Source organism: Struthio camelus, chromosome 1, assembly GCF_040807025.1.
Source record: "Struthio camelus isolate bStrCam1 chromosome 1, bStrCam1.hap1, whole genome shotgun sequence".
Classification (NCBI taxonomy): Eukaryota; Metazoa; Chordata; class Aves; order Struthioniformes; family Struthionidae; genus Struthio; species Struthio camelus.
The window spans coordinates 90,683,719-90,822,559 of record NC_090942.1 but is presented as its reverse complement, the minus strand read 5'-3'; the positions used below and the strand labels follow the sequence as shown (position 1 = coordinate 90,822,559).

General features: G+C 47.7%; 8 protein-coding genes and 1 long non-coding RNA gene across 66 annotated transcripts in view; 5 read left to right on the top strand and 4 right to left on the bottom strand.

Annotated features, from left to right (window-relative positions):
* The window catches only part of ING4 (inhibitor of growth family member 4), a 15,768-nt gene extending 11,712 nt beyond the window's left edge, over positions 1-4,056 (bottom strand). For 3 of the 11 annotated variants that reach the window (XR_011138811.1, XM_068931081.1, XM_068931086.1), the window contains exons 1-2: positions 3,962-4,043; positions 313-508 (exon numbers count right to left, since the gene is read on the bottom strand). Coding sequence is in view for 1 of the 11 variants with exons in the window: in XM_068931078.1 (XP_068787179.1) it covers positions 3,962-3,998 (37 nt within the window). In the remaining 10 variants the exon portion in view is untranslated. Of the gene's footprint in view, positions 1-312; positions 509-2,409; positions 2,499-3,542; positions 3,695-3,961 lie in introns of those variants that run through there. The other 8 variants (XM_068931083.1, XM_068931076.1, XM_068931085.1 and 5 more) reach the window with 7 other exon arrangements.
* An 8,002-nt stretch (positions 4,057-12,058) lies between these two features.
* Positions 12,059-35,111, bottom strand: ZNF384 (zinc finger protein 384). 33 transcript variants are annotated; one of them, XM_068931033.1, is made up of 13 exons: positions 35,029-35,111; positions 34,766-34,861; positions 34,147-34,216; positions 33,386-33,485; positions 30,289-30,359; positions 29,895-30,135; positions 29,207-29,537; positions 24,298-24,378; positions 16,720-16,944; positions 15,893-16,075; positions 14,974-15,052; positions 13,919-14,077; positions 12,059-13,761 (listed from the first exon to the last, which is right to left on the bottom strand). In XM_068931033.1, the coding sequence occupies exons 5-13, from the start codon at positions 30,352-30,354 to the stop codon at positions 13,486-13,488; spliced, it is 1,641 nt and encodes a 546-aa protein (XP_068787134.1). In that variant the 5' UTR covers positions 30,355-30,359; positions 33,386-33,485; positions 34,147-34,216; positions 34,766-34,861; positions 35,029-35,111; the 3' UTR covers positions 12,059-13,485. The 33 variants fall into 33 exon arrangements, with proteins under 33 accessions (XP_068787134.1, XP_068787135.1, XP_068787142.1 ...); XM_068931034.1 differs by having other exon boundaries at positions 30,289-30,355; XM_068931041.1 differs by having other exon boundaries at positions 24,298-24,375; positions 33,332-33,485; positions 34,168-34,216.
* A 6,282-nt stretch (positions 35,112-41,393) lies between these two features.
* LOC138065708 (uncharacterized) lies at positions 41,394-43,451 on the top strand. The gene is made up of 3 exons (XR_011138815.1): positions 41,394-41,510; positions 42,596-42,658; positions 43,382-43,451. It is a non-coding gene; the product is annotated as an uncharacterized lncRNA (long non-coding RNA).
* Positions 43,452-55,417: 11,966 nt separating this feature from the next.
* On the bottom strand, positions 55,418-67,349 carry PIANP (PILR alpha associated neural protein). The gene is made up of 7 exons (XM_068931075.1): positions 67,188-67,349; positions 66,660-66,812; positions 60,131-60,199; positions 59,430-59,995; positions 59,195-59,276; positions 58,689-58,916; positions 55,418-58,473 (listed from the first exon to the last, which is right to left on the bottom strand). The coding sequence occupies exons 3-7, from the start codon at positions 60,145-60,147 to the stop codon at positions 58,452-58,454; spliced, it is 915 nt and encodes a 304-aa protein (XP_068787176.1). The 5' UTR covers positions 60,148-60,199; positions 66,660-66,812; positions 67,188-67,349; the 3' UTR covers positions 55,418-58,451.
* Positions 67,350-74,438: 7,089 nt separating this feature from the next.
* Positions 74,439-77,480, top strand: COPS7A (COP9 signalosome subunit 7A). The gene is made up of 8 exons (XM_068957301.1): positions 74,439-74,653; positions 74,738-74,813; positions 75,193-75,281; positions 75,358-75,560; positions 76,035-76,140; positions 76,386-76,537; positions 76,864-76,929; positions 77,201-77,480. Exons 1-7 carry the CDS (start codon positions 74,492-74,494, stop codon positions 76,901-76,903), a joined length of 828 nt encoding a protein of 275 aa, XP_068813402.1. The 5' UTR covers positions 74,439-74,491; the 3' UTR covers positions 76,904-76,929; positions 77,201-77,480.
* A 5,077-nt stretch (positions 77,481-82,557) lies between these two features.
* On the top strand, positions 82,558-89,556 carry LOC104150748 (enhancer of split m7 protein-like). Its single transcript, XM_068957194.1, has 5 exons — positions 82,558-82,703; positions 87,324-87,419; positions 87,674-87,755; positions 88,092-88,237; positions 88,321-89,556. Exons 1-5 carry the CDS (start codon positions 82,626-82,628, stop codon positions 88,660-88,662), a joined length of 744 nt encoding a protein of 247 aa, XP_068813295.1. The 5' UTR covers positions 82,558-82,625; the 3' UTR covers positions 88,663-89,556.
* MLF2 (myeloid leukemia factor 2) lies at positions 89,415-107,474 on the bottom strand. 14 transcript variants are annotated; one of them, XR_011143501.1, is made up of 10 exons: positions 107,115-107,427; positions 99,770-99,857; positions 96,286-96,358; positions 94,057-94,183; positions 93,563-93,598; positions 91,947-92,000; positions 91,391-91,516; positions 90,879-91,038; positions 90,549-90,789; positions 89,415-90,004 (listed from the first exon to the last, which is right to left on the bottom strand). XR_011143501.1 is itself a non-coding variant. In XM_068957278.1 (9 exons), exons 3-9 carry the CDS (start codon positions 96,333-96,335, stop codon positions 90,611-90,613), a joined length of 732 nt encoding a protein of 243 aa, XP_068813379.1. In that variant the 5' UTR covers positions 96,336-96,358; positions 99,770-99,857; positions 107,115-107,474; the 3' UTR covers positions 89,415-90,610. The 14 variants fall into 14 exon arrangements, 7 of the variants coding, with proteins under 7 accessions (XP_068813379.1, XP_068813370.1, XP_068813376.1 ...); XR_011143503.1 differs by lacking the exon at positions 107,115-107,427 and adding an exon at positions 105,997-106,091; XR_011143504.1 differs by lacking the exon at positions 107,115-107,427 and adding an exon at positions 104,009-104,074.
* On the top strand, positions 105,163-110,671 carry PTMS (parathymosin). Its single transcript, XM_068957288.1, has 5 exons — positions 105,163-105,778; positions 107,942-108,013; positions 108,801-108,882; positions 109,038-109,102; positions 109,708-110,671. The coding sequence occupies exons 1-5, from the start codon at positions 105,731-105,733 to the stop codon at positions 109,756-109,758; spliced, it is 318 nt and encodes a 105-aa protein (XP_068813389.1). The 5' UTR covers positions 105,163-105,730; the 3' UTR covers positions 109,759-110,671.
* A 15,849-nt stretch (positions 110,672-126,520) lies between these two features.
* LAG3 (lymphocyte activating 3) lies at positions 126,521-135,720 on the top strand. Of its 3 annotated transcripts, XM_009685122.2 has the most exons (9): positions 126,521-127,754; positions 128,166-128,287; positions 128,466-128,637; positions 128,816-129,045; positions 129,320-129,577; positions 129,772-130,065; positions 130,410-130,700; positions 130,969-131,084; positions 134,933-135,717. In XM_009685122.2, exons 2-9 carry the CDS (start codon positions 128,233-128,235, stop codon positions 135,041-135,043), a joined length of 1,527 nt encoding a protein of 508 aa, XP_009683417.1. In that variant the 5' UTR covers positions 126,521-127,754; positions 128,166-128,232; the 3' UTR covers positions 135,044-135,717. The 3 variants fall into 3 exon arrangements, with proteins under 3 accessions (XP_009683417.1, XP_068813279.1, XP_068813289.1); XM_068957188.1 differs by lacking the exon at positions 126,521-127,754 and having other exon boundaries at positions 128,200-128,287; positions 134,933-135,720; XM_068957178.1 differs by lacking the exons at positions 126,521-127,754; positions 129,320-129,577 and having other exon boundaries at positions 127,984-128,287; positions 134,933-135,720.
* Positions 135,721-138,841: the final 3,121 nt, after the last annotated feature.

Genomic DNA, 138,841 nt, shown 5'->3' with positions numbered 1-138,841 from the left:
ATTAGAATGCTCTTTCACAGCATGCCCGTACAGTTGCCCACTTCCCTTACCAATAAAATGAATAAGTGAGGTAAATAGGTTAAGGCCAAGAAGGCCAGCTAATCACATGCATCCCACTGGAAATGTTTAAATTCTGAAAAGCTGGGCTACGTAGCATTTTATCTGTTCAAAGCAGAGACTTCAATTGCAGCTACTCCACACATCTGCTCCTCTGACTACAAATTTTCACTGAGAATTTGAGAGATGCACAAGCTGTGCGAGGAGAACCTGTAAAAAACATGACCTCAAAATAAATGCAAACATCAAACTCACTTTGTCAGTGGTATTCAACTGCCCCAATCATGAGATCACCTTTCTCTTCCTACAAAATCTTCACTTAATTCATTTTACACCTTCCTTTCTTCAAGGAATGGAAGAGGTGGTCTACAAACAACTGCCCTCTTTTATCACACACGCCTCATTCATTCCCTGAGCAGATCCAGCCAGTAAACCACATGAAAGAGAAATTCTGTGGGAGAAAAAAAAAAAATCAACTGAAATCTTTGTCTACATTAGCACTAAAATGTTAAAAGAATTCCATTCCAACAAGTAAATGCAAATATTAGACATTTTTAAAAGAACTGACCAAAGATCCCAGAATATTTATTTGTACCAATTTTCAGCAAATTTTGGAGCATTAGTGAATTTCTTAAGGACTTGTTTTTTTAAACATTACTTTAGAATTTAAAAAAAAAAGAAGGAAGGAAGGAAGGAGCGAGGGGGAAACTGAACTTTGTCAGGCAGGCATGAATCCAGGGAAGAAAAATGGAAGAGCTGATCGGGGATCAACTCAAAGAATTAAACGACAGTGACAATACAGATTAAGTGCAAAAAAAAAAAAAAAAAAGAATCTTGCCTAACTTAGCTTTTTTTAGTAAGGATATAAATTTAATCATTGAAAATGAAAGTTTTAAATTGTTAAACTACAACTCATATCATATACTTGAGCTGGTATCAGAAAGCATTTTGCATAACAAACTAGAAAGATAAAAAAATGAACATAAGATACATTAAAATGAATTTAAATGGTTCTATAACAAGGCTTTAGAAGGCATTATAGAGAATTATCACTGGTGGCTGCATCACTTGTGCAAATTTCACATGAAGCAGTTCTTGATCCAACAGAAGAAAAGTTCCTGATCACTTGTAAATGAGATAACAGACTGGAAAAACGAGAATGAAAGGAACAGACCAATAGGACAGCAAGATACAGCCTGAATGGAAACACATACTTTCCATGAAGTCTCACACAGGGTAATACATTTAGCAGTGAACAATAAGAGTGATGGATACAGGATGCTGGACCATATTTCTGAGAAGCAGTGAGACTTGAATATCATGGTAGATAATTACCTGAATATGAGCTCCCAGCTGAAACACAATGGTGAACAGGGATAAGGGTATACCCAACAGAATGATAACCCGACTTCTTTAGTTAGCACTATGAAGACTGGTAATAAAGGGCTGCACACATTTTCAGAGAGTCAGAAGTTCAAGTAGAATGCCAAAAGGTTAGAGAAGGCTTAGAGAAGAACAACAAGGCTAATTAGAGAATTGAAAACTATGTTATCACAGGAGATTTTTTTTTTTTTTGCTAAATTAAGATTTAATTAATTACAATCTACACAGGGAAGAAACTGTTTACGAGGGGACACTTCAGCTTGATAGGTAAGAGGCAAAATGGGTGCAATGGTTGAATACTGGAACTACGAAAATTAACTTGAGACAAAAGTCAAAAACCATGATAGAGAAGCCTAATCAGCAAACTACCTTACCAAGGACTGAGAAGGATTCTCTTTGACTGAAAGTATTAAAATCTGTACCATGAGCTTTTCTAAAAGATAAACTCTAGCTTAAGAGCAACAACTGTCTTACAAGTATCTAATAAAGGGAAGTAACATTGTATGTAGGACACCAGACAAAATAATCAACAATGGCCTTAAGAGCTCTAGCAGTATGCAGAAAAGGCTACGCCAATGCTGTGGAAGTTTTCCTAATGTCATTGTAGCCAGTTTTTTTTTTTTAAATATACTTAGATTGCGCGCATTTTTTTTAGAGCAAAACACACTTAAAAGCATGACATTGCACAATACCACATTGATATCCATATTCAACAGGATGATAAACTACTTCAGTTGCAGGGCAACACGCATCTTAGTTGAGAGAAAACAATAACAGCTTGTAATTTTCTCTCCATGGTTGCCCTAGAGGGGAACAGAGTAGTTCCAGCAGTTTCACGGATTTTAGCTGCCAGTGACAATGAGATCCAAGTGTTTGGCTTTGATGGGCGCACTCTCTAGCCACCAAGCTCATGTACAGTTTCCTTTCTTCCCAGCTTGGCATTTATTATACCACAGATATCTATCATACCTCTCAACATTCAATACTGCATCTTCCTCATCCTTGCCTTCTGGTTCTGCATCCCAGTTTTTCATTCCTTTATCTTCACGCTCCAGGCTCTTACCCAGAAAATATTTTTTTTCCTATTAGGAAAAAGCTACATCCCCCTTATGCGCTTACTCCTTGTCCCATCTGCTTCTTTTCTCTCTCATGCAGCCCACAGCTGTTCCCATCCTCCCCTCTCCAAGGCATCTTTGCTCAGAAGCCTCAGCCAAGCGCAGTCATCCGTAACGCAATGAGAAGAGCAGAAGAACGTACATCTTTGCTCAGCTAGTCCTTGCTCCTCTCTAGTAATCTGCCTCCTCATCCAATGTTTCTTCCTGCCTTTTGCATCCCTCTTCCTCACAGTCCTAGATCAATGTTCTTGCCTGTTCATTTCTAGCTTCTTCTCTTCAGTTGTCATGATAGAGTATCATTTCTTCTCATTCTCGAACTTTCTGAAATTAATACATATAGCTTCCCTCCCCCCAGCCCCCCAATGACAAAGGGAGCACTGAAGGAACATGGGAATGAACCCTTGGTTTCCATTTCAACACCATATTAGCCTGTTTCCTCATGGCAACTCTGTGCTGGGGGAAGCCTAGTGTAGCTTGGATTTCTGAAGAATCAAGCTGAAAGCTCTGAAGTTTCCAATCATATGCAGACAGATGACAAGACATTCAACTTGGCCATAGAACATGAAGTAAAAGACACACTGCAAGTACTTCTATGCTTTTAAAATGCTGCCGGTCACTACCCTTGCTGGTGCCTAAGGACCAGGTCAGAAAGAAAAAGTGAAAATAAGGTTCATCAAAGAACAGGTCACCAAATTTCTTCAGGAACAACCAACCCAGTTCACCTATTTGACCATTTTTAAGAATAAGTAGAAAAAAAGCATTCAGAGCATTATCCCCCAAAAGGCAGAGTCTGACAAAGTTATAAGCAACTTAAAGCAAGACGATACCACGGGACAGCTCGGGGAATGCTACCAACGCCATGAGCACGCATACAGCTCTTCTTCGACCCGCGTAAACGAGACCGCGCCTTTAAAACCACCATAAACAAAGGAAGCCGATGAAACGATGTCCCCACAGACACAGCGGTCACCCTCCGCTCCATCTCACCGCTGCTACGGCACCGTGTGTCCAAGGGGACGCTCAAGCGGCCGCTCCTGAAGAGCGGCGCAAAACAGCCCCTCAGTCCTTTCCCCACTGACAAACCAGGCGCTGCCGGCGGCGCACCGGCGGGCGCGGCAGCCCCGGCCACGCCCCGCCCCACGGCGGAGGGGCAGCCCGCGCCCTGCCCGGGCGGGCCGCCGCCGCCGCCGCCGTGTCCGCGCGGGCGGGCCGGGGTCTCCCCGCAGCAAGGCCCGCGGGTGAAACCGGGACAAGGCCGCCGCCCGGCCGCGGGCGCTCCGGGGCCCGGTCCGCCCCGGCGCAGAGCTCGGGGCCCCGCCCCCGGGCACGGCCCGTCCGTGCCCCCGCGGCCTCCAGCCGGGGCGGCCCCAGCCGCCGCCCGCGGCCCCGCCCCCCGGGGCTCTTACTATCCAGGTAGTGCTCCAGGTACATCCCGGCCGCCATCTTGGGCCCCGCGCACGCAGGCACTTCCGGGCAGGCCGCTGCCCGCCCCGGAAACGCCCCCCTTCCCCCTCCCCGTGGCGGAGTCCGCTTCCGCCCTTCTTTATAGGCGCGCTTCCGCTCGGCTTCGGCCGCCATTTTGGGCGCTGCGGGGAGCGGAGCCGGGAGGGACCCGGACGCTGTGGCCGCCTCTTGGCCGCGGGGCAGCTGCGCGGCGGCTGTAACGGCGGGGGCGGGGACAGGGACGGGGACAGGGACAGGGACAGGGCCCGCGGGGCGAGCGGTTTCAATGCAGCCTTTTCCTGACTGCCCTCTGCTCTGAGAGGGCAAATACCTGCTTCTTCCAGCCCGCCGTTAAAGGAAACGGGCCCCCGTCTTCTGGAGGCGATGGAGGTCTCCTGCCTTCGAATAACTTTCGAGAGCCTGCCTGGGCACTCCTGCTGGATCATCTGGGTGAGGAAGTGCCGTTCGTCTGTTACGGCGCTGTATTGTCCCATTTACCTTATAATAGGCCAGCTAGCATCAACTGCTGCTGTGTTATAACCAGAGGCTGTCTTTGTTGTAAAATGATCATGGTACAAATTTAACGTACCTAATCAACAAAACCAATGAAATTGAAAGTTAAACATGTGAGCATGTCATCTTTTCTGCATTTTGCTGTTGCCACTTTCATAACTGTATACAAGTTGCTCGTAGATTAATGATCCCCTCGCTACAGACTTCAGAAACCCTTTGCCAAGTCGTCTTTTGCTAGTGGTTGCACATGCAAGGAATAGTATTGTGCTAGATAAAGAGGGTGAGGTCATAACTGTGGTTACAGAGGAGCCAAAATGAAAATTATCTTAATTCTTTTGGACTTAGGATCTATAATGTTCAGGATTTTCACTTGATGAGATTAAGGTTAGTTTAGCATGCTATAACATGTATGGGGCATTGAGCTTACCTTTGGCAAACATTTCATCTGCTGTTCTCCTGTCCACTTGCCTACCTTGTTCTGTTTTTTCTGAGTCTCCTGATAAGACTGTATAGTAACAGTCGTTGTACAGGGTACCTTGCTGCTAGACTCTGGCCATGAGGAAAAACTGACCAGGCTTGTTTCTGCTCTTTTCTCCCAAAGATCTCCCAGTGTGCCAGACCTTTACTTACATAGACATACTGGGATTAAGTGTTTTTTAGCAGCCTGCAGTGCAAGACTTCAAGAAACTTATAATTCAAACATTTCATTTTATCTACCATTTTGCTTGTTGGGTTAATTCAGAGGTCCACTGTGTTTTAAAGATGCAGTATTCTTCTCTACTTCTCTGTATCGCGCTCTCTCTCTCTATCTCTGTATCTTCTCTACATCTCTCATATCCTCATTTAGGTTATTTATGATTTAATTACTTAAAACACTTATTTCTGATTCTTTCCAGTTCCCTTGTGGTGCAGTTGGTTTCAATTAAGCTGAACGTTATTGTTAAGCCTCACTACACCTTTTTTCTTAAAAGTATTTCCACATTCTTGTATAAATTGCCTTAAACTCGTAATTAAGGGGAAGGATGTGGCTACTGCATGACATCTGCTTCCTATACCCCTCCACAGTCCTAATCCAGAAACCCCAAAATGCATCCTGCTTGGAACTACCAGGCTGGATGGAGCTGATGTTAAGAACTAGGCATTCTTGGACGTCACCTCTTTTTGTTAAGAGATCACTCGGCACTCCCATCTTAACCCTCTGAGCCACAGCTAGCAAGATGGCAAAACACACTAGACTACTGAAATGGAGTAAATGACTCCATCTGGTCTATAGGAAACTGTAGAAAAATTTACAAATAGATCTTTAACCTCATTAACTGCCACTGTGAAAGTGGAAAGGAAAGAGGAGAGGCAGTTTAGCATACGTGTATGGTCTGACAGCCAGTAGAAATGCTTCCGATCCAGTAAAAATTAGTTTCTGGACTCTGAATCTAGAAAAGTTTGCTGTCTCTCTGTTTGCCTCCTTGAAAAAGCTGAAGCACTGAGGTTCATGGAGAGGTATACCTGTCAAGATTCAAAAAGCATCCTGATCTGCAGCTGAAATGTTACTGCGCTAGCTATTTGGGTGAGGGGTGTGTTTTGTTTTTTTCCCTCCTCTCCAGTGGAAATAGTTTTACGAACTAGTTTTACTAGCATGGACATGTGATTTCACAGGAGGATATTACCCTAAACCGGAATATGCTGCAGAGGCATATGAGGCCAGCCTTATAGTATTAATACCTGGGTAACTATTTTAGTAACAAAGCCACATACGCTAACCCCAACAGTTACTACTCTTTTTTCACCCCAGAAGCATATTGGGATTTGCTACTTCAATTACATCCTATGGTTAGAGCAGCAAAGGCCTCCTAGTTTGCATGAAGGCTTGACTGATGAGTGGTGGGTGTGCTTCCCAGCAGGCCTATGCATCTCAGGCAGGGAAACTAAACAGCCTATCCTACTGACATAGTCTAGAAAAGTGGTTCTCAACTTTTATTCGTCTACAGGTGCCTGCACATTTTTCCTGGAAATGTAAACATCTGCATAACAAACTTAAGCCTGTAGCTTTTCAGTTACCTTTCACAGACCTCTTAAAAGTAGTCCAAGGACCACAAGTGAAGGCCACTACTTCAGAGGGATCTTTATGCACACCCCAAAAGGAGGCCTACAGCTCCAGAGCCTGTTTGCTTCCCTTTTTGCTGCAGAGGTACATATTCGACCCTTCTCACTCTCTCACGTTCTCAGTTCAGAGGTCCCTGCTCTATATTTCTCTCTCTGCAGGGAAGACTAGACGTACACACCCGCCTTTCTCACAAACACCAAACAATTCATCTGGAGCATTTGCCCCCCAAGTTGGTTGGTTAATTTTAAATATGAAAAAGGACACAAATGGCTCCATATTATGGCTGTGTCCAGACATTCCAAAAACATACCCTAGTTCAGTAGCAAAACTAGGTGCAGCCTCTAGTTCTTTGGAATCATCATTTCTTTTCTTGCAGTTTTTTTTTTTTTCATTCATTACATAGACACTCCATGAAATGAAAATGTTTGTTGGACCATGTCACTACCTCTCTCTAATACTTTGTAAGGCAGGGGATGCCCTACTCTACAGAAACAAGAAACCATGCGCACAGATTTAGTCTGTGCTACCTGAAAAGATTAAACAGGTACCTATCTTGTTGAATAGGAAACACAGAACTAAGCAATTTCCTGCTGTGCTCTGAAATGTACTAGTAAACTTGGGCTGCTCTCAGGTATATTACCTGCAAAATATTGGCTAGAAGAAAATCCTAGATGTGATATATATATCCTTTACTAGATATAAAGATGATAAAATACCAGTAACAATGCAGAAGAGAGGCAGTAGCTCAATTATATTCTATATTAAGAAGGAAGTTGGATGACAGACAAATCTGAGAGAGACATAATGAAATATTATCTGTTGCTAATGAGACTGAGGAGAATGTTTAGTTCTACCTATTAAATAAAACATCCTAAAACTTGCATAGCTAGAATCTTACAACCAAGAATTTTAAAATTGTCTGGCAAGCAGATGGAAGCAATGGGCTTTCTTTTCAAAACACCTTTGGAGTTCTCAGAGTATTCCAGAAGATCAGCAAATACTTTTATTTCAAAAGTATTTTAAAAGGAAATGGGATCATCCAGGTGGCTCTAAGCCAGTTAACTTAATACTGATTTGGCAAAATCACAATGTAACTGATACAGGATGTACTCTGCTTAAAAAAAAAAAAAAAAAAAAAAAAAGCTATTTGATTTAAAGAAGAAGATCTTATTAAAAGAACTACATATCCTTTTATAGCAATGTAAGTTTGGTGGTTAAAGATAACTGTTGGCCTAATATAGTATGACTTCTGTCTGAATACTATACAGCCTGGTCATTCATAAAGAAAAAAAGAAAGGCAACAGATAAGTACTACATGACAGAGCCAAACCTAATTGCGAGGTACCTAAAACAGCTCAATTTAATTTCGCTGTTTGGGAAGATGAATAGAGTGACTTGATCATGCTCTGTAAGTCATTATAAAAGAAAAAGATTTCTGATAGCAAAAGACTTTAATATACTGAACAAAGGCATAACGCGACCCTATGGATTAAAAAATGAAATAAAATAGAATGGCATTTTCAGTGGCAATGATAACCAACAGAAAACCTTTAATAAGGGACATGGTTGATTAACCATAAGGCTTTAAATTATTTAAGTCTTACATCTTTCTTAAAGATTTAACTGAATTACAGATCAGCAGTACTATCATCAGTCTCGGCTGAGATTCAGTTACTGTTTTGTGGGTGACTTTTCTAAATGATCTCAAACCTACATGATGACCGTTTCCTTTAAAAGAAATGATCATTTCAAAATTGAGCTAGGAACACACAACAGATTCAATGAAGGACAAGAAGAAGTAGCGCTCCTGCCTTTCAGCAAAGATAAAAGATGCAATCTAAGACGGGACTCAAGTCATTGTCAAGTGTTTGGGGGCACAGGTTTACAGGAACAAAGGGACTGGCATCATGAAGAAAATACACGGTTAAAGAATTAAGGGAGCTGAAGAGGAAAGACCATGCCATCATCTTAGAGAGTATCCCACTGTTGTGAGTGAAAGTTAAATAATTGAACTGTTGTCTGCTGGACTGTACAAAGCGAAAAATACTGCAGACTGTGGAACTTTAGGCTTCATCCCAATAGGGGAGAATTTTGTATGGATGTTACATCTTGCATCCTGCAGGTAGAATCTATTCTTTTTAAACCACCTGAAGTGTTCTGAAGGTGTTAAATTGAACATCCACAGGAATGCAAAGAGGAAAACCTAATACAAACTCAAAAGAAGTAAGTGACAGAGGTAATGAAGGTAAGATACTATTGTTATACTAATAACAGGATTCTGGGTAAAGAGAGAAGTAAGAAATTATCATTGATGAGGGAAAAAAACATGTCCTGGAATAAAGTGGCATTTCTGAAACTTGGTGGGAAAGTTCCATTGTAAAAAATCCTTAGTTTCTTCTTGGACAGACAGTAAAAGCTATAGGAGCAGCAGCAAACTGCACAAACACAGGCAGTAGTATCTGAAATTACTGCTAACACAGGGATTGTACAGCCTTAAAATACATATGGATTCCTATGCTGGGTAACAGAGTCCAAGAAGGGAAAGGACAGAAGACATTAGAAACCAACACATCAAACCAGGGGCCAGGAAGGATGATTTCAAGCACCTGTAACACATAAAATGGAAAACCACTGCAAGGAGTTTTAACTTGTGAGACATTCCCCAGGGTATTTAACCAGTCAGCAAAATATGTTTCCAACTTTTAAAATGGCAGTTTTCTTAATACAAGATACTGCACCCAAAACAAGTCAACTTTTTGGACTTCAATGCAATGCATAAAAGGGAAGATAATCACTTAAGTGGAATCTGGCAATTATGTCCAGCTCGTATTGAATACAGACATGCAGAGGACAGCCACAAGCAGTAATAACACTGCACAGAGTCTGTGCTTCACAAAGCTAATTTCCAAAGGTGAGCAAAACTGTAAACTAAGTTGTCTGTGAGAGGAAAAAAAAAAGTGAATGAAAACTTAATTTAAGAAAAATTTATTGTATGGCCAAAAAAGCCCCCAATTCCACAATCAAAAAAGCAGAACTTTGGATGAAAGCTCATTCTGGGTTCAGTGAGGAAAGTCTGTGAGCAACTAGAAATGTCTTTAAAAAAAAAAAAAAAAAGGCCAAAATATAACACATGGAAAAGGGGAAGGCCAAACAGCAAGCAACATAAATTAGGCATTATAAAGTAGAGAAAACTGACATGGAAAGCTCTGTGGCTAGCAAAACTATCGAAAATAGGAAAGGGATTTGGGATCATTCATTCCTTTTTTCTTAAGTAGAAAGGAAGCAAAATAAATCTTAAAAAACGGTGAAATTGCCAGTGACACAGAACAAGGAAAATCAGTCAACAAATACCTCTATTCCATATTCAGAAAAAAACAGGATGTGGCAGTAGTTTGAAAATAGCAATTTATCTCCAGTACCTTAGTGTCAAAGTAGGAGATTAGACAATATCTACTAGGGATATATATTTTTAAGCCAGCAAACAACAAGGAGTCCTAAAAGAGTTAACTAACAAGCTTTCTAGCCCATTGATTCCAATTTTAATTAATCTTGGGATATTAGAGAAATACCATTAAGACATTCACGACAGTATTCCCAAAAGGCAAATGAAATGACTCAATGTCATAAACTTGACATTAGTCTGAGGCAAAATAATGGAAAAGCTGTTGAGATGAGGAATTAGTGAACAAAAAATATAACCTATAATCCAAACAATCAACTTGGTTTTATGAAATATAGATTTTGTTTAAAAAAAAAAAAAGGCCAAACCCTAATTTCATTATTTGATGACATTATTATACATTTGGTATGACAAAGGGGACTGCATAGGTGCAACATACGTAAATTTTTGTAAGGCATTGACCTAGCACCATAAGTCAAAAAAATTTACTGTACATAATCAACAGAGCATGTATTAAAAGGATTAAGAAATGCCTAGCCTGCACATCTCAAAAAGAAGCTAATAAAAGGTTGCACTGAATGATGCTTTTCAAGTTTGTCTAGGTCAGATGCAACACAGCGTTTTCAACCTGGATCTGAACGTAAAAAATAACATCTGATACAGTTTGTGGGTGATAAAACTGGCAAAGTGGTGAGTAATCTGGACCATCAGCAAGCTGGATCGATTCAAACAAAATAAACTTTACATTTGACTGTACTGAAGATCAAGTATCTACGAAATAAGAACTCAGGTCACCCCTGTAGAAAGGGGAAAACACTGTCATGGATAGCTGAAACTTCAGATGATCTAGGAGTCATAGCAGACAAGCAGCTAACATGAGCTCCCAGGTAATGCTGTGAGTAAAGGGCAAATGCAATCCTCTGCAGACTTAAGGCAAAGGGCAGGGGGACTTTGTCCATGGCACTGGGGCTTGAACACTGGGTTCCAAAATCCACACTTTCACAAGATCCTGAAAAATGTGACAAGATGTAAAGAGAAAACACAAAAATAATTCATGGGCTGGAGGAAATCCCTTACAGTGAAAGATTTAAGGATTTCCATCTAGTTAGCTTGTCAAAAAGCAGACTGAGAGGTGGTATTACAGTGTTTAAATACCCAGCCAGGGGATAAACACCCACTGTGCTCTAAGGCTCTCTGAATCAATGGGATGGACGTGTCCAGAACTAGTAGCCAAAAGCCAAAGCCAGACAAATTCAAGGGAGGAGAAATTAGGTTCAGCATTTAAACAGTGAGAACACTAAGCCCTTGAAGCAGGCTGCTAATGGAAGGGATAGATTCTCTGTATCCCAGTGCCTCAAAATCAAGCCAATGCATTTCACTAACACATACCTCAAATATACATTAGTTATTGGGGCTCAATACAGGATAAATGGGTTGAAAGGTCACCTGTGAAATGCAGGAAGTCAAATCAGACAGCTTCTTCTAGCCTAAACTATGAATCTATGAAACACTTCAACCATTTGCAGCCAAGTCTGGTGACTAAGCGCACAGAAACAGTTCTCTGCCACAGGCTACACACGTGCAGAGTGCGAAGGGCAGAGCTCCTAGCTTGCCTTGTCAGAGCCACTAGGCTGCCCATAGGCAGGGATGCGCTATTGTCGCATTCACACAGCCGCTCAGGACTCACAGCAACAAGATGCTCATGCAGTGTTCTGGTGCACGGGGAAGGAAAACACGTCACAGGGGCCGGGTGCTCACAGCAGCACCTCCATGAAGCCTTTTACACCAATTTATTTCTATACAAGGTGGTAAAAAAAGCCCCTATTGGTTGTTCATACAGAAGTCTGGGATTCTGTAGGCTTTGGGTGGGTGATTGTTTTTAAATCCCAACAACACATGCTGTTTCCCTTGCCTTCTCATTCTCTTCTGAGTCAGCCTCCATGATCCAAATAAACTAACAAGTGACACAAGACCAGTAGTCATGTGGACCAAAAAAAAGGGAAGGAGAATTGAAGACGAAGAGAGAGGGAAAAACAAACAAAGATTGAAAATAAAAATTCTCCAGGATTATGCGTTTTATAAACACAGAGATAGAAACAGTTACAGCAAGGACAGAGCGGGCCGGGGTGGGGAATAGATATTTATATATATATATATATATAAATTCAAGGGGCCTTCAGTTTATTCTTGTTGGCTCCCCCTTCTCATTAGATTGGTCTCTCTGTGGGGATCTTCATCCCCTTCTCTCCACTGTCCACCTTTTGGGGATTCTCTCCCATGATCAGGGTCCAGAAGAGGCCACCACTGCCATGTGAGTCCAGCCCGTCTTGGCAAGAGGGAACCTGGGAGAGCATTCTGATGGGAGGTGAGCAGGAGAAGCTAGCCTTTCCCTGCCTCCTGCTGACTCCTTGAAAAGACTGGTCAATTCCTCCTCCTCCTTCCCTTTGGGAAACTGGGGGCAGAACAGGTGTGCCACAGTCAGAACTGCTGTTCCGCCTTTCAGGGAAAGGAGTAGAAAGAAGGGTGATGATTATTTTGGCAGTCTCTTACCCACCCTCCAGTTGCTTTTTGGTTTGTTGTTGATGCCTGCAGGCTCTTTTGAGGAGGTGGGGGGAAGAAGGAGGGAGAGGAGGAGGAGTACAAGCTGCTAGTACATCATCCACAATGGGCAGGAAGAGCAATGAGCAGGAACCCACACTCCTACAGGGCCTTGGCCATCATGCTGCTCAGACAGCTGGGAGAGAAGGAGCAGCCGGTTCAGACTCCTCTCTATTGCTCTCCACAAGGGAGGAGAAACAGTGCAATACTCCACAGCCCTCAGGCAGTTTAGGCACCTGTCAGGTCCAGAGAATACACCTTACGTCTCCCCCCAGTCTCACCTTCCACTGGGGAGAAGGGGGTTTCTCCCATCCAGTCCTCGGGGCAGGACGAGCGACCCCTCCTCCCTTTCACAAGCAGGAGGGACAGGAATGGATATTTCTCTCTTAGACACTCAAGGAAATCCTCAAAAAAACCCATCTAGCTGTGAACCTTGCCACATTCTTCTGTGGCCTGCGGAAAACGTGTCCGAGCCCCTGTACATACAAGGACCCTCTCTCCATCCCATCCACCATGCATGTCTCACAGGCACCCCCCCTTCATACACATCCTACAGTGAGAGAGAAGGCAAAACATGGGCCTTTTCTTTGGGTTTGAAAGGAGGGGCTCTTGCATGAGGAAGTGATCCCAGCACAGGAAAGGGGCTCTTGCACAAGGAAGCATCCTCCTACCAGGCAGTCTGTTGCACAGAAGGAGCACCCCCTTGAGACAGGCTGTTCTTCAAGGGGCTGCCATGAACAGGGTTACACGGCCAGAAGAGGCTGTTGCAGGAGGAGAGGCCGGAGACTGTTGCACGAGGAGGGCTGCTGCACAAGCAGTGCCCCTGGGCACAGGCTATGCACAAGAGGCTTTCTGCTCCCTGGGTCGAGGTCTCTCTAGGAGCTGGAGAGGTGCTCCACTTGGATGGCGCTGGTGCTGACAGTGAGGCAGATGTCCTTGTGATGCTCTGAAGTCTTGTAAGGAGTCAGGTCAAAGGAGCACTGGGGGGGAGGGTTGGGTTGGTTAGTGTCTCCAGAAGGGCCCCCTGCCGCCCCACCCCCCTGGGGCTGGAAGTGCTGCTGCTGCTGCGAGGCCTGGGCTTGGGCCTGAACCACTTGCTGCTGCGGGTCGGGGATGTTGTGTTTCCGCATGTGCTTCATCAGGTACGTCTCCTGCAATGGGAAGAACAGCATTAGAGGAGGGGATGACTTTTACAAAAGGCAAAGCCAACAGGAAGGCTTGCAACAGCTCATGGGGCTGCTCACACTGGACCTGGAGGATCTACTCCTTCCAGTTGTGCTCCCCACCCTACGTGGTGCAAACACTCACCGAGGTGTAGGCCCGGCTGCAGATGGAGCAGGTATAGACCTTGGCGTGTTTCACCGTGTGCGTAGCCAGGTGTACCTCCAACGAGGCAGCATCCGTGTACGCGCGGTGGCAGTTGTGGCACTTGAAAGGTTTGTCTTTGTTGTGCTGCCGTCTGTGGGACTGCGGTGACGGCAGCAGGGTGGAAGAAAGAGAAAGCAAGTGCAGGAAAGGAACTGAATATTAATATTGGAGGTAGCTTTACCTCTCCCTCTTAGTCCCTTCCAGAAAGCTCCAAGTTCCCTAGGTCCCAGTATGCCTAATGATACGCACCTGGCTCCTGGTTTAGGACACAGAGCTCTTGTCTCCAGCCCACGTCTTGCCCATAGATACCATTTATTCTTTGGGCATACTAGATGTTTGAAGAGGGGAGTTTCCTGACTCTCCACAACCCCCATCTCAGTCTTCACCCAACTCTCAGTCTTTTCCTTTTCTTCCTCCTCTTCTGCCTCACTCCACGTTTACTCCCCACATCTGTCACTGCCCTTGAGGGCAGAATCTCTTTTAAGTGTTCATGGGCATTTACGGCTATTTGCCTCTTGGCATCTCCTACAGTTGTCCTCCGACAGGGTACTGGAATACAGCACAGCACCTCTGCTTCCCTAAATCCCTATTCTTACATACCCTCATTTCATTGTAAAAACAAAATACTATCAGATACTGATGTTTTATTCCACGTTTCACATTTAGCAAAAGCCTTGCCCCCGGCTGAGTCAGAAAACTCCACAGAACAGATCAGAAGGAGAAGAATCCAGCTTTACCAAGGTCTCAGCACTTTCAAGTCAAGCTTACAATTCTGCAGAAGGGAACTCGTTTTGTGACTTCTTGGGGTCACCAGTGCCACAAGAGCCGTGAATAATTCCCCCCAGTGCATCAACAGCTTTTTGGTACTCTCTTGCTTTCCTCCCAGCTGCCCCAATTCCTCCATCTCTTCCAGAACATGGCAAGAAGTTTCTCCTCCTGCTTGAGAGTCACGTTTGCCTCCCCCACTGGTGAGCACGGCAAGCCCAGCCCCTTACCTGCAGGTTGGAAAGCTGGGTGAAAGCCTTTTCACACCCAGGGTGAGCGCATTTGTAGGGTCGGTCCCCGGTGTGGATACTGTCGAGGAGGAAGAGCACAAATGGGAGGGCGTGAGCAACTAGGCAGGGCAGACTGCCAGGGCCTGATGCTATGATCAAATCTCACAGCCACTCAGGAGAGCAGGGTAGGGGATGATGTTGCCTCCAGATGCTGTTCTAGCTGGACAAAGAGAGCTATCCCTAGCCCCTGTGTCCAGCTACGTGTTAAAGAAGATATGTATGCATTCAAGCAGAGTTCAGAGAATGACTAGGAATGAGAAGCAAGAGCTCATGAATGTGCAGCCAGCTTGGCATGTGGGCCACCTGAAAATGTGGTGGGAAGGGGTCTGGAGGCCCAGGCTCCTTGCTCCCAGCTCAGGTGTCCCATATGAGCAACGGGACTCTCCTCTTCCGCTTCCCACAATACCTTGAAAACAGCTCTGTTCCTTTTCAGGATACACGCTCAAATTACTTTTCCCCTCACATTATCAGGCTTAAATCACCTACAGCATGTGTCTGTCCCTGTCCCCCTGCAATGCCAGAAGCTTCCACACACTCAGTCACAGAGCCCAACCCCCACGGTGCCGGGCTGGGATCCCCTACGGCCAATGCCTCTCTCTCTTATCGTTCTCTCTCTGTGCCCCCCGCGGTGCAAGACCAAGGGTCCCCAGGGCCAACATGTGCCCACCTCTGCCCTGATGTGGTCAGTGTCTCCTGCGCAGCCTCCACTCCGTCCACTCTGGTGGGCCACCTCCTTCTGGGGGTGCAGCCGGCCGCATTCCCCGCCCGCCCCCCGCATGCTTGGCGCGCGTGCTCCACAGGTGCATGCCGGCAGCGCGGGGGGGCCAGGGCCAGGCCCCCAGCCTCCTCTGGCCCTTACCGTGTGTGCTGCTGCAGGTGGGAGAGCTGGCGGAAGGCCTTCTGGCAGTAGCGGCAGGTGTAGGGCTTGGCCCCCGAGTGGATGCGGAGGTGCTGGGCCAGGTAGGATGTGTTGGCGAAGCTCTTGGAGCAGTGAGGACACTTGTGCGGCTTGACAATCGCCGTGTGGAGCTTGGAGTGGATCCTGCCGAAGAGGAGGAGGAGCAGCAGCAGTTGGACACGACCGCCATCTGGCTAGTGCTGATGGAATGAGGGCACAAAGGGGGTGGGACAGCACCATGCTATCTGGCTACACAGAGGAACTCCATACAGGGAACGAGCATGTTCGGTCTCAAACTGTGCTCCCCTTGGATTCAAGAGACCATGGTCTGTCTGCACCGGGGGAGGATCCAGAGAGAAGAACAATAGAGTTTGGACTGAGGGGCATTGGCAGATCTGTGTGTGGGAAGCCTGTGGCTGGAACCGCAGGGGGCTGCAAGTCTGTTCTCAGATGTTTGGCAGAACTACACTAGGGCAACAGGGAATAGTCCTTCTATGCCTGCTCTACCCTGACAAAACAAGTCCTACCTTCTGTCAGAAATACCACTCTATTACAGACACCCCCTAGAGTAAAGCAGCACTAACCTCTGTGCACACCCAGCCCCTCACAGCAAGCAAAAAGTCATGTGTAAGATACCACTACTGCCAATTTGTTGTGTATGAGAAGTGACCAGCCTGTGCAAAACAGTGAGGTCTTCCCCAGGTAGTCACCCACTGAGGGTGCTCACAGCATGCTGGGATAACAGCAACATGCAGTGCGGAGGGCCCCCAGCCTCCTCTGGCCCTTACCGTGTGTGCTGCTGCAGGTGGGAGAGCTGGCGGAAGGCCTTCTGGCAGTAGCTGCACGTGTAGGGCTTGGCCCCTGAGTGGATGCGAATGTGCTGGGCCAGGTAGGAGCTGTTGGCGAAGCTCTTGGAGCAGTGAGGACACTTGTGTGGCTTTGTCTCCGTATGGGACTTGGAGTGGATCTGCATCTCCGACTTGGAGTAGAAGGTCAGCGAACACATCCGGCACCTGGGACCGGGGTGAGGGGAAGAGACAGTGTCATACGGGGGCAAGCCCCACTAGGTATCAATTCTAACTGGACAGGGTCTTTCACATTGAGTGAAGAAGGGATAGTTTCTTGCTATGTGGTTCAGGGGAGGTTTCACCTGGGACACTGTGCTTAGCTGTGAGTCCTCCAGTCCCAGAAGGGCAAACTTAAGCTAGGAACTGGCAGAAGAGTCCAGATTACACCTTGCAGCAAGACAAGTCAAGGTCTTAGAAGAATCAAAGAGGTTAATTTATTATGCTTAGAAGGGAGACAGGGCAGCACTTCAGAAATTTTCCAAGAGGAATCTGAAGGGGGCTGGAATGATAATTCCCAGACAAAAAAAAAAAAATTTTTTTCATCTATGATTTATTTCAGTCAAAAAAGTCAGAAAGCCTGGAAATCCCAGGTTAAGGTTCAACTTCATAATAAAAGTTAATTCCATGTACTGCAAAGTCTGCAAAAGCAGTTATGACCAAAACCACTTAACTCTGCTCCCATTTTTGGAGAAGACACTTGAGTAGTTGGAAGACAATGCTGAAAATGAGAACAGTGCTGTTTTCCTAGTGGGTCTCACAAAGGTACTCTGGTAATCAAATGTGGTATTTCATTGGTCTCACAGGCTTTCATCATGTCTACCTTACTGATGTGATGCATAACATACATGGACCCAACTGTTCCCATAGTGATGACAAACATATTTGGTGACACATGGACTCTTTGAACAGGAAGAAGCAGTTGGCATTTATTTGCTATGGATGCTGCTGTTAAAAACTGTTCCCCCATCACGACACAAGGCTGTTAAGAGAAGCTTGCATTGTTACACAATTAAAGATGATAAAAGATTTTGTGTTTGATAATGTGATAGAGAGATAGAAACTGCATCCAAGTTAGTGGACTTCTTCTGTTGCCCCCACCCCCTCTCTTTTTAAATGCGTGCCAGCTGAGGGGCAGAGTTAAGGTTTCTCTGAACTTAGCTTTTTATTTGCAGACTTGTTGATTAAAAAAAAAAAAAGACAAAATGGAACCTGCACTTGGAACTTCCAGGTCACATCAGAGAGAAAAAAACGCCACCCAGAAGAGGTCTGGCAAAGATGACTTCAACCTTCACAGCAGGTTGATTATGTTTTTGTCTGGGAATTTCCTCAAGTTTTACAAGTGTTTAAAAATGCCTCAGTGACAAGAGTCCCTGCAGGTGCTACAAGCCACAGAGTTGATCCTGCTCTTCCCCATGTTCATCTATTTGTTCTCCTCCTTCACTACATCTACTATTGTGACTATTCAGGCTGGAGTCAGAAGCCTTTATGAAATGTGCAGTCTGACCAGTGTATGTAATGTAGGCAGTATTGATCCAGCACCTACCTTAACTTCCATAGGCCCTTCCCAAGCCACAACTTGATTTCAAGCCATTTACTGGAAGTCATGCCTCCCTAGTGAGCACACTACTGCACACCTGCCATAACATTTTTTCCTCTCCATCACTGTTTCTTTACATTCACTATCATCTCTTAATGGTTGTTTCCACATTTCCTACCTTCATCTTTCTCTTATTCCACTTTAATTGCAAGCCCTAATACAATGCACATATTAAAATGCATTTATATATTACACACATTGGCTATTTCAAGAACATATCCTTACATATCCTCTTTCACATAAACACAAACCAATCCTTCCTGGAATCAAACAGAAATAATTTGGCCTGTTTATCCCTAGGTCTGTTAAAGATATGAGGAGTTAAAATGAGCATCAGAGTCTTCCTTAAAAAAAAAAAAAAAAAAAAAAAAAAAAAAAAGAGTAGCTTTTGGTTTATAAATGACAGCATCTCCAAACATTTGTCCAGTTTGTGCCAAACTTTCTGAAACTTCTGAAGCTAGACTTGACAGCATATGCACATTGGAGTTACCAAGTTATGCTTACAGGATGAGGATTGTATCCTTGAAAGCAGTGAAGCTAGAAAGAACTTCCAGTTGAACACTAAATTGAAAAGTACCTCTGAGTTACCAAGTCCAGTTCCCCACTATTACAAGCAATTATGTCATAATCCCATGCACGAATTTATCAAGTTTTATCTCAGAGGATATTTATTTCCAGTACTCTCAATTGAAGTCTGATTCAGAATCTCACTTCCCTGATGAGAAACTGTTCAATTGAAAATAAGCTCCCAGTGCGATGTTGTGCTAATATGGCTAACAGAAACATAAAGGAAAAGAGCAGGTATCACCTTTATAAACAGGAATGGTAAGACTGTTTTTGCAACAGCATGTCTAATTCTGAGGTCTATGTGGTCAACAATTACTGAAAAACTCAGACTAGATCAGACAACTTAAAGAATGATGTCATGCATGGAAAATGTGCCTCATAGCAGAGAATCACTGAGCCCAGTCTACATAGGTTTGGAGGAAAGATTTAAAGATATCTTGGTCAATATCCATAAAAATCTATGTAGGGAGAAAAATATCAGTTGTTAGGGGAATGTTTTATGCAGCAAAGAAAGCCCAAATGATACAATGGCTAGCAGTAGAAGTTAGAAAAACCCAAGAGGAAATAACATCTTTCAAAGATGCCTTGTTCTCATGGTTTGGAACAAAACTCTGAGGCCAGGGTAAAGTCTTAATCATTTGGAACCAACAGCTACCTTTCTCAGAGTAATACCTTTCTAAAAGTTTTGCTCTAGTTCAAATGCAATGCTGGGCAATAATCTCTTCTGTGCGGTACATACAACCATATATTTTAAAGTCGATACTATTTTGAAAAATTCATGAACCTTACTATGTCATCCAGTCTAAGTAGTCCCACCCATTAACTCTATAATGCCATAAAGCCATCTACTCTATTGTCCACTACTTCTATGCACCTTTCCCTCTACTTACAGTTTTGTTAGGTGTCTACCTTCAGGTCAGAAATTCTCTAGAATAAATGTTAATTTAAAAAAAAAAAAAAACACTACATGTGCATTCAGAATTTCCAGATAAACTTATAAAGAAGGTATTTCATAACCTCTCTGGCACCTGCTTTAGAACGGAAGATAACCTGACTGTTAGAGAGGGAAAAAAAACAATTGTCTGAATTTAGCAGCGGTAAACATTGTATTGTATTGTTTTTCAAACACAACATTAAAAAAAAGTTTTGCAACAACTCATCTTCCAATAATCTAATTACCAGCAGCCCTGAAAGGGCAAGAATATTATGCAGCTTGATGAAATTTATGAGCTTTATGAGTTAAAAAAAGTCCTGGAATACAGCAGAAAGCTGTACTTTAGAAAGTTTCATATTATGTGGTACCAGGTGTTTTCAAAGGAACAAATGATCCTTTAAACTAAGCACTTTACGTTTTGCCTCAGACGGTATAAAATATTAAAGGAGAAAATGCAATTAGCCCTCTAGTGGGCAAATATGGATTCAAAATAATGTTAGGTCCACATGGATAGTGAGATTACCCATATCTGACATGTCAGTGCTGTTTTTCAGTATTTGATTTCAGCGAAATTCTCCTTTCTGGGGTAAGGAAAAGCCACAAGTGCTGCTTCCTAAGCAAGAACATAATGATATATGAAATAATTAGTCTTTTTTTTTTTAATTCTCCTTTATGATCATTTTTAATCTTTTCTCCTCAAGTTCAAAGCATTTCAAATTGTGCCTTTAAACTGACATTACTTCCACTGTATTCTTTCTGACAGCAAGGAACAGATATGACTGCACCGTTCCCATCACTGAGTGACATTAACTTCCTTATGACTGCTTTGCCGTACCATCCTGTACACATTCAGTGGTCTCGTTATGGTACTGGAAACTTAAGACAGCCTAGGAGAACATATTCTTAATAATGTAAAGGTATATTTCTCCATATAAATATTTAATTTAGTACCCAGCAATATGCTAAAGATCAAAAGTAATGCCTTTCAACATTTATCATTCTTTCTTTTTATAATCTACAGAGGTTAGACATTGAGATAATGTTCGGGTTGCACAGAAACACCCTCAAAATCATGAAGTGCCAGTAAAAGCTGGATGTACAATTCCAATTCTGCTTCCATATGAAAGTCATCATGATGAATCATAAGTGAAATTATGCTTATAGCAAGCAGACTACAATTCTGTGGCATGTAGTACCGGATTTGTTCCACTGTTCATGGAATGTTCTGCCTCATTCATTGGATGCTGTTATGAGCTAAAATACCTGCTGAAAGAGCTTCCAGTAGTAAAATTTGCCTAACTGATGAACAGCATTTTTCAATCCAGTGCTCAATTAATTGGTATGACAGTTGTGAAGACTCTGTAAGCTTTCACATTGCTTTGAGAATTCAAATTCCTAGCATCTGTTGAGTTTGGTCTTAGAAGTTAAGCTCCTTCTGTTGGACTACAAACACATGTTAAACCAAAGCTTAAAAAAAAAAATACAAAACAAAAAAACCCCACTACACACAGATCAGGAAGATCTGAAGTCAAACTAGGGAATAAGAGTAAGTTTAGGCTGTGAAAGTCAACAGTTCAATTAGCAAGGAAAATTTACTCCTTTTTTAATGCACAATTAATGAAGTAACTAATGCAAACATGGTACAGTGCATGACGAATGCTAATTTAACGTCTCCCCAATCTTTTAAAGCTGAAGTGAAATATTTCCTTGGTACTATTTGTTAAGAGGTAGAAGAAAGGAGATAGTGTTACCATTTAATATACAGAACTAAAAAACTCAAATAAGACCTCAATAAAGCCAGAGAATATAAAATTGCCAAACGAAGGCATTCGATCACTGTACCTCTGGCTTCCCCACTTCCACACCCAGCATCATCAACGCATATTCAAAGTTAACATTATGCTTGCATTTACCAGTTCATACTATTGACATGCCTACTCTCAAAATTTTATCAGCTACACTCAGAGACCTTTGTTGACTTATTCCAGTCCTTCAGTCACTTGGTAGCTTCATAAGGCCACCGACAATAACATGCACCGCTTTCCTGGCAAGGCAGAGAGTTTTTTAAATGCTCTCACCATATATCACTTATCTAGTCCTTAGATTTCTCAGGACATTCCAGATTTTACCAAACCATCTTTCTAAAATATCAAGCCCAGAACTTTATGTGGTATTTCAGCATGCTTCACCAGTTGCACCTCTTTTAATCACTCCAACATTTATGTACCCACCAATTGCATTTACCTCCTTCTGCCACAACCTCGCACTGGGAGGTTACATGGTGTCATTTAATTTCTGAAAATTTTTTCATAGTCATTGCTTTCCAGGATACTGCTTCCCCACTTATATTCCTTATTTTTAGTTGAAAGATGTTCAGTGGTAGCCAATAGGGCACTTCCATCCAGGCCAGAACAGTTTTGTTTGTTTTAAAATATGTTCAAGCATCTAAGCCTCAAACACTGACTCTGCTGGATAAGTCAGAGAGTATTATCCAGGACACTAAGCCTTCCATTTGGCTATATTAAAACATATCGTGCTTGAATAGTCCCAGTTTTAACAACCACATACAACTTCCCTATCATTTTTAGCTATCCATCAGTATTGGTTCCATCTGTAAATTGTCAGCCAGGATTTTATGTTGACCTCCAGATCATTGAATACTATCAGACCTAGGACCTTGTCTACTAATTTCTGAAACTGGTCACCATTAAGATCAGCAAAACAATGAAATACAGTAAGGCGATTCCCAGTACAGTGATAACATGCAAAAGCTAAGATTAAAAGGATACAAAAACCCCATGAGGAACCACTAACAAATTTGGAAATGCCAGAATTAAGGTCATCTACGTCATCATAATTTGGCTCCACAATGCAGGCACATTCTGATACACCCTCATTAACCGTTTCAACAGGGCTGCATCCTTATTTTGTTGCATAGATAGAGGCTTAACAAAGAAGCGTTCAGTTCTTTCAACATCATTCTGTGTACAGCCTTGAGCCTTGTTGACCACATGCGATTCTGACCTCATAAAGTAGAATCACTCATCTGTGGTACCCATCACTGAAGTATCAGTGCTCCATAAGCACTCATTTATCCCCACGATATCCCTGTTTCATCACTGCCCCCCCTCCCCTTAGCAAAAATAAAAATCAGACAGAGGAGTGAAACAGTAATTAAGACATACCCACTAATTCTGATTGGCCAACCTCATGACCGCTTCCCCTCCCCTCCCCCAAAGGGAAATTTATACTATATACATTCGAAACACAGCTCCTATAGATTTCTGTTCTGCAGCTGTGAGAGTCAATGATTCTGCAAAGCAAAAGTGGTCTGACATGTAAGTCAGAGAGGAATATTCAGCAATACTTGAGAAGAGATTAAGGTTTTGGGAACACCGGAGCGACCAAACATTAATTCTTTCACAATAATTATCTGTGGCCACTTTAGCCTACAACAAACGCAAATCCATTGAAGGCTAGAGCTAACTCATATTTGCACGTGCTCCGTGGTAAGCTTACCTGCAGGTCTGAACCACATGTGGCTGTAGGATACCATAGCAAATCTACGGCAGAAGCAAAGGTAGCCTCCAATTCTTCAGGCTAGCAGTAAATTGCCTTTGCCAAATTATCCTTCTAGTTTATGCAACCCTCATGCATAATTTGTATCTTTTGGTGTTTTTTTTTTTTTTTTTGTTAAAAGAAAACACTCCTTGCAGATTCTTCAAGTAAACCTGTGGGAGTCTGACAGGCAAGAGTGTCTGGTCATCATGTACACAATAACTGTAATCACATAATAAAGGATGGTATCAAAATGCATTGACTCAATAGGGCCCAATTAAAGGTGTGGTCAGGTAAGTAGTTCTGTGACAGAACAGTTTCAAAGTTCTCTCTCTTCAGTTGAAACGCAGTAATAGCCCCCTGCACACACTCATTCCATTGACATGCAAAGTAAAATGTGCTAAAATTAAAGCTCATGACCATAGAGCTTACTGTTAAATCCTTTTGCTTTGCTCTATGAACTAAGAGCGTGCATGCGCACACATACGTGCACACACACACACACACACACACACACACACAGAGTTACCATATCTCAGCAGAAGAGAGAGAACTTGCCAAAACACAAGTTTTCACCTTACTACGTCCTGAAGTATACGGTCAGTCTTAATTCTGACATTTTTCTAACTTCCAAGCACAGCATTTATATACAAAGCAAAGCTTGCGTGTACAAACTCTATGTGTACACATGTATGTACATGTGCATCTGTCCTCCTTAAAGTTTTGAAATAACCAGCCAATTTCAAACGAATCCAATTAAAGGGTAAAGATCTTGAAGATAAAGTCTCATAAAATATGCAGCTGGGGAAAGAAGAGAGACCCTATTAGAGCCCCCTGCTGAGGGAAAGGCTAATAAGCTCACCCTTGATTAGACATCAGAGAATCCACACAGGAGAGAGCCGCTGGAAACCAGGCTTCATTAGTTCCGCTGCTCACGGAACTACTTGTTAAAAAAAGCAAACAGAAATTCCAACATGTGGCATCATACTGACACCCATATTGGTCATCAGCAATCACTGCACAAACCTCTGTCACTGCAGCTAAGAGGATAAGTGACGGCAATGGTAATTTGTCATCTTTTTTAGCACAGCATCAGAGGGGGATGAGACTCTTTGCCAGAGGATGTCACATACTTGTGCTGATTGCAAACATCACACAACTTAAGAATAAAGGATTTAATTCTTCTAGGCTTTGGAGGGAATGTGGTCAAACTTTCTGCCTGATACTTCCAAAACTTAATCCTCTCTTTGCTTCTACCCAATGTGCTGCAATCCCCTGCCTCGAGCACCAGCTTCCTGGCCCAGTCCCAACCTCTTTACCCACATGGCCTATCCTCTACTTCAGTGGCTTTTCCCCATTTCCTTCTCCCAATTCCTCAACATTTCCTTCCTCTATCCCCACTTTTATCTGTCCACGTCCCATGATCTTGTCCGCATCTGTTAGCTAATTGTACGCATCTCCTCACTTTCCAGGCCCTTAGCAGATCTGTCTCACTCTTCTTCCTCTCAGCCTTGGCCCTTCATAGCTTACTTCTGTGCCATCTTTCCCCTTACAAATGGGCTCCCCATTGCATCCTCTGCTGCATTTCCTAGTTCCTAGGCTTCTTGCACAAACATCCCTAGTCCTTTCCCACTCCCATCTCCTCTCTACTCAAATTTCCAGACTTCCTAGACATCATCAGCTCCAGTTCCTACCCGTATCTCATGCTTGTCCCCACTGAACCAAGCAGTGTCTTCATTACCCTGCCTCTGTAGCCACTAGAAGGAGATAATGGTCAACAGTGGGCACAGAGAATTCCTTCTGAAGCAGAAGGTCTTCACAGTAGCTGTGACTGAAGGAAAAGCATGCTTGGCCCTTCAGCTCTAATCTGGAAGACACTCATCACTGCAAAGAGAGTACATGCAGTCCAGTCTTGTATAGACACTAAGAGAGGGCATAGTGTATTCAGTTGGTTCTGGGGAGAAGGACAGTCTGATCAGTGCCTGGAGTGATGCAAGCCTCAAGTAACATCAAATAGGATACAATCTTCACATATTTCAACTACTGAACTATAAAGCATCTCTGAGCATGCTTAACATCTTTGAAAAGCCAGACTCACCAGATTTCAGATCTATTCTAAACCACGGGAAGTTCAACAAACAGCAATGCTAAATCCCACACAAGGCAGAAAAAAAGGCTCAGAATGAGACATGTCTGAGAACATGCCCACCTGTTCTACCACTGGCTCCTCTTGCCTCCCTGATTTCCTGATTAAAGGGGGCCTCCACCCAGCTTCTTCCCTATCTAAAGTTCAACTCTGCTTATTGCCAAGCCAACTGGCTTCTGTGCCTTTTTTCTCTCTAGATTCACCTCAGAAGCTTCCTACGTCCCTTAGCTGTTCACGTCTCCCAAACCAGAATCCCCTTTTATTTCCATAACCTACTGGAAAATAAGGAAACCCAGAACTGGGCATGGAAAACAGAGCACTCATTGGTTACAGTACATTTTTCTGTTTGTTCAAAAGCACAACTTGCAAAACCATTCTAGACAATGACCTGGTATTCGTCACAGCCTTTGCAAGCTTAATCCTGGAACCAAGCGATACTTGTAAAGAGCTCTCAACTTCTTGTAAAAGATCAAACTATTTGGAGAACTGTTTGTCAGAGAACTGGTCTCGCCTCGTTCTGAACCTGAAGCACCTCATCAGCCCTGTCAGCTGATCATATCACATCACAAACTTCAAAAAGTGCACAGATACAGGCACCAAGCCATAGTATGCAACAATACTACTGCATCAAGGACCTAAGCTATTTCTCTCCTCCCAGCACTGTTTAAAGCTCTGATGAGAAGCCATGTACTTCACACTGCCAGCATCTTACTAGAAAGATCTCTGATACTTATCCCATTTTTCACAGAAAAAGTGAATTCTACAGAGATGTCGGGGAGATTAATAAACACCTGACACTAAGTCCAGACAAGGCTAAAATGACACTACTTTTGAGAAAAACGCTTCACAGAACTGGTCTAGATGCTGTCCCCTGCAGGTGTAAGCGTTCCTCTAATAGCACAAAGTATAAGGACTCTGCCAGATTAACCCTAAAGCCAGGTGGCCAAGACCTGCAAGCTACACCATCACTAGCAAAAGCTTCACACCTTTTCTTACAAAGAAAAATCTAGTCACAAAGATTCTTATATTACTTACAGAGGAGGCGACAAGTTCACTTCTAGAGCTGATATGAGAGCAAGAGAGCTACAATTTTCTGGAGCTGAAATCTCTACACCCAGTGGGCTCATCTGCAATATGCCCATCACCTTGGCGCTCCAGTTCCTCCCGACCTCTCTGCCTGCGGTGCTGCCCATTCAAGGCCTTGCTCTATTTACACCAGTACACCAGGAGTCAGGTATTAGGGAAATACTTGCTCAGGTACTTGGGACAAAGCTCACAGAACAAAAAGAGAAACATAAAACCAAACAATAAATCAATTTGACAAAAGACATTAGAAATTATTAAAAAAAGAAAACAAACAAACCCACAATCAGGATGATCAACACAGTCCATCTCTTTCCAGGCATCTGACTAGATTGTCCTCAGTGTATCATCACCAGAATCAGTGAAACTATACAAACACATACACACGTATACCACAAGCATCTCCTTTCCCAGACTGAGAAGGGAACAAAAGCAGAAGAATCTCATTCCACAGTCCTAATTTAGCCAAGATATGCTTGCCTATTGTAGTGACTGGAACTACCCAAACCATCATTTCCTTTTAGAAAACAGAAAGAGGCCTAGGAGTCCTAAAAGTTTTAACTTGTGAGTCTATTCATACACATATTATGGGGGAAAAAAAAAATTTACTGTATTTTACAAAGGCCTTGTCTCCCACAGCTCCAAGAGGAGACAGCATTTTCTGTTCATTTTCAACAATTATTTTTAGTTCTGAACTTGCACATGGAAAGCATCAGCCAAAAAGGAAGGCATCTGCCAAAGGAGGCAGAAATATTACTTTGTGATCTTCAATAAATCTCAGTTTAGTTATCTTCCACCATAACATTGCTCAGAGGAAAGTATGCTTGGGACAGGGGCTGGAAGAAGAGGCAGAGGTACCACACTCAGACTAAACATGAAGACAGGAAGTCTTCCTGATTACATGTTCCTACATATAAAGTCATTTTGTCTTTTTTTGCAAAGTCTTTTTCATGAGCTGTTACATAGACTATTGGTGTTCATGAAGCTTCTGCTGAGTCACTCCACCTGGTCATGGGTATTTTTTTCCAAATTTGCAAGTAAACAAGGAGCTATAATTAAAGCCTTGGTTCAGCTTTAATTCTAGTGTTCACTGCCAATTGTGTCCCCTGTAAATACATATTTAACAACCTAATTAGCAACCCAGACTGTAAGCAGCTTGAGTAGTGTGGAATTGTGGCTAGGGCCCAAAATAAACGGCGGGATTACACATAGCAAGCTACCTAACACTCCCGCCCCTCTTCAGCATACGCTGATTATATTTTCAAAGTGGAAAACTGGGACACTGGTAAAGGAATAAAAAGGCTGATCCAAGGTCTGGTTTTGTACCCATTTAAATGTACTGATTTAAAAATGTAAACTTTTTTGAAATCTATAGTTAATAATAACACAGCCCCTGCAATGGATGCACTGATTCTGTGCAAGTACCTCCACGCTGTTAGAGCTTAATCCCAGAAACATAATTAAATCTGGTATGTGTAGGGGGCGGGGGGGGGGAGGCTAGGATGGCAAAAGGGAAACTTTGAGAAGAGATAATGGGCACACAGTAGAGAAGTGAGAAGAACTGGGGACGATCTCCTATTTCTGTTTCAATCTGCCTATGTGCAAAGGGCAGAACAGAAAAAACTGTTTACTGCTGTGTCACTCCTTTGTCTCTTCTTCCTCTTAAATATTCCTCAGAAACACCCATCACTAAATCACCCATACACGCTCCCACTTCCCAATCAACACAGTCCATCACATTTCCTTCCTAGCACTCCTCTGCTCTGCCCAGTTCCTACCCTCTCAAAAACACCCATGCTCATCATCTCTAGTTTAAATACTTCTCATTAATTAACCTTACCCTTTGCTACCACTCACTTATGAACTCAGGCCACATCCCTCCAAGGTCAGAAAGCCAGCCTCAGGGCTCAGAACTCTTCCCCCTCTTATCTGATTCCCTGAAGGCTCAGAAACACCCTTATACCTAATTCAGAAATGCATTTCTTTTCCCTATTTTGTTGGGAATGCTGAAATAGGAGGAGAGCACAGGGGGCAATGCATATGGGAGCAGACAGTATCACCACAGTTCACTCCCTGCTCTGTGCCTCCGGTTTGTAGTCTTTGTATTGCATAGTCTGGAGCCCCAACTCGGGGCAGCCAAGCACACTAGGGCTCCCAACTACACGGGAAGTGCTCCAGTTACACCAGACTACTGCATTCTGCAGTACACCAGCCACAGTACCTGGCTGTGACATCAAGGATATGGCTCAGCCCCATAAGATCCTGGTCATTAACTGACCTAGTAACATTAATATCTATACTATTTAGGAAATTGAGGTTTTCCACTAAAAAGGAGATCCCTAGTCTTGGGACAACCCTCAGGCTTACAAACATTCTCAATTAGAGAGAAAACTAAACTTTTTGTACAGCTGAAAGTTTCTATACTCAGGGACTCTACAGGGATGAGGCACAGATCTCTTCTTCCCCATGTAACCCTCTGAAGGGTGGAATATACCCCCATCCCCATGCAATGTTATAGCCATGGTTGAACCCTGCTCCCCACCTGTATGTCTTGCCATCCTTGTGCTGGTCCTCATCATCCTCGTTTGACAGCACAAAGGGGTCACTCATCTCTGGCAGCCCCGACTCCTGCAATCGTTTCTTCTTCCGGCCCCGGGGTGGTTTGGGGGCAACTCCCCCACCCCCACCACCCCCACCACCTTCGGAGAGGGTGGTTGTCCCTTTCTTGGACAGATCAGGCACCACCTGGAGGGCTGCCTGGGACCCAGGGGGCAGTGCAGAGACAATCATGGGGGCTGAGATGGGAAAGGTTTGGGCAGAGGAGGCTGTGGTCACCAAGGAACCTGACGGGGAAGTTATCACCAGACCAGGACCTGCAAACAGAGAAAGATGGAAGAAGTCAGGTATTACATATCTCTAATTATTTTCAACCTCCTCAACCCAAAGAAGTAAGCTTTATATGTCTTTGACCACAACCCAAATGAACAGAGTAGCTTGCCCTCCACCAAAACATCCCCAGGCTCCACTGCTGGAAGTCAAACACCCACATGTCAAGAATGTCTAAAGATTCATAGTGAATGCATGCCTAGGGCCAAGGCAGTCAACACCATTAATATGCCTAGGATTAATCTAATGCCCCCAAAGGATTATCCAGGACTCCCCGTCCCCTCATCCTCTTCCCATCCTCGAGTCTCCTTCATGTTGTTCCAGAAGTCTCTGGAGCCCCCTACCTGCTGTCATGAGCCCAGCAGATTGCACTGGTACCACAGTGATGTTCTGAGTCACAGGAGCTTGGCTGTGCGGTGTCAGCTGCTCTGGCTTGGTGTCCGAGTCCATGGAGATACCAGTGGGTAGGGCCACAGAGGTGGGTACTGTCAGCAAGGCAGGGTAGTGGGGGGGAGCCAGGCTGCAGCCCTTCTCTGTGGGCAATAGCTGCTCCTTCATCTTGTTAATAAACATGGTGTTTTCAATCTAAATGGGTGGGAAGAATGGCTTTTAGAATATTGCAGCGCAGCTTCTTCCCAGCAGTTGGCTGAGCAAGAAATGCAACAAAAACACTTATTACACATGCACTTCTAACAGGAAGCAAGACCAGCATAATAGGTTGGAAGACAAAGATCTTACCTGTCCCGAGACGGTGGGCACCGCTGGCCAGAAGTACGGGGAGGAGTTGAAATGAGATTCTTCCATCCTAGCTGGGCGCAGGGGGGAAGAGGAAGGGGGAAGGGAAGAGGAATGGAGGAGAACGAAGACAGACAGACAGACACACACACACACACGATAGGAACATTAAACCCAAAGAGACTCCAATAGGGAACTGGCTCAGTCTAATGCTGGGACAGTTCCTTAATCTCCCCTTTCTTATTTGAGCAACTTCTCCCCACTTTCGAGCTATCTGCCCAAATCCTGTTATTTTCAAGGGGAAAAGGTAATGTCTACCATCCCCACAGGCACAGGTCCCTCTCAAATGCCTCTTGCCCATAGCCCTCCATGCAAAAAAAATGATTGATTACATCTGCCCCAACTCTGATTACACCTCCGAAATTTCGATTATCAGCAGCCTAAGTGTGAATACAGTAATGATGAAGTCTGTGCATCTGCAGCCAGGCAAATAAGAGCTGAAAATCATTTTTCACTGTCATAGACAGTCTGATCCCACAGGAGGTGAGAATTCCGGACCTTGCCTGTCCCGTCACCCCAGCTCAACGCTAAGGACCCAGACACAGCAAGAGAACATTAGCGTTATGTTACACAGGAAGAAAGACAGGCAGAAACAGGGAAACAGACTTGCCCAAGATAACAGACAGCCATAGGAGATCAAGAAGTCAAACATAAGGCTCCTAACTTCCTGTTGCCCACTGCTCTAACAACTTCAGCCCCCATCTCAGGGCCGGCCGGGTGGGGGGGGGGGAAGGGAGGGAGGGAGAGGAAATGCCACTCAAGATTCCCAACAGACAAGACGCTCTCTACTCTCATCCAACAAAACTATGTTGTGGGAAAGCAACCTGACTACCCTGTGCCCAAGATACCCCTTTTCCAAGTGAGATCAAATCATGGCTTTGTACTGCCCATTTCATCCATGCCTTTGGCACGAGATTCTGTCCCCAGTCAGGTGCCACTGCTCCATCTCAATTCTCCGTGCAGTCAGAGCACTGGTTAGACACCAAAAGATAGCCCTCTGAAGACAGAAGCTTAATCTCTTCAAGAACATCCAACTGAAGGAGAAACTAATTTTCCATTCCAATCCTTCCATTCCTTTGCATAGTATCATCACCTAGAAAAGTCTGCAACACTTCTGCAAATGCCAGTCATAAACTAAAGAAATTCACAAAAGAATATTTTCTAGAGCAGATGAGCCTATCCCTGAACAAATATGCCAAAACTGGCAGATAAAATAGGCAGAGAACATTATGCCTGGCAGAATAAGCTACGTAAAGAAATCAGGCACTGTAGGTTTCTCATGCAGCTATCTGTAAATTAGACTACCATATGATAACAGAAGTGGTACAATTAATGAACAAATATTGTTTCTGAAGGACCTCAGTCATCAGATAAGCTGTGGAGCATGCCCTGAGTAGCATGAAATACTTACTTTCCAGAAGTATATTAGACCAGAATAAATGCACACGGAACTATTGCATGCATGCCAAAACAGAAAGATAATTTTCCTCTAGGCAGAGGAGCAGTATTTAAATGCACCAAATTACCTGTTAATTTTATTTTTATGAATTGCTCACAGAACAGCAAAGCTAAGTATTCCTGCTTCACTTAAACCAAGCAATAAACACGCTTAAGAATGAATTACTCTCCTTACAGCGCTGGCATATAGTCAGACTGCCAGCTGACTGACTGAATTACTCTGGATTTACACTTCTGTGATTCAATCAGAATCAGATGGGGCAAGAATCTTACCTTCCTCCTTTGCTTTCTTCACTGAGCCAAATTAATTCTATACATTGCCTACAGCAAGCTCCTGTATATGTAACATTTAATTGCAGGGCTTGTTCTTCCACAGGACGGACATAAATGAAGAGATAAGACATTCCTTGACAGCTGAGCTCCTCCTAAACCAAGAGCTTCCCGTTTGGAACGTCAATGTATTTGTTTTTGTTGTTTTTATTGTCATTTGTTTGTTTGTTTTTTTAATATGTAGTGCCCTATCTGCTCAGCTTCCACATTAAAAAAAAAAAGTGAAACTGATTCTGTAAAAACATGTCTCATAATAATCATATGCACATTCCAAACAAACTGTAATTGTCCCAGACTCCCTTGGATTGAACAGCAAATTTTAGGAATTAAATAGAAAGATGCCAAATTTAAATAAAAATTTGGCAACAACTCTCTCATTTAAAGAGTACAAGATATGAAAGGCAAATCCATTTTCAGATTCTAAAATCCAAACCAACAAAGACTAGGACACCATTTGCTTCCTGTCTCCATCTAGTTCCCTACCAGAACTTCACCAAGCACCTAACTTTTATCTACTTAGTTTACAAAACAGGTACGTTAAGAAAGCCTCGTACTGATTCTTGGAAAATGACCGCACCATTCTCATTAAACTCTCCTAGAATCCATTTCCGCATCCAAAGATCTTCAATACTGAGCAGATATCAGGCCTCAAAAATCAGTTTGAAAGACTGAAGTGTAATGAAGTTAAAAGAATGGGGAGGGAAAGGAGAAATGGTGTAAGAATTGAAGCTTTCATGCAATCTCACTATTATGTCAATCTTCCAAAGGGAGAAAACAAGGGTAAGATTCCTCCACCAAGCTACTACCTTAACACCCACAGCCCCCACCCGCCCCACCTCCCCCTTCCAAGTTTTAGTCTAAAGGATATTTTATAAACATGCACCCCTATTCACAGCCCCGACTTTAACACAACTCACACTTACTTCACCAGAACTCTGCACGTAACCCTTCCAATTGCTCTATAACTATCACATATGGGCTGGAGCTTCAACCCTGTACCACAGCATGCTCCCACTGCAGTGCCTTCCTCATCCCAGCTTCCATAAACAGGCCAGAGATGGGACCTTCTTCCCATTCACCAGTCTAGTATCAGATAGATGTCAACGTACCCTCCTGATATAAACCAGAAACACCTTCTATGTACACACCACAAATTTACATACACCAAATAAGCAACCAAGCGAACCAGAGAACTCACAAGGGACAAGGAATCTGAAGTTTAGCTCTCAGAGTACTTCACAGAATCACATACTTAACGTGCTGGACTTATACTTCGTTGCAGGTCATCACTTTTACCATAAGCACACAGATAAAAGCGTATGCAAGTATACGGTGAGGTAGAGGCTGTGTTTCTGGAAGGCATAATTAAGGTTGGATATGTAGGTATTTAAAGGTTGACTTTTAACATGCTTTTCCTTATTCTCCACATACCCTATTTTCCATTCAGTACAGGTTTTAGTTAACAAAAAGCCCTGAATACGACACTCAGGAATGATTTACAACGTTGTTTTATTATCTGCCTAGATCTTTGTTCAGTAACAAGGAGCTTTTAGGTTAAATTGCTGCTAAACATGGTTGATGCTGAAGGCCGCACAGGATATTAGGTCAAATGCAAAAGTGCCTCCACTAAGCTCATAAGCACAAAAAGTTTAAGGACTGCTACACCTTTAGGAAAAAAAAAAAAAACCCAAACAATCATATGAGGCATACCTCAAAGGCAAAGTTCCATACCCCAAGCCCGCGCACCAGGGCTGGAACAACCTTGGTGCCTCCCTGACACATCCTTAGCTACCACCCCAGCCACTTGAGCCTCTGTGGAAACAGATGCCTGGCAGGGAAGTACTCCACACACCCTACGCCTGAATTCCTTCCAGGCAGTCAGTCCCTTCTCCCACGCCCAGGTGACTTCAAGTCCCAAACGCTGCGGACTGCGGCCCACTCCCCCCACCCAGCGCGGAGTGCTGGGGCGGCCTGAGCACCGGGGGCGAGGGCAGAGGGGCGGGGGTCACTCACACTGCTCCGGGAGCTCCTTACCCCTCTCACTCTCCCTCCTCTTGCATTTCTCCTCCTTCCGGGGCTGTCTCTGCAAACAAACCGCCAGGGTTACGGGGGCACTCAGGGGCCTGCAGGACAGCGGGCGGCGCAGGGCAGGGACCCCGCACCCGCCGGCCACGTCCAAGCCCCGGGGGAGCGGCCATAGCGGGGGGAGGGCGCTCTCCCAGGGGCCCGGCCGAGACCGGGGGGGGGGCCCGGACCCACCTCCCCCCGCGGGGCCCCGCGCGCACACGGCGGCGGCCGACGACGGGAGCCCGCCGCCCCGCTAGCCCCCTCCGCTCCCCCCTCCCCGGGGCCGCGATGCAGAGGCCGCGGCGAGGCGAGGCGCGGGGCTGGCCCGGAGCGCGCCTCCCCCGCGGCGCAGCCGCCGGCCGCGCTCTGCACCAGGCACCGGGGCGGGCGGGCGGGCGAACAGACAGCCAAGCACCCTCCTCCGTTTCCGCTTCCGGATCGCTTCAGCCCCGGAAGTGCCCCTTCCCCGGCCCCCCCCCCCCACCCGCCACCCGGCAGATTACCGCGCACCACCCCCCGGCGGCGACCCCGACCCCGACTTCAGCGGCGGCAGCGGCCTCCTCACCGGAAAGAGGAGCGGCGAGTCGCTTCCGGATCAAGAGGCGGGGCGCGCCTCAGCTCTTCCGGGGCGCGGAGCGGAGCGGAACGGCGTCATCGGCGGCTTCGCTCGAAAAAGAGGCGGAGCGGCGGCGGCCGCCGGCCCGCGGCGCAGGTTTCCCGTCAGCGGGAGCGCGGCCGAGCGGGCGGGCGCGCCGCGAGCGGCCGGCGCCGGGGCCGGAAGTGCGAGGGCCGGTGGGGGGGGCAGAGGCGACGTGGGCGCGCGCTTACCGGAAGTGCGGGGCGCCGGCGCGCGGGGAGCGCGGGCGGGAGGGAGGAAGGGCGGAAGTAGCTGTGCCGACGGGGGAGGGAGCGCGGGGTTCCCAAGGCCGGCCGCGAGGCCACTTCCGGCCGAGGGTGGCTCCCCAGTGTGACGTGCGGCGGTGTGGGAGAGCCGCGGGTGTGAATATTCATGAGCCTTCTGAATATTCATGAGCGCTCATGAATGACTGGGGCCGCGGCCCTGGGCTGGGCGGACTGCGCTGCGCCGCACGGGGTCGCGGGTTCGGTTCCCCGGCCTCGCGGGCGGCCCTGTGGCAGCGCCCAGGCCCCCCCGGGCAGGGCAGTGAATACGGGCGAGAGCCGCTGGCCGCAGGTGTAGCGCTGCGCCAGGCCCCAATTGAAGGCAATTTGTAGTTCCTGGGCAGGCACGAAGCTTCCCAGCCGGTAATTGCAGCCTGGCTTGCCTCGCCTGCCCCGCGGGCAGGGCCGGCTGCCAGCTGTGGCCTGCGCAGCCGCCATTGCTGCCGGCGCTGCCTGCCGCCTCGGGGGCGTTTCAGCCTGCCGCCGAGCTGGCAAAGAGCGCTCCCTTCGCCTCGGGTGGGTTTTTTCCGCCAGCTGGGTGTGTTGTGAGGGCTCAGCAAAGGGTCCAGCGCACAGGGAGGGGCAGGAAGGCAGAAGCAGGTGGCTGGATGGCCTCGGGCCGCCCAGCGGGGTGGCGCGGCTCGGCCTGCTGCCGCTGCGTGAGGTGGTTCCTCCAGCCCCTTCTCTTGGGCTGGCTCTGCCGCTGCCCTGCCTAAGCGCCAAGCATGTTTGTCTTGCTTGTTTGTCCAGTCGAAAGGACTTGTAGCGAGTTAAGTTTTATGTCAGGTGGGTGAAGTGGGCTGTCTCAGCCAGATAGGCCCTGTAGGCAACAGGGGAGCGGGGCATGCTATAGTCGCCAACTGTTAGGTCAGTATAACCACGTGCAAATACTGCTTTTCTCGTTTGTAACCATTCACAGCTTATTCTGAATCCTGACGTGACCGCAAAAGGATTGCAGCCACAGTCTAAGAGTGCCGTTTAACAGATTAAACCCACATAAGTTTGGACTGACGGTTTCCTGCTGTCCTTTGTGCTGGCGCTACTGTTCACGTTACTGTGCAGCACAGGTTACTGCACAGGCTGGAAGCAGCAGTGGGTCCCTTGAGCCTTGGCGATGGCACAGCAGAGGCACGAGGCTGTTCCTTTGGGAGGGAACACCGATTAAAATTAGAGCCACCCCACAAGACTACTAAGCCAACCTGGCTGTTGCAGCTCTGCCCTGCCTTAGACTCATGTAATGATTTAGGTGAAAAGATACCTTTAGAGGTCATTTGCTTCATTCCACCACTCGTAGCAGGGTTAACTTCAGCATTAGATCTGACTTCCAAGTTAGATTAGGTTGCCTTCCTCACCTGTGCTGTTGCTCACTGGGCCCTTGGCTGAGCCGTTTCAGTGCTCTGACCTAGGAAAAAAACTCCTTTTTAAAAATTGTTAAATGAGTTTTCTGCCAGCTTGGCATGCTGAAACAGCTCTTCAGAGCCAGCATGAGTAAGAGGGTGGGACCAGGGAGAGCGTGACTATAGCAGCCAGCGGTTAGATTGGCTCAGGCGATCATGAAACCGCAAACATCCGGAGCACTGGGCAGAGCACTGGGCAGAGGGAAATCTCCTGGTGGCTGAAAGGCAGGCTGCTTGAGCAGCAGTGCCCATCTGTCACCAAAAGGTGCTGGGGTCATCCTAGACAAGGCAGAGCTTCCTCCCCGGAGGAGTCAGGATTAGCTTTGCGTTCTTCAGCAGAAGTCACGTGAAGGCAATTGTTGATTTATTTAAATAAAAGGAGTTGGCAGTCTAATCAGTTTGGTAATTAATTTCCTTGTTAATTTGGGGGTTTTGACTTGCTCATGAATATTCACGAATCCTCATCTTTTTTTTTTCTTTATGTAATTATTTTTGTGTTTATCAGATCACCTCTGAAGGTGACATTTCTCTTCTCGTTCTGCAACGCGGCAAACAAGTTCAATCTCATGTCTTGGAAGAGGAAATCTGGTCTGGTGATGATGTCTCTTTTGCCTTTTCTTTGCCCCAGTGTCCTCTCTAGCCTTTCAGCTCTCCTCTTTCCTCTCTACATGCTACCTAGAAAGAAATAAGACAGAGTCTGTTCAAAGAGGAGGGCTGGCCTAGGCTTGGCACCTGGGAAAGCTTGTCAAAACCTTCTATGCCAGACAAGCTAAAGTCATAATTGCCAGCTGAGGATTGGGACAAAGTGGTTGATTTTTTCTTACCGTGCCTAGAGTTTTATGTTCCTTCTCCACCCCCAGCTCCCTTCAGTCAAGCACCCTTCAGTAGCACGTGAGACAGTGTGACTCACATCTGTCACAAACATTTGATTTCTCTTACCTCCTTTCCCTAGAGGGAGACAAAATAAAAGAAACATGGATGTGTTTCTCTGGAGAGTACAGCTGATCTAGTCACCTTTTTTGCTGCTCTCTGTTGTCCCATCCTGCCTGTCCTTGCTCCTTCTCGCTAAAGTGCATCCTAGCCTCCATTACACGTTCCTCCCTGGTGAGCTGTGCCTGTGTCCCACATGTATGTTCTTAGAGCTTATGGCATTTCATAACATCTATCAGCTGAGCTAGACTTATTTACTGTAAGGGTGACTGAGGACTGGAAGGGGTTGCCCAGAGAGGTTGTGGAGTCTCCATCCTTGGAGATATTCAAAAGCCATCTGAAGAGGGTCCTGGGTAACCTGCTCTAGGTGACCTGCTTGAGCAGAGGGGTTGGACTAGGTGATCTTCAGAGGTCCCTTCCAACCTCAGCTGTTCTGTGATTCTGTGATGGACTGAGGACTGTGGTGGTAAAAATCCAGGTATCCTCAGTTATAATGACTCCTGTTGGGGGTGGGAGGAGCAGGGTTGGCAGAAATGGTGTGAAAGCTCCCCTCCTTGCCATGTTCTTGTGCGCAGGGGTGAGCTTGGCCAAGAGCCAGCCCCTTAAAAAAGTAGCATGATGCACACAGCGGAGCCCCCAGACTTAGGTGCTGCTTCCAGACAGCTTCATTTCTTTAGATAACTCAGCTTTGATACAGTCTCCGATCTGTACAATTTCTTATCATTCAGAGAGCATACCATCTCAGGGCTCAATGCTGTATGAGGAGAGATGGCAGCGCTGCACCAGCTCCGGAGTTCAGCCAAGGGCTATGTGTGCCAAGGGTGCGGGCAGGCCAGGCCAGGCTGCCAGTTGGAAAAGAGGTGGCAGAGAGAGGTTTAAAATTGTATGGCAAGAAAATAAGCCAGCAGCAATGTAAAAGCAGCTGCATGAGGTAAATGAGCCCTGGAAGGGGAGGTAGCGGGAGGCTAGCGGGGCTTCCTTCTGGAGAGCAGAACCATGCAAGAAGCACAGCTGGGCACCTACCTGCCTCTGAGGGTACCAGCTCACAGCCGGCTGAGACAAAAGCTACCACAGCAGTTGCTCTCTTGCAACCTTTATAACAAGCTCTTCTACACGGTTTTGATCCAGGAGGGTGGCAAACACAGACCTCCATGCCGGCTGCCTGTTCCTTCTCCCATCCTTGTTACCTCCTCCACGGTCACCTGTGACCTCAGTGGCCCACCTCAGTTCTTCCCTTCTTTTTCTGCTCACCTGATTTCTTCATCTCTTTCCTTCCTGTTCTTCCTAACACAAGACACCCACCCCTGGACCTTCAGTAATGGCTACAGGCCACCTGCTTGTTGCACCACTGTGTGCTGTGTCTTTGGACACCCTTTGTCTGCTGTCCATGTATAAACTGTGTAGTTCATGGTGGCTGCCCCATCAATATAGGTGGTATTTTGTGTCATGGGATCCTACTTGGCTATCTTCTAGGGCTGACCTGGCCTGACATGTTCAGTAAGTTGCCTCTGTTGGTACCTGAATTAGCCAGGGGTACCCGAACAATAGGCGGAGAGGAAGAGATGTGGTTGGAAGGTGGGATAAGGTAGTGACACCCATTTTAAAGATGGAGGCTGTTCATTCTTGCCCGAATTTTCATCTGCTTGTGGGACAATATTAGGTTTATCCCGAAGCTGGTATTTTAATCCTGTGAGCGTATTTCTCAGTGAGGCATGTTGTCCTCACTCTCTCAGGGAACTGTCATCTCTTTAGCAATTGGCTGATTAAATCCCCTGGCAGCACGCAGCAGAGAGCATTTCAGCACGTCATTTCTGGCTTTTTTTCCATTGCATGGAAATAGATTGCGTCTTTCCCTATTTGGTTACTTCTCTGTTTGGCATTGTTTAAGGTTTCAGAAATATGCAGTAACTGAGATTATAGTCTCCGTTATCCTTCATGTGCTTGCCCGCCTGAATCATTGCATTTATAGAGGCATCCACACTTTTAAGGGCAAAGAGCAGAAACCAAATACCTGGGATATACTTTGGAATTTGAAGCATATATAACAGTGTTCCATGGCTTTTTCACTGAAAGAAATAGGTTGCTTTGGACCCCGGACATCAGAGTGCCCGTTGGGCAGGGACTTGGTAACTGAGGACTGTTGTGGGATCGATCAGCCTTAGCTACAGGCTGGGTTTAGTCTGCCGCTGAAGTAAGGACAATCAGTTACTGCACTTTCTGGCCAGTGCGCCATGAATACAAGACCCATAATTTAGAAGGAGGAAAAAGAATCACTGAACGTATCAGGAAACAAGGCAGAGGGACTGTGCCTGAGTACCTTCAGCACAGAACAAAAGTCTCAATCCCATCAGAAGTGCCTGAGGGGGATCTCCATTGCATGGCCATAGCCAAAGCAGGTTTGGCTACCGCCAAACCAGTTCCAGTGGGGTGGTAACTCCTCTGTGGCAATAACCCCAACAGGCTTAAATCAAAATGGATTTTAACAGATCACCACAAAAACTCTCAAGAAGCATTTTGAACATGAGTCAGCAGTGAGCCCTTAAAGCGCTGAAGGCTCCCTGGACTAGGGGGACTAGCTGGACTTGTCCAGCTAACGCAGCTGGACCGCGTTAGCAAAAGTGTGGCAGGCAGGTCAAGGGACAAGGGAAATGGTTATTCCCCTCCACTTGAGAGGGGCAAGGCCACAACTAGAAGACTGTGTCCAGGGCTGGGCTCCCCAGTACAAGATGGATGTTGACAAACTGGAGCAAGCACAGCAAAAGGACCCCACAGTTGAGGGCTGAAGCACATGATGTTCAAGAAGAAGGCTGGAGGAGCTGGGTTTATTTGAGCCTGGAGAAGCAAAGGCTGAGGAGGCATCCAATTGCTGTCAGCCATTATCTATGGGGAAGTTACAGAGAAGATGGAGCCAGACTTTGTGAAGGGGACACAGAGAAAGGACAAGAGACAGTGGACACAATTGCAACAAGGGAAATTCTGACTATATATAAGGAAAAGCTTCTTCCCCTTGAGAGTAGTTCAGCAGTGGAACAGGTGGCCAGAGAGGCTGGGGAATCTCCACCCTTGGAAATGTTGAGAAATTGCATGGACAAGGCCATGAGCAACCTTATCTAGTTTGGGAATTACCCTGCTGCGAGCAGGAAATTGGACTAGAGACTTCTAGAGGTCACTTCCCATCTAAATCTTTCTGTGAGTGAGTGATCTGGGTTTGTGCTGCTGATCTGCCATGAGCAAATGCTCAGTATGTTCATAGCACTGGAAGCCAGAAGGGTAGCATGCCTGTTTCATTCTGTGGAAATGCAGCTGTGATGACAGCAATGTTAGCCTCTGTGAAGTCCTTGCACATGAACAACTCTTCTCCAGTTGGCTTGCCACCTTCTATAGCCCTCCTCAACCCATCCTACTTCTGTTCCAAGGACAGGAGGATCTTGTTGGTTTATGGGGGACTCCCTAAGCTGTGACATGCAAATTCTTCTGAACTGCAGCAGTCACAGAAATGTCATTTAACTCAATGAGAAAGGTCTTCCCCCACCTGGAGCTCTTCAGAAGCAGAGAAACTTTAATAACTCCTTAGCGTTCTTGGCTTAGGTGTCTGTGTGTTTGTGTGCAGTCAGAGAATATATAATAACATGTTTCAGAGGATCTTTATTCTCATCCAGAAGTCCTACAGTCACTTCACAGGTTCCCACTTCTTGAGAATTGCCACTAGCTACTTAGTCCACTAGCATAAACTGTAACATTTAATCCACAATTGGATCACAGTGGTGGTGCTTGGGTGATGCGTTCCTCGTGCCACCTTCAGTGCTCTCCAAAGCATTGCTGAAGCAACTCTCTGGGTCTTTATAGCTGCTTTGTATCATTTCTCAGTAAGAGGGAAGATGCTGAAAAGGCGGGGGAGAAGAGGATAGAAGAGAGGGTGGAGCAAACAAGTTATCGTATCAGAGCAGAAATACAAATCAAGAAGCTGTGACACATCAAGCCTGGAGCTCACCAGCTCACCTCCATCTTTGTGTTTTTTCAAAACTGACCTGGGAAACTGCAGTTTTGGGAGCAAAAATGTGCAGCTGATCCATCAAATTCAAGGTAAGAACTCCAGGACTGGAAAAAAGGGAGCTATATTTCAGGAAGAGAGAAAACAAAGTACACTGGGCAGCTGCAAACTCATTAGTCTAGTCTCAATAGAGTGTAAGGTTAAGAACAAAGTACAGAAGGAAAATAAAATTAAAGCCATAGCAGTAAGTGGAAAATGGAATCACAGAATGGGTTTATTAACAAAAGCAATGTGTGCTGGTAACTTGATCCTTTTCTTTACCTCCTTTGCCTTACCTGAATGAAAAAAAAAAAAAAAAAGAAGACGAAGGAGAAATCGGTAGACCTAATCTAGCTGGATTCCAGTAGGGCATTTGATACAGTAAGGGGTGGAAAGCAGCTAGATAAACTGAAGTAAAAGGAACTAGTAGGAGAACTGTAAGATGAGTAAAACAGTGGGGACAGGGAGATGATGGGTTGAGTCCAAAGGGAACTGTCACAGTGGAGGAATGTCACTGGCCTTGGGAATAATTCTGTTTGCAGTAATGGCTCCAGCTCAGCAAAAAAAGCAGCGTGAAAAGGAAGTTTGCTGATTAAATGCGTTTAGAAGAATTACTCACAGACTGGAACAGAGAAATGTGAGATCCTGTTCTTCACTGCTGTTACCAGGAATTTCTGCTCTACACAGAGATTCAGTGGTTAGAAATGACACAAGAGAAGACAGATCTGGGTGCATTTATCACTCACAGGATGCTTATGAAGCACCGATGTGACATGATCACAGAGACAACAGTCTTAAAGAGATCATTACGTTAATCTCATTTAGGATGCTCTACACAATTTGTCACCCGTATTTGGAAGTGGACTCGAGACTAGCAGCGGCGGTATAGGAGCCATAATAACAGTGTCTGTCTATATGCCTCTCCCCGGCTCCCGGTGAGAGCAGACATGGGGAGAGATTGGCTTCTTTTGCTTAGCAAAAGGCTGAAATGGGTGAACGGCTCTCTAGAAATCTCTTTAGTGGGTGGAGATGTTCCCTGTGAAATGAGCTGTTGTAGAAAAGAAGCAGCTCAGCCATAATTGAGCTGGAGAGGCCCTTTCTCCTTAGAATTTGATTTTTTTTGTTGTTTTTTTTAAAGACCCTGGAAGTCCAGGTGGACTGGTGGACTGCAATTGGTGTTCCTCCTTGGAAAGCAAAGCAGGTTAGCATGACAAGCACAGCGTCATAAGAAAAGAAAGAGGTGCTGAACACAAGCCCACGTTTTCCTACTCCATCCCCCAACAAGTTTTTTTCTTAAAGGATAAGAGATCAAGCCAAACTCTTGTGTTCTCTATGCTGGCAATTGCTTGATGTTTCTCCCACGTAACACCCAGCTCCCATAAGCCCTTTGAAGAAGCAAAATGAAAAACCAGCATCTTGAAAAAATCTTGGGTCCCTGGAGAGCTGCACAAAAGCCCTTCTGAACTAAATGTACTGCATGCACTTAGGCGGACAGAAGAGCTGAAAGGTTTCATCTTGCTAGTTCTCAGCACTCAGGGGGACAGGCAATGGGTCCTGAACTGGTTTCTACTCAGAGTTAGCTCTACTCTAACATCTGACTGGGCGGAGGGGAGGCACTGAACAGAGCTTGCTGCGGTTTGCTGCTGCCAATGATTTCTGAGGTTTGTTTAATTTAATTGGGGGAAATGAAAATGGGACGAGACCTCAGGCAATCATCTAATTCATCTTTCCGACCCAGAGACAAGATTAAGTAAACACAGATCATCCCTGACAGATATTTGTTGAACCTGCTCTCAGCAGCCTCCAGTGACAAGAATCCCTAGGCCAATCGAGTCCAGCATTTTATTACTGGATAGTTAAAAAGCTTTTCCTACCATTCAGCTTAAACCTTCACTGATGAAAATGAATCTTTCTATTCCTGTAGCCCGCTGGAAATGCCTTTCTGCTCTGACAGCGCAGTCTTCCCAAACCAGTTGTGTACACTTTTTGGCAATGGTATGCACCTTTTGGCAATTTCATCTTGACTCTGTTTGTTTCCTCAGCTTGTTTATGAGAACTTCATGCTTTTTCAGTGTACCAAAAGCCTTAAAGTCAAGATATATCACATCCACTACTTCTCCCCCAACTCTGCTAGGCGAGTTATCCTGTCAGAAAGGGAAGTTACGTCAACTTGACATGATCTTCCTGACCAGTTGATCTTGGAGGTTTTTTTTTCCATGTAGGAAATATATATTAGAGAAGAAGCTCGTTTGTATGTGCAACTACTTCCTGAAAGGGATGGGAAAAGAGATAAGGGGAGAAGGGTTAGGGCTGTGGCAGGCTGAATGGGAAGGAGGCAGAAAAAGTCGGGATAAAGTGCAGTAATACACAAGCAGTCTGTGGTCAGGATCCTGGGCTAAGAGGGGCTGCCGGGGACCCCTTGAATAAATGCCAAAATATTGGAAGGAAGATCTGCTAAAATGGTAGCAGTCTGTAATGTCAGATATGCATCAAACCTGTATACTGTGAATATGTTTCGGATTCATTGCAGACTCTGATGCACTGAGAGGTTTTCAGAGTAACACACTTGGGCCGTGTCACTCTTTTCAGGTTTCAGCCGCTCTTACAGTCCCTCCTTTACTGTATCCCAAAGCTGTGCTAGTGTCTGGAACAGATCCCTCTGGGCAAGGCGCCCAAGTTTCAGATAAATGTAATATTCAGGGAAGTAATTTTTCAGATGTTTTCACAACATCACCGGGGAAGACTTTTTTTGATTTCCCAGGATCACTCCATAGTCCTCTTCATGGTCTAGTTTGCAAAGAGCTAAGCCCAGCAGCAGTAGTGTTACTTGGTCCCAGCACACCTTGCAAGCTTTCCACTACTTCTCGATCCATTTAATCTCTCTGCACTCTGCTGTTTCCTCAACAGGGAAGGTCGAGGCAGGTGGGTAGTCATGTGGCAGGAGGTGACAGTTCTTGATCAGCAAGTTACAGACAGCTTCTCTGCCCTCTGCCACAATGATGTTCTTCCTTGTGCCAAACCCATCCTTCCCTTGTTCCACCTCCACCTAGGAGGGGGAAGACATCTTACCCTTGTTGCAAGAGGGCACAGCTGAGGCTCAGCCTACCATCTCCTGCGTTGGTGTCCCCAAAGCCGTGGCTATATCTGTACTAAGTAAACAGGCCCAGGATACCGGGCTGAGTCATGATGTGCAATCACCCATTCTGTCAAACAGCTGGTGCAATTTTGGCCCAGTGCAACTGCTGCTGTAGGAGACATTGCCCAGGCGTGGCTGGTTGGGTGGCACGCTCCAGGGGGCTGTTCTCAGGAAGTTGATTTGACATGGCTCTCCTATTTTGGAGACAAGCAGGTTCAGGTACCTGTATCTATGAACATGATCTGTCCATTTGATGGAGCACTGTCCTTTGTTCATCTTATAGACTCAGTCTTTGTTTTTCTGGTGCTCTGCAGTGCAATATGGTTTTTGGGTTGTTTTCCCCTGTTCAGGCTGAGCAGGCAGTAGTTATGAACTCATTCCTGGGACCTCTTGATAGACCCAGAAGCTGTACTCCGGGATTACTTACTGATGCTTTTTTTTTCCAGGTAGGAGCACCTCTGACTTTAAATACTGATTAGGGGATCCAGCAGTTGCCAGGTTTCTGCCCTGAGGGATGTGGGACTCTGAGACACTTTTCCTGCCTGAGTTGTCAGCTGAGCAGTGAGCATTTTGCAGATTTAAGTTCCTGTTGTGCCTATGCTCAGGAGTTCCTAGAAAGTCTTTTACGTCATCACCACGCCTCGATTTAGCAAGGATTCCTGTGTTTTCTAGGGATGTCTTCAGCACTGCAATCACCTGGGGTTTTGTTTCCTCTAGCCTCACAGACAGAGTGAGCATCTGTCTGTCACAGAAGCTTTGGCTCTTTCTGGGGAGCAGCTGCCACCTAAGAAGTTGCTCTGTGCTTGGTTCCCCTCTCCTTTTTCTGGAGTGGAGCCTTTCAGGCCTGCCAGCTGACAGCTAGTTCCAGCTTGCCCCAGACTGGGTCCTATAATCTGCACTTATTTGTCATGGCAGGCATGATAAGCTGCCCTTCCAGGTCTGCAAAGCGCCAGTTCTAGGAGGAGGGGAGGTCTTGCAGACAATCCATGTGTAAAAAACTCCAGAAAGTAAGCAATAAATTTAAAAAATACTGCTCGACTCCCCAAAACTGCTAGAGATCAGGAGCCCAACACAAAGCCTGGTGGGAGAGAAGGATGCTGAGCAGCCTGTCTAGGGCAGGCTAGACAGGCTGCATTTCAGATCAGGGCCTGATCTGTGGCTGCATTTCATGCTAAACCTCTGGTAAGGCACTGCTTAGGATATGTGTACCAAGCAGCAATGGCTATAAGAAACAACCTTCTACACACTAGAACTTTTTGAAGCATTAATGGCTTTGATGCAGTGAGAGGAGGATGAGCTGGAAATGGCAACAGCATATTTTGTTGCTGTTGTATCCAGTCAGGGCGGGGGATGGAGCAGGAGCCACTCTGACCACTCTTCTCTTCTATACTTCTGTACTCTTCTATACCCTGTGACCCTGTGGGCAATCCTGGCCCAAATTCCCTGTTCATAATATAGGGAGTGCAGGATGGGAGTGAAGCTCATGGCAACCAGCTGGTATCCTTCATCGCAGACACAACAGCCTCCATGGCAAAGCAGCATGACTACAGCTGCAGGAAAGGGCAAACAGCTTGCTGCTGCCAGGAAGCATGTGAGTCCTCCACAGCTATGTCAGAGCAAAATCTGCTGCGCTAGCTACGCTTGCTGTTGAAAGTGCCCCTCACCCCTCTCAATGACGTTGCACTGAAACAGATCAGGGAGTGCTCACAGTGAACACTGGTGCTGTCCCTCCTGGAGGACTGGTGCCATGTGGTGGCACTTTCATGAGCTGACTCCTACAAGAAACATTTTCTTTCAGTGGTGTTGCAGAGAGGAGGGTGCCTGCTGAAATTGTTATCCGAGGATGTCCTAACCACATATCATTTCCTTCGGTCTTTGAATGCGCTGCACTGAAGTTGTCTGGCTATCCCATAGATGGAACACCTTGCCTTTCATCACAGAGGTAGGAGTCAGGCACCCACCTAACCTCCTCCCAAAGGACTCACTGGTCCCCTCTGCTGCTCGCTTCCTCCTGCACTCAGTGTCCTGCAGTCTATCCCAGGTAATGCTCCCCTCCATTCATCGCAGAGCACTTTATACCTGATGCAGCATATGCAGCTGGAGGGCTGGCAGGCCCCCTGGCAGCTGCCCACTCCAGAGGAGCAGAAGTAAGGTTGCCTGGGCATGTACCTTAACTCTAAACGTCTTGTTTTTCCAGAAGTTTGCGTTTTGATGGACTCAGTGTTCTGGGAAGGAATGAGCTATCACCAAGCAACATTAACTCTGTGTTAACAAAGGGTTTTGTCATTGAGTTTAAACTTAAGGACAACGCTGGCACAAGAATAAATTATCACAGGCTGGGCCATGAATATACTGAGGCTGGAAATTAGAAGGAGCTTCTTACCCAGCAGTGCGAGGATCTGGAACAGCCTTTTGAATAGCAGCAGTGAAGAGAGGAGACTGAGCTTGGTTTGAGACTGGAGTCAGGAAGTCTCGAGCAGGAGTGTGCTATGGGGCTGCCTGTCACGGCCCCGGGAAATGGCTGTCAGTCCTCACTTAACGTGATTGCAGGAGGTTTTCGTAACATCTTTGCTCTTAATGCAGCACAAGCCAAGAAGGATGCCTGGGGCTTGTCTGGGAATGGTGCTGGCTTGTTGGGTCTGTGGGGAGGGTGCCCAAGGGAGGCTGCAGAGTGCTACAGGGTTGTAATTACCCAGGGAGTGCAGATGCGTCCCAGAGGCAGTACTGCTGCCTCCTGTGAGCAGAGAGCTAGTGTGGGAATTGGAAACAACCGTATGTGACAGGCAGGCCCAGGCCCATGCGCCCCAGGTGACAACTAGGATGTTACAGGATTTTTGGCATGCAGAAGAGGGCTTCTCCATGCTGTAATCCAGGAGAGCAGGCACCTTTGTGAGCTGGGTGCTTTGGGGCTGTTCAGCCCCAGTCCCAAGCAGCTGTGACCGCTGGCTCTGTTGAGGGCCAACCAGCCCATGAGCCACACGCTGAAATCTCTTGAGAGCCAAGAGCCATGAGACACAGACCAGGAGTGCTGAGATAAGGGGATGCCCCAGGAGCCAAGGAGAAAGGCAACTGTAGTTCTCCCGGTGCAGCCTTGGGCTGGATGTGCAGCTGCATCCTAGCATGAACCAGCAGCATCTCTCCTAGCAGCACCTCCTGCCCTCACTCTCTCCCATGGCCAGAGGTGGAGGCTAGCCCAGCACCTGCAGCCCTGTGACACAGCACACGGCTCCTGGCCACCCCATACTATGCTATCTCTAGGTACCAGTCTACACTCAGTTGTCCAAAGCAGAAATCCTTACGTGAAATATTCCAGTGCCAGGTCACGATGGATTATATGAGCTGGGGACAAAGTGGGAGTTACAGCAAATTCTGTGTTTAACTGTTTCTTTTCTCTTTTTTATAGAAGATTAAGGCATTGCTGGAGTGACGTCTGCATCTTCCTCAATGATGAAGGTTGGGGATTTCAAGCCTAGCTGCTGACTCTTTACCAGGAAGAAGAAAAAAGGGAAAATTAGCATGAGGAATGTTACTGAAATGGCTTGTATATGTTTAGAGATTAATCTAGCTAGTGTATTGCTGCCTATGTTATGGCTGGTGTGTTTCCTAGGCGCTTTTAATGGAATCTGACCTTTTAAGAACATGAGGCACCTGTATGTAGAGCCTAGATCTGCAGATCCACTGCCACTTTAAGAAAAACTTTTCCAGAAAGCAAGTTTAATTCCTAACCAGTGTTTTTTCTGAGCTTAGATGCCTTAGGACATTTTACTGAGCTACTGAGCCTCTGAATGGCAGATCACTGGTCAGAGTCTAGCCTGGCTCTGCAAGGATTAAAAATCACTCCCAGTGGGTGCATGTCTGCAGGCCCTCCTAGGACATGCATTTGGTGGGACTGTGTTCCATCCTTCCCCGTTAAATACTCGCTCTCTGACTGCACTAACTGGCAAACTCAGCAGAGAGGCCTGGAAGGTGACCTTGAGCTAAGCCATGTCACCTCCAGCGGATGTCGCCTCTGGATCAAGGCTGAGGCAGGCGGGGGAGGCTCAGGCTGCTGCTCCTAAGATAACTGGAAGGATCAGGGAAGCTGGGTGACTGCTCAGTCTAAACAATGGCTTCAGAGCCGGAGCTGTGATCATACGCAAATTAATTTCAAATATGCACAGTAACATAAGAAGCAATTTGCATAAGACATCACATGGAGTCGCATACAATTTTGCATATTTAAATAAAATATAATAATGCACAGCTCGGGTGGGTTCGTGTAATCATTTGTGCAGCGAACCATGCAGAGAAACAACGTGCAATTATCACAGAAGAAGAAAACAAATGATAGCAGCCACCCAGTCAGCTCAGAAGTCAGGAGACGCTGGCCCCTTCCTTCATCTGCCCTCCAGAGAGATGCTTGGATTTATGCTATCATTTCATGAATGTGCGCTACCTTTCCACCAAGCAGTTGCCCCTCTGGTTCAGAGAAAGGATGGTGCTCACTGTATCATGCCACTGCTCACTCCTTCACACCTGCGTCTTTGGCTTCATCTTCCTGTGGCTCCAGAATGCCTGATGGGTCGTTCTTTGTGGGCTTTCTACTGCATTTGTCGCTGAGCCGGAGGGATTCATCTCTCAGCGTACACCACTCCAGGTGGTACTGCTCTTGCCCTTTGGGTGCAAAGACTAGAAGCCTAAATACCAGCTCTGGAAGCCCAAGGACAGACACTGACAGCCTAATCTTTGGTGATCCCAGTGCTGTGCATGTTCAGAGCACAATCTCTTTGTGCTTCTGTAGATCAGATCACACGGTCCTCAGCTCCTGGAAAATGATGACCGAACAATTAACATTAAAAAAGAAAGCTGGTAAGAAAAGGACAACACATCCATTAAGTGGGAATCATCCTTCCCAGGGAACATCAGGAGGGCTGAGACCTTAGCCTGCAGAATGAACTTTCACCACTTGACCTGCGTTTCAGAGCAGTCCTGCATTTCTGACGCATGGATGAGTTCTCGGTTTCTGTCCCCACCGGAGCAGCGATTCCAGACTCTGAGGGCTGAGCCACGAGCATGTACAGTAGCATCTACATCCCCCTCCCTCCTCGCCAAGCTGTGGGAGCAGCACCTGGGTACCTCAGAGCTCCCAGCCCCACTTCACCTGCCTTCTGTCTTCATTTACCCATCTCTTTTTAAGCCCCCTCGCTCTAAATTTCCCTCCTGATCCCTTCTTCTGACCCTGTGTCCCCTTCCTGCCCAATCTCTTAATCCTAGCCACAATTTCTGGTTCTGTTCACTCTCTCTTTACCCTGCCTTCTACTGCCTTCCCTCATATTCCTTCCCCCTCATCTCTTCAGCTCCTCGTAGTTAGGCCATTTGTTTCTCTCCGCTGTACTGCCTGAGCATCAGGAAAGAACTGTCACCAAAAGCCTGGAAGAGGCAGGATTATTCTCAGTTCTGTTATTTCATCCCAACCCTCCTCCTTAACATGGGAAAATCTCTCTCTTCCTCCACATTTACTGCACTCATAGTTACTGCACTATGTCTTTTAGTTATCCACAAGCAAGCTGGCCAGCCCGAGTGGTAAGTAACCCACATTTGGCCAGAACAGTCTTTTCCATCCTCCGTTTTGTCATGGAGGCCCTGATGTCCAGCAGAAGAGAAATTTCATTATAGAGAAGCAAATGACACCTCTATACCTCTTCTTACAGTTTCTGCTGTGTATCCAGCAAACAAGGGGAAATGCTCTTAACCTCATTTGTGTGATATTTATTCACATGCAATACGTCACACAAGAAAGGAACTAGCATAGCAGAAAAAGGTGTTGGAGGGAAAACGTGTCAGGCTTAAATAACTCATGCTGGTGTGGCCAAATGGGTCCAAATCAATCTAAGGACACTGGCATAAGCCTTCACTGTAGGTGTGTCTGACCTTTGCACTGATATTTTGGTTAATGAACGCATTCAACTAAACCAGTGTGTGTTCACGGTGCACTAACCTGGCTAGATTGAGTCCCCTGCCACTAGCAGAGGACACAGTTCACAGACTGTCCCTTGGGTTAGGAAGGGCTCAGAAAGCTTCTGCTTTCTGGGTTACTTTACCAAGGCTCAGATGATGTGTGAGAGGCTCACAGTGCTGGTTCTAGCATCCTTCCTTAGGCAACCTAGCTGGGAAATCAACCATCTCTTCACCAGGGCAAACTGTAATGCAGACTTGACCAGTACATGCGGTAGACATTAAACAATGTCCCTCTGGCATTCAGAAAATGAGTCACCCCAGGCTTGCTTGCTTATTGCTTGTTGAACCCTCATGGACTCTCCAGCCATTGAGGGCCTTTGACCTCAGACTAGACTGGCTGCCCTAGAGCATGTTCTTTCTTGTCACTAGAACTCTAACCAAGAGTCACAAAGATGTAGGGCAGAGCCCCAGAGCAGAGACTGGCATTTGTTCCCCTGACAGTTCCCTTGTGGGGACCGATCTGAAGTTGAAGATGGTTTTGCTTGTATTCTGGTCACTCCCTGAGCACGCTGGGCTTTGGATCAATGTGGAATGCGTCACTGAACGGTCTATTATTCACTGAGCGCGATGTGCGCTTGGAGACACAGCAGCCCTCAATAGAGGCTCAATTCTGCCGCTGAGGATCGAAGTAGGAATGAGCCAAGGGAACAACTCTACTCCATTACATGACACCAAAATGTTGCTTGTTTCAAGGTTATTTTTCATGGCAATTTCCAGTTGTGCATTGCTCCTAATTTAACTGCCACCTACAAAGTCACATCCCTTTAGTAGGGTGCAGGAGGCATCTCTAACTTAAGCTGACTGGCCCCCTTGCACCTAGGCTTACACTTGAATAAGCGCAGCTCATCCAGTGCTGCCATGCCCAATCTCCACTGTGGGCCCATGGAGCCCAGTAAGGCCCAGCAGCTCCACAAGTGCTTTCCCACTACTGCTGTGGTGCCCGCAGCCTTGGGCCAGTTCTCCCACAGAGCATGTTGCAAAGGCACACAAAATGGCAATAACCAGCAGGGGCAGGCCCACAAAGGAGTGCAGAATGAGAGGGCATGGAGGCCTAATTCGCAGCCCAGAGATGCCAACTCTAGAGAAGTTCCTTGTTCTTCTAGGGGAGGCAAGGGAATGCTCTAGCTCGCTGCCAAACACCTGTATTGACAGCCACTTCCAGTAGGCAGTTGCCTAATTTTCTTTATAATGGGACAATTTATTGCAGGTTATAAAAGCACTTAGCAGGGGGGGAGCTCCAGCTTTGGGAGCCACTTTGATTATGTCTTTCTGAAGTGCTGTCTTTCCCAGGAAATCACAGAGGTCAGCAATAACTTGTGCTTGTTTTTCAGCCCCTTGCTGGGGTGATTTTCATGTGTTTTGATGTGGTTGTATAGTTTTATGTGTTCATCTTTGATTTAATTGTTCCCGTCCATTCCTTCCATCTCCCCTGCCCCATGTTCAATGTGCTCCTCTGCTCTAGTGCCTCGTAAGACAGTGAGAAGGAAAGGGGATGCTGGCGAAGGAGGCAGTGCTGGGAGCAGGCTGGAAGGATGGGAAGTCAGCATGAGCAGGTGGGCAAGAGAGACAAAGCAAGGAGTGGTGATGGGAAGGGACTGCGCCAGGGAGTCAATGTGTCAGAAAGCCAGAAGAAAAAGGAGCAACTCATGGAGCTTCTCCTGTGAGGCAGGGAGTGAGTCCTGGTGGAGAAAAGGAATATTTCACTGAGTGCCTGCAGCCTCTGCCTCTGCTGAGAGGACACCAAAGAAAAAGCATCTGAGGACAGAGAAGCCAGCAGCAAGGGCTGAAGCTCCAGCTGGAAGCAGATGAGTTTTGTATAAGATATTTTGCTGTACTGATGAGTTTATGAGTCTTTAGTTTCAGTACCATGAGAATCTATCACCTCTTCAATCAAGTCTTCCTCGCCTGCCCAGCCCAAGAGCCTCCATGTGTAACTGATTGGAGAGGATTGCCCTGGAAGAAGGGGCTGACAAGCCCTCTATAATAACAGGGATGAAGGGACTTCCTTCTCCCACACTCAGCACAGGAGCAAAAATAGATGTCATTCTGCCTCTCACGAGCACAGGCCCCGGGACAGCTGCCACAAGCATGTGCCCACTCGCTGATGGCCCTGGGGCCACCTCCAGCCCACAGAGGCCCTGTGCAGTGAGTGGGGTGCCACTTGGAGGGCGGCTAGCCCTGTAGTGACGGTGGGTGTGGGGGTCTCCCTCCAGGCCCCGCATATTGTCAGCAGAGGACCCACTTCCCATACCCGGTGGGTTGCAGCCCCTGCACAGCAACACAGCTGCCTTCTGCAGCGGGCAGAGACTCAAGGGAATGACCTGGGGAAGATGTGTAGAGGCGCTCAAAGATCAGAAGGAGGCATCTTGGCCCCTGCTTCAGCACACTGCAGCTCCCAGCCATTACCTGGAGATATAGCTCCCATCAGCAGCATGGATAGTCTCCAGGACAGCAATCACTGGGCTCTTGGTCGCTTGAGTGGGCAGAAACCTGAAGAAAGGAGGTCTGTCTCCTCTGATAGAAGCACCAGGGAAATGTTTGGGGAGGGAGAAAAGAGCACGGTGCTATTTCCAGTAAGACATGGCTTAGAGGAGGTGTCAGGCTCGCCTTATCCCCCTTCCAGCAGGCAGAGACCCAAGGACAGTGTCTGAAGCCAGGTCTGGGCTGGAGAGCCTGGTCCTTCCTCTGGCAGGAGAGCAGCAGAGCAAGGACATCTCCAGTGCCTAGCAGACTCAGACAGTGAGTGGGCAGGGGAGTAGGGGGCCGGGTGCCATCCCCAGTGCCTGGCAATCCTCATGCAATTGCCAGGGAACACAGCCCTTAAAATCTGCCGTGGTGTCTGCTGCTGGTTGGTAGCATCCCCCTGCTTGCCCACCCCTGTGCTGATCGCTGCCAGAGCTCGTGAAGTGGGGGAGTTATGGGAGACAAGGATGCTTAATTACAGAGCAGCCCTGGAAACCAGCAACGGCAGCGGCACTGTGGCCAGGAGGGGAGGCAGCAGGGCTGTAAATAGAAAATGCGGAGGCAGCCGCGGGGAACAGAGCGAGGGAGGTTTCTGCTCCTGCATCTCTCTGTCTCCCTCCCTTCCCTTCAGCTTCTCTCACCTCTCACAGCTACCCTGGCTCCCGGCATGAACCAACATGTTACAAGTAGCCCCTAAGCATGGCCTGGAAACAGCAGCTCCAGTGCCAAAACAGCCGCTCAGGGCTGAGAAGTTGGTGCGTGAGGCCCCAGCAGCCTCCTCAAGCAGGGAACGCCTCCCGTGGAAATCTGTGAGGAGGCTTGCAGGGCCTCAGCAGCCTGTGAGGAGACATGGGACCAAATTGTCCTGTCTAATCGCCTGGAGCAGGTCACAGGATGCCAAATGTCTGAGCGCCCATCCCACGGGGAAGTCCTTCTCCTCCCACCCTTGACCTCTCCATTACAGCCCCTTCTAAGCAGCAAGAGCTTGGTTTTCAGTATTTTGCAAAGGTTTATTTAAAAATGTTGAAACTAACATCCCACAAGAATTGAATATTTCACCACAAGGAGAAGAGAAATCCTACAAAAATATATATCACAGCGCACAAGGGCAGGGGAGGGAGAAAAGCAAGACTGAGCAGGGACGCAGGAAGCAGAACAGAGGGACAGGATGGGAGCCGTGGCAAAACGCGACAGAATGGCAAAGAGAGAACGAGAAAGGAGTGGGGAGAGCAAAACAGCAGGGGGGGCAGAGATAACAGGGAGGGAGACTAATACAGGACAGGAGGGGGAAGAAGGAAAACGGTGGGAACAACAGGAAAAAGGAGTGGGGAGCTGGCAGACGGTAAAAGAAGCGGGGCCCCCTCTCTTGTCTTGCCAAGGCAGGGCCAGGAGTACAGTGAGACATCAACTGGGGTGCGACAGGGGAGCTGGAGTTTAGCCCAGGGCTTCTGTGCTGCAAGATTCAGCTCTAAGGCTGTGCCACAGACTTGGCGTTCCCGAGTGAAAAGCAAAAATCACGGTTTAATTCAGAACAATCTGAAGGTGATCGCGTTTCTTCCGGGAACAAAACGTTCCTTTCCAAGCATTTTTCTGTAGCAGAAGGGGAATCGGAGATGAAAGGGCCAGATTTACAAGGGCACTTAGGTGCCGTTGAGGAAGAGGTAGATAGCCCTCTCTGAAGCCATAGGATGCTTGGGTGGATTTAAGTCCCCGTGAACTGAACCAGAGGAGAGGTAATAGAAGCACACACTGCAGTCTGCTCCCTTGTCTGCCAATCACGACAAACCAAATGGGAAAGCACGAGCAAGATTTGGCCTTGTAGCTATGTCACTCCCTAGGTAAAGCGAGAGAGAGGCTCAGGTTCCTGCTCCAAAGCAATAAAGGGTGGAGCAGGAGGATTATTCCCTAGATCTTCCCTCATTCCCACTGTGGTCACACAGAGACCGTCCTTTTGTTCCCTTTTGGAGTTCAGCACAGAAACAGTTTCTTTCAACTCACCCAGTGCACCCAGATGTTTCATTTTAATTGGCCAAAAATATTTGACAGGCTCAGCCCAAGTTTACAAACATTTTCAGACGTTGCTCTCCCCCCTCTCCCCCCCCCCAGCTTGCTCTCTGTAAAAGTTCCACTGGGAAAATTAACTCAGCCCTTTCTCAAGTTATCTGGAAGACAAGGAAACCTTGTTTTTGACTGTGAAGATGCTGGCCTCTTTGCTCGGGCTTTGTACTCTGTGCTGTCAACCAGTCCACCTGCGAATGTCACAGGCTATTAGCTTGGACGAGGGAAGAGTACTGCAGGCATGCTCGGGCTCCATTTTACATAGGTGAAGATGCTTTATAAGGTTCCAGGCATGGAGAAAACAGATCCAGTGAGATTATTTATTGACTGGAAGAAGCTTGTATGTCCAGGCATGTTTTGAATGTTTTGTTGCAGCTGGAAAATTGCAGCAATGAAAGTTTGGGCAGGACACTGAACTTGGTTCCCACATCTAACCTATTTCACATGAGATAGTGAAGGACTGTCATAGAAATATATTTGGCTAGACAAATTTGGCTTGGAAAAGACGTTCATCATATCCAAGCTGCTGTCACTGTAGGAGCTTTCTCTACTGCATTTCCCAGCTTCCCCTTTACCACAGCATCCCTGAAGGGTTTCACTTTCTGGAGATGCTTCTAATTGAAAGAGAGACACACTAAAAGAAAACAAAACACCAAAATCTGGTTTCTTTGCAGAGTTTACAAAAGCCTGGCCTCCAGAGCTCAGGGCTTCCCTGCAATAAGTGTTGGAAATGTTCTCACTGTGCCTCCTACGATGCCTTATCACTTTCTTATAAACGTTCTCTCCATGCAGCATGTGAAAAGGTGGAGAGGGAAAGTCCAAGGATAGCCCTTGAAGGTGCTGGAGTCTAAACTCTGGCCTTGTTTCAACAAATGATACTGATCAAAGAACAATCTAATTAATCTGGTCTGGAAAATTTAACTTAAACCAGTTCAAGGCTTTACATTGTAAGCTGCCAGCGATAAGCTATGCAGCCTTTTGCAGGCTGTGTGCAGATGTCCTTTTCCAGCTCTGGTTGTGCTAGCATGAGGGGGGACAGCCCCCAATGTGCCTTCAGCCGAAGGGGGCAGTGATAGCAGGGCAGTGGGCAGAAACAGCTGTCTGCCCCAGTGTTTGTGGAACATCTGTCCATCCCCAGCTTGAATGTCCACCCAGAGCCTCGAGTGGAGCCAAAATAAGGAAAAAGCTCAGGAGTAGATCAGCCTATCCTAAAGCAATAATATCCCCTGCTGTAAGCGGGAACTCAAATGGTGCTTAGGCTAGAGACCTCCAGAGTCCTTTTCCACCTACATCTTTCTGACATTCTGTGATTCTAATAAGCCTGTAATTTTATTTGACCTGTCATTTTCTCCAAATCTCTCCTGTTTTCTGTGAAGCTTATTGTAATTTACACTCTCATTTAAATGTCCTTCACGGTGAGTCAGATGGGACCTGAGATCACCTGGGTAAATGGGCAGAACTAGACCTCTCATGCAACTCCCTGTGCTTTGCTCTATAAAGAATATGCTTCTACTGCATAAGTAAAGAATGAAAGGGCCATTTCCTTTTCTCTGAGATGATGGATAACTTTGTGTCATAGCCCTTGCATGGGGCATCAGGTCCTTCAAACTCCAGGTGAGTTTCCTGTCTCCGAACTCATCAGCCCAGCAACTGAAGGTGTGAGTGCAGTGTGGGGACAACCCGACTGAAGTCTGCATCATTTCAGCTCAGTGGCTGTCAACCTGGCATCTGTGAACTAGTGTGAAGGTGTCCACAAAAGCCAAGGAATGGCAACTATTGGCATTAAGCTGAAATTTGCCATTTCCCACCCCCTCAGAGTGATGTCCATGGGTACACATCTAGGAAGAGGTTGAGATACACTGATCAAGCTCACACAGGTAACAACAGCACTGATGATGTGGCTATCTAGCCTCCAGACTGCCACAGCCCCTGAATATATGCTCAAACAATTGGTTTGCACCCATACCTGTGCCATTGCTCCTGCTGCTCAGTCAGCTAGGGCAGCGTGCTCAGGAAGGTTGCCCCTCCATGTCTGGTTAAAGTAAGGATATCCTCTCTTTCAAGCCCTTGGTGAATTTTAGCTAGTAGGTCTCCAGCCACAAGGCAGGTATGAGTGTTCCAGCAGTGACCTACCAGCAGTACATGGCAACCCTCCAAATGTTCCCAGATGTCATTGCCAAATTGCTCTTTGTCACCTGAAGTGCAGTCATCTCTGCTGCTTGTTGCCTGTTACATGAGCATTTCAAAGCACTTCCCTACCCGAACCTAGCAAAACCCAAGCTCCTAATACCCAGCTACGTCTGCGTGTCATACTTTAGCTGCTTTGGCAGTAATCCAGCATACAGGATGCTTGCTAAATAATATGATGGGCTTCATCTCAGGTTTTCTGAAAAACATCATCATAGAGTAGAGATAAAAACTTGCCGAAGGAGACTGAGGGGCCTGAGGGGGACAGCTAGGAGGCTTCCAAGAGATCAAAAAATTTGGAAAGTGAAAGGAACTTTTTTTCCAAGCTTAACTGGCAAGAGAAGGGGGGGAGGAAATTGGGGGGAAAAAAAGAAACAAAAAATGGCAGGGATGAAGGAAGATACAGATTGAGGAGAGATACAGACTGAGGAGAGAAAACAGAGGAGTGTTAGACAGAAAGAAAACAGAAAGATGTGACTATTAAAGGTGGCGGGCATGTTTCCTGCAAGGAAGTGGGTTGATGAGGAGAGTCAGGTGCTGTGTGAGCCTCTTCTTCCCCATATTCACCCACTCTTGGGACCCTCCAGAAGGTCAAGGCCTTGGGAACAGAAGAACCTGCCATCACCTGGATCCCTGCTCAGGAGAAACTAAGCCCCAGCAGGGAATTCTGCAGCCACTGAACTCCAGATGTTCACTTCAAAGCACACGACATGGAAAGGGACACACAGAGGGGTTTGGGCCCATGGGGACAGGGGTACACCTTTCCACCTCCCCTGCCCCCAACATCAGGCATGCACTGGTGGGAGAGTCACAGAGATCAAAGTGTGTGTGTGCATGTGTGCTAGGAGAGGGACAGGGGAGGTTAAGCTTTCACAACACCAACAGCTGTCTCCCCTCCCACCATCCCACTCTCTCATCTTCCTGTCCTGCATGGGGTGGGGGGTGGTCCCCAGCCTTCCTCCAGCAGGTGGCTAATGAGGCCCAGCTTGTCCATTGCCCAGGTACATCCTGGTTTGGTTAGTTAGTGATGGTGGTGGTGGGCTATGGCACAAGGAGATTGTTTTTTTCCTGGGGTAGCAGAGGCGACAGAAGTATGTGCTCCCCAGCTGTGACAGGAGGGTGGGGGGAGCCAGCTCTGCTTCTCCCTTGTGCGTCACAGGTTCACCAGTGGGATTCTGGGGGGAGAAGGGAATGGGAAAAGAATTAGAGATGGGAGCTGCTCATACTTATACTGCCCCAGAGCCCCCATTAACCGATGCTGCTTTGTCCGTGTGGGCACTTCTCAGAGTCACACTCCCTTGCTTTTCCTTTGCCTGCCTTTCCCACGCTCCCCTACCACCTCCGCACTCCCTCTCCCTCCTGGCTCACTGATATCTCTGCCGGCACTCACCGATTGAGCTGGAAGGCAGTGCTCTTCCCGTGGCCCCCCAGTTTCTCCATGCCCTCCTGGCCCTGCCTGCATTCCTCTGCCTCTGGTGTGGGGGCCAGCGAGTCGCCGTAGGGCCCCAAAATGCTGACGGTGGTGGGGGACAGGTCCGTGAGGGGCTGCTGGCTCTCCTGCTGCCTGCCCCCGCTCTGCTGCCCGGAGTGACGCCGGCGCTTCTGGTTACGGTCCCAGCTTTGGAGAAAGAGGAACAGAGAGACGAAGAGTGCCTGTTCAGACATGGCTCGACCCTCAGTGATGAAGTGGTTCATGGGACTCCAATATGCCCAGCTTAGGGCTCAGTGGATCCACATGCCAAGCCTCCCAAGGACTTACAGCACCAGACCTGCACCCTTAGGTCAAAGGCCTTCCTCCCTCACCAAAGCACACAGCCCTTGTGCGTACCTGCAAACTTCAACATGCTCTCAGAGCACTGTTAAGAAACAACATCCATTGCCCCAAGTCCCACTCACCAGAACTTGAATATGATGCCAGTGGCAACCAGGACAATGATGATGGAGATGGTGATAGTGACATAGAGCTGGGGGTCCACACCTGTGAGACGGAGAAGGGAAAGAAGGAACGTGAGAGACATGTCAGTCCCTGGAGAAGAGCATAAGAGAAGCCTCCTGCTGGGGCACTTCTGATTTTTGCAGAAGGCACTGCCCCTGCAAGGATGAGTGTGAAAGAAGCAAAGAGCAGATTTACCTTCTCCCCGGGGCCCAAACAAGAAGGGCCGCAGCGTGGCCGGGGTCTCACGCAGGTTGAGCCCTGCATTGTGCAGGAGAGAATGGGAGTTGGGCTGAGCCGTTGCCATCCCATGTGGTGAAACAAAGGTGTAGCCCAGTGGAGGAAAGCCCGGGTTGGCCGAGTTGGCGTCCCCTCCATCCTCGTCCGACACTGTGGGGCCCCACACGATGGCCCAGGGGTACTGGGAGGAGGGCATGCCATCCTCAAAACCGGACGGGGTGGCAGGCCGGGCCCCTGCAGCCTGGCGTCTCAGCCGTACAACATGCCGCAGGTCTGCCCCCCGTGAAGGCAGGGACCGCTGACGCGGTAGGATGAAGCGCAGATCCCTCTCTGGCAGTGAAATCCTGTCCCAGATGCAAATGGGCCGAGGGGCGGAGGGACTTCGACGGGCGCAGAGTGGCCGAGCGGCCATGGGGCCCCGAGAACGAAGAGACCAAACAGCAGGAAGAGGGAAGGCCGAGAGCAGAAGCAGGAAATGCCATAGCTGCAATGAGTGGATGCAGGACACCAGTGGAAGCATCATGCTATGGGGAGAGAAGGGAAAAGAGCGTTATCCAAAACGTCCGTCCTGCTAAAAAGGCCAAGCTAGGAGTAACTGAGAGCAGCCCCAACACCCACGCTCCCGTCTTGCTGGTTGACGTGGGAAGCTGTGAACCTACCAGGCGCTGGGCTCCATCTCGGATGCAACAATGCCTTCACTCAGCAAGGATCCTCTCTCATGGTCTTCACTGAGAGGCAAAAGAGAGAGATTTAACTGCATCCTCCGCGACGATTACGTAGCCACCTGGAACACCTGACCCCAGCTGTCAGGCAGTGTAGAGCCCTCACGCACCCGTTCCCACATCTGCCCTCCTTAACCCACTGTGCCTGCGTGCTCTCCTGTACAGAGATGCATCTCCCCCAAATGCCACACAGAAATGCACACATTAGCATACGCACATGGGAGCAACGAACAGTCTCTCGAGCACACGTGCTGGGACGCATGCACAGGCTCCCTGGAGACTCTCCTGTCTGAGGGCCAAGAGGGGGATTCAGTATCTTTGCTTGCTTATCACTAGAACGACTTGGGATCTTAATTCCTATGTTTATTTATAGTGTAGACCGTGTAATCCATTTATTAAGAAAGATCCTCTTCATTGTGTGTCAGAGTGAGGGAGAGAGAGGGGAAATACGAGAGTGATAAACAAAGAAGATTGTGAAAGAGAGAGTGAATCAGTGAGAAAAGTCCAGCCTTACTGAAGAATTTAGAGCAAAAATATACCTATCAAATATTTAGTATTTACATTCCCCTTGCCTCACATGGAATTACCTTTCCACGCTCCTTGTCTTAGTGTCCTCTCTGCTGTTCCAGCCCTCTCTTTCTCCCCTATTTCTCCCAATTCTCTCCCACCTCCCATCACTGAGTAGCGCTAGGCAGCACAGGTAACACAGAATAAGGGCTGGTTCCCCAGGCTGGATTTCTGCGCTGGTCACATGCCACCCTCTGGCATTGCAGTCTGGCTACAGCCCGGCTGCCCTTCATGCTGTCTGCCCCTTTCCTTGGGCAGGGCACAGCAAAGCCTTGGTCCTTCTCTGATGAGCTATTATGTGCCTGACCCAGGATTCTCCCCACAACAAAGACCTCACACACACACACACACACACACACACACACACACACACACACACACAAAACCATTCAATATGCTCAGCTTATTCCTTCATTGTGAAAGAGAAAGCATGAATGCCGGCAACCCAAATTCCTGCCCTTCTATGGCTTCTAGGACAGAGAAAAGGGGGTACTTGGCCAGGGGAGTTCAGATGGGACCAGGACCAAACACCCTGCTACTGCCAAGACTTGAGACAACTATGTTCTACCTCGAAGCACTCAGAGCCAGCTCCCAAGGAGTTCCTACCATCCCCTCCTGCTTAACCCAAGTGATTAACTAAAGGGAAATGAACCCTGCAGCATCTTCTGAGGGAAGGGCCTGGTGCTTGCTGTGGGTAGAGGGAACCACATCCCACAATGTGCACCTGAGCAGATGGGTCAGGAGGAAGAACACCAACAGGAGCAGCTGCCTAGCTCCTGCCGCATTAACTGGGGATATTTTTAGTTTCTTTCTGTTAAATATTTAAACAAAGTTCACAGGAAAAAAGGAACCATCAGCTAATGTGCCCTGCCCTTCCCTCCAGGGCAAGATCAGTCTATGGAGAGATCTCTTGATATGAAGATGAGGAGAAAGCAGCAGCTATTCTCAGCAATTCTTTGTACTTTGCTCCTGAACCTCTAAGCCTTGGAGGGGACTCGGTATTAAAATGCAGCTGTACAGGGAGGCTGAAGAACGGAGCAAGTTTCTTCCAAAGCCAGAGGCTCCCTTGTGTTGGCAAGATCTTGGTCATCTGGATTATGATCACACTGCTACGGAGGATGACGTCTGCCAATGCAAATCTATGACAGAAGAACTTCTTTTGGACTTTGGAAAAGGAGTGAATTCCAAGTGTCAGGGATCTCACCGCGTGAATCCTAGGCTTGGGGGCACACAAACCACTGGAGTGATTATAAGTTGGCCTGGGATGCCCATGGTCATGTCTGCAACTCCATACTAGACATTAGTTCCCCAAGATAAGGAGCCTGCTGTGCTTGTGGCATGGCCTTATCAGTTACAATCTGGTCTTTGGGGGCATGGACTTTTCGCGCAGGAGCATGTGAATACTGGCAGTACCATCCCTGAAATGGAAATCCTCCCCAGGTGTAGGTAAACCTCAGTGCTAATCCCTTGGGGTAGTGTGGTATGTTGGGTGCGTGCACGTTTAAGTGCTAGCATTCCTCCTCGCACAGATGGCTTAGCTGGGAGAGACATAAGTGGCTGTAGGTACACAGTGCTGGTCTGCAAATTCCAATGCTGGCGAGCTGGGGCACCCAGCTCCCCATGCTCTTGCTTGTTGGAATGAATCACCTCACTAGTATCTTGCAACAGAGCCCTCGCTGTGCTTCCAGGCTGAGATTGTGAACTCCAGCAACAGCACCCTGGGTCAAGGATTCCCAGGGTTTAAGGACTGGGAATAAGAATCCCTAAAAACCAAATCATACATTACTAAGCCTTCACACCCACTATTCTGAAGTTCAGCCCTAGGAGCAGGTTATGGCTGTAACTGGATCTGAGGAGTAGGAGTGACCCCTGTCACCAGTTTCCTCATGTACACATAATATTGCTATAATGTCAGCCTGACAACTAAGTATAAATCTCAGGAATAGGACACTCTTTTGCCTAGATTCTGCTGCAGATGGTGAAGAGAAGGTGACTCCTGGTGCCTACACCCGAAAACTGGCTCCAAATGAGCGCAGGATTGAGACATGTAAGCATCAGGCAACACTCTATGGTTTGTTGATCATATTGTGACTGGGGACTGAGAGTGTGTCCTGCCACTAAGACACGCAAATGTGTTTTGTGCAGGAGCTGAGAGAAACACAGAGGTGTCTCCCATAGCATGAATACCATGACACGAAGGAGGAGGAATCTGGACTGTGATACGCCAGACAGTGAGAGCTGAACTCCACCGTGCACAGAGGACTAATGTGCAAAACAGAGCGTGGATGTCCCTGTGGCTTGCCAGCAAAGCAGCAGATAAAACATGTCTGGGACATCCTGCAGTTAGACTCTGGCAGCTGGAATGGTGTCTTGGGCACAGATCCTGCTGCACTTGAGGGCAAGTATAACAAATGCCCTTGATTCAGCCCTGTATAAAGATACTGAACAAAACAGTAGATTTTTGGAGAGGATGAGTGGACCCAAACGCTCTTTCGTCCTGGAGGTATAAATCCCAATATCCTTGCACCTGTATTTCAGAGGCCTTTTTGTGTGGGCACAGAGAATGGATTTCTGCACCAGTGCTGCGCGCCACATGTTCTTGCCTTTCAGATCAGTTTCCCAGCTCTAGTTGCGATAGGAATGGACAGGGCTGCTCCCAGGGTCCAAGCACAGATCTGTGTATTTTTGCTCTAGATACGGGGCCTCCACCACAGCGTTCTGGTGACCTGTTATACACAGATGACAGAGTGTGAATGACAAAGCTATTTCCCCAGGGCACTTCACAGTTTGTGAATCTTGGTGCCTAGAAACTGGGAGTAAGAATTTCACTGCTCTTTGCTATTGCCTATTGACCCCACTACAGATCCAGACTAGAGATCCCTGGGGCTCATCTGTTAGGAACTGCTCTCCCTGCATTTGCAGGATGGAAGCACAAATCCTATTGCTGTTCCCCAACAGCAGTGATCCAGCTGTGCTCCCTCCCTCTTGGTAAGTCTCTTGCAGCCTAGACCCACTGCTGCTGGGACTTGAGAGAGAAGATCTTGGCAGCTGTGCCCCAAAGCACATACCCCAGTGCACCAAGGGGGCTGGGAACTGACCTCCTAGCTAAAGCCCAGGAACAAAGCCTGCTGCAACCCTGATCTGAGCAGAGAGCACAGACTAACCCACGAATGTGACACCCGGAGCTCCAGAGTTCAGATTCTACTGCACTCTGGTGACGCCCTAAGATTCACTGTGCACAACTCCTTCTCCATGTCCAGGACTCTTGTATACAGTCGTACCGAAGATCAATTCTATTCAGAATAAAAGCTATCATGAGAATAAAAGAGCTGAGCTGCTAGCCGTGCGCAGGTGACACCAGCTCTGTAGCTCCCTCACATCAAATGCAATCTGTAACCTTCTGTTACAAAATGCTGAAGTTTGACAAATTCAAATGAGGAACAATCCTATTAATAAAGAGGGTCACACACTAGAGCAATTTACCTAGGGAGGTGGTGTATTCCCTACTGCCTGAAGCCTTTACGTGGCTGTATTTCTAAAAGACATACGATAGTTCAATCAGAAGTTACTGGCTCGACGCAGGAAATTAAATTGGTGAAATTCTCTGGCCTGTGTTATGCTGTAGGTCAGACTAGATGATCAAAATGGTCCCTCTGGCCTTAAAATCTGAGAATCTCACAGCTTCCTTGATACCTAGCAGAGATCGGCCTCTGACTGAGGAGCAATTGGATGAAGCTGAACACACACAAGACATGTTAGTGAGAAGCGGGTGGTCTCCTTCCATCTGGGGATGGGAAGCGAGTTGCACCCAGTTCTGTCTGACTCGGCTTGCAGATGATGATCTGTCTGTATTTTTGTAACATCTCGGGCTTGACTGCTGCGATACTGTGCCTCTAGGAATGAAGCCGTCTGCTCTCAGAGCTCTCCAGCTAGTTCTGAATGCAGCAGTCTGTTTGCTCAGCGACTCAATCTGCCGGGAATGCATCACGGTGCTTCTCTGCACCCCACCTTGGCTCTCCTTTGAACACGGAGTCCAGTTCAAGGTCTCCAACCTAGTATTCAAAGCCCAGCATGGGACAGGCCCCAGTGACCTAAGCAATCAATCACCTCTCCTTATGCAGCGATGACCTCACATGACAGATACGTTCCAGTGGAACAATGAAATTGCCGACCACTTTGGGGAGAGGAGGAAGGGATGAAAGAAGGGGAAAGAGCCTTATGACCTGAGGAACAGAACATTCACCGGAGCTGGGCCAAGATTACGAAACTTAACTGCCAGCTGAAATAACGTTCGCCATTAGCAACCCCGCAGCACCAAGCTTCATGCAAATCCTTTCCTTGCCTAGCTCCCCCACAGCAACGATCCCACTCGAAATAGTAATAAAAAAATCAAAACAAACCCGAGGAGGATGCGCCCCTCCTCACAGAGAGAGCGTGTTAGGTTGGCTGTCATTTTTAACTCTCAGCCAGCATTAGGGGCTATGGTGACAGCCATCGATATGAAACTGTAATCTGGGACCATGAAACCTAGCAGATATCTCCAAGCACTGAGCGGACTGAGTTCAGACACTGGCAGAGAGGCCCCCCACACACTGCCTGGTGTCCTGGGGCATTAACCCACACCTATCTTTTTCTCAGTGGGCCAGGACATCCTATAGTTCACGGCCCAAGATGCAGAGATGCTGTCATTCCTGGCTTCGTAGTAGGAAGCATGAACCTCAGCACTGGTGGAAAGGGGTTTTATATCTTGCTGTGTTGGGGATGGGAGGGAAGGGGAGAGTCCCAGAGCAGCTGCCCCTGGGAGGCACTTCTGCTGCGCTCGGGTGAGGTTGGACAGCTAGGAGCATGAATCCAAATGCTGAACTCGGGGAACGAGTTCCCACCGTGTGTGGGGCTTGGGGACACAGCTTGGAAAGCTTGCTGAATTTGGGGGCTGGTAGTCTGAATGGTGGCTCACATCAGGCTGTGCTACTTGGTGTCCGAGCCTGTGAAGGTTGATGGCAGCGCCCAGGAGGATCAGTCAGGACTACTGAGGGCTCAGGCAGTACTAGTGCAAGGGGCTGCGGATCTTGCAGTGTTCAAGATCAATTCCAGTGGGAATTCCTGTGTCAGGGCGCCAGGGCAAGTGCTTACGAGCTGGATATAGAAATCCTAGGCTAGGGCCCTGGGGCATGATCCAAGGCTGGAAGGATGACAGTACCCACAGATTTGGACATTTCAGCGTCTAGGAAACAGGCGTGCTAACCTCGCCAGTGGTGCTCTGAGCGTAAGTCTCTCTGCACTAGGGAACTGTGAGTGCGGCCCCCTTCCAACCAGCCCTCTGGGGTGCCAGTCCCCTGCCATCTAGTGCCTGCCTGCAATACATGTCATGAGTCTGCCAATCTTCTCTCTCCCAGTTTCCTACTGTTCCTGGGCATCCAAGTGCTTCAGGTGCTGAATCTTCACATCTGAGTTGCTATCCCTTGCATGATGCACCCTTGGCCAGGCAGGAGGAGGGATTGACCCCTCTGTTTCCTTTCTCCAGCTGCGCCAATTTGGCTGAAGTCGCCTTTCTCAGCGCAGGCTCCAGTGCTCCAGCACAACAGGTCTGTGATGGAGCCGGGAGCTGGAGGGCAAGAGGCAGCAATGCCTGGGATGCGCTCCCCCACCCAGCCCCCCCGGGGATGCCCTGCCCCAGAGTGAAAGAGGAGGAGAGGGCAGAGAAGAAAGGAGACAGCCTGCTAGAGGGAGAGACAGAGCACCCAGATGGGGAGAGGGAAAGAAAAAGGGGGAGAAAGGACACAGGGAAGGAGATGGGGAGAGATGACTTGTAGACGGGCACACATCCCTCCCTGCCCCTCGCCCCTGCAGCCCCATCCCCGCACGGTCCCCCAAGCCCGGGGTGAGAGGATGAACTTACCTTGCAGGGAGATGAGTGGGGGACAGTCGAGGTGGCGGAGCACGGGGCTGGGGGAGCAGAGCTGCTGCTGCCGATGCCTCTCATGGCCAGGACGAAGGAAGGAGAGGAGGAGGAGGAGGAGGAGGAGGAAGGCTTGATGAGGCTGAGCCCTGGCTGAGGGAGAGAGAGATGCCTTGAAATAAACAGCTGCCGAGGACTGGTCCAGCCCCTCTTTCTCTCTCTCTCTGTCTCTGTCTCTCTCGCTCGCTGCCTCCCGTTAACCCCATGGCTGCTGGCGCGGGCCGGCACCGCCGCCCCCGAGCCGGGGGCGGCCCGAGGGGCGTCCGCCGGGGCGCCGGGGGGGGGGGGGCGCGGCGTGGGCGGTGGCAGCCCCGCGGGGGCTTCGCCTCCCTCCGCCCGGGACCCCGCTGGCCGCGGTGCCGCCGAGCCGGCGCGCTGCCCGGTCCCCTTCCCACCGCTGCCCTGCGCCGCGCCGCGCCGCGCTGCGCCGCGCTGCCCGCAGCCCCCGCGCCGGGCCGCCGGCCGGACCTGCCCCCCTGCCGGCTCTCGCCGTCTCCGCCGGTGCTGGCTGTCTGCTCCTTTCCTCCTCTCCCGTCTTGCCGGTTATTTCGGGATCTTCACAGGAAGCGATTAGGTTGCTATGGAGAGAGGTGTCTCCAAGGGACCCGTCGCTCCAGCTCTCCGGTGCATGCCTCCCGCAGACGGGCCTCTCCGTGGGGGCGGAGGCCCCCCGGGAGCCCCCCTCCCGCCGGCCCCCCCCGGGCTCCCCCCACCCCAGCGCCCGGCCCCGCCGAGCCCCCACCGGGGGCAGCCGCCCGAAGCCGCCCCCGGGCTCGCCGCCCCTCGGAGGCGCCGCTCCCCGGCCCCTCTTGCCGCCCTCCCCGCATCCCCGGCCCCCCGGACTCGGGTCCTGCGGGCCCCTCGGGGCAGCGGTGGCCGGCGGCGGGCGCCGAGGTCGGGGGTGCGGGGCCGGCCGAGCCTTGCGGGCACAGCCGAGCCACCCACGCTTGGCGTGGGACACAGAGGTGCTGCGGGAGCAAAGTGAGGGCTGCCCGAGGGGGTTCTCCCCGTCGGGAGATTCCCCCCCCACACACACTCCTTCGAACATGTCTCCAAGCATGTTTCTGCCTGGGATCAATGGGCCACGTCAGGGAAGGGTAGGGAGGTGAGGATGAAATTAGAGAAAGGAGCGGATGTGCCTTTGAGGGAGTGGGTGTTTTACAGGGAAATTCTCCCTCCACCATCAAGTAAGTACTATACAGAAGGTGCAGTCCAAATCAGAAGGGAGCAGTTGAGCAACCAACGGGAGAGAGAAGAAAGACTAAGACAGAAAAGACACTTTCCACTCCAGGGTCTGAAATATGAGGGAGCCAGAAAGTAATTTCCTCAGATCCTCAGAAACAATCAAACTTTTCATCATAAAGTGATGAGGAAAGACTGTGCCTGACCCTGGGAAAAGAGAAAGAAATAGTAGAGACAGCGCTGGGCTATAAAGCAACCTGTCACTGCATCAAGAGTGGACACAGATGACAAATGGACATATAGTACCAAATCTGTGCACAGCATGATGCCTGGAACAGATTGTGCCAACTTTTGACAGACACCTGAGGGGTCTGAGTCTATTGTTCTTTATCAGGCCATGAGTTCCCACACCAGTGAAACAAATTGAATTGAGCGCTCATGTGTCAGGATGTTTGTGTCTCGTGCATATTTTTGTAAGCGTGTTTTGGAGCATGTTTTGGAGAGTCAATGGGTTTTTCACAAGTCTGGGGAGTAATGTTTGTGTGTGTCTCTTTGGACTACCGGCACATGGATGTGGTTTTGTTAATGCTTAGAGTCACTGGAAGGTCAGGCTGTTGGACTGTAGACTCATCACAGTCTGAGTTTGTGTGAGACAGTGTCACTGTGTGTCAACACCTCTGAGTACCTCGCCTTTCGTCCCTCTCACAAACACTGGGTTTTATGTCAGACATTATCTAGACTTCTGTCTCATTCTCCAGCCTTTTCATCTACAAACTTCCTGGGGCTTGTACAAATGATCTGTACACACCTCTCTCAGCTAATCCTCATCTCACTCATCTCAAGCAATCACTAGTATAGACACGACCAGGGACAGCCCAGAGCAGAGCCAAGACACACTTCTCTCCATTGCAGAGCATGCACCCTAATGCTGTGCAACCTGGTGTGCAGCTTTTCTTGCTCTCTACGTTGGCTTCCTCCTGCCTCCCCACCTGGGGGTAATGGAGGGGGAGCTTACCACCAAAAAGCTCCGGAAGGGGCTACATCAGCCACATAGGCTCTTTCTGACCTTTTCAAATTCTGACAAATGTGTTTAGTATAATTGGGAACCACAAACAGATGAGAAAATTCAACTGGGGAAAGGTCAGTTAAAGGGCAAAAATCCAAATGACGCAAACACTGAAAATCCCCCTGAAGAGCAAAACCACAGAAGGAAGCAGAAGGAGCCAGAGATATGAGAGGGGATGGAGGAAGATGCTGTAGAGATCAAGGAAACCCTGGGAGAGATGGGTGGAGAGTCAGGGAAACCACCAGAGTGATGGGACCAGTGAGCTTCAAGAGCTAATGCCACTCTTCTAGGTTAATAGGATGTAAAGGGAAAGGCATATTGTTTCGGTTCAGACAAGCAGGTCAGAATGGGGCTAAGGAGGTACTCTGGATGGGGTGGATCATGTTAGCCTTCCTTTAAAGGCTAACGTGAAAGTACAGGGAAATTTGATTGAAGAGATGGTGTTAGCTGGCCCAACGCAGTGGCTGAAGGAGGGGCATTGGGGTAGTTCGGGGAAGAGGATACAAGAGTGATATAAAGTGTTATTCTGAAGGTGTTAAAGTGAAGGTGATATAGTGATGGAAAGAAGACAAAAATGCAGAAATTATTTCTGTTGTGTATTTGACCAGGATCTGGAGCAGGATCAACGTATGTCATGTGAGGACAATGAAACATCTTTCTGCCCCGTCATACCTGGGAAGCACATGAGGCTCTTATTTCTGCTAGGCATAATCACTTTAAAATCATCATGTACAGATCGTTTATTCCAGAGTCTTAAGGTTGAGTGGCTGGGGAGATCTCTGATCCACTGCTTTCTAGCACTGCTTCCTAAGGGTCGTGAGGCTCGTGTGGTTGCCCTGCTACCTGGAGAAGTTTGTCTGTCCATCTGTTTGTCTGTCAGTTGCCCTGCTGTGGAACCCCTGGGCTCGTTTCAGCCAAATTCCACAAAAGAAATAGAGTCTAAAAAGTAAGTAAGTTCCAGTAAGTGGTATGAAAACCGGCAGCCTGATAGAAGAAAGAGACACTGTTGGTGGCTGTGCTGAAAGCCCTTAGCCATGCTGCTGGGCAAAAATCCACATGTCAAAGCAGTCCAGCCAGCAGGCAAAAATAAATTAAGGGGAAAATACAGAGAAAGATGTCTATGTCAGAGAGTGGGGGAGGAAGAGCCCAATGACATAGGCCATAAGCAAAGGGGAAAGGGCTAAGAGTTGTGGGGGGGTTAGCTGAGTAGATTATGGGGGGAACATAAGGGTTTTGACAAGAAATGGAAGGTAGTGGTGGGGAGGGGGTGGACTGGAAGCACTTGGGGAAGCAGGCAGCAGCTGACAGAAAGGGTGTCTTAAAGAGACCCTGGCTGAAGCTGGCATATGGTAGTGGGAAGTATAGAAAATATAGGAAACAAGTGCATAGAGAACCCAGTTTCCTTGGTCCCATTGCTCACCAAGCAACCGGTTAATAAGCTTTGGAAAACCAGAGACATCCCAGAAGACTGGAAATTAGCTATGCTCTGCCTATATTTGTGAAGAGCAAACAGAAGACCTAAAAATTTCCAGGCAAAGCAACAGAGGAGCTGATATGAGATTCTTCAGTCAACGCCAATCAGCATGATTTTGTAAGAAACTGATCTTGCTGCATAAACTTGTTTTGTTCTTGTTAGGCTTTGATGTGACTACAGGTCTGTTTGGAAAAGGTGACGACTTAGATCTATCCAGGCTTTTGGAAGCATTAATACCCCAAAGCATTCTGGTGAAAAAAATAGCGTTATGCAATGTTAACAAATCAGGAGATTAAGTGAGCTGGTTCAGTGCATTTAACTACCTAAAAATGCAAAAGGGCTTGTCCCTGGAAGCCCACCATTGAGCAGCAGTGTCTCTTATGTGCTTCTGCAGGAATGAGTCCTGCCTGGGTCAGGCATGATTCACCATTTTCTTCAGTGTTTAGGGAGCAGATGTAAAGTTCACTCTAATACAATTCACTGATGACACAAATATTTTTAGAGTGTTAAAAATAATGAGGCTAGAAACAGCATAGAATGACCGACTGCTCTCAGTAAGGTGGTCATTCACATAAAACTTCTTTTAAGATAGTCAAGAGCAAATCGCACAGCTATGAACAGGAAAAAAATTCCATATCTACAGAGAACTTTCAGTCCTGAAAAGAGGTGTTCAGAAAAAGATTTAGGGATCATAACAGGCAGAAAAATCAACACAGGCCTGGTGTGCCAGGCTGCAGCAACGGATCTGATGTGATCCTTGGCATGCAAATGCTGGACTAAGGAGGAGACGTAAGGAGATGATTACACCTCTCCCTGCGACATGAGTGAGTCCCACCCTGGAAAACTGCACGCTACTCTGTGGTCCATATTTTAAAATTAACATTGAATCAAAAATGATCTGACGGCTGGTGATCTTAGTAGTTTGAAGAGGTCAATCTGTTTAATTTATCAAAAAGCAGAAAGAGACATGACTTGATTACAGTATCACTTCCTTCCTAGGGAAAAGTCTACCAGGTATGCTGGCAGAGAATAACAAGAGCTAGTCGCTGGAGGGTGATTAATCACAAAAACAAACTACCAAGTGAAGTGAAATATCCTCTGTCTCCTGAAGTCTTTGAATCATGACTGGAGGCCTGTCTGGAAGATCATTCCTGATCTGCAAATTCCTGAAGGCTGTGAGAGCATGTGGGAGGAAAAGTTACCACGCAGTCACCCTCTTCTTAAATTCCTCTGTAAGCGACTACTACCGGGCTACCTTAGGTATAATTAGATACAAGTCTTATGTCCCTGTGCGCAGTAACCAAGTATGGGTTATAGGGCTCAAAACTTTCTGGATCATGTTGCTATCCAAGAGGTTCACCCCACCTTCCTTTGTCCTCAAAAAGTTTTTGGCTCAGAGTTTGTCGTGCTTATGCACAGCTGTGAAAAAAACATCTGTGAAGATGTGACCTGGGCTTAGTTTGGAGAAGAACTGGGAAAAAATATCCTCAGCATTTGGACAAGATCTTCAGATTCTGCAGTAGTAAAGACATAAGCAAGTTGTAATGATACAGTATAACTCTACAGGCTTTAAAGTGGGACAGTAAGGACGCAGGGAAAGAAGGTGGTTCTACGGCAGGGAGAGAGGACGGTGGGTTCATTCTGTGAAGATCAAAGTAAGATCAAGAGAAGAGAGGGATGATGCTAGAGGTGGTTACAGAGACGATCAGCAACCCTGAACACTCAGAAGTAATAACACATAACCTCCCAGTATGATAAGATTTACTTTAAAAGTAATGAAATGTTGTAAAGCCATATATATTTTCATCTGCATTCTTTGCCTCTTACTTTTGACTCTTGAGATTACACAAAGATCACATTTCACAGTTCCTCTGTAGCCATAAAGAGAGGAGTTTGCTCAGTTAACAAGATGATAGCAGGGGAGTTAACAACTCCAGGAGTTCGGAATTTAATCTCAGTGCCTGATTCCCTGATCTAGGGAGGAGGCAAAGACTTTGCCAAGTTATGGGCAAGTTGTGAATGCCTTCTAGCGAGAGTTTGTACACTTTAAGAAGAGGAGGGTCTTCTCCTCTGGAGAGCTCAGCATGTGGTTCATTCACAAGACCTTCTTTTCTTTGCCTTTGTTAATACAGGCAGGACAAGGAGGGAGCAGAACAACCGTGGGGACCAATCTAATCCAGCACACCAGACCTAGGGGGTCAGAGTGAAGGAGGAGGACAGAGGCAGAATCGTGCCGCGAGGATGCTCAGGCTGCCCAGCTTTATCTGACTAATAATGAAAGGCAGCAAGCGTGTCAGAGAATGTGAGGGAAACAGATCGATAGAGAGATAAAACTGAGATGGAAGAAGCTGGCAAGGGGGTGGGGAAGAGAGTAATAAAACACTACAAGTCAACGCGGTTACATTTTAACCTGATTTGTATGCTCCCTGCGCTGGTGTAAATGAAGGCATCAGGTGTAAGGCCAGGGTGAATTAGGCCTAAATACAGAAACAGAGGTGTAAAAGAATGAAGGAGACAGACCTCTTATTAATACTGCCCTGTAACCTGCCTTCACAGCTCCGACCCTACCTTAGAGGCCCTGCTTCCTCTGTAATCCTGCTGTATGGAGAAACCAGGACCTCGTGAGCTCTGAGAATACACATCTGTGGCCTTTCCCTGATTCACTGGACTACTGTGATCTTCATCTTCTCCCAGAGCAGTGACACTGCATCTCAGTCGCATTATCCCAGGCGGAGCACAGGAAATGCTCCTTATGGCCCTGTTCACTGAGGATCTGGGGCAGGGCAACCTCTGACACTGCCTGCTTGCTAGCCGGTGGGCACTCTGCTCTCTTCTTCCAGCAGTAGCCTCAGCACCGAGACCAAACACTGAACACACCTCAGAGGCTGAACCCCCTGAATATGGCTCGGGACAACACGTATGGCTGTAGACACGAGCTTGGAGTAACCCTCCCGTTACTCAGGCTGCACCTTCGCTGCGAGACCTGATAGCGTGAGCCCTCGCAGCAGCCACGGGCTGCGTTTTGGAGCACAGTGCCCCAAAGGAGGCTTCTCCAAAACCCAGCCACAGCAGCTGCAGGAGAAGCAGCAGAATCAAAGCAAGTAATGAGAAGGAAAGTAAGGCCTTTACAGACTTAGACGTTACCTAGGTGAAGATTTCAAGACGTTATGCGTATAGTATAGAAGTCTGGCACCGGACCACTCCACTGTCTTTGATATGTGCCGAAGACCTCTTACTCGCAAGCATGTGTTGGAGTGCAAACCTGGCCCGACTGCCTCAAGTTTGAACATAGTAAAAACATGCTGCCTGAGACCACGTCGGCTGGACGGCTGCTCCTGTCGGCCTGTTGCCACCTTTGCTTCCGTCTCAAGATGTCCCTGAAATCTGGAAGAAACCAGCTGTGGGAAAGTCAGTATGGGGCTGGAAATGAATGTTTCCCGACTCCTCTGCTCCCTCAGCCCCCCTGACAACTCCTCTCAGCCCACCGCACGATTGATGCACAAGACAAGACCTATCAAGATTATACAAAATGACCCTCTCTTTCCAGCCCAATCACCCCCACCCAAAACGTTTCTTTCGCCTCGCAGAGGGCCAACCCCCGCAGCGAGGCCTGCCGAGCCTCTTAAACTAACTCGTTTGCCCGTGAGGAGATAACTGAGGGGGCGTTGCGAAGCTTTCCATGCCGGGGCCGGGGCCGGGGCCGGGGCCGGGCCGGGGCGGACCGCGGTCGGGCGCGGGGCGCCGCGCCCCCACCGCGCCCTGCGGGGGGCGCCCTCGCACCGTGCCGGCCCCGCCGCACGCCCCTCAGGCTGGCCAATGGGAAAGCGGTAGAGGCGGGACTGGCCGCTGCCTCCGCCAGTCGCGGGCGGGGGCGTGTCGCGGCGCGGCGAGGCCGGGCGGTGCCAGCAGCCCGGAAGCGGCCGCTCTGCGACGTCGCTGCCATAGAGAAGAGGGCGCGGGGCGGGGAGCTGCGGGGGAGGGGGGCCGAGCTGCGGCGCGGTGGGGCCGGGCCGGGCCGGGCCGTGGGGGCCGCGGGCGGGCGGGAGCGCCATGGCGGCGGAGGGGAAGGTGACGGGGCAGAGCCAGGAGCAGTTCCTGCTGCTGGCCAAGGCCGCCCGCGGCGCCGCCCTCGCCAGCCTCATCCACCAGGTGCTGGAGGCGCCGGGCATCTACGTGTTCGGGGAGCTGCTGGACATGCCGGCCGTGCGTGAGGTGAGCCCGGCGGCCCGGCGGGGTGGGGGGTGAGGGGCCGGGGGCGGCCCGTGGCGCGGGGTGACCCTCTGCTCTTGGCCGCAGCTGGCCGACAGCGAGTTCGCGCCCGTGTTGCGCCTGCTGACCATCTTCGCCTACGGGACGTACGCGGACTACCTGGGTGAGTGCGGCTGTGCGTTTAATCCGTTAATGCTGCCGTCCCCCCCTCCCCCCCCCCCACCCCCGCGATGTGGCGAATCTCCAAGAACATCTTGAGGAAGATTTTTTTTATTAGGGGGCCACGGAGAGGGCCTAGGTGCCCATGGAGGCGTGGAGGCCTCTGTATGTACGGCACTGAACTGACTAGGAAAGAGGGCTCAGAAAAGCTCTTCTGAGCTGCGAGGTACCAGTGGTGGCTTGTCAAGGCAAAGCGTTGCTTGGGACACTGGTATCTAGAAGGCTTAGGAAAGGGTTATGGTGTAGATGCTTCTGTGGCAGTGCTGGGAGATGGAAACTGGGACTTGTGAAGTCTAATACCCTCCTCTTTCCCTTGAGAATAGCTGAAGCAGCAAACCTCCCTCCCTTGACAGAGGCTCAGAAGAACAAACTGAGACACCTGTCAGTTGTTACTCTGGCTGCCAAGATCAAGGTAACAGCCCTGTTTTTCCCCCCAGTCCTTCTTCTGTGGGGATTCGCTCATGCTAGTTACCTTCTTGTTTCCACAGTGCATCCCCTATTCAGTGCTGCTGGAACAGTTACAGCTGAAGAACGTCCGGCAGCTGGAGGACCTCGTGATTGAGGCTGTGTACGCGGATGTGCTGCGCGGGAGCCTGGACCAGCGGAACCAGCGGCTGGAGGTGGATTACAGCATTGGGCGGGACATCCGGAGGGAGGAGCTAAGCACCATCACCCGCACCTTGCAGGAGTGGTGAGGAGGAAGCCCACCATACTAACACCTAAAAAGGTTGAAGGAGTTGTCAGGGGCTTCCCCAGATTCTCTGCCCCTCTTTGAGGGGAGTAGTGTTTTGAGGTTGGTCTACTCAATCCCATTTCCCATACGGCAATGGAAAATAATTTTTCACTTCCCCTATTTGCTTCTGGAGGGGTGATGACAGCTCAGCAACTTTTGCACAGTTGTGGTTCCTGGCAGGAGGCTTCCTGAGTATACATCTGTATAGCTCCTAATCTAGCGTCACTTTGTGATTTGTCTCCTGCCCCCCCTGCCATGTAATAGTGTCACGACGTTATTACATGGGACTGCTCCTCCTGTGTCTTCCCTGCCTGGTTTAGTCATCACCTTCCAGTCTCATTGGCCTCTAGAGTTGAAATCTGTTGTCTTTCACTTTTCTTTCTGTGCTATGCGAATCTTTCTGGCCCGTTCAGTCTTATGTCTTCTCTACAGGTGCCAAGGCTGTGAAGTTGTCTTGTCGGGCATCGAAGAACAGGTTAGCCGAGCCAACCAGCATAAAGAGCAACAGCTGGCGCTTAAGCAGCAGATAGAGAGCGAGGTGAGTGGGCTAGGGAGGGAGCAGCCAGTTCCACTCACTTTAAAAATGACTGGAAACAGTACCATGTGGTTGTTACTGTTTTTGCTCAAGTAAGGCATTGCCTTTCCCTTAGGCCAGGACCCCAGGGGTTTGTGCCTGAAGAGTTCTAAATCAGCTAAATGCTCCTCCACAGTACAGAGATCTGGATAGTCATTAGCTCTTTCGTTTGACCTGTTTGTTTGGTTCTTGCGTTTCCAATATGGCAGGTGGCAAATCTGAAGAAGACAATTAAAGTGACAACAGCAGCTGCTGCAGCAGCCACATCCCAAGACCCGGAACAGCACCTAACAGAGCTCAGGGAGCCAGCCCCTGGCACCAACCAGCGCCAGGCTAGCAAGAAAACTTCCAAAGCCAAAGGGTGAGGAGTGGTGGCAACTGAACGTAGCCACTGTCTGTGTATATTGAGGAAGTGAACTGATGGAATTGCTGTTTCAAAGCAATGAGGTTACTGACTGCAGGGCTCTGCTCCCTGGACATGGGATGGTCACAGATGTAGTCCCAACTGAGCTCTGCCTCCTACTAATTTGGAGGGAAATGCGTGCAGTTCTTGGTCTGAAGCCGAGTTCATAAGCCTTCCTTGTGTTCTGTCCTGCTGCTGCCGAGAAGCCCCTTTGTGTGCATTTGGAAAAGGAAGTCGGGGATGAGCCTTAGTACTCCACTCTGAAATGTTCTCTCTCTCCACAGGCTCCGGGGCAGCGCGAAGATTTGGTCTAAATCAAACTAGTTGGATCCTCCTTCACAACTGGGAGGGTGAGAGGGAGAGATTTTGGGGGGGAAGGAGGGTAGCAAGGGTCCCAAGTGTGATGCTTCTGAACTCATCTCCAAGATCCATCTCTCCAACTAATTCTCCTGCATGTTTGTTCTCTTTCCTGGCTTCTTCCTTCCCAGCCAGTCTATCCCTCTTCTCTATCATAGCATTTTACCCTCTAAGCTGTATGCCTTGCTGTTTCCCTTACCCCTCAAGCCCCCATCACCACGACCATATGTTTCTCTCTCTTCTTCTCTCCTTGTCTTTCGACAGATAAATTTAAAGAGCCAGAGAGCTGCCAGTCACCTTTGCACCAGTAGGGCATGACAGAAGCTTGGAAAGTGTGTGTGGTGCTCAGCAATCGTTTTGGCTCTATGAGACCCCTGGGACGCTTTGCTCCAGGATGCAGCTGCCATCTTTGATTGTTTTATCTTTGTTTTGCTGGGTGGGAGGGTAGTTTTTGAAGGGATTCTTTTAAAAAAAAATATATAAATATATTATAAATATCTATAAAAATAATAAAAATACAGATCTATGGACATATCTATACAAACTTGTGCTCCTGCAGTGGTGTCTCATTATGCCTCATGCATGCTGATTCTGGATGTAGCAGAATAACTTCCGGTATTGAAAACCTCTGTCCCATCTATGCATGGAATGCCCTCAAAATACTCACTTCCTGCACAAAAGGGAAGTGCTACTGCAGCTATATTGGGTTGAAGATCCGTAAAGCAGGAATGAATCGTAGCTTTTATGTGAGGAGTTTCTATTTAGGATCTGTAACTGCTGTTGATCTGGAGAAGGGCTAAGACTGGCCTTACAGTGCTTCTGAACTTTGAGGAAACACTCATCTCCCTCATGGGAGGATTTAATTCATTAATAGCACCGTTTATCCCCCAGTTTTGGTGAATCTGCAAGAACATCTTGAGGAAGATACTTTTAGAGAGGAAGGGGGAGAAGCTAGGTGGTGAGAGATGCCCTATTGAATGATTTCCTTTGCCTTATCAATGAAGAAAAGGTATTCTTAAGTTATCTTATGTAATTTATTTGCATCCAGAATTTTCAAAACATTATTTTCAATGAGTCTCGGAGCACTAGGAAGGTGCAGAGACTGGGAAAACATTCTTTTTTTTTTTTTTTTTTTTTTTTGTCAGTATTAAGGGATATGGTACTTGTGTGACAAAGAATCAAGAGTAACTTAGTTAATGCCAATCAGTGTAAGTCTTTGTAGAATATATCCTGTTTTACCTGTTCCTAGGTGATGTAATGTCTGTTTATGTTGAAAATAAACATTAATGTAATTGACTGCTGTGAGATGACCAGAAAAACTCATCTGGTTCTTCAGAGGATGCATCCCTGAGACTGGCTTGATGCAGAGTCAGGCAGATGTGAGTGTCAAACTGCTGTTGATGGAAGCTGATCTAAGTTGACATACATTGAATCCTGCCCCCACTTGATTCTGCTTCTTGCTTTATGCCAGTGCTAATAATGTTTGATTCCCTGAACCTGGACTGCTGTGTGTCAGCAAACTGGCAGAAAACTTATCTGACAACTACAACAAAAAGCCCTGGTGGTTGGCTGCAAGGGTGAGACTTTATCCGTTCGTTAGCCTGGGCTAATTTTTGTCTGGGTTAGCGAGCTGTTTCAGCTTCCTATGCAGATGCTCCAGTGAGAATCGGAGTGAAGGCAGAAGATAAGGACCGTATAGATAGGAGCAAGATTTGTGGTGGGGGTGAGACCGTCTCTCTTTTGATGGTGGTAAGGCGTTATGTCATCTCAGTGCTCATGCCTCGCAAAAAGCTAATTTGTGCCATATTGCCATTTTATTTACTGATTTGCAACTGTTGTAACACAGCACTAACCTTCACTGGGAAACCCCACTGTCCTGTGAACCCATAAACTCATAAGCAGCTTCTTTCCCTGCCCGTGAACAAGGTCTGTGTGTGGGGGTCACAGGGCAGGGATATACCAACATGTTGTGCCAGGGACAGGGATGTGTCAAGCTGTTCCTGGGTGACTGTTGTCACTGGCTGAGGTGTTGCTCAGAGCTTGCATGGCCCAACACCTCTCCCCTGTTCTGTGACCCTGTGCATCAAGCCTATTAGGTGTAGTTGGTTGGCAAGGAAGCGCTGAGTAGGAGGGCCTTGGCATGATGATGTTCAGGCAGAAGATGCAAATCCAGCTGTAGGAGAGAGTGAGGGGGGAGCTAAGCTTGTTCTGCTCCAAATCACCTGAAGAGGTCTGACTAGTTAGGCGCAATAGTGAGTTTACTTGACAAGTCATGTTTTCTATAAAATGCAGGGAGAGGCTGTGATTATACTTTTATCTTTTGTTTAAATTATCTTGAGGCTTCTCCTGTCTGCGGCACATCACCTTTGTCTGTCTTGGGAGGAGGGGGAAGGTGACCATACTCTGCGTATTTGCAATTGTCTGTGAGAAGCAGTAATGTCTGTGTGCATCAAATTCTCCACCTCCTTAGGAAAGGCTAGTCTGGGTCGGAGGTGCTAACAGGGGACGTGATACCTGGCAAGCCCTGAGCACCTGCCAAATGTCTGTGGCAGGTCGTGCCCTTTGAAAGAGGAGCCTCTGGTAAAGGCATTGGAGGTGTGATTCTAAGGAAAGAGCGAAGAATGGGCTCTCCGATGAAGCGGAAGAGCAAGACAAAGCACAAGTATTAAAAGACCGTTGAGATCCAAGGGGAAAGGGAGCCAGGCACTTCACAGTCACTCCGACCTTTTGACATGAATCCCTGTAATAGGGATGGAGCGGTGGCACCTCTAGGGAGATCTGAAGTAACCAGTAATGGATGGGGATATTTGTGCCTCATAAGAGTCACGTTGCCACTTATGGAGATATAACTACCTGGCACAGCAGCAGCAGGGTGTACTGAACACCTGCAGAGCTACCAGCAGTGCCAGAATCTGCGTTCCAAGTTTCTTGGCTTCTTTCTGACTTGTTAGTCTTTGCTCTCTTTAACCACGTTGTGGGCATTAGGTATGGAGGTTTTTTGAAAACACCTTGGGTCCACAGTTTAAATCCTGGCTTCAGAGTCTAGAAGTCGAGTCAGAAAAGCCCATTTTGCTCCTTAAATTGGTACCAAGAGCTCCATGCTGGTTATTCTCTGTAATATTCTTATATGAGCACCCTTCATGTGCACACATTAATGCAAAGGAGCAACTGAGCTCTGAGTCAGTTCACATACACCTACTTGCTTTAATCTGAGGAGCACAGAAACTGGGTGCCTGGCTAATAGCAAGCAAAGGGCAGGCTGAAGCAGGGGCCCGAATGGGGCCTTGTTACGCTAGCTTCTAGGCCATGCTGAAACCCAAGGCTCAGATATCCTCATGGCTCTGCAGGCGTTTGTTATCTTAGTAAAGGCAGTGTAGGTTTGCCTCTGGGCTTCAGCCATAACTTTATTTTGTGGCACTGTTTTTGCCCCTCCCTCCCTCCCTCTGTCCCTGCCCAAGGTTCAGCTCGACTCTCCTGTAAGGGCATTTGATAAGCGCAGTCATAGGCCTTGCTCCCTCCTCCCTTTTTCGTCTTTGCACCTCTCAAGGCTGGTTGTGTTGTGGATTTCAGAAGAGTTTCAGACTAAATGTACTTGATCGAGGGGCATTTGCACAGCCCTGAAAGTCTTCCATTTTGTTTACTTCAAAGGGAACACCTTTTAAGACCTCAATTAAAAAAAGGAAAACAGAAGACAGCATAAAAATTATTTTAGACCCTTTTTATGACTGAAACATAAATGAGAGCTGTTTAGTGCAGAAGGAAAATATTGCTGCAAATTGCCTTGCCTGATGGCAAACACCAGGCAGGGTCATAGGTTTCCTTCACCTTTCACCTGAAAAGCCTGGCTTTTTATTTTCCTGCTCACTTCAGCCATGACTTTGAATTTCATTCAGGGAGGATGTGAAGATTAATTAATTAGTTAACATTTGTAAATCACTTTGAAGATGGTGAGAGTGAGATAAGTACTGAGCATTATTATTTTAAGTTTTCATTTTAATTTTAAATGTCTGTGTGTTTTTAACCCTGTTTTCTCCCAAAGAAAAGATTGAGAAAGCAGGCCGAGTAGAGCCAAGCCCAAAGATCTGGAGGCATGACACCTTAAGCATTGGCAAAGGAATGAGGCTAGGTGGATGGCAGAAGAGGGGATATGGAGATGCGTGTTAGTCCTGGCTTTAGGAGCAGGAAATCTGCCAGCCCTGACAATACAAGTTTAAGGAATCCTGAACAGTGATCTGTTGCAACTCCTTGTTATGCATTATAGGACTGGTGTAGGACTTTGACATCAGGGTTCAAATAAGGGAGAAGGGCAGGAGGTAGGACAGACTCCAAATTGCTCTGTCCCCCACCTCCTATTCATGCCCAGCTGTGGAGTGCGAAGTCGGAATTTTGTCAGCAGCTCCCCCAGCTGTCTTGTTCTAAGAAATACCTCCAGAGTCTTACTGGGAACTGGGATTAATGATAATAATTCTCCTTATTGAATTAGTTGGGGCAGGGGATTTCTTTCAAGGATATGGCTGTTCCTCTTCTTGTACAGCATCTCCCCCCTGACTGGGAAGCTTTAAGGCTGCAGTGAGCCTTCCCTCCCCCTTCATCCCCACCCCCAGGCCCTGCAGAAATTCTTCCAGGTTTCTCGTGGCTCCTGCTATCGGTTACAGCCACACACTTCTGCTAAGCTGAGGCATTAGCAGCTATCAGCGAAGAGCTCAAAAATCCCTTTTAAGCCCCTCAGGGGACTGGGGTGGGAGGGTGGTGGTGGGGAGTCAGGCTGCAGTAGGAAGTACAAGGGATAGTTGGGGGTGGGTGTTCAAGAGGGGTCCAGGATGAAGGACAAAGAGATGGGTAAGTCGTAAGAACAGAGTACTGGGTCTCAGTGAAGGTCCAAGAAGCCCAACATCCTACCTCTAGCAGTGGTCTATACCTGGTGACCAGGGAAAAGCATGAGAACATGGCAAGCACCTTGCAGAACTTGCCCATGTATTCTCCTATCCTCCAATGAGATGTGCTCGAGGACTTACGGAGTCAGAGATGGCGTCTTTATGTTTAATAGCTTTCAAAAGGGCTCCCTTCAATGGAAGGCAATGGCAATTTTGTTAGCCAAGGTAGCTGAGGCTGCCCTTGTCTCTGATCCCCAAATGAGCCAAATGAGGGTTTTCTCAGATGGGCTATTGCATATCAAAGTGTTTGTCAAAAATGACCTAACCTTATTTGTGCAGGGTTTGTAGGGGGAGGAGGGGAAAGACTCTTGACAGCAGGTTTCAGAAGGCCTGGTTTAGGACATACATGACCCAAAGGATCAAAGACGCGTTTCCAGTTTGAAGTACAGCTAGTTTCCCCATCCCTGGGGCCAGTGCCTGAAGCAGGGACACCATCTCTCAGCAGCCCGCTCTCCTGTACCTCACCAGCTTGAAGCCAGACCAAGCTGGCTCCCATCAAATACTGAAAGGAGGGGAGAAGCCTTCTGCCCAGGCTGCCCCTTCCACCCCTCTCCGATGCCCTTTTTGGCTGAATAACTGAGGTCTGGGAGAGGGATATGCGTGGCGGGGGCGGGCTGCAGGGCGGCTCCCGGAGGCGTCCCAGCGCCGGGGGTGGCCCCCGGCTCTCCCCTCCCCCTACACCCAGCCCAGCCTGGTCCGAGAGGGGCTGAGCAGAGCCCAGGCCGCCGCTGGCCGGAGGAGCACGACGACAGGCCATGGAGGAGGCGCAGGAGCGGGGCCAGCGCGGGGACCCCACACAGGGCACTGAGCCCCCACGGAGCCTCTGCAGGAAGGTGAGGGTGGAGCGGGGCAGGTAGGCTCACAGGGCCCCTGTGCTGCCCCAAGGTGCCTGGCTGTGCTGCCCCAGGGTGCCAGTCTGTGCCCTTCACTGGCACCCTCTGCCATCTCCCCTCCTGGCCCTGGCTGGCTGGAGGCACTGTGGAAATCCTCCTTCAAAATGGGCCAGTGGGATGGAAGGAACAGAGGAGAAATGAGGTCGAAATAAAAATAAGGGCAGAAGGAAGCCAAGGTAACCCGTTTGCATGGAGGGGTTGTGCTAGTTCTGGCGTGGGCTTGAAGTTAAAGGTGTACAACCCAAAGTGAAGTTAAAGGTGCAGAACAGCACTGCTTGGGTAGGGAGAATGGGTCTTACTAATGTCTCCCCTTGGAGAGGCCTTTTCCTAGTACTAGTCCTTGCTCAGCTGGTTATCTGTAATACTCGGCAAAACCGCTCAGGTTCACTACAGGTTCTTCAGCCACCCACTTCTTGGATGTTTCTCTCCATGACTGCTCCAGTTTTTCAGGAGCATCCCTGCCAGAACAATGTAGGACTGCACTGGATTTTCATCTGCCATCTCTTCTGGGAACAGCTGGTGGCAGAATCTCTGCCGGCCAGGGGAAAGGAGTGCATTTGCAACAAAATTCTTGTGCAATGTGCAGTTATATTCACATTGTGATGAATTCAATAGATACTGAAACGTCAGCAGGACTCAAGGGTTGTGCACCTTATATGGATAACAAGAATGTCCAGAGTTGTTATTGTGTTTGTGCATGTGTTAAAAACAACTCCAGGCTCTCCGGCTCTGAGACACAATGAAGCTCCAGCCAGTTCAGATCAGGAGAAAATATGTCTGGGAAAGGCTTACTTTGCCCTGCCTCCTGCAGGATTCCCTGCAGCTGCCTCTGAAGCCTTTAGCAATGGATTCAGAGCACTGAGGGAAGAAGGATGTTCTCTTTGGTAGGAACAGAAACAAGATGGGGCCTCCTGGTGGCAGAATGGGATCTCGTCCTGTTGCAGGTGCTGTGTTGCAATCCCTTGCAGAAATTTCTCAACTGCTGACCCAAAACTGGTTAATTTTATTGTCTGCACTAGTTCTCTTGAAAGGCTGCCCCAGAATCTGAAAGAATTCTTTCAGATTCTTGAAAGAATCTGCCTGCTGTAGTGGTTACAAACTTTTTCTAATTTCCAGCTTAAATGTATTCACAACTAATTTGTATTCACTTGTTGCTGTGCCAATGTGGCTTTAGCTTAAATTGCTCTTCTTCCTCCTTAGTATTTATCTCCTTTGTGTATAGACTTCACTTTGCTTAACTAAACAAACCAGTCCTCTCTTACCTGGTGAGCTCTCTGTGCCACAGGCCATCCTACAAGCTCTTACTTGCTCTTTGAACTCAGCTTTCTTGGCTAGAAACAAACACAGTCCTTGTCCACAGGTGAAGTCATATCAGCATCTTGCACAGCAACAGTAATACATACCTATAGCTACTAGAAATACCTTCCTGATTGCATTTGTCTTTTCCTTGGTGCCTCAGTAGATGCTTACAGTCATCATATGACTGACCGGTGATTTTGAGTCTTTCTTCTTTTCTGCTGCTTATAATCAAATAAACTCTAGTTTATAGCCAAGAAAGTCTTGATTTTAGTCCTATGTGCCTTTATGTTTGACTTTGGGCTACTAACTTCAATCCCTTTTCTGTTAGTGAGGTCTTTAAGACCATCTACTTCCTCCTGTGTAATACACTGATCCAGTTTGGCAATGCATCCTTTTTTTTTTTTTTTAATAATTTTTCTTTGCTTTTCCTCCTATTAATAAGGGATGGATATTATGAGGCTAGTATCTCTGCTTTCAGCTTACCTCTGATCACTGTGGCACTAGCAGCTGGAGATAAGTAGCATATATTTCATTCCTCTTCCCCTCCAGGCCCCAAATCTTTTATCAAGCATCCCCAGGATTTATAAACTAGTCAGCCAAAACAGCCAGATGTAAGGAGATAGTGGAAGTAACGATAATCTAAATGGAGTTTCCCCATGGGGACATTTTTTGAAATGTTGTCTCTAAAAAAGAAAATTCCCGCCGGGAGGAAAAAAAAATACTTAGTTACATTTAAGTTGGGGTTCAAAAATACAGTCAAGTTTTTTTTTTTTTTTTTTAGAAACGTTTGGAAATTTAACAATAATTGCAAAATCTTGCAGCTGATTTTAAGCTAGACTCTATATTGAGGTCTAGTCTAAATCCTGTTGTTCCCCACCACTGGAGTCTAATGGCATTTGTCTTGGGGATTTTATACTCTTTCCTCACCCAAGTACGCATTTCTTTCCCAAGCAGAACGCTGTGCCAACAGATATCTTTTTCCTGCAACTTGGGCTTTTCTCCTGTCCTCTTTGAAATATTTGCAAAGTCACCAGTTCTCTTCTTCTGCTTCCCACATTTCCTGGCAGCCTAGCACTGCTCCCTCTCCAATTCATAGATTTCTAAAGCCTGAAGGGACCAGTATAATCACGTAGTTTGCCCTCTTGCGTAGCAAAGAACTAGCTCACGCAATTCTTGTATCAGCTAACTTCGGCTTGAGACATCCCATCTAGGTTTAGGAATAGCAAAAGCTGGAGAAGCCACATACACTGGTCTAATCATCGCTCTACCGAAAGTCTGCACCTCATTTCCATTTGCAGCATTAGGTAGCTTCAGGTTTTCTGCCAGGCTGAAGAGCCCTCTACCGTTAGAAACTTCATCCCCATATAGGTAATGCCAGCCCATGCTCAAGTTAGACTGCCTGAGTTCATTGAATCTTATGGTGCCAGTCAGCTTTTCCAGGCTTCAAGTCATCCATGCTGCTCCCTTCTTGAGTCCTTCTAATGTTTGGTATTGGATTAGCCAGTGCTTACGCACTGGTTTCACTATTGTGGTGAAATCTCCCTACTTGATGTCCCCAGGCTAATGCATCCAAGTATAACCCATCCCCACAGCTGAAGAAATATGCAAGTAACATCCTTGGTTAACTTGGTTATCTCACAATTCCCAAATCCTTTTTTGGAGTCCCTCCAGAGCTTCCAGAAGACAAGTCCTCCATCTTGAAAGAGCACAGATTACATTTATGTTCCCAGATGAATGTATTTTTGCTTTCAGTGCAGCCAAAAATACTTACTGTTTATAAATAAACACCATACCAATGGATATAGATGGCTCTGTGCAGCTCATCTTTTCCCATCATTTATCACCTTCATCTTTCCTTGTGTCCTCTGAAAGTTTCATCAGAACTGGTTTAATACCTTCTTTCAGACCATTAATCAAGATACTAATGAGCATTAGTTTCAGAATAGCATCCCACTAGAAATATTTCCCTATGCTAGGTTCCGTTCTTTGAAAACTATCAGTCAACTAGAATTTGTAATATTTGTCCCCTTGTTAATTTTTTTTTAAATTAGAGAATAGTCTTGCATGATTAAGTTAGCTACCTTGTGCTGGCATAACTTTAAGCTTCTGTATTGCTTTTGTTAACCCAACCTATGATCTCATCAGAAAATATTACAGGAACAATTTTGAGAAGGTGAGAGTGAGAACATCATAACCGTTATATCCTTTTTTTTTGTTTGTTTGTTTTAAACTGTTTGGATTGCCAGTCTTTTACCTTAAGCTAATATTACTGATTAAAACTATATTCTATTTGCGTGTAGCTAATCTTGGGTTATGTTACCCATCTCGTTCAGTTTTCTGCCAGGGTTTCCTGCTTCTCTCCATTACCCCTCATTCTGCTTACCTTTTTTTTTTTTTTTTTTTTTTTTGCATGACATGACAGGCCCCCTTTTTTCAGGTGCCTTACCTGAAGACCTATTTCTTCAGCAAGACCCATAAATACCACTGAACTGCATTGCTCTGATGCTTCAACAAGTCCCATTTGAAGTTGATAGCTATGGGAAGAGGAGTGAGAATTGCTTTTATCTTCTTCAGATGGATAAAGATGACTCGGAAGCATGCCCTTTGCATCTTACACAAACTTTATTTCTTTGACTTTCATATTGGGAACGCCCAATCTTACCTTTCTCCATTTGGTTGGAGGAGTTCTTATAGAAGTCTCAGAAATGTACGAGATTCATCCCAGCCCTTCAGCTTGCCCTGATACAACGCACGGGCTATTTGTAATAGGGAACCATTCCTACTTGAAACTGTAATGAATGTGCCAAGATTAGGGGGGAAAAAGTATCCAAACTTTGGTGTGGTCTAAATGCAGAAGTTATAGTGGTTTAACCAAAAGTGGGCTTTCTAACTGTGTGGGTGTTCTTGCTTTCAGACAGTTCAATTAAAGCAGTGCACCTTCTGCGCACACAGACTACACCTGCTTACTTAAAACAACTTAGAGCTCCTCAGAGAATGCCTAAAGACAGAAGAGGAATAACTGAACGGTTGTGCATGCATAGCTTTTTCTCGTCTCCTTGCAATGCTCTGTACGCCCTTCTTTTGGATTTCAACATCCTACTTCAGTGATGAGTTAGTCAATGTTAATCAAACCAGGGTATTGGCCAAAGCCCCAAGTAGTACTGACTCAGCAAAAGGCAGCAATGACAGTAGATGTTATTCCCACCGAGATACAGATCTGCAGTCTTCCTCCTCACCTTTACCTTCTTTCCTCTTCGCCAGTCCCTCAAGCCACTGATTGAAAAGCGTCGCCGTGCCCGGATTAATGCCAGCCTGGAGCAGTTGAGAAGGCTTCTTCAGCAGACAGCAGAGCAGCAGGTAAAGAACTGCCTTCTGTGATTGGAGGAGTCAAAGGAGCTTTACTACCCCCCCTTCTTTCAAAAACAACCTGAAGTCAGAGGTTTCCATACTGCCACAATCTGCAGACTAGCAAAAGAGAGAGCTCTCCAATATACTTCCTATACACACTTTTTGATTCATAATCTCTAGAACTCTCTCCTGGGCTCCTGCTTTTGCTTCTCATCATTAACATAGGATATTTTTCTAAGTGACTCTCTTTTCCATTTTGTCAGAATACCAGAGCCTTGTCACGCCTGGAGAAGGCCGAGATCTTGGAAATGACTGTACAGCAGTTAGCACGGCTCAAGAAGCCAGGTAAATCTTTTCTTGTCACCTCCCCCTCCCCACCCAGAGTGCAAGAGCAGAAAGTGGTTCAAGATCTGTAATTGGGGTGGCACCTAACTGGGCAGAGGGGCTGAATCCAAATAAAGCTATGTCTCTCTGAGAGAGAGGCATGGCTGCTTACACGTCATTCCAGTTTGTGGGGAGTCACTGTTAGAACAAGTTATGCCACTAACATCACTGCTGCCACACTTTTGTCTTTGGGCATGGAATTCCTGATCTTGACAAAGAACAGATGGATCCTCACATCTTTAAAGTTCGAAGTTAACTCTTCCCCCTGCTATGTCCACTCCCTATTCTCATTCTCAGACATTGTCTCAAAAAACGGCCAGGACTTTGCTGCTGGTTACCGCCACTGTCTCAACGCTGTAAGCACCTTTCTAAGCTCAGTTGGTTCTTCGCTGGATCAAAACACCAGATCCCACATCTTGCGTCAGCTGGAGACTACCACCAAGGTGAAGGCTGCTATTGCTCCAGCTCCTTCTCCCAAAGTCTGGCAACCCCAAGGTGACTTGCCCACCACTAAACCCCTCCAAAGCCCTGCTTTTCTCCAGGTAGCTGCTCCTTCGGGCTTGCTGTCTTCAGGACCTGCCTTAACTATGACACCTGCAGAGACTCAACCAACTCCCAGGAGGCAGCTGGCTTATCCTCCTCCAACGCTTACTTCACTGTCTCAACCAAGTTTCCTCCCTTCGCTTTCCCAGACACTGGAGACCGCTCCAACTGCAGCCCAGATATGGAGGCCCTGGTGAGCTGTCACCTAAAGAACAGGACTCTAACCTTATTGGGGTTTTCTATGGGACAGGTCAAAGCGTGGATGTGGGGACACAGCCTGCCCTCAGCTAAGCCTCTGTGCTTCCCTAAAGGCTGGAGCACGTGAGAACTCCAAATTTTAAGGGGCCAGATTCTACATCCTATTTTCAAGGCAAGAGAATCGGTACTTAGTGATGCGCCTATCACCCTATTAGCGCCCAGATGTACAGCATGGGAATACCTAGGAAGATCCTGCACAGCATGTGCAAATAGATTTAAGTCACGCATCATTTCCTTTGTTCTGTTCCAAACACATTTATGAAAGGGTTTACATAGCAGTGTTTGCTGTGGCAGCGAACTGCCTCAAGAGCCCAGGAGATCTTTTACAGTCCTGTGTTCCTAATGGCTGCCTTTCTAACTAATGCTTTTTAAGTTTCACCTAATACCGAAGAAGTAAGAAAAGACCATTAATAAGAGCCTCAAACAACATCAGCCTCAGCTGCAGAGAAATAATGAGAAAATAGCGGAGATAGTCCCTAGATTGCTCAGGGATCCCAGAAGCCCGCTCAGGGCTGCATAGGATGATGAGGAAGCAATGAACACCAACAAATCCCCTTGGAGGGCACTGTGAAACGACAGCAATTAAAGGGTATTTTTACATGTGGTGGGTTCCCGGGTTTTCTTTTACAACTTCCACGTTGTCATTATGTACTATTTCATCATTTTGTAACTACAGGGGAAGGCTTTACAGGGGAAAAAAAAAAAAAAAAAAGCGTTAGACACCAAGTTTCCTTCCAATTTCCCAAGGATATGAAAGAGGTTACTTAGTTCTACAGCAGGCACACTTAAATTAGCAGAAGGCAAGAAGTGATCCAACAATTCTTTACAGTTTGTTTCTTTATTCAGTAAACATCTAGTTACAAGTTTCACAAATTAAAAAAGTAGGGGAGCTGTCTGAATAGGGGCCAGGGGGACAACAGGCTGGTCCAGCTTTTGTTCTGCTCCTCCCTTCCCTATCATACACATCCTTCTGCTTCTCCATAGCTGCACCAAAGAGCTGGAGGGGAATAGAAGCTTTTATCCCAGTGAGGGGACTAACACAGGGTTCTAGCAGAATTTCCTCTTTTGTTTCACAGGGGACTAAATACAAACTTCAGAACCAGCCCAACCCAGCACAGAAAAAGTGGAAAGGATGGAAGAGGCAAGGCAGCAGCTCCTCATGCCCACCACTAATGGCAGAAAGAACAGAACCAAGGGAGAGCAGAAAGGGGATGGGCAATGAATGCGTTCCTTGCACGTCAGTGAGATTCTCCATGCCCTACTGTAGCACCCAAATGGGGCAAGAAGAGCAATGCAGAAGATTAGTTGCTTTGTTTCAGACTCTTAAGGGTGGAGGGGGAGGTTAATATTAAATTTGAGGAAGGTCCAAGTGGTGCTTTGCAGGGGCTTCAGAGTTTCACTGTCTGTACCTGGGAGCGAGGGAAACAAAGTGAGAATATAAAAAGAGTGGTGATTAGAAAGCAGCACAGAAGGTAGATAAAGACAAGTGTAAACTTGATGTTGAAAGAATAAAAACAAATCCCCCGTTCCAAGCACTAGATCACATCCTAGTGAACCCCATTCAAAACACAAGAGAGCAGACACCAGCACTTATCTGCCTTGCCAAAACTCAGCTGGATTCCATCTCTAAAAGTAGATGGACTGACTATAAAGGGGCTCTAAGTTCCATACAGTGACAATATAAACATTAGCTGCTTGTCTCTAGAGATTGTGATTCCCACATCATTTCACACTATTTCAACTATCATTTAAGGCTCACGCCACACTTTTTTCTTGAAGACAAAGCTAACTTGAACAGCTTCCACTTTCCCCACTCAAAACACCCATCTTCCTCTGCTCTCCAGATTAAGTGGGAAAACCAATTTCCAGCCAAGACCGGGCAAGGAAAAGAAAAATCATATGGCTAAGAGGCAACCACACAGTGGAAGATGAGAAAAACTTGTTAAGACTTACAAGAGCGTGTAGGTAGATTTGGGGGTGACAACACTGCACCCCCTACAAAGTCTGCTCTGCGTTCACCAGTCATACCGACGGGACTGTCTGGAGGGAGAATCCTCAGGGCCCTGGATTGCAAGACGAGTCCCCTCAGCCCGGCGGCCATTACCGCCTTCATGACGTCGATAATCCAGCCCCCTCTGCGGCCGGAAACGAGATGTCTCTCGCCTCCACTCGTCATCAAATGCAGCTGCATCACCTACATAAGGAAAGGACAAGCTCAGCTGGGAAGGAGGTGGGAAAGTGGCACCTGGGTATGCTGGTGAGAAGCACACAGACAGTACTCACTTTCATCCATATTGATGTAGTCCTGCCTCTCCTCCTGGTCACCTGTACGATGGTTCCGGGATCGCTGCATGATGTGGGCTCGCTCTCTGATGTGGTGTCCAATAGACATTTGTTCCAGGCCGCTGTCTGAATCCCTTACAGTCCGTCTAGTCTCACGGATCTGCAGACAGATTCCCATGCAGGATAACACTTTGGTTCGTTCTCCCAGCCCCATTAGGCTCTCCTATTCTTTCCTGCAGTATTTCAGTCACATAACAGCGCCGCCACTCCCAGAATGTCAGAAGCAACATAATAACGAGGGGAAAAAAGGATTCCCTCCGCCAGTACTTCCTATCCCCTCCCAATGGCCCTCAGCGTGGTTCAGCGAGTCACACCGAGTTCCTCAAACAGCAACTGACTGCAAAGCAGAACTGCTGTGGGTGGCCAGCACCACGCCATGAAATTAAGTCTTTCCGCCCACAGCAAAACCAGCTGCCTAATGCTCGGTAGACACGCTCCAATCTCCTCCTTACCCCGCCAGGTGCCGAACGCATCTCCGAGGTCTCTTGATAGACTTTGGGTCCATCGCCCAGGTTGGAATAGGAGATGACAGTTGACGAGGTAAATGTCTGGCAGTTGGCACCACTTGTCATATGCTCCTGAAAGACGGGGAGAATAGTACAGAGAAGGGACAAGAAGGGGAGGGAAGAAGAGATGCCAGTTACTTCTCTCTCTCTGTAAAACAAAGTGGTAAGACATTACAAACAGGAAGAGTACAGTCCCCATGGGTCCATCTTTCTGAAGAATACCTCTTCCTAGTAAATTAATTCTGGTTCCTTGCTGAACAAGTCTACTCTTGCACCTCTTTCCTCACTCATCTTCCTCCCTGCACTCAGCGGGCATGCCCCAGGAACAACCTTTCCACTGCTCCAGCCTGGTCAGCAAGCCACGGTTACAGCCTCTGCCACCTTGGCGGCTTAAGCACGGCCAATACCAAAGAATCATTATAAAACGAAAGATAGTAAACAGGATGGCAGGAGCACTCTCAGTGCTCCTCTTAACACGAACCATTTTATGGAGGGTTCTTACCATGTTTCCAATCATGTCGTTCATCATTCCAAACATATCTATGAAGCCACCTGTCTGAGAAGAAGAAAAATAGAGCACAGGAACAGTCAGTCTGGAAGGACACAGGAGGAAAGAACAACAAACTATCCGCAGAGGACATAAAACTGTTGCCTAAGAAGAAAAAATTTGTTCTTTTTCCTTTCTTTCAACAGGGCAGAAAAGACAGAATTGGGGGTTGCTGCTCTCCCCAATCCCTCAGCTTCCATAACCCAAACTTTCTGGATCTCAAGATCCCTGGATAGGGCTAAGGGCGTTTTTTCTTTGGGTCTGATGACTGATGCACTGGGGTTCATGAGTCCTTGTATACAGCAAAGTTAAAAGAAGAAAACTCAGAATGTGCACGAACAATGGTCTTAACTATAGAACAGCCATCCTTGTGGACCTTTTAACCTCTTCACTGTCAACCCATGATTTAAACCACAAAGATGTTTCGGTGGGTTGCATTTGTTCTAACATAATAACAAGTTGTCTTATTTTCCCTATAAACACTTGACTGTTTTTAAACTCGTGAACCTAAAGGCTTCGCTAATATACTGGGCCAGCAGGTATCACAGGTTAATTGTGCAACATGTAAACAAAATTACTATGTCAGTTTAAACTTGCTGATTTTTTATTTTGAGGAGCCTCTTGTTCTTGTTTTCAGAGGACCAACAATCATGTGTAATATTACTATCCTTTGAAGTCTATTAAACCTTCTCAGAGCTAGAACGATTCCAGGACGCTTAACCTTTTTCTTTGAGGCAATCCTGCAAAGCAAATCAGCTGAAGTTGCTGAAGTCTGGAGTAACCCCTTTCCCTTATATTTTAGAGGATGACGAAAATCCATACAATCCAAGAACAATGCTCACTTACCTACAGACATTCTCATTCCATGCCTGTTCACCTCAAACATTCTGTTGGCTTTTCTATCTTCCACTGCTGGCCAAGGAGGGTCAATGATCACCTCTGCGTAACAATGGCCGAGTCTTCTCCCTGAGTTGTCACAGGTCCTCCAGGAGCTCCAAACTGAGCTCCTCGGTTTCTTTTTAGAGACACGATGTTAATAAGAGTCTACCTGCTCTTCCTAGATATTATCTGTCCCTTTTTTTGTGAAGTATTATGCTGTAACAGCTTTAGAACTCTTCTCTATTTGAGGTTTAAATAGAATCCCGCAATATAAACGTAGAGTAAGAATCTTACCTCTAAAACAGCTCATAGACTCGATTAAAACATTAGAGAGCAAACAAGAGAGTGGCCTGAAATTATACAGCAAGTCAGTGAAAGTGCTCCAAGAGAAACCAGCTGCTTTTGGTTTCAGTTCAATATCCTCTTCACTATTTATTATAAATCTAAAGCTCATTGTGGTGTCCTCACCTTCCCAACCTCACCGCCTGTTAAGACAGTCTTGTTCGCAGATGCTACATTTTAGTACTGCTTGCACAGAGCACTGACTCAAAAGAGCCACTAGCTGTGAAGCCTCAAATAAGATCTAGTGATCTTATGAAACCTGAGGGACTGGGAGAACAGCAACCCCAAATTCTGGCTTTTCTGCCCTCCTGAAAGAAAGGGAAAAGAACTCAGAAAAACTGAAGACTCACCATGCCCAGCATTCCAAAGGGTGAGACAGCTCCTGCCTGCCGGGACGACAGAAAAACAGAATAAAGAATGACCTCGCAACGTCCAACTATTAAACCTCCTCAAAACACCCTCATTCTTTCTGGAAATAAAACTGGTAACACTCAGGTCCAACAAATAGCGTGAGAAAGTACCCCACAAACCCATGGTAGTTCAAACTATACCACCCCTAAAAAAAAAAACAAAAAAAACCACAAACAGAAGCGACGCTCATAACTTTCTCCCAGTTACATTGACTTAGGGCCTTGAGAAACTGTATATCTCTCTTCCTTTCCTCCCATTCACCCTAGAACATAGTTGCCAAGAAATGTATTAATTAGAGTGGAGCAAAGAAAAGATGCAAGAACACCACTGTTTTAGAGAAGGTAAGGGGCAGGCCCAACCCAGTCATGGTAGAAGACAAAAACTAACCAGGCAGTTTAAGAAAGCCAACGCTGTACTCAGCCCCTTTTTTTACCTGCATTCTACGACCAGGCTGGCGAGCCCCAGGTGTGGTCCCATCGGTGATGCCAAGCAGCGGGCCAAATCCAAAACTTCCAGAAAGCATGCGATTCATGTGCTGCCGGTGGATAGCAAAAGGGTCCCTTCAGAAGGGTTGAGAACACAATAGTGAGGAAGGGATGACAGAAGACAAAGCCTCACATAATCGTCCTGTTCCAACTCTCAGTTCCCCTTATGTAACTGCGACTGTACTTTCCTCCCCAAGCTGAGGACCCAGAGGCCTCAAAACTTAGTGCTGCGTATGCTGATCCTTGGGACTGGAAGGGACCTCCTGGATCCCATCCTGTTTCTTCTCTTTCAGGTATTACACCCTAAAATCCGTCTCAGGCACTAACAGACCTCTGTTCAGGAACAGTGTTTTACTGCCACTAATGCTTTAAGGCCAAGCGTGGCTAAGGCCATTCCAGAACCTCGCTGCTCTAACAAGTCAAAAGCCACTTCTCAGATCTGCAGCCCAAGCATCACCATCATTTCATACCCATTTCCTCTTCTGCCAACAAAACCACATAAGTTAACAGCTCTGCTAAACCAATCAAACTCTTCTACAAGAGTCTACTCTTCATTTTGCAGGGAGGTGTATGAAGGCCCTGCCCTTCTGGCTGCAAAGAGAGGACTACACCTAATGGAGTTAGACAGCACGCAACCCTAGTTATTGCTCTCTCACCCCTTCACGTGTGCACACACACTCAAATACAAGAACTGAAACCTTCAGAATATACTGCACGGCCTGACACTAACTGTTTGGCATCTCTCCTTCCCCAAGCACCTCTATTCTCCTGCAACCTCTGCTATTCTCCTGCAAGGTTATGTTTACACCTGTCAGAGGCTGAGACCACACACAGCTTCTGTTCCATGCTTCAGTGTGGGAGAGAAAGGGCACATTAATTGGGGTCCCTAACTGATCTCTCTTCTTGCTTTCTTTTGCAGCCTCCACTTTGAGAGCTCTATGCATTCACCACATGCTGGAGGAGCAAGAAGAGAGAAAGGAGAACAAGGAAGCACTGTCACAGAAGACAGCAGATACAATTAAAAAAAAAAAGTCTGCGAACTATCATAGCATTCCTTTGCACCTGTTATAGTCTGGTTTTAGCCTTCTTGAGCACACGTATCCTGAAAAGTATATAGCATTCCTGAGATCACAAGATCATCTAGCACAAACCATTACTTTTCTGTCTCTATTGGAAATACTTTGCATAATAAAAGCTAGACTCAAATCTGCCACCTCAATGAGAACATACAGTCATTCCATGACTAACCGGGACATCAAGGGCTTTTCTCCTGCTAATTTGTTGACAGCTGACAAAATTCTTGCTTTATCATCAATTTTATAAGCAAAAACCTGACTTTGTTCTTCTACATAAATTAATTTCATCAATTTTCTAGTGGTCGCATGCTTAAGACAACCAAATTCTTACTGTATTACAGTCTAACCCCTACCTGCTTTGACAAGAACTGCCAATTTAGTTTCACTGCCAAATTTAGTCAATAGCCTCCAATTTCTGGATTGTGGACAGGAACAAAAATATTCAGCAAAAGGAACGCCAGGAATACTTCTTGGAACGTTCATTAGATTTCAAGACTTGTATAATCCTATTTTAAAACTAACTGCTGTCATCTCTTTACTTAGTTTCTTGCAACTTTACAACTGCTTTAGCAGTCTTCTCCAGCTTCATGAACGATATCCTGTACAGAACAATAACACACTTTACACAAAAGTAGGTTTCATATACCTGAAGTCTTCCCTTTTCTGAAAGGAAAAAAAAAACCTTTTAACAAAGAAAAAGGTTAGGTAATCTAGCACGCTCTTCCTTAGATAACGTCACGATGCATTATGTCCTACTTTTTTTCATTATGCTTTCCTCAAGAAAAAAAAAAAAAAAAAGCTCTAATATCGCTGAAATCAGACCAGCATAAACCGGTTATTCCCAGAGCTACCCCTTCAAACACTGTTTACATTTTTCTCCAGGCAGCTCCCAAGTTGCTACGCTTACCGGAACCTTCACGGCCCTGCGTCCCCCCATTTGGGCACTAGGCCAGAGCACACCTGGTGCCCTCCTCGGCCTCCCAGCTCTGTAGGGAGCTCTGCCTGCGCCGCGGCCACCAGCGCTGTCTCCCGCGGTGCCGCTCGCCCCCCATCCACCTGCCCTCGTCCTCCCTCCGGAACAGGACGCGGAGCTCCACTCACATGGCAAACAGGGGATCCTCTGGCTCGCCATCCCTCATTAACCGGAACATACTTCCCTCGGTCGGGGCGGGCTCTGCAGAGGGAAGAGGGGGGTGAGCACAGCCGAGACCGGGGCGGCGGAAGCAGCGGCAGCGACACTCCGCCCCACAGCCGCCCGCCGCTGCCCCATGGCGGCCAGGCCAGGCCAGCGCTCCCCACCGCGGCGCCCGAGGCCCCAGCCCAGCCCCGGCCCCGCTCGCGCACCCTCCCCTGCCTGCCGGTGCGTCGGTCGGCGGCCGAGCGGAGGAAGCGGCCCGTCCTCTTCCGCAGCAGCCGGGCGCCGGCGGCGGCGGCTCACGCCTCGGCTCCCATCGCGGCCTGCACCCGCTCGCCCCCTCCGCCCCGCCCCGCCCGCACCAGCCGCCTCAGCTCCGCTCGGCTCCGCTCGCCCCGCGCAGGCGCGCACGCACGAACGCGAGCACGCAGGCGGCCGCCTCGGCGGCGCTGCGCAAGCGGGGGGGGGGGGGGGAAGGGGGCGCCTCGCGCGAGCCGAGTCGTGCACGCGCCCCGGCGCTCGGCACTCACCGCCGCCGCCCCGTGGAGGAGGCAGGAAGCGGCGCGCGGCCGCCTCGCCCCGCCCCGCCCCCGGCGCGGCCTCCGTTACCGTCTGCCCAAGCCGTTGCTCGGCGGCAGCGGGCGCTGGACCGGCGGGACGCTGCCGACGCCACCCGGCCCGGGCACGACGCTCCGCGGGCGCTTGGGGAGCGAGCTGCAGCTGGTCGCGAATAAAAACATGCCCCCAGTCACAAAGAGCCATTGTTTCTCCGGCAAAGCTGATGGCAAAAACGGCTCTGGCAGCGTTTCTGATTTGCTGCTGATCCTCCCGCTGTAAGACGGGGGGGTGGGGGGGGGTAGGAGAAGGAGGCTGCCTGGGGAGGCCACCACTAACCCGGGGGGGATGGCAGTAACAGGGAATGCTCCAGCTGGGCAGCTCTGCCAAAGTCACAGGGAGGGGGGCAGCTAGCATGGAAACATCACCAGAGAGAAGGCAGCGGTTGCCATCTGGCTGCTAATAAGAACAGCCCCCAACAGTCTGTGACCAGTTAGTTCAGTGTCAGAGCTCACAGCCACGACCTCTGAGCGGCTGGCTACAAGGAAAGCACTGCACCCGAGTTTACTGGAGAACATGGAAGTGGAGGAGGTCACTAACAAATCTGCTTGCCTGTGCTGAGGCGCTCAACAGCATACGTACACCTGTGCTCTGCCTGGCAAAGAAACGCCGAGATTGAACAGCAATGTGGAGGGTATTTTATAAAATAGCAGTGGGTCATCACTGTCCTTGGATGGTGGCCTGGAACCATGTGTGAGGTACGTATTCAGTATGTTCACCTACAGTGGCAGGGGGAAACCCTAGGCCAGCTGGTGGCCAGCACAAACAAACAGTGTGAAAGCCTCTTGGGTACTGGTTTAACCATCCCTGGGGAATGTTGAATGCCTTCAGCTACCACCTGTTTCATTGGATTAAAAAAAGGAAGACAGCAGATTGACTCATGCAAGCTTGAGACCAGTGCACATTTCCTTAGCGGTATTTTTGTTGACTGTTGCATCCTGCCCACTATGTACAGGAGCCAGACTAAACCCATGCCAGAAAACTAGAAATAGCAGGTTGCAAGATGTGGTGGAGAAATCAAACTCCTGGGATGTGGCAGCAGCTATGTCCTTGGCTGTCAAAGTCTGACAGAGGAAAATGAGCTGGCAGCATGCTATGTGGGGTAGAACACACAGGGGACTTGGCAACAGTTCTTGCTATGTTAGGTCTCAAAACAGTGCAAGACAAGACCTCTCACTGGAGGCCTGTGCCTATAATGCATGTAGAAGACTCTTCAGGTGTCCCCCACTGTGTCCAGTAAGCGGCATTCTCCAGAGGCTGACAGTGAGCATCCACAACACAGAAGCTGTGGATAGCACAACGATACAAGACTGGCAGATGGAGACAGGTACTAGGGGCAGGGAGGGCACTGGCCAAGCAGAGACAAAACTCTTAGGCAGTGCTTGTTACTGAGACTGTTCATAGGTGAACTCGAGAAAACATTGCCCTGTCATGATCTCAGAGCTGATCACTTCTGCAGCACAGAAATTCATACAAAGCTTCCACTAAAGCTGTTGTCCTCTTGAGGCAGGAGACAACCTGTCTCAACCTCTCTATCTCTTCTTTTGCAATCTTGAATCATTCCTCAGAGACCTACAGCAGTCTTGAAAGCATTTCCTATTTAGCGTGTTTTCTTTTTTCTTTGAGTCTGGCGTGCTGTTTGATTGGAGTATGTGGAGTTGATCTGGAGCGGCAGGATTCAAAAGTAGGTGAAGAGCTTCCTGGGCAAGAACATAAGCATCTCTCTTTTTTGGGGGGGAGGGAGGAGCTCTAGGATAAAACCACTTGCCATCCTACAGTTACTAGTCATTTTCTCACTCATGGAACAACTTAGAGATGGTAGGACTCCCTCAGGTTTGTGGTTTCTTTCTTTGGTTCTTTGTTCTTTAGGTTTTTTTTACAAACACTAGTAAGTCAGGCACTAGTACCTCCCAAAAATGGAGGTAGAGGAAGGAAAAGAATAGAGGTTGGGACCAAACACTGCTTTGCAGCATTCTTCTGTTCCTAATGCTGCCTCTTTGCAAATGGCCTGGGACCCAAAGGTTTGACATGAGATTGGGGACGGTGGCTATGTACCTTATTAGACATTTCTCTAGCCTTGCAGGCAGTCCTTCCACTTGATGTCAATGTAACCGATGTTGCCAAAGACTACACTTCCAGTGATACTACCAGTTCAACAAATCTTGAAGGAGTCCAGCTTGCAAAGCATTGTGCTGGTGGCTAGTGCTAGCCAAAACCCTGGAAGGAGGAAGTGGAAATGCAACCTTTTTCTGGAACATGGACAAGCCCACAGAGCTGAGAAACTCCAAAGCAGTATAACTGCGCTATTTGTACAGAAGGTTTCTGTATACTACTCACTCCATTAGGTCTTACGTGCACCAGGTGGATGACCATTTGATAAGTTAAAATAACTAAGCATGGGGAGTGCAAATGAAAAGCAAGGCTCTTAGCTTGCTCGTGTCACTTCTCTAAGCTGCTTCAGTTTTCTGTCACGAATAAAAGCTGTTAACTACGTCTGTCATTTCCTTTTTTTTTTTTTTTTTTTAAAGCTGTCCAGGTTGGGCTGGAGGCGGTGGAGGATGGGGAAAGGGGGAGGAAGAAGGGGCTCAGCAGGCAGCCAGGAGGAGGTAAGTGAAGGGCAAAATGGAAGAGATGACTGACGCCACTGCCCTGACTCCACCTTCGCCCGCCTACCACTGACTTGCCGCCAAGCGGCTTCCCTCCCCCTAACGTCCCCATCACCACTAGCAGCCCAGGCAGCCAAAGGGGCAGCCACAGCGTAAGCATTTTAGGAGCAAACTGAATATCACGTGGTGAAGGTAAACTAACAGTGTGCTGAACATCATGCTTTTTTACCTGCTTATTCCAGAGACTGATCATCTTGGCCAAGGAGACAAAAACAGCTTCTCCACGTATCCAAATGTCCCAGAGCCCCTGTGGACGCCTTTAAGACAAAGAAATCCTGGTTATCAGAAGTCATAGCTACCCATAGCCATTTCCCATTGGTTCCCTTCATCTGTGCCTCTTACGTAATCCTCACCCAACAACTAACTCTGACCTCAGATGAAGGGCACCCTGAGTGAAGGACAGCTCTGATTTGATCCTCAAACGTGACAATTCATATTTGGGATGCTACAGCCAGCTTGTGGCAGCTGCAGTTTGTGTTGCACAGCAGTGATTACTTTAAGAATATTTTGCTCGTGTTAAGGATGTGTCTGTCATACTGTGAGAACCACCACCTCCATCTGTGCTGTGATGGTGAAGACAGGTTCACAAAAATTATGATTCAACACCCCCTCCCCCTTCCAATCTCCTTACAGGCTCTGTCAGCGAGACAGAGTCACTCCTTAGTCACTCCCTTCTACTCATCTTTCTTCTTATCATGTTATCTACCCTGCTTCCCAGCCACGGTCAATGCTTGCTACTTGTTGCCCCTCAAGAAGCCATTTCCCAATGCAGAGCTTGGCCAGCTGTTGAATTCTTGAGCGATTCCTTTTGACTTCAGGATACAACATCACAAAAGGACAAAAATCAATAATCTCCTTGGATCTTTAATGGACGCAAGACAGAAAGATGATCAGCATGGATTCAATACAGACATACACGCAAACGCATTCCCTCCTCACATTGAAATTTTACTAGTCTCACTTTAAGTGAAAGGGTAGGTCTTGTTTGTGTCTGAATTTATGTAAATATATGAAAAATTAATGCAAATATATGGCCTTCTGCTCTCTTGCTGTTCAGCAAGCAGTTTGGAAGAGTTTTGGAACCATTTATGAGTTACTTCACAACAAAATTCTTGAAGTATCCAGTCTTGTTTTGCTGCTGCTCAGAAAATGGCTCAGTTAGCTCAGCCTTCGACATAACCTACAAACTGCCCTCCCCCACTAAGCAGGATAGGGCAACAAGACTAGCAAACTATTAAAAAGAAATGTACAAATATTTGCTTCTAGGTGCATGCACACAACTCAGAACACACCCCCTGCATATGCTAGTAGAAAAATACATGCTGTACATATAAAACCCCACATGCATACACAAGCACATGCTCACATACAGAGACATGTAGGTGCAAACTTAAAACATCTATCAGTAAGAAAAACACCATACTTCCCATACTCACAGAGGCATATGCACATAACAGAAAGAAAATATCATCACAGTACACAAACTTGCATGTATACATGCAAATGCATGTATGCCATGTGTATATATATACATACATGCATGCACCTGCATAAACACACAGCATAAACAAGTTGCAGTACAAACATCGTAACTTATCATACAGAGAAAATTACATTCCTACTGTTCTCCAAGCTGCACAGACATGCACATTGTCTATGCTCTCATACAAAGCTGTATCATGTAACTTCTGTACGTCCCTCGTTTTGTTTAAAGGCATAAGGCTCCTAAAAGGATGGAGACAATTCTGCTGAGTTTGCAATGCACCTCGAAGCAGATGACAGAACATACTGAAAAAGGGCTCCTATGTACAGACACCATGAGTATAGTAGCATTTGCAACAAAGGGGAAAACATGGGAGAAGGGAGTTGATCCAGTTGAAAATGGATCCGGCAGGTGAGAGTAGCACAATGTGATGGACGAACAGAAGAAACAGGGACAAGTTAAGTGAGATGGTTATGCAAATACCCTCAGGAGCTGAGTGAAGCAGTTACTCATTGGAAGCCAACAGCCTCTGGGTCAGGATCGAAGCATAGCTGGGATACAGAAGAGGGCATGCCACAAGGCATGGAGAAGAGTTTCACATAGGATATAAGGGAAATCATACCTGATACAGGCACATAAGGAAAAAATGGACACATGGAAAATGAAAGTGGGATGTGAAACAAGTTTTGTACATAAGATGAAGAATGCTGACAAGACGACAGACACGAGACAAAAGTTAAGAAGGGTCAGATTAGGTAATAATAGCAAACAGAATATGGTGCAGCATGTGGATGGGAAAAGGTGAGGATGCATACTTCAAGTACTAGAGCTTACTGAGGGGGAAGAGGTCACAGGTGCCAGAACAGCTTGCAGAGCTAACCACATGGTACCGTCTCACAGTTTGTAGGAAACAAAACTTCTTACACCAACAGGTGTTGGTGTATTTGCATCTGTGGGTGTGTTGTGTGCATCGACAAAGCTCTTTGGGCACAGGGACATCACTGAAGTAAAACCCTTGCTTTCTCCTCTCTCAGATGTTGTGTCAGGGCCTGTTTGGGCATTAGTATGAAAATGGCTCTGCTACGGGATGTGTATTGGTGTAGTTTTGCATTTTCAGTAGCTGGCCATGTAAAGGGAGGGAGGAAAAGCCTGCACTGGTAAAAGAGAACAGAGCCATGAGCCATGCATCTCCTGACAAGGAGTAGATATGAATGGCAATTGGCCACTTCACAGTATGTTTTTTTTTTTTTTGCTCCTATGTTGGGTTATCTCCAGAAATGAAGCTTTTTTTCCTGCAGAAGAGAGGGATGAAAGAAGGGCACTTGAGCCAAACCGGGGCTTGAATGCTGCTAGCAGCCAGGCCTGAGAGTTTAGTTAGAGGGGCTTATAAAAGAGGAGAAAAAAAAATGAATGTATTTTCACAATTTGCCTTTTTGGTACTTGCCCAGACGTGCGTGTCTGGGTTGCATTACAAGTTCTTTGGGGCAGGCACTGTGCATTGTACTCGGCTAGGGAGAACCACTGGTAGACCCATCACATCATTGCAGACAAGCAGCTGTAGCTGTGGAGGAGACAAGAGATGACAAGGAGGGATCCTCCTACTTTCATGTTATACATTATAATTTATCCAATTTCTTTCTCTCTTTCCTCTAGGAGAGATGCACTATTCCCTCCCTCTTCCATACACACCAATCATTTTTGCTATTAGATGTACAAACTGAAACAGATCTGACTAAACTCAGAGCGCTGGTTCTAAATTCACACTTAGCAATGAGGTTAACTGAGTTTTTATCAGATACTTTTTCCAAGTAGCAAGATTAATAACCTTGCCTGGCATCTATGAGTATGTACATGTACATGGTAGGTATGTATGTATACTAACTTTTTTTGTGCTTGCTTACTCTTGTACTTACATTGGCAAATGCATGCAGATTTATTTGTATGCATGTCTGCTGGGATTGTGAGTACGTTAATATAAATCTTCTAGGAAAGGAAAATGGAATTTAGTCATCCTGGTCTGTTCAAGCTGTTGGACAGAAACATGAAGCATGCCTATAGGGACATTTATTTATTTAGTAACAAGTCTTGGTAGCTGCAAGACCCAACCCACCATTCTGTAGAAAATGCTTTCATTTAAGATGAGAATTAGAGCTCTATTGCTGCAAGGCTTTCTATCACTTAGCTTATCGTGCCCTGCCCCAAATCACTGCAAACACCGCCACTCCCGACTCCCAGCAGATCGGTAACTTAAGGCGAAACCCAGTGTCCTGGCAGCCCTGTCTCCAGTTCAGGCCTCGCAGACTGTCAGTATAATGCTGCCAGAGAGACAGCAGGTGTCAGTGTTGCACGTCTTATCCTGCCCAAGCTTTCCTGCTCTTAGCTTGGGGCTCTGGCTGCTCCCTTTGCTCAGGCCCTGGATGAACCAGAAACGGTATGAATGACCTGAATCTCCCTGTCAGCACTAGGGATGCACTGCAGAGGGCTGCAGCCAGGATACTGGGCTCTGCCTGGCTGGACTCGGGGCAGAACGGAGAACGCGATGAAGAAGAGCATCGTTACAGGCTCCCACATCTTCGGGCTGCTGGCTGCGTCGCCCTCCTGGCACGTGCGGCACCCACTGCAAACCTCTGTGCTCAAAGCGAGCCTTGACCGCTGCCGTAGTATCTGCTGTACTCAGATAAATGCGATCAATAAAGATATCAGAACGTTGACCGCAAAGAGCGAGGATCCGCAGGGGAACCTCACTCACGCGACCAAGGGCTCTGGTTTAACTGCTGGATGCGTACCACGGGCGGTTTGTCCCCAAAGATGCCCGTGCGCTTTGGAAACCACCATCTCGTCCTCACAACCAACCTGGGATGCGAGCCAGGACCTGCCCCCTCACGGCGGCGAGAGGGCAGCTCCCGTGTAAAAGGAGGGCGGTACCTGTTCGGGGTCACTGCTGAGCCCCGCGGTGCCTCCGCGCATGGCCCCGCACCCTCGCGCACCTTCCTCGCAGCCCCACGTGCGAGGAGCCCCTCCCTCTCTCCCTCCCTCCTCACCGCCGAAACGTTCCTGAGACCCCCTCCCCCCACGTGTACTTCCCTCCCGCCAGCCAATGAGGAAGCTGTTGCCAGGCAGACGGCTCATTTGAATCGCCCAATCAGACGCCCATCATTAGTGCCTCCTTATATGGGGAGCCGGGATGCGCTCACTAGCCCCCCCTCCCATGCCCTCACCAACGCTCGAGCCGCGCCCCGCCCTTCCCCTCCGCCGCAGCTCGGAGCGCGGGAAAAGCGGGCTCCCGCCCCGCCCCCCACCCCACCCCGCCCGGTTCCCGCGCAGCGGAGCCGGCCCGGGCGGGCGCCTGCCCGGCAGGACGCGGGCCGTCGGGGAGGGAAGGAGGGCCGTTGGGGCGGCGGGAGGAGCCGCCGGCTGGGAGCGATTCCAGAGGGAGGGCAGGCAGCTGGAGTGGAAAATTCCAGGCGGGAGGAAGCATGAGCGAGACCGTCGCCAGCTCTGCCCTCCCACACAGCCCCGCTGCGACACGCCGCCGCCCGGCCCGCGCCGCGCCGCAGCACCTCCTGCTGGGCACGGCCCGGGCTGGCCGCCGCCCGCTGGCCCCCTCCGGTTCCTCGCGGGCGAGGTCCGGCCAGAAGGAGGCGGGAATTTCCCCCCCCCCCCACCCCCGGCGAGGCCGGGACTGGCAGGCGTTTCGAGGCAGGGCGCCCCCCTTCCTCCTCGCCCTCCTCCACCCCGCAGAGGCGGCCGGTGGGCCGCCGTGTAGGGGATGAGCACGCAGGGAGCCGCTTGGGGGGCCCCGTCTCCTCCGTTAGCCGGAGACACGGCTAAGCCGTGCGACGGCAACCCCGCACCGTGCCGCAGAGACACCGGGTCCAAGGCAGAGGGCTCAGTTTTCCCAGCGGCAGGGCCCGGCCACCGCTCGTGCTGGCTATGAGCAGCAAAGGGCTGCCCGGAGCCCTGTGCTGAGCGGTGGGGGCGGGAGTCAACGGTTCGGAGGCCAAACGAGGGCAGGACACCCACGCTTCACGCCCCTACCCGGCGTGCGGCCTCCACGGGCCGGGCGGCCGCCGCGCAGTGCCCGCACCGACGGGCGTCGGCTCGGTCCCCGCTGCTTCTTCGGCGGCTCCTCGGTGCTCGTGCGGCAGCCGGCCCGCGCCACCGCCCGCGGGACGCTGCCGAGCCGTCCCCGCTCCGCCGGGCAAGGGGGAGGGCAGAGAGGCGAGCTGCCCGGGGCAGCGGCTCCCGTCTGAAGCCCCTCTCCGCCCCCGACCACCGCGCTGCTGCCGCCCGCTGCCGGGCGCTTGCCAAGCGCCGAGCGCACATTGTTCTCGGCATTCCGCTCTTTCCAGCAGCCCTTCTCTCCTCCCTCTCTCCTCCCTCCCAGTCCCTCTCCCCTCCCTTCCCCAAGTCCCTCCTTCCCTCGTCACCGAGTGGTGTATAAATCCCCTTCTCCGGCGTATCCCCCATCACGGGAGACCCTGGTACTTTGGCCCCCTGGGCGGGAGGTGCAGCCTCTGGCCTTTGGATCGCCGGGACTTTGCGCTCCCTCCTGGACCCCTCGCTCTCGGCCCCGCTCACTCTCCACAGGGGTCTCTGGACGTTTCCGACTGGCCTCTTCCCTTCGCCTCTCGCTCCCGTACCAGGATGTCGGAAAAACGCGTAGAGGAGGCGCCGGCGGAGCTGAGCGCCAAGGTGAGACCCTCGGCATCCCTCCCGCCAGCCCGCTCGCCTCCCCCCGTCCCGCTCGCCGACGCGGGAAGCGCCCCGCGCGCAGGCACCGGGACGGGCAGAGCACCGCGATCCTCCCGACTTATCTGCGGCACACGGTCCCCTCGCCGCCTCCGCGCCCGCTGCCCGCCGCTCTGCCCCCGCCAGGCTCCAAGGCGCTGCCCTTTTCCTGCCCTCCTCACCTCGCTGACCGCTCACCGGGCTGCTCCGCGCCCGCTCGCCGCCGCCGCGGGGCGGGGGGGAGGGAGGCGGCGCGCGGCCCCGCGCGCTCGGAGATGCCCGGCCAGCAGGGAGCGCGCGCGGCTCTGCGCGGGGCGCGAGTGCCCGCGCGCGGGGCCGTGCGTGGCGTGGGGGCGGCGCGGTTCCGCTCCGCTCTGCTCGGCGGCCGCCTGCGGGCCGCGTCGCGGGGGGGGGGGGGCGGGGGGGGGAAGTCATAGGCGAGCGGTCCCAAATGTAGGCGAAAGAGCAGCCGGGCGGACCCTCCCTCTGCCCCCCGCGCGTCGCGCTGGCGTCAGCGACGCCGGGGCGCTCGTCAGGGCTAGGAGTTGCCCCCCTCGGAGGCGTCTTTGCGTCCCGCGCGGCGGTTCTGGCAGACCCACTAGGAGAGGTTAATGGAGTTGAGCGGAGAAATTGAGCGGGGAAGAGCGCGGACAGGAGGCGTGGGGGCAGGGCTGGGCCGGGAGAATGCAGGGAACAAATGAGACGGCGGTGACTTACGATCGTCGGACAGACCTGCGTTGTTACTGCATTTGGACAAAGAAAAGCCCTAAATCGTAGAAGACTAAAAAGCCACCGGAAGCCCAGCTGCTGCGCTGTTGCAAGGATCAAAGACTGGCTGTAGTTCCTTGCACTCATTGCGAGCTTAGGCAGACGCTCACCTCCCGAAAAGGAGTGGGAAGGATGAATGACAAAGATCCTAAATAACATGTGCCATGTGGCTTTGCGGTTTTTTACTACTTAGCAGCCCGAATAACAGAGTATTCTTCTCAAATCCCTGGCGGCAACAGGAGCATAGGATAAATGTCAGGGCAACGGCTGATCCTCTGCCTCGTCTTCTCCAGAAACGCTTTTTGCGCTGCAGAAACGGGAGCTGTGGAGACCCCCTCGGGCTTCTGTGCTAGTTAAGGCGAGATTTCTTTCTTTGGTCATTGCCGCAGGGCTCCTCGGCATCCCATTCAGTGTCCCAGCTGAGGGGTGCCAAGCGCCTGGAGTGGGAGGGATGGCTTGGGAGCCCTTCAGTCCAGTCTCTATCCTCTTCCCTCCCAGCCCGGTCAGCCTGCCATGCCCTTCGCGTACCTACCGATAGACAGCTCTGGCAGTCCGAGCTTCGATGAGGCTGGGAGACTAGGACCCTCTGAGTGTGTCCCCAGAACTTGACCTCTTTCGGCAGAGCTTAGAAACCACTGCAAACTCTTGAGGGTTTCGGAGGCTGGGCAGTTACTGTGCCAGAAGGCTCGGAGGCCCCTAACTGCACGCACTGGACACCGGCAGCTCCAGGTGCGATTCGGAGGGGCGGAGTGCGCGTCCGTTGTGCGGCAGCCAATGCAGCGAACTTTTATGCCACCCTGACTGCGGGGAGAAAGGACACTGTAAGCCCTCCAAAACACCTTGCGGCCAGGCGGCAGGCCGGTGGGCTGCGGCGCAGCCCCGGCGCCGGGCGGCCGCGGGCTGCGGCCGGGGGCGGGGCGCGGGGCGGGGACGGGGCCGGGGCCGGGCGGCCGTTGGGCTCGCGGCGGGCAGCGGCCGTTGGGGAGCCCCTAGCGGGCGGCGGGGGTAGGGCTGGAAGGAGGGCCGGCTCGTTCCTCCGCCGCGCGCTCGGCACCTCCGGCCTCACACCAGAGCCTGCGTTTGAGGGGAAAACTTCCCTGTTTTAGTGTAACTTAAGAGTTTCTCGGGTTTTTTCCCGAATAAAATGCGAATACTGGCGTGTATTTGCAGCTTTTCTATGTCGCTGTCTGCTCTTCTGCTGATCCGGGAGGGGAGATTTAATGCCTAATTTACATTTTCTCTACTCATCGTTATTTTGTATCTCCTTTCTAAACGGCCCCTGTTTAAAACTGAGCATTCCAGTCTTTTTTTATTTCCTGCCACTGACCACTGGAATGATTTTTCTCATCTTGCGTATAGGAAATGAAAGAAAAGAAGGAAAAACTAGAGGAGAAAACAGTCCACAAAGAAAAGAAGAAGGAGATAGTAGAGGTGAGGCCCCATGTAGCCCTTCTGTTGGGCATATCTTTAGAGGAGTCTGGGAGGATTTTATAAGGTGGTTAGTCTGGGAACTTCAGGTTGTAAGTAGGAAGGGAATAATGGGGATCAATCAAAAAGAGAGGGCAGGCCAGTGGAGCTCATAAGGGAGAAGGCTCAAATGAAGAATGAGCTGTGGGATAAATGTGGAAGATGAGCCTTGAAGGATTCAGGCAGCGTAGCCGCTGTGGCCCAGTGGAAGAAAGATCAGAGAGGAGAATGAAGACAAGGGCTGGTAGGAGTTAGGGGGAGGTGGCATTGGGAACAGAGTCTTACACCTACTCAGAGCACTCTGAGGTGCGTAAGGAGCACAAGCTGAGGGAGATGGAGAGAGTAACAGTGAGGAGATGCAGATTGTTGAAGGTCAGAAGGAATCTGGAAGCAGGTGCGTTACACATGGGTAACCAGAGAGATGTTCTGATTGTTGGGAAGGGATTTCAGCAGCTTGTTGGGATTTAAACTTGTGGAAGTCAAGGAAGCTAGGGCTGGTGGGAAAGGATTGGAGGGGTTGGTTTTGTAAGGGATGGAGGCTGGGAGGAGGGTTTCAGCTGTGTGAGACAGCTGGGATAGTGGAAGTGACAGGGTCTGAATAACAGTGCAGGGATCACTTACTTGATGCGCATCCAACACTGGAGTCTGACATAGCGGGAGCTGTGGGGATTATACTTGTGCTTGCAGCAAAGACAGCATGGGAATATTAGCCTGATGCCAATTTTTGCTCTGGCCAATTTGTTTTACTCAGGATGAGGAAAATGGAGCTGAAGAGGATGAGGAAGAGAATCCTGAGGATGTGGATGAAGATGAAGGTGGTGATGAGGATGAAGGTGGGAATGATCAGCTTGGGGGAAATGGGAGGAATCAGGTTATGGGAATATGAAATATCATAGAGGCGAATTCCCTCTCCAAGCCTTCTGACTGAGATTAGATTCGCCTAAAAGCTACCTCAGTTAACTTGTGATTTCCCCTTGTTTGTGCTTAGATGGAGATGAGAATGGGCAAGAGCAGGATGGACATGCAGAAAAACGATCCGCAGAGGAAGAAGAGGTGTGTGATAGTCTGGGAGTAATGACACTGAGAAGGAACTAGGCTACCTGCTGTGAGCTGATGAAATCCATGTGGATGCTATTGCTGAGCATCTCAAATCAGCCTCAGGTCTCATTGCTGCTTCACTGGGTCAACAAACCTGATGTGGCAGGGGGAAAACAGAACCTCACAGACCCTTTGTGGAACTGATCCAGGTTCTTCCCCCCAGCAGTCAAGGTGCTTTAGATTGTGCTGGATGATGATCCTTCAAAGAGCAGTGATTTCTGTGCTTCATGCCAGAAGCTGGATGCCAGATGGACTTTTAAGGGTTGATCCCAGGGTCTGTCTGAGGTGGTGTGAGTCTGGGCTTATATATCTGCTGAAACTAACACAGCAGGTATCCCTACAAATGGAGCTGTGCACGTCTTAACCATTAGCATCAGCAGAACAGCTGAGTGTCAGGCAGTCAAAGGTGCTGTAAAGAAGAGTGGATTTAGGGTAGGCCAAACGAATATTTCCATACGGAGGAAAGAGCAGCAGTAAGAATCTCATGGAGAAATTATGTGCCTTGGTGTGGTGACTGTTTGATGGTAACACCTTTTTTTCCTTCTCTTTCTCCTAAATAGGATGAAGTGGATCCAAAGAGACAGAAGACAGAAAATGGATCTTCAGCTTGAGTCCTCCCCTCCCATCTCTTCTGTTCCGTCCATCTCTCCTCCTCCATTCCAGCCCATGCTTGCACTGTCCATTAGCCTCTGGCTTCACACAGTCTCAGATGAGGAAAGATTAGAAATGCTCTCGGACAGGGAAGACAGCAGTTTCCTTCCCACCTGAAGATCTAGCCCATCTATGACATTCCCCAGCTGAAATTACTCCAGTCCCTCACATCCTTTCAACTGTACCCCACTTAAAAATGATCCTTTCCCTTCAAGAATCTCATCTTTTCCTGTCTCCCAGTAAGTAACCTTACCAGGCCCGTATGCCAAACTCTTCACATGGCAAACACCTCTCATTCTGTTTCACTTGTCCTCTCTTTTCACTAACATGACCGGCTTCTGCTTCTAAGACCTGCTGTCTCAAATATCCTCCCTGGATCCAGGAGGCTGTGGGCACAGATCTCATGGTGCATTTTCCAGTCCTAGGTCTCCTTTCATCTTCTTTCCCGTTGAACCCTGAGAGACAAAGAGAAAGAATATTACAAGCAAATAATGTTTCTATTAAACCACACACAGAGACAGAATTTATTTTAACCTTTTTTTTTTTTAAGTTTACATGACAGACAGCAAGCTGGCCCTCGTGAATTTTTTCAGAAGATAAAGGTTGTTTTTATATATGAATTTCATCTGAACTGCATATTTTTTTTAATTTGGAGGCTTTTTTAAAACAAATCAAGAGATAAACAATTAATTGAGGACCAAACTTTGATTTCCATTTTTCCCTTCAGATTCTCTTGTGACCATTTTTTTGTAAATTAAAGGCAATACAGCCACAGCATTTTCTATGGCACAAACATCACGAGGATGATAGATATAAATATATATATTGTTTTCAACTAGCACTGTAAATAAAAGCATTTAAAAATATTTCAAACAGCTCGTGTAGAAAGGTGTGTCTATAAGTCTTAGGTTTTGTTTTGATCTGATGAGAAGTCAATTTGCAGAAGAACAATAGCATATATGTTGGCCTGACCAGCAGCTCGTGAAAAGAGGAACCTAAGTTTAGTCAAAAGACCTGTGCTAATTGTTTGAATTGCCCCTGCATACCGGAGAACAGTGTGCGTGGGTTCTCTTCCCTCCCTCTGTGCATTGCTCCATCTGGCAAGCATTTACAATGAGGACATGCCACAAACATGAGATAAAACTCCAGGCTTATCGTGAAGCTCTCAAAACCAGACCTCTGCACCAGATGGTAGAGGTTCAGAAAGGGAACCTCATCTGTGGCTGGTGGGCATAAGCAAGTACTGCTCTTAACTTTATGCTATTCTACAGTCTTCCTGCTCTCACTCTCATCAACCATGACCCATGTAGTATCAGTCATGCAGAACAACAGGAAGGTGTTTTAAGAAGCAAGAGCTTCAGTTCTTTGTCCCATCAGCTGCCTGGGAGAGATGAAACATTTGTCTTTTATCCTCGGAGACCTTTGAAGGAGCTACTGTTTTCTCTTCCTTTTTTAACTTTATTCTGAAAATCAAGTAATTGAGCTACCAAGACTGGGAGCTGTAAATCAGGTCTTTTGTCCGAGCATCAGCGGCTTGGTGTCTGTCCAACTACAGCAACAGATCAGATACTTGAAGCACAAACAGTTGCTAGCTTCCATAAATGGCAAGTGTCAATTGTTTATTTTTCTCCAAATGACCACATCTGACCAAGGCGTTCTCTGCCCTGCTTCATGGCTGACTCCAGGAAGCGGAGGGACACAAGCTTGATGGAAATGGCACGGCTAGTGCGAAGCCGCTTCTCACCTACAAACACCTCTGGGGTATGCACGCCTGCCTGGTGGGTTCTCTCTGCACTGTGCGGTGTGGGTGCGCTACTGCCTCGGCACACATTTGCTGGTGGAGTCTCTACTGGGACTGGGCCTGTTTCAGCCCAGAGGTCGCTGCAGTCCTGGTGTTCCTGTCCCAGCCCCTTCACTTCTTCGCAGCTCCACAGCCTGGAGCAGATTTGGGCCCTTCTCCTCCAGGCAAGGCTGGGTCTGGCTCAGACAGGCCCCTCCAGTTCTGGGAGATCCTTGTCTCCAGCTGGAACCATGCGTCGTTGGGTGCTGCACTTGGGCCTTTGCAGTGAAGCTGTCACAGCCTCTCACTGTTGCCCAGTGTCAGCTGGAGGCCATGTTCACGGTGGCCCTGTCCTGCTTCCACAGAGCTCTCTTGGCAGTTGGATCACAGCTGTTTGGTGTGTCTTCCCCTGGGGGACAGTATTGCACAAGCAGGTAGCTGTTGCATCAGATTGACTTGAAATGCCTTTCCCTGCTCCCGCTCACCTTGGGCACAGTGACAAATGAGCCAATTACCTGTATGTATATTTTAACTGCACTTTTGCAATTTTATATTCCTGATATTGCTCCATCTTCCCTTGATGGATTTTAGTCTCTGTTCATTTCAAAATACTTTCATATTGGACCGAGTCCTCAGAATTCCCCCAAACTTTCTGCTGGCCAGTTGCCTTTTACTGTGCTGCATTGAACATAAATTGGTAGAGGATGGTCCAAGTTCTGCAGTGGCTGATTGCAGTTTTCATGCCTCTTCCCCACCATGGTTGTAGTGATGCAGCAGTGCCTGGCTATGAGTACTGAAGTGTGTAATTGTACATGAGGTGTGGAGAGATGACTCCATCTCTGCTTTCCATGTGGATACAATGGCAGTATGCTTTTTTCTATCCATCTGGTCATACAGAAGTATGTGAGGCAGCAGATGATATGGCAGCACTAACAAAATGAACAGCCATTGCTCATTCTCTCTGGGGGGAATGCTGTAGGACAGAGGGAAGTGTTCAAGGGCTGCCAGTTGGGTTCCACGTGTCTCCATGGAGTCCTTGACTCCAGAGCTTCTACTAGTTCTTCCACCTTATTCCTTTGTCACTATCTATGGATAGGACAGTTAAAAGAAAATCTGCTTTGGCATTTGGCCGTCTCGGTGACCTGCAGGACATCATCACTGACTTGAGGTGAGCATTAAAGATAACATAATGAGAAAATGTATAGTTTCTTCTCTTTCCTCAGATCTGCAAAGTTGCATGGCATATCTAGTGCTATTTTAGCTGTCAAGTCTATCACAGCAAGAGGTTGCATAGATTTCCAGAAAAAGTTGAGGATACAGGGTTCTGCACTTCATCTCAAGCCTGTCTGTGTGTTTGGTTTGCATCCAAACCTGCAGATTTTTTTTTACTGTTGAGACTAATTCTTCTTCCACGGTGAAATCAATGAAGTTGTGCTGGTGTCATCGAGGTAAGAACAAGGCTCGTCTTCTCCAGTGATTCCTCAGCACTAATGATACCACTCAAGGGTCTTATTCGCATTTCTTGACTCTGTGCTAAGCCTTCACTTATTTCATTTAATTCCTATGACCATCTGTTAACCTCATCAGCTGGTGGTAGAACTCCCTCAATGCTATCAGTTTTGACAAAGGTTACACTAGAAATCAGTGCATGCTGGGCTTAAACAGCAAGAAACTGCGCAGGACTTTGTACCAGCTGAACTGAACTGTCTTTTGATCAAGTCTTACAACTGGGACAAGCATGATTACACACCGGACCTTAGTTTTCAATGCACCTGCGACAAAGTGCTCAAGTGGTTTCATCTGAGAGAGGTTTTGTGCATTAGGAGGTCTTTCCTAAGTAACTTTCTTACCCTTATCACAGTATTGTTAGAGGCTTTGAGAAGGTGTTTGGTATTCATAGTTCCTTCCTTGCTCCCAATGGAACTTATTTCAAGCTTCCAGCAGCTCTAGTCTTGCTAACAGAACAGTATCAAAGTTTTCCTCCTTCCTACTTTTCCTCCAGGGCTTTAAGAGGACTGTGGAGGTGGCGTAATCACACACTTGCAGGCTCTGCTAGAGTTTCCTCTAGACTGACAATTTCTGCTTCTGATGGCCCTTTTTATGGTTTAGAAGAGCAAACAGATGCCAGGGCATGGCAGAGCGGGTAGAGCCGCTTACTGGGTCTTAGCTAGATTCCTGTCGTAGCTCAGGCAAGCGAGTAATTCTCTCCCTGGCTGGGATCAACACACAGCTTCAGGGAAAGCTCCTTGCTGGGACAGGCTGGGGATATTTGATGGGCTCTGGCTACTCCCTGGACGATGGGCAGGAGCATGTTCAATGAGACAGGGCCAAAGAACAGTCTCTTGCCCTGAGTCCTGTGACATGGACTGGCTGTATACATGCTACATGGTGTTTGGGTTTGGGTGACGTGCCCCCATAGCCCTAACATTTTCCGACTGTGTTTTGCAGTTCAAAGCACCTGAAATAATGTGATGGTTGGGCCACGGACGCACTGAGGTGGTGAGCTCGTAGCTGGAAGCTGAAGGTCTGTGTTTCATGGTCTGGGGTGTGGCAGGAAGCAATGTTTGGGGGTGCAATGTCTGCTGGGATAGTGCTGGAGGACTATAAGGGAAGCCAAACTGGGGGCAGCCTGGCCCACACCAACTGCTGGGAGTGATCCCTGGTGAGTGCTGTGCCCTGAGCTGCACCAAGGCTTCCTTGCCCTGGGCAGCATTTGTCACCGGGTCAGAACCATGGCCAGGAGCTGGCTAGCGGTGAGGATGTGAGCGGACAGCGCCCAGTGCTTGAGCTCCCTCCCTGCTCCTGTTTCAGTGACCGTTGCAGATAGAGAATTTTTTGTCTTGGAGAGGTCTGACTGCAGTGCTGTAAAGGATAAGCATGAGAGGAGGCAGCTAATCTCAGTGTTGGCTGAATAAAAACTTTCTCATACATATAAAACAACAGAGCAACCTGATCTAGCTTTGCAGACAGCCCTGCTGTGAGTAGAGAGTTGGACTAGAGACCTCCAGAGATGCCTTCCCACCTACATGCTTCTGTGAGTCTATGAAGAACTAGAGGTCTGTCATGGAAACTCTGAACAAAGTCTGAAGATATTCTGAAGTGCTGAACCCAGAAACAAATGCTCTTTGCATCTTGAAGCTGTCACCTCCTCATTTCCACCTTAGGCATATGATCCCCTCCAGCCTCTTTGGTCTTTCACACCAGTTTTAAGTCTAAATGAAACAAGACTGGTGTAATCAAAACCATCACACCAGCAGAATCATGAACCCTCCCTCAGACTTGGAACAAGTGAGCCCTCTAGCCACTTTTGGTCTGGGAGGAAAAAATTGTCTTGCTTTAGGAAAGTCCATAATTACCCTGTTATATTAGCTTTTAAAAAAAGTGAAAATAAGATTATTTCCCTCCTCCAGCCCTTCCTCTGGGACCAGAAGCCTTTTTAGGCCCTCTGGTTAGGAACCACATTGCTTTGCCTGTTCTCATATGCTATATGGGAAATCAAAACAATGTGACTTCTCAGATCCCTAAGAAGCCCATGGACTTTTCCCTCCCACCTCTAAGAGTGGAGTCAAAGACAGACACACTTATGGTCAGTCCAGTCTGCATGTTTTCTCAGGGAAGAAGTCTATTTACATGTGTGGGCTGAGATCGGGTACGTATCGCAGGTTGACAGGACTTGAGTGCTGCATATCAGAGGATCACTTCAGGGTTCATTTACTGGTGAGCTCTTACTGTTTTTGCAAAACACAGTCACAGAGGTGAGGAGTGACGCAAGGTGTTAGTATGCAAGGGTCCCAGCCACAAAAGATGACTGACTGACCGAGCACGGTACCATCAGGTACAGTTTTACTCTTGGGGGAGGCATTTGAGGTGAGACACAGAAGAAGATGCTTCCCATCTCAGACTTCTCAGGAAGAACTGACTCCAGCTCCCAGCTGGAAGTATCTGTGCACAGCATTGATTCCTTAACTGAGCCTCAGAGAACTGGAATATCAGAGCTGACAAGTTTAATCTTGCTTGGTGTATCTGTGCAAGCAGGTTACGGCAGATGACTAGTTGCACATCATCCATTAAAGAGGATAGAAGAGCACATGATGCAAGTGTGAGCTGTTGGTGATATCTAGCTGATGTTACTTGTCACTAGGTGGCTGTAAGAACGGGACATTCTACAGACCTCTGGCCTTTCTTATAATGAAATTTATTGTTCCCGTTCTCTACCATGTATCTTAAATACTTTGTCTCAAAAAGTCCAATTCAGTGTTTCCAATGTCCGAGTGGGGTTCAGGATGATTTCTTCTCTGTTTAGATGCATAATGCATGAAGTGGCGTCATAATGTCACCGGGGTGTTTGGCCACATGCTCTGCAATGAAGAATCTTGTCTCTAAGTCTGAAAAGTTACTGGAGCTTCATATGTCCCAGATGGAAGATCCTAAAACTGGTAGAGATGGTAGGATGTAGCAAAAGTAATCAGCTTCCAGAGCTCTGTGGTCAAGTGTGTCTGTACCACTTTGACAGCTCAGGTAGAGTAATGTTTTGGACTTTCCCAGGTCTTTCTGAAATTCATCCATCATTTAAGGCACTGAAAATGTCAGAAACTTATTTCTGGATGCTTAGCACCTCAACACAAAGACAAATACAATGATCAGCCTTTGGAACTAAACACAATTAGGCTACATAATTTGTTAGGAAACTCTTAAAAGCCCCTCTACCTGAAGCATCCTTCTGCCGTTCTTCTGTTGCTGCACAGCCAAATGATGACACAGAAGAATCTCTAGTGGAGAGCACTTCAGAACATAAACTCAGGTAGCTCTCTGTTAGGCTCAACCATAAGCACACCAGGAAACCCATCTGCAAAATTATAGCTTGTTGCTGTTTTTCTGAGTGAAGGACAGTTTCTTAAATGGTATTTATAAATCTTTTCCTATGTCAGATCCAAGGTCTTGAAACTGGCTGAGGTTGTAGGATGTGAGTCCAACAAACCTCCTGAGCTTTCAGGACAGTAACATGGTAGATCTGGACCCAGTTTTGAAATGAGAAATTGCCAGTTTCCCACTAGGTAAATTTCAAAGAAAATTCAGTAGATAAATTTGGAAAAGCTGGCCTCATAATTCAAATGTGCCCTGTGATTTTGCTAATAACTAAAGAAAATACAGAATATTTCTGGGTTTGTGTATCCCCTTTCACAGATGCAGGAGTAAGCATTCTTGTTAGAGCACTGCTAACAGTGTGCCATGATGACTGTAGATTCTCTCTGAGAAAGGATCTCATTCCAGAAAGTTTCTCTACCTTTTAAAGGGATTCCAGATCAAGTTCTGACTCAAGATCTCCCATCTTTGGCAGGATTCCTATAGGTGGTCCAGTATTCCCCAGCGCTGCTTTTGCTTTTACTTCAAAGGGTGACAAGCCCACAGATATCTGATGGGAGTCCAGTTTGCAAACAAGAAGGAAGGCTACCGTCATGGAATTAGGACACAATGCTGACACCTGCAGTGTCCCTCCTGCTATACAGCAGAACATCTCACTGCTGCACATACTCCATGCTGAAGACTCCAAGGCGACCTCCAGCAGGACTGAGTCTTTCTGTTCCCTCGGACAAGAAGGCCAGGTCCCAATCTGTTCTTTCAACACCTCTGCTTGTGTAGAAACAGAGCACCATTCTAAGATATCAGGTACCAGAACCATACCTAGCTTAAACTGATAACTATTCCAGCTTGGAGGGTGGACCACATCTTGGTCCTTTCAAATGGCTTTATTAGAGGGAAAGGAATCAAGAGAGTCCTTTAGAATGGGTCTACAGCTTTCCTGCATAAAGTGCCACCTGGTGGCACCAAATTTAACATCTGTGTGAATACTTGGCTGAAAGACTACGAACAGTAAAGTAACTTGAGTTTCTCCACACCCAAAATTCCTGGCACAAGGAACTGTGAACCACCTCTCAGTGGTTCACAGTTTGGCTGAGGAATGATGAATGATGACTCTGATCACACTGCCAGTGTTATGAGAGGCCTAACTCAAAATTGGGTAAGTGAGAGTTCGCTATAGGGTCAGTCAGCACTACATTTGTCTTAGCCACTTGTATATAGAATGATGTGAACACAGAGGCTGCTCTCTGGCTCTGGCTAGGGGACCAGAAAGGAGATTCCTCCTCCCTTGAATCCACTCCTATTAAATGAGACAGCATATTCCTTTCCTAACATTTGCTCCAAAAAGTTTCTCTCCTGGCCCAGTACAACTCTGACTGTGTTTTTTGTCTGGAACAAGAATAGTTCTGGGTCAGAAAAGGGGAGATTTCATCCAGTGTGTGCTTTCTCAAAAGAACAGTCTTTTGAGGGTTGTGCCGTACTACCAAGTGCACCAGGTGCAGTGTAACCATACCTTTCCCTCATCTGTTTTTCTCATATGCCATCAAAGGAAGGTTACCTAGAGGGTAAGACTGAATAGAACTGCTCCTATGAGCCTTTTGCACAATTTCAGGAGCCATGAAAGACTCGTGGGAATGTTCTGCTAACCTCAGAACTCATATCTCGTCTTCTGAGGGTAGGACTGGATCGACCCATGCAGGTCCAAAAGTCCCTCCACTCACTAGAAAGGCACATATACACTCATAGAATTTACAGTCTTCCCAGCTGCAGATGATTTTGATTTCCCAGTATAATTCTCTCCCTTATTGGATTCTCTAGGAAGACTGCACTTGGGGAGGGTCTTAGAGTTGAACTATCACTCCTTGGGAAGTGAGGGTCATGTTTTCCTCATTGTCTGCAGTTCCAGTTGGGTAGCAGGAAAACGTGTTGGACACCTGACAGCAGAGTTGTTATCTGGGGGTCACTACAACTTTTTGGAGAAGTTGTTTCAGGATTGTTAGTTTTAGAATTCTGGGAGGGAAACAAACTTCTGGGTTTAGCTGGAAGGTCCACAAGCTACAGACCGACTGCCCCAAACATCTTAAATTCTTTCACTGCTGCACTGTCAGCTGGAGTTAGGATACTACCTGGATAGCCCAGTTCTCCCAGAGCCATTTGCAGACCTCAGTCTGCCATTCAGAGTGCAATTCCACATTGCAACAATGGTATTTTAAGAGCTTTCTATCCTCTCTACTCCCAGCACAGTTTATCATCTACTCAGTTGTGCTCGGGCAACTGCCTTTAGGAACCAGACCATGGAAATCATCTGAGTTAATCACTATTCCAGCTACACTCTTACCTTTTCTTCTCCTCCTTTTAAACCTAGTGTCTACATTGGTCTTGCTTTCCACCCCATGACAGGTCATTCTATGACAACTTGTGGTGGGATAAGGATGTATCCAGAGGCAGTAAGTCGCTGTGACAGTGGGAGAGGAAGGCATAACTTAGAAGAGAATCTCTTAAATCAGTTTCCTCATGAGAGAAGCTCATGGAATCTCTCCCTCAAGCACCTGGAAAGATTCCCAGGTCATCTTCAGACCCTTCAATAATGATTCCCCTTTATTTTTAGGAGCTCTCTGTTTTCTACACCCACCCCAAACATTTGTTTTCACAGCCCAGGGCAGGAATTGCTGTTGGTCTTGGGGCTTTTCCTGAAAAATTATTCTTGGCCGGTATTTTGTATGACTCCCTTTTCCCTTATTAAGGCTCCTGGACTACGTTGTCTCATGGATGGACTATTATGTCCATATTTACCCCCCCGCCCCCACATAAGCCGATCTGCCAGTCTTAACAGTTCAGATGGGGCTACCAGTCTTTCAGAGTGACTTTTCTTTTAAGTAAATAAGCAACACACAAAAGAAAACTGGAGTAATAAAAACATCAGAAAAGAGAAACCCGTAAATCTCCTTCAGATCTGGAACAAGTGAGCCCTCCAACCAGCTGTTGCTAGGGAAAAACCAGAAGGTCCCTCCTAAACTCAGGGGGAAGTCCCCACACTTACGTATCACCACCGCCACTACCATCATCTCAGTTCATTTGATTCCAGGTTTCTTCGCAGGAACCCTTTGCTTCTTCTTCCCTGTGGGTTATGTCCTCCTGTTCAACAATCATGCTCCTCCACTGTTTCTCAGTGGAGACCTGCTCTGGTGTTTTTTTGCGGATCAAGACCAGCTGATTTTTTTTCTGAGTCTTAAAAGGGCCCATACGCTCTTTCCTCCAGTGAGGGCTGTCAGTAAGGGAAACTCTGGGGAAATATGAATAGGTAGTGCTTTATTTTCATTGTGCTGATCAACTAGCTTGGCTTGCTCATTCCCGCATATATCTTATGCGGGATATTCATATATCTTAGAGCTCAGCAAGATGGCAGGGACCATTTTTCACCTTAACAATCTGCAAGTGGTGAAGAGCCCACCACAAGAGTTCTTCCCATGATAAAAAACCTTACTATTAAAAAACATGCACCTCATTTCCAGTCAGATGTTGACTTTAACTTCCAGACCCTGGTGAATGTTACCCTCCTCTGCTGGAGTATTGCTCCTGCCACTATTTCACATCTTCTCCTCATGGGGAGAAGATGTCAAAGATATATTGTGAACATAAGAAAATAAAAATGGTTGATCATACTGGATGAGACCAATTGCATCTCCAACTTAGTGTTCTGCTATACCCATGGCAAATATAAGACCCCCAAGCAAAGAGAATAAGAGACAAGGCATGTATCTTTCAAGGCAAGCATGTAGTAGCTTTCTCTAAACAGGAGTTAAGGGACACCCTGAGTAGACAGTCATATCCAAGCCATCATATTTAAAAGCCAGAGAGCAACTGATCCTCCACAAATTGCATAATCCCTGTTTGAACCCATGTATAATCCTGGCCTCCACAACATCCTCTGATGATAATTCTACTGTCTATATGACACCCGAAATGAATTTCCTTCTGTTTGCACAAAACTTGCTGTGTGAGCTCATCACTGCTTCTTTTGAATTAGCTAAAATAGATCAAACTCCTTAAGTTCTGTGCATTCTAAGGCAAGATCTGCATGTCCTAAGTCAGTGTTTTTGTAGCACTCTTCTAAACCCTTTTCCATTTTTTCACATCCTTTTTGAATCATGGACATGTTCCAGTAGCTTGTGCCGTAAACAGAGGTAACACACTCTCTGAGATCCCATTTTGTACATCTCTGGATCATGTTACCTCCCCCTCTGGAGTCTTTTCTCCCAGGATGCTGTATCCTTTTCTGGAAGTGTGATCCTCATACTTTGTTCCTTGACATATAACCTTATGTTTTAATGCTAAGTGTGATTTTACCAGGGGTCTTAAGAGGCAGTTTCTTCCCAGAGACAGTCATGCTTACAGAGCTGTGAGGCCCTCCTAACCAGATTTTGGCAGTATAAGACAGCCATGGACATCAGAAAGCAGTTTGATGTTAAACAAATCATGTGACAGCCTAGCACTGGAGGTTCAGAGTCTGAATTTCTAGGATGCTTTCATCTCATAAGCAAAGGGCCTAAAGATTTATGCAGGACACAAAAGCATTAGCTGCTTTAGCTTATATCATCATACACACTGTGCAGCTAGAGAGAGCCCTCTGGTCTTTTCTAGTTTTCTGGGGGGAAAAAATGGTAGAGAACCCCGTTAAAGTGGAATGGAAGTTATTCAGCATGGTCTGATCACCTGGTGCACAGGAGCTGGCATCTACAGAGACTTCTGAGGACCAGAAAAAATGCTAAATTATAATTATAAATGATAAATAATCAAAAAAGCTGAGCTTAAAACTATGCTTTCCCCATATGGCCTTAATTGCACCCTTGTGACCAAGTCCTCTCAGACCTTCCTAGTATTTAGTCTGTTGGAGCTGTATCTTGAGAACCGAGATCCCTCCCAGCCAGTGACATGTCAAGTCTCACTTCTTGGGAATTTTAAAGCCCCTTTACACAGACATTTAGTTCCAACCTCTTTGGTCAGTCCCAGCCTCCTTCGAGGGTAAATAAGAGTCAGCCCTTATGGCAACAAAAGCTGTTGTATGTGCCATAATGACAGCCAGTCATCATTCTGCATGAGAAGAACGGGGATACTTCCATAGCCAGCAGTGTGTCCTTGCAGTGATGAAGGCCAAGAGTATACTGGGCTTTATTAGCAAGAACACAGGCAGCAGTGATTAATGCCATCTTCATGGCACATGAAACACTACATCAGGAATACTGTGAGATGTTGGCAAATAGGAGCAAGTCCAGCAAAGGGCCCTGAGAGGGTTGTGGGGCTACAGCACTAGACATATGACAAGGGGTGGTTGTTCAACCTGGAGAAAGAAGGGAAGAGAGGGACCTAATTGCTGCCTGCTACTACCTAAAGAGGGTTAGAGAAAAGACGGAGCCAGACTCTTTTCAGAGGGGCACAGAAAAGGGACAAGAGATAAAGCAAGGACAGCTTGCAACAAAGGAAATTCCTACTAGACATAAGGAAAAACCTCTGCTTGGACGATGTTTCAACACTGGAGCAGGTGCCCAGTGAGGCTGAGGAATCTCCATCCTTGGAGGTGTTCAGGATTCACCTGGCCAAGGCTTTGAGCAACCTGATCTAACTTTGGAGTCAGCCTTGCTGGGAGCTGAACACTGAAGCAGAGACCTCCAGAGGTCCCTTCCTATATTAATCTCTCTGTGATTCTGTGACTAACAAATGGATTTATTTGATTTTTCTTTTTTTTCTTTTTTTTTAGTAGGGCAGTAGAAGCTCTTACAAAGTGATACAAGCTGCTACCTGCCACCTTAGTTGCCAAAAAGAGAAGAAAATGAAAAACCAGCTCAGCTGCCATCACACTCCGAATTGTAGTCTGCATTACACAGACATGTTAATCCAGCATAAACCCATAGTGTTGCAGAATGGGGCAATCCCACCTTCCCTTTCATTTCTCCTGCCATCTCTCTTCTGACAGCATTGATGAGTTGCATCAGAGAATTGACCCAGCTGAAAAGTAAATCATAAAGAAATAAATCAATTTTGACTTACAACGAGTCAGTTTAAAAATGCCCCATCTCCTTCCCTAGCATATTTGATCAAAGCAAAGTGGTTGTGGATCACCAGATCACTTTATTCACCTTAGCAGTATTCAGGGGCACTGCTGTCCCCTTCTTTGCTGTGCTATCCTCCACATGAACCTTCCTAGGGATTGTATTCCTCTCCAAACCAATTGTAATAGCATCACATGCCCCTTTAGTCCCCATCTTCATTTTCATACCTAGCCTTCCCACTAAGAAAGAAAAAGCATTCTCATTATTAATAAGTATTTGCCTGTAGCCTCCAGAGCTCCCATGCACTGTAAAGTAAGAGGTCAGGTTCTCCTGCCATGATGCATCTTGGAAACACAGCACATGGACTAAATCTACTTTTTTACAGTTCCTCAGGGCACATGTGTCTGAGCCTAGAGCCAGGCCTCCTCTGTGCCTATGCAATGCTCATCCCCCAACATCTGAAACATGTTCAAGGTGCCTCTTCTGTGTCAGAGAGACCCATACGATTGCCAAGAGTAATATAGAGAGGATTCGAGCCTAATGAGCAGAAAGAATGGCGCTTTGGCACTCCCTTCTCTAGCAGTTTTTCCTTGGGGGTATACTTTCTCTCTTGTCAGTTGAAAGTAACTGGAAAAACGTGGACCTGAGCCTGGCATTTCTGAATCAGCCTGTTTCTCTCTTGGCACCCAAGAGAGCATCAACATTTCCTCAGATCAGCTGCTGGAAGTTCTTACACTAGCAGACATGACCTACGTCTGTAGGCAACATAGCTGCTCTAGAGATCTCCGAGGCCAAAACAGCTCTCAGAGAAGCTTGCCATGTAGTCTCCTTGTGAAACCAGAGAGACTGGCAAACCAAAGAAGCTGTATCTAAGAAGGGACCTGTGTGTAATCTGTGGGGAAATCTGTGTGCCCTGACTTCACTCCATGTCAAGACTGTCCTGACAGCATCATCCTCTCAGCTTGTCCTGACTCTACTCCTACCACCAGTCCTAGCACTGATGGTTCTTTCAGAGGACTTGTTTGTGGTCCACTTTTGTGAGTCTTCATGCATTTTCTGGACTATTCCAACATCAAGCACACTTCTGTTGTCCAGCTCCACTGTCAGCACTGGAGTTTCTTGCTTTCCTGGGCCCAGGGATCCTGACGACAGCAGGATCCTTTCTCTGCCTGGAAGAACAGACCACGTTTTGGGAGTTTCACTCTCAGATCTAGGTTCAGCTTCTATGAGAGTGCTCCTCACTTTCTTTCAGCCCATGCCTGAGTCAAAGGAATCTTTTAGGATGACTGAGGCCATAAAAGACAAACATAGCTTCTGTCACAGATGCTGCGGAGGGACTGCAGGGTATCCCCAGAGGTAGAAGAGGCCAGTTTTCCCTCAACCCCTCACTCAGGCAACAGTCTCCCCTGCCCTCTCCTCACTCTCCATATCCCCCAAACAAGCAACAGACAGTGCTGCATGGTCACATAACTCATGCACATTAGCTCAGAGAACTGACTCATTCACCTCAATGCCAGGGTCACCGTAACAGAGAGCTTTCCCCTCATGCTTCTTCCATCCCATGTATGCATTAGGCTTCTTGGTACCTCTTCACTCTTGAGAAAACCCGGTGCATTGGGACATTTGAAAGACTGTAGCATATCCTTCATGCTAAAAAGCATGCAATGAGTTCTGTGAATGGGAAGTGAGTCAAAATGCAGCCTAGCCTGCTGGATAGATGGATTTTGTAGTTGATCCTTGTCACCCTCTATGTTGCAAAACCACATCCTGCAGCATCAAATACAACTCTTAACTAGACACTCGCCAAGGATACTGATGCCCACCACTATCCCCATATGTAGCTGTAGACATCCAAAGAGGATTCAGCAGCATCCTATTTCTCCTCAGGAGAAGAACCTAGAGGCCTTTTGCAAGAGGACAGACTTACTTCTCTACAGATAATGCTGGCCAGATACAAGGTACTAGCTGCCAAATATGACTGGAGCATTCTCCATCATGGCCATGAATGATGCAAATTCTCTTCAGCGAAGAAATCATTGGCCTTTCAGTCCATAGTTTCAGTCAGCACCCCACAGTGCTATTTATGGCTCTCTAATTCAGGCTTCTGGGATATGCAGCTACCTGTGGAGGACTGTCACGCGGAGGTCACTTTCTTTTTAGTACTGTAAAGCATAAGGCTGTGGATTTGTCCAATGACTCCTCCCATGAGAAGCTGTGCTTTCCTGAGAGTGTTCCCATGGGATTCTGGGAAGAAGACCACCTCTAGACTCTCCTTGGCTCCACATCAGCGACCTATGGTGACCCAGGCACTGCCCATTCAGCAAGTCCTCCTAAAGAGGACCTTTCAAAAGTAAAGAGCTTCCCAACAATTGTTAGTTAGCCACCACTCTTTTTCCTCTGGCAATACTTCTGCAGAGCTACGTTTCTTTTCATCTGGAACTACTGGGAAATGTGAACTTTCTCTTTGCTAACCCTCTTCTCTTCACCCCTTCTTGGGATCTGTCACCTCAGAAAAACGGGTCCTGGACATTTTTGGACAGAGCTGTTGGGTATCACTCAGCTCTGTAACACATTTTCACCCACCTGCCTGGTCCCTTCTTGAAGACCGCTCTCTCAAACACAAGCTACCCTGGCTCCAGGAAGACACCATGCTGATTCCAGGCATCACAGAGGGACAGAACTCCAGAGCAACCATTTCCTCCTGTGAAAAAGGAAGACAGTTTGATTCCTGGACTTACAGAGGCTTAGAAATTTCATCTAGAAAATGAAATTTTCTGTTTACAGTCCCTTGGCACAAAGCTATGAATTATCTCTAATTAGTAAGTATCTTCCTTTGGTTCATTATATTTGCTCTAGCTTTGGGCAAACAATGATCAGGACATTTTCGAATGAGCTCCATTTGGGGAACACTTTGTCTTACATATGCTCTGACCAGCTGATCTCAAGATGTACAGCTGCTAACTTGGTGTTCAAGTCACATTACAATTTTTCAGGTCCATTACAGTCTGCAAATGGATTGTAGAACACCTCAGAAAGTCAGCATGAAGCAGAAAATTCTGACTAGCTTCAGACATGACATTGCAAGGGCCAAACTATGAAAGTGGAATCGCTCGGAGAAAAACATGGTACCACAATAATCTGGAAATGCAACGGAAAGTTCCTTCAGCAGGACTAACTCAATGATGCTGCAAAACAGTGTTTTCTGTTCCTTTTTTTCTTGATAAGTGGAGTTTGCACCCATGCAGCATGCCAAGAAAGACAACAAAAGCAATGTACTAAGGTTGCCCATAAAGTGTCTGCTGTGGACAAACCTGGAACCTGGCAGAATCTAGTTAATGCCTAACACGGAGGCGTATTTAGTGATCTGGGCTTCTGTACTCCACCCCTGGCCTGTTCCAGTCCTTGCCTGCCCCCCATTCCCCATAGCTCTACCATAGGCCCATACTCTTTCCTATCAGCCTCTTTCCTATTCAGGCCCAAAGGGACCCATGCACACCATTCTGAGGTGCCCCCATGCTGATCTTGCTCCGGTCACTGTTATTTCTGTGGCAGGGTCCTGTTCTGGGAGATGACGAAAATGTCATTCAATGGAGTCAGCATTTAAAATGGGTCGTTAGGGAGAAACGTCACAGGTGTCTTTGCTAAAGATAGCCTGGTGCTGAGTAAAACAGTGCCTCCAGAGCCTTCATTTCACAACATGCTCACTCAGCATAATAACCCCTCAGCCCAAAACATCCCCTAGTGCCAGACAGTTCTTGCTGCTTTCTTATGCTCTCCACCAGTCCCTTGTGATGGTGCCTTTTTTGGGAAACAGCAGCAGGATGAGAATATATCTTTATCCTTTACTGATTCATACAAGGAAGAAGTACTTCTTAGAGAATGAGCATGGATTCAGTTAAGGGTGGTTTCAGAGACTAGATGGAAATAGTGCCGGGAAACTGCGGCTAAGAGAGGAGAGTGAAAAGCAGGAAGGGGTGGAGAGGGAGACCACAGAACTTTGTGCCTCCACAGAGCCAGGTCAGGGGAAGAGGTGGAACAGATGGCACCTGGCTGCAGAGTCCTACATGCCTCCCCACTGTGGTTCAGTCTCCATTCTCTTTCTCATCTTCACCCACACACTCACACCATTGCTGACTCAGGGGAAAGAGAAGTTTACGTTTTCAGCTTGGACTGGGCACCACAAATTGTTTTTCTTCAACAGGAGGAAAAAACACCTCCTGCCAATTGTCACAAGTTCTCCTCCATCTTCTCTCTTCTCTTCCTCTCTCATGCAATTTCATAGGCTGTGTAAGACAGAAGGCATGAAGGACGATTACTAGCAAGTCCTCTGGCCTCCATCCAGAACATCACAGCATGGAAAGTTGCACCAGGTTCCCGTACACTGAGACCACTCCTCAGAAGTCTGAAGAGTTGTATGTGATAAAAAAAGACAAGAGAGATCATTGCAACAGGGAACAGCTAAAGTGAGATGTACCACTTGCTCTCTTTTATTCTCCACCTTCATCATTCAGCTGAGGAAAACTAGAGGGCAAGCAATAATCCTTCAGCAGAGAAGCTGCCACACTGAGTCACCTCCCTTCCCTCACCTCAAGGAAAAGCCCCAGTCCAGCTCTTGGAGGATGTGCAGCTGAGGGGCTCAGATGTCTGATACCAGTCACAAAAGGCTGATTAAGTTTGAAAGAGTCAAAGCCAGTGGGTGCTGGAAAGTGTGAGCCACAACAGTGGGGGTTCTCTGAGGAAAAAGGGGCCCCAAGAAGCACAGGAATGGAAACGTATTACCCTATGCAAAACTCAGCAACTACATTGGAGCTAGGACAAGCCCCCTCAGCACGAGAGCTCAGTGGAATTTCCCTAGGACAACAAAAGTAGGGTGATTCCTTCCTCAAACGCCTCAGAAGGTCACAGTCTTCAGTTCTCCCTTCTCAGTGCTGGTCATTTCTCCTGGATACTCCTTTCTCCCCTACTGCATTCCCTCAAACCAACTCAGCTCTGTCCCAGGCTGCTCCTAGATTCTAGATTGATGGGTCGTATGTGCCCTGCTTGGAGCTTACCATAGAGCCTGTTGGTTATTTGCCTTGCTTGTTACTATTACTTTTTTTCATGTTCTCTGTGAATTGACCAATGAGAAGAAGCTAAGAAATCAGCCACATTTGAGGAATTAAGGAAGGAAGAAAAAAAAAAAGCAGAAAAAAGACAAAGACATTCTGAAAAGCCCTGAAACAATTAATTGAGAGAAGCTGTGAGAGGCGGAAAAATCAAACCAAAAAAGGTAAGAGATGAAAGAAAAACATGAGGGGCACTTGCTGGGAAGTGTCTTCTACACTTTTTCCACTGTCTATGTAGAAGCGAAACCTGTAAGAAAAACAACAGCGACCCAAAGAGTTTCCACTAAAAGATGCTTAGAACAGTGTCTCTGGCCCCTCCCTCCTCTCTCTCTTGCTGGCTTCAGCTCTATCTTCATGTGCCTTAGACTTATATTGGTTTCTTGTCTGTGACGCATCTTCTTAGTGATGTGAGGAAATTAGCTGCCCACCTGCAATATAAGGGCATCTAGGGAAATGCTTTGATCAGAGAGAGAGAGAGAGCACGAGAGCAAGCAAGCCCAGCAAGCCCCACTCAGTTTATCCACCCACACTAATATCTTGTTTGTCCATGTCTCGTTTTTGCTCATATCTTAAAGCTTTGGACTTGATCAAGCATTGAATTGAGTGTGAAGACACTGCCCCTCATCTCTCCTGGATGCCACAATGAGGCCAGTGTCCGTGTTGCTGTTTCTCGCCTTCACTCTTCTGGTTTTCAGTGGTAAGAGGGATTGAACATATCAGGGAGGGCAGGGTAGCTCAATAAGTTGTATCTGGGTGTTACTTTGTCCCTGACACATCTGTGTTATCCTTTCCCTTCTGTCCCCACTGTAGATGGCCAGATATGGCCTTCTACTTTGTTAGTCTCATCCTTTGCTCAATCGTCTGTCTTGTTATAGCTGGCAACATCCTACCAGGAGAAGCAGAGGAAGAAAAGAGGGAGCAGAAAGTGTGGGCCAGAGAGGGGAGTTCAGCTGTGCTGCCTTGCTACCTGAGCCCTAAAAAGCTGAAGAACAGCTGGAAACAGCTATCTGACAAGACATCTGTGCTGTGGAAGCGGCATGGGGGAAGGTACGTCATGGCAAAGATGGATCTGTGTCTTTGTGGGAATTGGGAAGGAGGTGGGAGACCCTTGAAGTCTCTTTCCTCCTTCCTCATATTACCTTCTTTCTGATCGCTAAAGTTCTGCCCCCACCCTTAATATCTTCTTTGCTTCTGGCACATACCCACTCAACTGTCCCATTCCCAGTGCCCACCAGGAGCCATACATGGTGTTGGAGGTGGAGTACACAGGCCTCCGGAAGATGGCCCTGCCCATGAGGCCCCGGGTGTCAGTCCAGGACCCTGCCTTGCGCAATGGCAATTTCTCCCTGCGAATTGACCCAGTCAGGAGTGAGGATGCTGGGTGGTATGAGGCACAGGTGGCTTACAACAACAAGGAGGTCCAAAACTGCCATGTGGAGCTGGGTGTGGTAACAGGTAGGAGAAGATGGATCTCAGAAGAGACCATGGAGAACCTGGAGTTTGCTACTGGGGAGCTTGTAAGGGTGGGGTGGGGATGTGGTGTTTGCCATAGCAGGTTAGATATGAGAAAGCAGCTCCCTGAATGCACACCGCTTCCTGTTGTCTGCTGTTAGAGTTCTGGAGAGAGGGCTGTCTGATGGACAAAGCTCAGAGAGCAGGGGCACAGAGGGATGGTTTGGTGGTCACCTTGTGATGTTAGCCCTCCCCCTCCACTTTCTTTTTGTTGCAGTAACCCTCAGTCCTCCTGGCTTTGTGGTAGAAAATGAGCCGCTGTTATTGAGCTGTAACTCTAGCCACCGGGCCAGCCTTGTGGAGACATGCTGGTTCCACAATGGGCAACTAGTCCCCACCTCTGGGACTCTCTGCTCCTTCCATGGGGCTCTCTCCATCCTCCGGCCAGCTGTGAGTGACTCAGGTCCCTGGCACTGCCAACTCAGATACTCTGATAATGAGATCATTTCTGCCACGCACAACTTGCAAATTCTAGGTGAGTTCAGCCTCCGTATTGCCACTCCAGCATCCCCCAGTAGCTCCCTTTAGTGTGGCCACTGACTAGCCCCAGGAGCTCCAGCTTCCCAGCTGCCACCCTGTCCCTGCCTCCCTGTCCACAATCCCTTCTGTCTCACCTCCCTGCAGGGCTCTTTGCATTCAACATCTCACATTGTGCTCTCTCTCACTCAGGTTTTGATGGCCCAATCAACCCTATAGTCTATGCTGCAGCTGGCTCTGCAGCTGACCTACCATGCACCCTGAGCTACCTGCCCAGTGCCTTTGGGATCAATGGGGTGAAAGCCCACTGGAGCCGCCTTGCAGGAGGACACTTGGAAGCCTGGAGCTTCTCCAAGAATCAGAGTAGCAGAAGTTTCCCCCTTCATCTTCCTGTAGTGGGTTCAGGTGATGCAGGGCAGTACCGCTGTGCTGTCTCTGTTGACAGCAAGACAATCAGCAGGGATGTGACCTTGGCAGTGGTTACAGGTGAGGAGAGAGACATGGTGGTGCATGGTCCTTTTGGGGTCCCTCACTACTTGGAGATAAACCTCCCTGCACATCAGCCCAGTGTAGGTTGCTCCTGCTCATAGGTTCCCACCACAGGGCAGGAAAGGGTAGATCCCTACTCAGGGCATTGCATTGCACTGGACTCTGTTGAAGGGAGAGGTTTTCCTGGGTAACTTGATCATTCTTCTTGAGGACTGAGGAAGAAAAAGAATATAAATTAGAGGAGGTAATGAAGGAGGGGTGCCATAGAAAAAGGAGGGAGGAGGAAGAGATGTGCGACAGCCTGTTGTTTTTCCTGAAGTTAGTTTTTTCTTTTGCTGCAGTCACCCCAAGCATCCAAGGAGCAGTTTCTGAGGGGTCTCGCTTGCTGCTCATTTGTAGCGTCACACACCCCCGGGGACATGAACGCTTCCAGTGGAAGCACCTCAACTCATCTCCCACTAGCAACAACCTGGCTGTGGCCACCTCCCATAACCGAGAGGGCCACAGATCCCCACCAGGCGCTACCTTGGAAATACCCCGAGTGTCACAGAAGGACATGGGCACATGGGAATGCAGTGTACATGGCCCAGAAGGCAGACTGGGAGCAGTGGAATATGAACTGCAGATCATGGGTACTGTCTCCCCTGTATCCCATTCTTTCTTCTCACCCTGTTCAATTCCCTGATGCCCTCTCTTCTCTCAGGCTCATTCCATCCTTCTCCTTGTTGACCCTATAGATCCCATCTTATCACCATCCTGACTTAACAGTCATCAATTCTTCCTTTTGCTCCTGCCAATCCCCTGCACCCTTTTCTAGTTTGCCTCTCTTTGTGCAATCCTAGCCTTGTTCCAGTTCAAACGTAACCTTCCTCTCCTCCTAACTGTATTTCCTCCTCACAGGTGCCCAGGTCTCCAGCCCTCCCACCATCTTCAGTGGGCAGGTTACTTTTGCGCTCACACTCACCCTCTTCCTCCTGCTTACAGTCTGTATTCTGGCTCTGGCCCTACAGAGAAGGGTAAGTGTGCATCACCCCATTTCTGTCAGTTTTCCTGTACATCACCCCTTATTTGACCCTCTCCTGGGTGACTCTAGAGTCAGCTATGTAGTGTCTTGGGGACATGGCAGCAGGAGGATGAAAGGGGACACCTAGGAGGAAAAGGGCCCAGACACTCTGCTGATGGTGTCATGCATATCATGTGCAAGTTTTATCCTGGGCATTGGCAGGTCTGGCTAACCCTGGAGTTTTACTGGTGCTGGGGAGCAGGTCAGAGGTTTCAGAGGAGGGGTAAGAACGCTGGGGACAATCACAGTCCAACCCTGAAGAATTTATCATTTACCCTTACAGAGATCAAGCCATGCTTAAAGAGGAGGAGTTATTTCCAAGCTTTTGTAGATGTCCTCTCTCTTTGTCTTTATCTGGCTACTTTGATATAACAGAGGTTCCCGTTCCATAAAAAGGCCCAGGACCTTTTGAAACGCTGCTTGTACCCCGGACCTCTTGCTTCCAGACCTCTCAATCTGTCTTTGCACATAAAACTTTCAAGATCTCTCCTGTGCTAAGCAGAGATTTTCCCCACTAGCTTCCCCACTGCTTGTCCTGAGGGACATTGTTTCAGTTAAAGCTTCAGCATTTCTACAAGGAGTTTGGACTGGTCCTTTCCAGGAGTATTGTGTTGCATTTCCCAGAATTTGTTCATATCACTGTCTCTACCACCTAGCTTTTCTAGAACCTGACCTTCTCCAACTAACTCAAGTGATTTGATGTCACATGCTCAGTTTGGCACACTGGTGCCAATTCCTTTCTCCAGACTAAAAGAAAAAAAAATCAAAAAAGGCATTTAGAAGCCTGTGCCTCTAAATCTAAATATCACAGGACAGGATAAGACAATAGGATTTCAAATCCTAAACATTCAAGACCATTCTGAAAAAAAAGCTGAAGTCCTCGAAGGTGGAATGTTTAAAAGCAGGGATTTTGACAGGATGAATTTCTTTGCAAAAAAATTCTCTTTCTAAGAAAATCTAGAGCTTTGGTCCACCCCTTCCCCATGCAGAAAAGTACCTCACCATCAATGAAGCAATGAAGTATCGTTGTCCAACAACAAAAGAACCCACCCTATTTCCTAAGCCCCATACTGGAATATGAACTCTTTCTTGAGGAAAGAATAGTTCAAATGCTTGATATCTTCATTCTCTCCATGGCCCAGGCTCTGTACCTTGCTTTCATCTCCTATAACATGTCCCTATTAAGAAACTGCCTTTTTGTGCCAAGGTCACACAAGAAAGAAAAGCCAGTACATCCTTCAGGGGGGCACTATCTCTGGCCCAGAGAAGGTAATGTGAGAACAAGGGGGCAGCCACATTATTGCTTGTCTGAGTTCCCTGAGAACTTGTCCCTTCCAAAAGCATCTTTTAGGGTTCTCTCAAGGAAACTTGATTTTGCACGGAAGAAAACTCATCCCACCTCCTTTCTCACTGTCTCTACTTGGATGCACCCTGGATTCTGAAATGAATACTAGCTGGCCAGTGGTGGGGAGGAAACAAGTGTCCTCAAAGCAGACCAAGACAGCAACATTTTGCTGAGGTGGTCCTAATAGATTGAGGGAGAGGAGAAGTGGATGTTTGTTGCCCTCTCTCCTGGCATCTAGCTGCTCCAGCATCCTCACTCATCTTTGCAGTTATCTGTATAAAAGATGATGAAAACTTCCTCCTTACTCCTCTGAGGTAAATTTCTGAGAGAAGCAGTAAGGACATCTTTCCCCACACTTCAAAACATCTGTTGCAGCTCTGCCAGGACTAGTATCAGTTGTTACCCCCTAATCTCTAGTCACTGACTTCCATGAGCATCTGTTGTTGCTGGCTCAGTCCTCACACTCTGCTTCTGGCATCCTACTGCCTTTCATTTGCTCAGCTTGTTCCAGCATCTTGTCTTCTGAAAACTGCCTTGCCTTTACTGTCACAGAAGAGCAAGCTAGGACTGATCCCTCCCCAACATGCCACTGAAAAAAATTATGAAAATAAGTCATGCTGTTTCTCTGCAGTTTTCATGCTGTTTCTCTACACATGACTTGTATGGCAAATTTTTCCTTCGGTGTTTTCCTTTGCTGGCAAAGGACACCTTTCCTGAGTAGCTGTGATGTAGATGTCTTTTAGTTTCTTGGAAAAGGCCAAAACTGAAAATCTCCACTAGGCTTAGAGTAATGCTATCCAAGGCAGAAGCGGGGGCCATGGTTCCAGCTGACCACTACAGTTACCAGGTTAGTGGATCCAGGATGATCAAAGGGCTAGAGAACTTGCCCTAGTGAGAGAGCTCCATCCATTAAACCTGCCATGAGATGAAGAGAAGAGACATGACAGCAGTAATGCAGATTCTCAGCAAATTCCAGTGGGTGGAAGTTGAAGATAAGCAGCATCAGGATAGAAGCAAGATGGGCTTTTGAACTTTGGGGTTAACACCAATACAACTTGTGACAGGTTCTTTGTCATTCAGTTCTTAATCAGCATTGATGGTAAAGGATAAGCTGAAGCAGAAGTCTGGGGTCTCCGGAGATCCCTGGGTGATTCTCTAGACTACACGAGGCTGGTGGTGGGACAAGATTATCAGAACTGCCCTTTATGGCCTAAAGACTTGGGGAGGAACCCTGATGTGAGTGTAACTGTGAACCCTCAGTTAGCAGGAAAGGGAATTCCTAGGTGTCCAGCTCTGTTAGCTGAAACAGCTCTAAACTAGCCAGGGTATTTACACCCTCAAAGTATTTCTATATGCCCTCCTGGCTTTCCTTTGCCAAGTAAGCAAAGCTTTTCTGTTACAGCACTGGCCTTCCATCCCCTAACTGTCTCTTATGCCTTTCTCTGTGCATTTTCCCTGTTGGGCTCATCCTTTGCGAATGTGTAGTTGAGGTGCCTTGTGTAAAGGCATTAGCATCTCTCTCTCTGCTAGAAACATTTGGCTGGCATTCTCTTTTGCTTTTCTTGCATTGGTTTAACACTGGCAGCTCACAGATACCCTTTGATCAGGTATTGCCCACACAATAGGAATTCCTGTTCTGATCTCCTGAAAAAAACACTTTGCAGTTGCTACTCTTCCATTTCATTCACCCTGTGATTCATCTTACTATTCCATTCTGGTTCTTGGGTGATATTTTCATTCTCTTTCTTCCGAATGATGATCCTCAGCTTTGTATCATGTACAGAATTTATTAGCGCCTTCACACTTTCTGTGCCATTAATGAGTGGTCCCATAGCTGATCCTTGAAGACCTGTGCTTATCACTTCTCTACAGCATGCCAGAAACCTGTCAGTACTACCCCAGTCCCTTCCTCTTAGTCAAGACCACAGCTACCACAGAGTTCTACTAATCTTATCTTTCCAGTTGTATTAATTGTCCAAGCGGCACCATATGCTTCATTGTCACTAGGAGCCATCAGATCTACCTCTTTTCCTTTGTCTAGAAATCCTCTTGTTAAAGCAAGGTAGCAAGGTAGATCTATCTTTAATTGGTTCTTATCTCATTTCCCATTTACTTTTTATTTATCCTCTTCCTGAAAAAGTATTCCAAAATCTGGCATAACACTGAACTCGACTAATGGCCCAGCCAAGGTTCTCCTTTGCTCTCTCTTAAATGTGTCCTATCTTTACTACTCCTGATTCCCATGACACGTCAGAGAGGGTAGCACCAAGCCAGCCTTCCTCAGAGGAAGCCACATGTGTCAGAGAGCAGGAACTGAGTTCTTCCCTGGCTCTAGGAGGGAATGGGAACCTGGTGGTTTTGAGCAGTGGGACTGTCTTCTGCATCAGCGGAAAGCCCTGACTAGTGTCAGTCTTCATTCCTCGCATGCCTAATGTTGCCCCTTTCCTCCCTTTCAGGCACAATCCCCTGCCTTCCCAGCACTGGAAGGGATAGTTGCAGTCAACATGCCGAGGAAGAAGGAGATGGAGGAGACGCAGGAAGAGCAGATCCAGCAAACTGAGTGTTGATGGGAGCAGGGACACCAGGCCCAGTCTGCATGGAAAGATGAGACTCTGTGTGCCATGCTGCAGAGAGATGGGCACCATGCAGTCCTTTCAGGAGGGTCTAGGGGTGGCATGAGCATAGAAGGACACCATGGGAGCTTTGTACCTCCTGAGAGGCTGGAAGCTGCACACCAGTAAGGTAGCACAAAAGCTTTGGAGCTGTTGGAACCAGCAGCTATTGCCTGCTTGTTTCACTTCTCTTTCCTACCCTTTGCCTCTCCTTCCTGCCATCTCTCATAGTCTTTTCTTGGTGGGACTTTTAAAAGGGTGAGATGGCTGGAAACCAGCTCTGCCATAGCCAGATGGTATTTTCTTCCCTGCTGCCTATCGTCCTCTCCTTCTTCCCACACTGGCCTGCTCTTGCACTCATTTAGTGGCAGAGCAAACCCCACAGAGGACGCATGTTGCACATTTTGAGCATTTTATTTTATTAGAAAGTCATTTTAGAACCTAAAATAAATCAATCAGTCATAAAACCCTTTGGTTCCACTGTGTGCTTGTGGAGGATCGTGCCTACTGATAGTATTGGGTGTATCTCTGTATCTGTGTGAAGTGGCTTCTAAGAAATTTGATGCCTTCTCTTTTTACTTTACTGAAGTTGACTGATAATTTCTGACACTGGGCGGGGGGAGGAAGGTGAAATTAAATGCTACTAGAGAAGAAAGAATGACAAACTCAGTCTCTCCTTTCTGTTCTGCCGCTGTATCATTTGTTCCCCTGTCTGGCTCTCCCTGCTCATTCATTCATTCCTTCTCAGTCCTTGACTTGAGTAGAAGGGTTCACTACCAGGCTAGCTTTTCATTATTTCAGCAGACAAGCAAATAGGCCTACTTGCTGTGCCACTCTCAGCTCATGGCAAGTAGTGGAGCAGCACCCAAGAAGTCTCAACTAACCCCCTCTAAGCGGCACATCTGTACCCCACAGCTGTTTAGCTATTCAGCCAGCCGTACATTTTACTGAAAACAATATCCATTTCTCCACTGAGTTCTGGAGAAATGTATCAGAGGTGTAGGACCGACTCGTTTGTTTCAATTGTCCCACACAATTTCAGGCAGACACTGAAAGTTTAGGTGGGATTGGCAGGAGGACAGAGACCGGAGAGGGAGAGAGGTCCAGCCTTGTACTAGGCATCTTCCTAAAAAATGATACAGGTTGCCACAATTTTTTCCAACTGGAGGGATCAGTCTAGTCCAGCTGCCTCTCTCTGCCAGTGTCCTGAACTAGATGCTTCAGAGATACAGAGGAGGAATTTCTCACTGGGGTTAGATTCCCTCAGAGCCTGACAACAGTTTACTCTTTCTTCTCATGTGTAATGGGATGCTTTTCCTTCCTGTAGCTAATACTTTTAGCATTACCTATTACAAGCCTGGATGTTCACATTGCTCAAATATGTTCCTGATCTCTCTTTTAATCCTATTTTCTTGTACTCTGACTTACTCTGGTGATGAGTGCTAGGGTGTGTTTACACATTATGTGAAAATTGTTCCTTTCCCAGTTTTGAATTCAAAGCTTTTCATTTTCATCATCTGATTTCTTTTTTCCTGTCACACAGGCTGGAAGAAGAGGCTCCCAATTTACCTTCTTGTGGTTGGTTACTATTTGACATCCTTTTATCCCATGTCTTCTTTCTTATTGCCCACCCCCTCCTGACTCATTGCTTTTCAGGTAAAAATCCCAGATCTGGGGGACTTTCTGACAGCTTATTCAGACCCATTTCTATGAACTGGCAACCCTCCTTCGATCCTTTGCTCTGGAATAGCCCACAGCAGCTTGATGGGGGAACACTGCCGATTTATACAAAGGCATGATAACATTCCCTGCATTCTCTACTTCCACTCTGTCCTTCACTACTCCGGAGGCCTTATTTGCTCGTCTAATTGCAGTTCCCCACTGAACAGCACTGAGTTCCTACTGAGCTGTTCACTGTGTCCTCAATGAAGTATCTGTCACGATGCCTACGGCTCTTCCCTGACCTGGTACAGTTACAGTAAATCAAAGCCTAGAAGTATTTACATGGTTTACATTTTCCTTCCAGCTACATGACATTGCAAAAAGTGATGCTGAATTTCATTTACCTTCCTGTTACCAAGGAGCTTTCTCAGATGTCTCCAAAACTCTTGTCATTCTCTCATCTCCTGAGAAATTCAAATAACTTCATGTCATGTATAGATTTGGCCTTCTTGCTGCTTATATCCTTGAACACTAGTAATTCATGTCTTAATGCGGATACTTTTGGCCCCCACTGCTGCCTCTGATTACAATTGGCAGTTTAATCCTACTCCTTGCTTTCTGCCTCTGAGCCACTTTCAGGCCCACAGTAGAGCTTTCTCAGTTGCACTGGTGCAAGATTAATCCATTGTCCTGGTGAGCCCTGCAGCTCAGAGGGGGCAAGGCAAAGGTGAGAATTGTTCAAAGGTGTACACCTCAAGCTGAGCACTGGGTTATTTACCATAATACAGCTCACTCTTGCTTCGTGACTCTTCACCAAGAACTGCTACCTGGAGCCAGTTTGACCAGAGAGAGGCGTATGCAAGGTTAGTGATACACAGTTACGCTATAAAACCTCAGTATATGGCAGGCATCTCCACATTCCTTATAATCTCTGTAGCAAATCCTGCAGCTGTTTTCTCTGAGGAAAGGGATTGTCCCCTCTGTAATAAAGAGGAAAATGGTGCCTGAGGTGTCTAAACTACGCAGGTTAGGGTGACACCTTCTACAAAGGCTAGAAGGCCTCAAATGTGGTTGTATTTGTGCCAAATATAAATTCTGCAAGCTTTGGGGTGGCTGAGAATGACATCTGAAGATTCACAGATAACGGAATCTTGCTTTTGTAACCAGCAGAGCACTCCATGCAGACGAACACAACTGACAAAATACAGCATTAACAAAAGTGATGAGCATGGCCATTGAGTTGTTTTGTCTAACGGACTTCAAGGAAAAAATGCTCTAAGGCCAACTGCCACCCATACAGGGAAAACTCTCCATGGCCATAGACAACTTTAACTCTGCCTCACAAATGCTGCAGTTTAAAGGATGAATCAATGCAACACCAGGAAGTCAGAAATTTTTTCTGAACACTACAGGAATCAAGATGGAACAAGGCAAGCCAGTTAAAGCTGAAGTGGAAGGACCAAGAGTCTACACAGTAAAGCAACTATCTGGAAATTTGTCCCAAGTGGAATGAATAAGCAGGAGCAGCAAATGTCATGGTAGAGAAAGAGCTGTGATGGATTTCCACAAGGATACAGCTAAAGGTGCAAAAATCAGACAAGAAATGCTTTCAGTGGACCAGAGGCAGAAAGCTTGAGGGGAAAAAAAAAAGAGAGCAGTTAAGGAAAATACAAAGAAAGTACTAAGCATGCAAGTGGTTCATTTGCATCTGACTCTGCCAAAGGGGATGGGAAGAGGATCTTTAATCCCAAACTAATCTTTTCCGATAAGAAAGACCAACACTATCAGAAAAACAATGGTAACTAGCTCCAGATGCTCTGCATCCAAGATTTCTGAGGGATTTCAAGTGAGAGGCTAAGGAAGTGCTAGGAAGTAGTGTCATCTAATAAAGAAACAACTGGAAACAATACATCTATTGTATACATACTGCACAGCTATTTAAAAGTAATAAAAAAATTAGAACCAGCTCTAGAATGATCTAGGAAATTAAAGTACACTGAGCTTTATACTTGCTTAGCAAATTGGTGGGAATAATATCAACACCAATTCTGCCAAAGAAAACCATGCCTAACTACTCTGGCTGAACGTCTT

Coding starts and splice junctions, on each gene's coding strand:
- ZNF384 (XM_068931020.1), bottom strand. CDS start 33,208: ATGGGAAGAAGGTCCCATCTCTGGCCTGTTTATGGAAGCTGGGATGAG. Junction 30,356..33,056: donor ACGTGCAGAGTTCTGGTGAA/GTAAGTGTGAGT, acceptor GCGCCCAGCTAG/GATGGAAGAATCTCATTTCA. Junction 29,538..29,894: donor TGCTGGGCTCATGACAGCAG/GTAGGGGGCTCC, acceptor CTCTGTTTGCAG/GTCCTGGTCTGGTGATAACT.
- PIANP (XM_068931075.1), bottom strand. Junction 59,277..59,429: donor GTTTGGGCCCCGGGGAGAAG/GTAAATCTGCTC, acceptor TCCGTCTCACAG/GTGTGGACCCCCAGCTCTAT. Junction 58,474..58,688: donor ACTGCCTTCCAGCTCAATCG/GTGAGTGCCGGC, acceptor TTCTCCCCCCAG/AATCCCACTGGTGAACCTGT.
- COPS7A (XM_068957301.1), top strand. CDS start 74,492: ATGGCGGCGGAGGGGAAGGTGACGGGGCAGAGCCAGGAGCAGTTCCTG. Junction 74,814..75,192: donor GACGTACGCGGACTACCTGG/GTGAGTGCGGCT, acceptor CCTTGAGAATAG/CTGAAGCAGCAAACCTCCCT. Junction 75,561..76,034: donor ACCCGCACCTTGCAGGAGTG/GTGAGGAGGAAG, acceptor TCTTCTCTACAG/GTGCCAAGGCTGTGAAGTTG.
- LOC104150748 (XM_068957194.1), top strand. CDS start 82,626: ATGGAGGAGGCGCAGGAGCGGGGCCAGCGCGGGGACCCCACACAGGGC. Junction 82,704..87,323: donor CACGGAGCCTCTGCAGGAAG/GTGAGGGTGGAG, acceptor CCTCTTCGCCAG/TCCCTCAAGCCACTGATTGA. Junction 87,420..87,673: donor AGCAGACAGCAGAGCAGCAG/GTAAAGAACTGC, acceptor CCATTTTGTCAG/AATACCAGAGCCTTGTCACG.
- MLF2 (XM_068957278.1), bottom strand. CDS start 96,335: ATGTTCCGGTTAATGAGGGATGGCGAGCCAGAGGATCCCCTGTTTGCC. Junction 91,039..91,390: donor TGCGTTCGGCACCTGGCGGG/GTAAGGAGGAGA, acceptor ATCTGTCTGCAG/ATCCGTGAGACTAGACGGAC. Junction 90,790..90,878: donor CTACATCAATATGGATGAAA/GTGAGTACTGTC, acceptor TTCCTTATGTAG/GTGATGCAGCTGCATTTGAT.
- PTMS (XM_068957288.1), top strand. CDS start 105,731: ATGTCGGAAAAACGCGTAGAGGAGGCGCCGGCGGAGCTGAGCGCCAAG. Junction 105,779..107,941: donor CGGCGGAGCTGAGCGCCAAG/GTGAGACCCTCG, acceptor TCTTGCGTATAG/GAAATGAAAGAAAAGAAGGA. Junction 108,014..108,800: donor AGAAGAAGGAGATAGTAGAG/GTGAGGCCCCAT, acceptor TGTTTTACTCAG/GATGAGGAAAATGGAGCTGA.
- LAG3 (XM_068957188.1), top strand. CDS start 128,233: ATGAGGCCAGTGTCCGTGTTGCTGTTTCTCGCCTTCACTCTTCTGGTT. Junction 128,638..128,815: donor TGGAAGCGGCATGGGGGAAG/GTACGTCATGGC, acceptor TCCCATTCCCAG/TGCCCACCAGGAGCCATACA. Junction 130,066..130,409: donor GACCTTGGCAGTGGTTACAG/GTGAGGAGAGAG, acceptor CTTTTGCTGCAG/TCACCCCAAGCATCCAAGGA.